Source organism: Heloderma suspectum, chromosome 5, assembly GCF_057233095.1.
Source record: "Heloderma suspectum isolate Gila_16-S chromosome 5, 16-S_ref, whole genome shotgun sequence".
NCBI lineage: Eukaryota > Metazoa > Chordata > Lepidosauria > Squamata > Helodermatidae > Heloderma > Heloderma suspectum.
Genome location: NC_139462.1, coordinates 198,629,469 through 198,761,373, shown reverse-complemented (window position 1 = coordinate 198,761,373; position 131,905 = coordinate 198,629,469). Strand labels below are relative to the sequence as shown.

The window sequence follows — 131,905 nt, the reverse complement described above, 5'->3', positions numbered from 1 at the left end:
ACTTCAAAATTTTGATAAAGTTCCAAAAAAGTACAGTTGCCTGTATTTTTTCTGATTAATATGCATAAACACACAAAATGACCTACACTTACACATGCTCCTTTTATATGTTGTACAACTTGTACTTTTACTTTCATTAGATATTGAGCTCCTACTTAGATCGTTTTAATGTAGATTTTCATAAGCATATCTGTTATAGGTTAAGATTTATAATTACTGGATTCCTTTGTTTCTTTAGGGATTTTGATTCATTATTACGTATGTTCTTCTTTTTGTTGTCTTTATTGTGTTAACCTTATTTCAAAATAAAGTAAAATTTCGTGAGAAAGAAAAGAACGTAAGAGCAGCCATCTGGATCAAATCAAAGACCTATCATCCTGTTTCTCACAGTGGCCAGCCAGATGCCTTTGGGAAGACTACAAGCAGGACATGAGGGCAATAGCCCTCTCCCACCTTTGTTCCCCAGCAAAAGTACAGAGGTGTCATATAGTCATCGTAACCAGTAGCCATTGGCAACCTTATCCCCCTGAATTTGTCCAATCACCTTCCGAAGCCATCCAAGTAGGCGGCCATCACTATCTCTTATGGTAGAAATTCCATAGTTTAGCTACATGCTGTGTGAAGAAGGACTAGTGCTCTTCTTCATCTAGAGAGACAGAGAGAGCAGCAAGTTTTAGGACTGGGCTGTTAATTATTGTTTTTACTTCATCATTCCACAAACCATGTTTGTCAAAAGCAAACTGAATAACTTGATCTTCAGGTTCCTGATTTAAAGCAATGTTTTGTGGGAAAAGGGTTTTAAAAGATACCACATTTGGCATTTCTCAGACTATTCTGATATACTCTCACATTCTCATGATTCAAGAAAAGTTGGGGAGAATTCCATGAGAATGCTTTGACACCCACCTGCTTGCTGCTATTGCACAGGAAGAAGGTAGCAATGTTCTCTGTTCTACAACACATGAATCTATGCCAAGTTCTGCATGTGGATGATGAGTAACCTTGAAAAACAGGAGCATTGTGCAATGTGATGGAACATTTATCTGAGTAAGGAAACAGATTTCACTTTCCAGCTCCCAGGAGATTAACGTCTGAACAATCAGTATTTTTTAATGAAATGAAATACATTGAGGTTCTTCAGATGAGAGTTTTGATTTCAATGCAAGCCTTATTAAAAAGGATTAATGCAAAAGCAAGTTTATTCCAGCAAAGGAGCAGGCTTTAAGTCAATTTGAAAGAAAAGAACTGCAATATTGGTGTGAGCGGATGAAATATAGTACGGAATATGATCACTTACCATGGATGATGGCAGAAGAACATGCATATTCAAATGTGCTTACTTAAGGTCAAACTGGACGAGACACCATTCACGCAATTAGCAATTGTGTGAACTGCTTTTTTTTTTTTTCTAATTCAGGCATGATCTTCGAAGCTTCAAAGTTGTGAAGCTTCACAACTTCAAAGCTTTGAAGATCATGCCTCTGTTAGAAAAGAAAAAACAAAACATCATGGAGAAGCCCCGATTCTGTGAGGATAACGCCTTAATTAAAAAAAAACATCCGGAGCGGGGGATAGGAGGGGGTAAAACTTAGTCTCATTTGAAGGGATAGAACAACCCCCTGCTCATTGCAGGAAGCCTGGTTCCCAGGTGGTCGCCCATTCAACTACTGACCGGGGTCGACCCTGCTTAGCATCCGAGATCAGACAAGCGCGCGCAGGAAAATAGCACAGCGCTCGAGTGTGAACCGAGCTCGCGCATTCGATGAAGCACTGCAACGGGGAAAATGGGTGAGTGTGAATAATCACGTCTTAATGCGAGAGTGTTTAACCCGACGGCACACCGAATTCATTGTGATGGCGGGCGCAAGGTAGATCGGCCCCAGGTGGCCTGTGTGCCTGCTCAGTCTACTCTCCCAGGTTTAATCCTTGGCATCTCCAGTCAACTAAAAGGATTATGTGGCAGGTGGCGGGAAGGGCCTCTGACTAAGAGGATTTCTACACCAGGCTTTCTGCTTCCTTCAGAAACGTTACCAGTTTCTTTGCAGGATTATGATGGGCTCCTTTAGACAGCGAACATGGGATGTGGAATTGAAAACTTCCTTTCTCGGAAATGCTGTATATGTTTAATGAAACAGCTGAATTATAGCGCTACACTGGCATTACACACTGCCAATATGTCATATTAATTTTTATTTCCGATCTTTTTGAAAGCAGGATAACAAGGGGAAAGTGCAGGAGATGTCATGTAGGTTGATGGTGTCGTGTAAAGGACCCGCAAACTTCTGTGAGTGGCCAATCACAACTGTGCAATAAATTGCTTGTGTAGAGAAGCCGTAACATCTGCTGCCAATCAAAAGAGACAGTAAACAGCTAGATGGAACTACCAACCTAGTAACAAACAGGTTCCTATGAGCCTACAACAAGATCGGAATATTTGGGCCAGTTTGCACGTCATGATAAGCCACGCTATAAATAAACAATGGTGAGTTGGTTAATCTCTCACTCAGCCACACTGCTGCCGAAAGATGATCAGGCGCTCTCCGGCTTGCCATGGTTTGTTTCCCCCTTTGTCCTTCTGCTTGCTCCCAGCACATATCCCAGGGGCCTTTGCAACACAACTCCTCTATACTCCTGCTGTGATGAAATTCTATCCCCCCCTTTCTTGCCTTGCGAATTTTGTATGTGGTTAACAAACCATGCTGAGGAAACTGTGCTGCATTTGGACATCACAACAGGCCACCCTGAAACAAGGGTGACAACCCACCATGAGTTGTTATATCATAAGAAACAGGTCTTTGACAAATATACCGGGGTCTATCAGTGGACAGACCCAACTGAGTACATAGATTTGTGTTGTTCTTAGTTTGTTTCCACTGTTTTTTATAAAAGGACATCATGAAAGTACAATGCATGAAACTTTACTTAGAAATCTAATAACTTCTGGGAATGGGTTAGCACTTTTGGAATCTAGCCATCCACAAGTATTCTCAGAAAGACTTTTAAGCAGGAGTCCTATTTGATTCATAGAAGTCAGAAGTATGGAAAAGTTAACATTTTTGCAAGGTTCCAGTCAAAAACTCACAGCAGCTAAAATGAAAAATGGTCAGTCGTATGACATTTCTGTACTATGGTAGGAAGCCTAAAAGCCCCAAATGTCAAATAAGCATACAATACAACTGACATTTCCAAGAACAAAATTGTCCTTTTCAAAAACAATGTAGTCTAGTCAGTGTTGCACAATTGTTGACATTATTGCTATTGTAATTTTCATTCAGAACATGATACATACGCATCACTGCTTATATAGTCCACCTCTTATAGTATGCCCCTCCATCCCCGAAACAGCAATTCAAATGCCATTTAGCATAATATTGAGAATGGATTATATAAAATGAGATGCTTCAAGATGAAATGCTCTATAGCAGAACGGGTGATCATGGTGAAGTTCAAGTGGGAGGAGCTTGAAATACAAGGCCCCAAAATTCAAAATGCCATTATGAGGTGAGCCCAGGTCCTTCGAGATTCAGGCATGGGCTTGAGTTCCTTCACGTTAGGCTTCACATCCTGCTATTGCCAGCCAGGGTTTCTTCCCTGCCACCCCTTTTTCTGCTCCCAAACTTACCCAGCATGGGTAGCTACATCAGGAACTCTTTTTTTCTCCCTCCTGGGAATCCAGAATGGTACAACATGAGCCCCAGGTGCAAGTAGTGCTGGGAAATGTAGATCGTCAGGTTCCTGAGTCCAATAGGCTGTTGGACTCAAGACCCCTAAAGAACTAGGTTTCCTAGTGCTAGTTGCATCTAACATACTGCAGCCCTGGAGGGACGGGATGCTGCCAATACTTTGATGATGCCAATCCTGCTCCCTGGTCCCCCAGGGGAGTTTAGAAAAAGGAAGGGGCTGTGTGTGTGTGTGTGTGTGAGAGAGAGAGAGAGAGAGAGCAAGAGAGAGAGAGAGGCACATCTTATTCAATCTTTGCAAACACTTGCATCTTTGCAAACACTCGGAAAGACTTTAAGGTTTTTTTTCAAGCACCCACAGGGGAAATATCACAAAAAGCTAGTGGAAACTGAGACAAGATGAAATGGATTCACACATCATTATGCAGGGTATGATTAGTGTGCTACTAATGGGACCTGTGGAATTGCAGCTTGTTGGCATTTGAACTCTTATATGAGAAGTGAAGGCTTGAATTTATGCACCACTGTAGTTGCTCTAGCTCAAAAAGAATATTACAGATCTGAAGGACTCAAACTACCAGAGAGTGGAAGATTTTCCATATCAAGAAAGTTTTTAAGGTATTTGGTATTTGGGGATGGATGGTGGAAAGCTAAGATGAGATGTATGAACTTAGGAGGGTGTGGAGAAGTGACAGAAATTATGATCTTTCCTGAAATGCCAGCACGACATTTGAGAGCCTGTGTGGTGTAGTGGTGAGAGTGCTAGACTGGGAGCCGGGAGATCCGAGTTCTAGTCCCCACTCGGCTATGGAAGCTCACTGGGTGACTTTGGGCCAGTCACAGACTCTCACCCTCAACCTACCTCACAGGGTTGTTGTTGTGAGGATAAAATAGAGAGGAGGAGGAGAATGTAAGCCGCCTTGGGTTCCTTGCAAGAGGAAAAGAGGCAGGATATAAATGCAATGAATGAATGAATGATGTTAGAACTTATAAGGGCACATTCCTATGCAGATAGGTGGCTGCCTCCAAACTCCCAGGCAACCACCTATCCAATGCAGGGCAGGAGAAGCACGGAGGGGATCGTTCCCTCCACGTTCCTCCTCCCTGCATTTTTGGCTAGACAGCTGATTGTGGCTGTCTAGCTGTGGGATGGCGGAGTGGGGGAAGAGGCTGCCGTATGAAACACTGGATGTGTCGTACCGGCATTCCGCCCTCCCCTCCCCCCCCGGAATGCCCCCCCGAACGCCCCGTTTCAGCCGCTCCATGCTCCTCTTCTCAGCGCTACCTGTAGGGCAGTGTAGAATGGGGGGAAGGTTGGTTCTCTGGGAACTGGCCTCGGAGCACGGGCTTTGAGATCGGTTCCCAGAAAACAAGATATCCTATGGCCATCTGGCCGCTGACTAGCAGCCATAGGATTGCTCCCTAAAGGTTATACAAAAAAGTGGATCAGTTACGAACAGACAAGGAGGAATATGTAATGCACCAAATGATTAACTTAGGGCGCAATCCTATGCATGTTTAGACAGAAAAAAGTCCGACAACTTCCAGCATTCCCCACTCAGCATGGCAGGCTGGGGAATGCTGGGAGTTGTAGGGCTTTTTTCTGTTTAAAGATGCATAGGATTGTGCCCTTATTGAATTAATTGCCTCTAGCTGCTGTGATGCTCACTAGTAGGTGCAAGGCAGCCCGGGGGCTGGGGCTTGCTACCTTTGGGATCATGGACCTAGTTTCTCATTCAGAGGCAGTATCCCTCTCTGCTTGGAAAGGCACTAGATGCTTGAGAAAAAAGATGATGCCTCTTGCCTCTATTATGCCCCATTTGTAGATTTTCCAGGAGCTAGCCACTTGGAGATTGAATGGCATTTTTGATAGCCCTTTCATCTAATCTAGCAAACCAATTTGGATATTCTTAAACAAACAGAAAGTTACCATCAGCATAAATCAGAAGGAATACACAAGTGCACTTTTTTGTTTTTGTTTTTTATAAAAAGAGACAATGTCCTGTTTTTATTTCGATACGGTGTAGTCCATGCTTGGAAGCTGACAAAACTATTGTGACTAATCCATGATTATTAATTCATGGGTGAAATTCCTTAGTCTTTCCTGTGCCAAAATATTTAATCAGAACCCAAGCAAAACACTTATAGAACATTGCTGTATAATTTGGAGTAAGAACAAATGAATCAGAATAATTACTGTAATAGTGGTTGATAGCTTTTCGCAAGAATTTTATCTGCCTGTGTGATGCTGATACAAATATGCCACCCTCCTTATGCATGGGTTTGTACACCCAGTCACTGATATTTTTTTCCTTCCAATTAAAAGTAAATGGGATAGAATCAGGCAAAAGGTGGGTTCAGGAAAGTTGTCAACACCAGTGTAACTGCAATATCTGCCTCAGAAATTAAACCTGCCAGATGACCGCTGCATTCACTCCAATAATTTTCCTGTCATGCAATACATTCACCAAAGCCATTTGAAATTTTATGATCTTCATTGTTTTGTAGTAGATTACCATGGTGCTTTGGACTATAAGGAAGGCTGAGCACCGAAGAATTGATGCTTTCGAACTGTAGTGCTGGAGAAGACTCTTATGAGTCCCCTGGACTGCAAGGAGGTCAGATCAATCAGTCCTAAAGGAAATCAACCCTGAGTGCTCATTGGAAGGACAGATCCTGAAGCTGAAGCTCCAATATTTTGGCCACCTAATGCGAAAACTCCCTGGAAAAGACCCTGAAGCTGGGAAAGACTGAAGGCAAAAGGAGAAGGGGATGGCAGAGGATGAGATGGCTAGATAGCATCACCGATGCAATGAATATGAACCTGAGCACACTCCGGGAGAGAGCGGAGGACAGGAAGGCCTGGCGTGCTATGGTCCATGGGGTCACGAAGAGTCGGACACGACTGAACGACTGAACAACAGCAACCATGGTGCTTAAAATTTGAATTGTCTCCATTACTGTCCCAGTCTGCTGCTGCTTTGGTATTTCAAAAATGTTCTTCATTGCATGATTGCAACCAATTAGGGAACGCTTTATAAACATGGTGTCATAGCACTACATAACCCAATTTGGCTATGTGAAAATGTCACTAAGTGACCATGAAACACTCCCACTGCCATCATTCTGAATGGGGAAAAGGAGAAACACATCTCTGTTGTCCAGGTAACTTGAGCAAGCCCAGGCTCTCCACTTACCTGTGAGCCCCTCTTTGTGTGGCATGCATGTGGGGGTTTGCTGGGAGGAGCAGTGAAGGCAGCCAGCTAGCCTAGCATGGCTGGATGCTGCCACATTACAGCGGTGCAGTCAATATACCCAGGCCCTGCCTTGGAAACCAATCAGATAACCAATCAGAGGGAGAACCTGCTTCCAGGCCATAAAGATGGCCAAGCCCCCTGATATAATCTGGCTGTCAGGAGTGCCCTAGCTGCCTCTTGCAGTCCCCTCCAAGAGCCAACTCAGGACACAGACAACGAGGATTCTTTCCAAGGCTTTATTCCTTTACAACTTAATGACTCTTTCAGATACTTATCACTAGCAACTAAGCAAGGAACAGCACTGGGGAAAGATAGCAGAGTAGCCTAAGCTCCAGGTAAGGCAGTTGGTCCCCGTTTGAAGGAGAACCGCAGGAAGACTCTGAACTCATGTTTACAGAAAACCAGCAGATGAGAATTCATTTCTGCAGCACAAAAGTATTCATCCTCTACATCTAAAGAGGAATCTTCTGTATTCTCAAATGTTGAGACTATGATGAAATTGTAGCAATATGCCAGATGTTTTTCAAACAGGATAACATGGTGATGCAACAGCTGCAAGAAAAGTATCACCTTCAAAAGATTTTAAAGCAGGCATTATATAAAGTAAAACGTGTGGAGAGGACAGCCCTTTTAAAGTCAGAAGTGGGCAATCTGATAAAATAATAGAGTCATTAACATTTGTTGTACATATTAGTCAGGATAAGACTTTCTTTAACAAGTTTTGGTACCTCTTGGAAGACATTCCTAAATGTAAAAATGGCCCCATATTTGCTTACAAGCACCAGCTAAATTTGAAATGTTTAGTGTATATGTATAATAAGCAGAGAGAAATCACATTTTGTTAATACCTTGGATGGGAAGAAAATATTAGAGGTCAGTTCTCAGGTGGGGAACCACGGTATACGTTCTAAGTGTAGTAAGATCAAGAACTTTATCAACCCTTTTGGATAACATACAGCACTACATGAAAAACTTTTTCCCCACTTACAATAAAAAAGCAATGATATATATTGTGCAACGTCTGTGCCATGTGTTACACTGGCATGACTAAAACAGCAGGTAGGGCATGCATCTGTGAATATAAAGCTGTATTTATTATAAGTGAAAAAACTCAAGATCTTATAATTAAGCATTTTCAAGATCTCGGTCATGATGAAAAAGGACTGAGGTCCTGGTGACTAGAGAAAGTACAAGCCCAAGGTAAAGAACTTTACAACAAACTGAAAAAAGGGAGGTGTATTGGAGACAAATTAAGATCATTGATTCCCAGTGGTTTAAATGAAGATATAGACTGGATTGCAGTGAGAATAGAGTTGGCAAATGATTTTAAGTTTGTCTTGGCTCCAAGCATTGCGAGTCTGCAATTTATATACATGTATGTATGTATATACACACACACACTCATCGTTTATGTAGAAATGTGTTTGAATATTAAAATTTTATATATCATTAATAAGAAATAAATGTAGCACCAGAGGGAGTAACATCATTGCTATATTGTATTTTAAGTTGTATGATGAGCTATTGTGCTGTGAGAACCAACTTTTAGATTAGTAATTTTGACAGGGTTTTTGTATTCATTGTATTTTATAGGGGTGTATATCTATCTATGTATCTATCATTATTTTGAAGCTGCTTTTAAGACTGGAAACCTCTCATTATAATCTGTATCTGCTAACTAAACAGAGTGATTAGTTCTGTATATGCTCTGTGGTGGCTTTAAGTACAGAATGTGTTCTTAGATCAGGAAGCAAGGGAGCTTGTCACAGACGCAGTTAGTTCTTAGAAGTAAAACACTCCTTACCTCAGAAAGGGATGGACCTACAATTGGGTGCTTCTGAAATAGGTAGTAAGCCTGCCTGTTAGGGACAGGCTGTCCCAGGTGTAAGGGCAGGACCCATATTTAGGTCTGAAGCTCCTGTTTGTCATAGATGTTTAAGAGAAAGGACTTGAGCTTATGTTAGGTAGATTATAGATTTTGACCCGATTAAGCAGAGATCATGGGAGAATGAACAGCCTACCAAACATGGTTACCCAAACCATGTATGCCAGTTGGATAAATGTAAGATCCTAATGATAACTATTTTGTTGGTTAAGAGGAAAGCAAACCTAACAACTTTATTATTAAGAATATGCTAGCTACTAGTTGTATTGTGCTTTGTCATCCTAATTGTATTGTAGGTGGCATGTCTTGCTTGTTTCATCATTGCAAAATTTTTGTTATTCTGCAAGATGGTTTGAGCAATGAAGTATATATTTTATGGTACAACTTTGCGTTATCTAACTTGAGGGATGCTTCAAGGACCACAACCCATAAATAGTAATAATTATTGAAGCCCAGAACACTCAGCTGGGATTTAGAAATCTGTTGCTGAGTTGGGTCTATCCATATAGCCACAGTTTTCTTCCTTGGTCAGATGAGGCAGACACACACCTTTTCAGGTAAGAGAAGAGAAACAAGCTCGTTGGATGGAGCAGGAATGATTCACCATCTCATCTTTTTTCCTGTATGTGTTTGAGAGTGGATTTTGAAAGATTTAAGAACAGGAATTTTATTTCCTTTGCATATGGACACTTCGAGGCATATAATGTCTAGGTTGAATCAGAACAACGTAAGAGCCATGCTGAATCAGAATGGTGGCATTGCCTTAGCAGAAGTACTTACACTTGTAATTGAGAAAGCGATGGTATGAATCCCATTATTTGATGCCTAAGTATTCTGAGGAAGTTGTTGAAGCATTGATCATTACTTGTGCTGATGCCAGTACCAATATGGTTGATTTTAGAAGACACCGAGTGCAATCATGTCCATGTTTACTCAAAATTTAAGTCCCCTTGAGTTCAGTGGAGCTTACTCCCAAGTGAAGTTAGGATTACAACCTTAGAAAAGCTGAAGTTAAAGCAACTGGAGAAGAAGGATCCAGACTCACAATAGTAGCCAATGCCGCAGACTGGTGTAACCTGTACCATCTTGAGTGAGGTCATTTGAAATAGGGATACCTATTACAATAAGTACAATAAGTAAGGATCTCTTGATGTGATGTCTGGGTCCTTACAAGGTGAGAAAGAAACTGATACAGCATGGCCATACCTACCCTAGTCAGGAACATAGAGATCTTGCTCTTCCTAGGCCAGGTGCCAATGCTAGTACAAATGTGATACATAGAATGACCCGTATGGAGAATATAACGGATGAGTCTTCAAGTATTCTGCACTACAATTGTGTCTATTGTTTGGGTGATTACAGTCCCCAGAAGCTCAGAAGGGTGGCTCTGAGAAGTAAGCAGTGTCAAGCAACATAAGGACATGGGCACTTCTGATCTAGAGGAGGAGGTAGCATTCTCACCATCCCCCTCTAAGAACAAGATGAGCACATGGATATTCAAAGCTACACTATGGCCCAGGGGAGGAATCCAAGGGTGTGTAGCAGTTGCTGCTTAGAAACTTAACCCCTAGAAGCAGCTCTCATTCTGGACGGTCATAAGCAGAAGGAGGGAAGCAGCAACGGGCTGGCAGAAACAGGAGTTGGAATTGGGACAGTACCCAATGCAGCTGATACTGAAGAGGAAATCTCATCTGTACTCCCATACTAAGGCTGCATGGTTTTGTCAGATATCATAACCATTAGGGCTTTTTTCCTGCAAGGATGACCTAAGGCTTGAGGAACTATTAAACTGTGCCTGTTAAGTAAATTTTAGGCAATGTTGTCCCAGGCAGATTAAACCAGTGATTGTGCCCATCTGCGGTAAGATGTTTTCCCTTGCAAATCAGGTGCTGCTTTTTAAATGCTAGGCACACTATACTACAGACCTTCAGGGAAAGCCAAAGAAAAATACATGAAAGAAATAAAAACAAAGACAAATTCACAAGTAAAGGGAAAAAAAGGAATACACTTGTGTTCAAATGATAAAGCTTGCTGAGGAAGATGTCCACAGAGAATGTCCCCTGAGCGGCTGCCAAAAACTGGTGCTTGCCCCAACTCCTCAAGGCATAAGCAGCTGAGCAGAAGTCTCCCCCTGGAGAAGGCTTGTGTGCTATTTCCCTACTTGGAGCTGCTCTGCATAGGTGTAGAAACCACACGCGGGGCTACACAAAATTCATGACGGATAAAAGGCTGCAGATTTTAACAAAACACACACAATCAAGTGATCTGACAATTATGGCAGTCCTTAATAAGACTTTAATAAATGTAGTGTTTTTTGTTCCAGTTTAAAAATGCCATTCACTCACAGCCAAAGTGTCCCCTCTCTGTCTTTGGTGTGATCTCCACCAATATACACAGAATATACTTCAGCATTCAGGTGACATAAAACCAGCATGGAAATGTAAGTTACATCATTTAAACAATAACAATAAAACAGTTCAGATGTGTTTCATGGTCCCATATGTTTAGCAGCTTGCAAGTTATTATTTTGAAACCATTATTCATAGAAGCAGAATGTTTTCTGAATGCAGAGTGTCTGAAGTTCTAGGCCCCTTACTTTGGTAGATAATGTCATCTAGTAGCACCCAAAGGCTACAGGAAGGCAGGACACACTTGCGTTCAATGTACAATTAATGAAAAACTACCCAGTTCAGTTTCAAGAGCATATCCATAGCCTGTAAGTATTTGTGATATGTGGGTTAGAGCCATCTACACTTTGAACAGACATTCTTATAAAATACATGAACATGGTCCATCTGCTCATGATTAATAAAACAATAATGTAAATTATTTTAACACTGTTGTATATTCACATGATCACCATAGTAATTCAAAACAGCCACTAACACAAACACACTATATGTACATAACATATATGCCACAAGAGTTTGCCAAGTTGACTCTTCACAAACTAACCAGTTTCAGCAGACATAAATAACCTTGTACCAATGTTTAGGCATTTTTAAAGGAATTAAATGTCCTAAGTATTTTAACTCCTTTGCAAACTTAAAAAAAATCCTAAAAAGTCAGTGCAAATAGAATCATCATACTTGTTCACCAAGAAAGATTCCTATTAAGCCGAGGATAACCCACGTTTAAGATATTAAAGGAATAAACTCATAACATGGTAAACTGCCTTCAGCAGAGGTTAGAGCAGATTAGGAATCAGAAGTCCTATATCCTATAGCAGTGCCTTCTGAGAATAAGTATTTTGTTGTGATGATGGAGGCTGTTGCTGTGGTGGTGGTTGGCTGCCTGGTGGTTGGGGCAGGGTTGAGGTGACTAAGTTATAGTTTGGCACCTGGGACATAGTTCCAGAATTCTGATAAGCAGCAACATCAGCAGTAGCAGCTGGGGGTGGGCTGTAGACTGAGGCTTGGCTAGGATATGTGCTTCCTGGAACAGAACCCACCATTGCGCTAGAAGCAAAATAGGGAGGAAAACAGGTTAAGTACATGGACAAAAAGGTACAAAACAAGGTAGACAAAATTAAACATATGCTTCACTGAGCATACACAACTCACTCAAACAAACTTATGCTTGTTTTCAAAAAATATGGAAAGCAAAAGTTCAAAAACTAGTATAGACTCAAAGCTTTTTGCATCAAGGGACTTCACATCACAGGCAATTCAATCAGTTTCTTCTGAGGATACTTAAACAGTTCCTCTGATTTAGTTGCCACTGAGGAAGTCTTTGTGACTGCAACTAGTCGGGCCTCAAAGTAACTAGTTCCTATTCATCTCTGAGGTTTTTTCTTGTCTTCATTTCCTGTAACGGTGCCTTGCTCCCCGAACATTTTATTGTTGTTATGCTTGAAATACAATCGGTTTAAGAGAGAAACTGATTGGGCTTCTTAGGGAGCAATCCTATGGCTGCTAGTCAGCAGCTAGATGGCCACAGGATACGTCAGTTTCTGGGAACCAACCTTCCCTCCCCCCACACACTGCCTCGCAGGCAGCTCAGAACGGCCCTGGGCTCCACACTCAGAAGAGGAACGTAGAGCAGCGAAAACGGAGCGTTCCGGGGTGGGGAAGGCAGAAATGCTGGTACAACACATCCAACGTGTTGCCTGACAGCCGCTTCTCCCGCTCCACCCTCCCGTGGCTAGACAGCTGAAATCGGCTATCTAGCCACAAATGCAGGGTGACTGAAGTGTGGTGGGGACAATCCCCTCCGTACTTCTCCTCCCTGCATTGGATAGGTGGTTGCCTCCAAGTTCGGAAGCGGCTGCCTACCTCCGTAGGATTGCGCTCTAAGAAGGCCAGTATATTTACGCAACATCATTCATTAACTTTTAATATGATTACTGTATATCCTTGTTGGCAGTACAAAGATTATCATTCATATTCTGCACTATGGTCACATTCAATTATTTTTGTGACTGTAGGTCACCTCAAGGTGATTTTCTCTGAACACTGGGTTTGATAGAGTGTCTCAGGATGTGGTAACTTTATTTATTTAATTTCTATACTGCCCAATAGCCGAAGCTCTCTGGGCAGTTCACAAAAATTAAAACCAAAGAGCACACAATAAAATATAAAATATATAAAACATTAACTTGTGATCTAACCACATGAAACACTTCCAAAGACTTCTTTATCACATCAGATGCTGGACCCTGTATATCTAGGAAACTGGATATTGTTCTGAGAAGTCTGTAATCTTCTGACTATTATAAATAGGAGTGCTATGAAATGTTCTTGTACAAAAGCTATTTTACCAACAATCCTAAACACTTATTAGGGAGTAAGTGCCATAGACGTAGGACTTATTTCTCAATAAATAACCTAAGGACTGCACTGTAAATCATTCAGTTACCAAAACTAGAGTTTGCATTTCTATTTTAGCTATGCTCTATAAGTGAAACTGTAGAGTAGCATTCAAGGTAAAGTTTTCAACAATTACTTCCTTTAAGTATTTCTAGTTCTGATTAAACTCAACATTTTGGATATTTTAATTCTCACAATTACTTTGTGTAAGATGACTGAACTGGCTGGCTGGCTAATCCAGAGCTTGCTGCTGGAGGAACTGTGCCTTGACTGAGAGGTGGAAGTTGCTCTGATGGAAGACTGTAGCCTTGAACATGGCCCATCTGTGCGCTTCCTGCCACCAAATATGCATTACTTTGAGGTTGACCTGGATAAACCTAAAACATACACAATGAGCAGAGATAAACACAGGAATAAGCCATTTCCTTTTCAACTAATGTTCATCACTTTTCTCCACCTGAAACCATAAAAACAAGATCCAAAAGCATCTTCACAATATTTACTTACTAATGAAAAGCAAGAATACAGGTTCAGCAATGCCCCTCCCCCACTAGTGTATGTCAACCATACTAACGTCTAACTCATGCCTTTGAGCACTACAACCTCTTGTATGCTCCTGAACCCTAGATCATTTCTTCACAGTGTATGTGTAATTTCTTATGGGTCCCAATTCAATTCAATGAATTGGGAGGCATAGTACATTATGTTTGATGAAACCTGGCAGGTAATAAAATTATATTTGTATTTTACTTCACAGTAGTTCCTTGCTGCTCCCAAATAATCTTTATATGTTACTCAACAAAATAGAGGGAAGCTATGTATACAACATAGATGTCACAGATTAGTGCTGAAAGGGACTGGTATTCCATGACTGCATAATTTCAGAGAGTGTTATGCATTAGTATGATTTCTAAGGACTTCAATCAACACTTTATACTGTAATATCTGCCATAGATCTTTAAACATTCAAATACATACCTGAGAGCCAGAAACACCAGATTGAGCCATATAGTACTGTTGGTTTTGTAGTTTTGAATACATCGAATACATTGGATCCTCATTCATCAACTTGGTATATAATGAGAGTGCTTCCATCACTTTAACATTGAGCTCTGAGAGCTCTGAATGTTTCCTGAATGAAATATTTTAACATGAATGAATATCCTTTTCTACAAAATGAATACAAATGTGCTTTATGATTTAGTTAATTGTTTAATCACTGGCTTTCTGAATCAGATGAAAGAATTATTTTATTGCAACTGCAAGGACGGTAAAATTGAAGTAATAGCCTTTTAAAGAAAAGGAAAGAAAAGAAAAAAAAAAAGAGCTCTCCTGCTTCCTGACAGCAGCAGACAAGACGCCTTCCATCCTCTTCCCCCAACCACCTAATAAACTAGTGCTGCACAACGGCATCAGCTGTTTTATGCTAGGAGGATAGGCCTGGCGCTTCCATGGGATGGAGGTATCAAGAGAGAATGGAATGCCTGCCTAAAAGTAGCATACAGATGCCCAAGATTACAAATAGCTGTCAGGAAGGAGGCAATGCATGCTTCCTCAAGTAAGAAAACGTAATGACTGCAATGAAAAAATAATAATGGGACCTTACCATGAAGAATTATCACTGGATATTAAAAAATTGCTGGGTAGCAACAAGAGTCAACTAACTATCTGATCAGTAATTTCTTTTTAAAATTCCATTAGCTATTATTACTATTGCTGCAAGTTGCATCCCATCTTTTCCTTTTAAAATAAACAGCACATCTCTGAAACAAACTCTTCCCCCTTCTGTTTTAAATTGTTTCATATTTGTTACCAAAATGAAGCAACTATTTCTTTTCAACATCAGGCTTTTCCCTATTGATATGTACTCTTACCTGTCAATATCTTCTAGCTTTTCATCAATGAGAGGTCCCATTTGATGGCACATTGCTAGAAATAAAGTTCAGATATAAGAAAATATTATTTGCTTTATTATGTTTTATTATGGTTGTGTGATATTAATCTTTTGTTGAATTATGTTTAAATACATTCTATTATTTATACTGTACACCAACCTGGACTCTGATTTGATGAAAGGCAGTATAGAAATTATTTGAATAAATAGTGTAAAATAAAAGTATTTCTAAAATGAAAGTCAATAGAACTAGCTAAGACAAACATATTTAAGATAAGCCTTTCAATAAAACAAATAAAATGGCTTAAGACTGTCAAGCAACGTTAATTTGTTATGAGATTTTACAGAAATTGGAAGGGTTAGTTACATAGTTTTTGGAGCAAACTGCCCACCTGGCCTTAGGTGGAAGCTTGTAGGTGGTTGCTTGGGGAGAATTGGGGAAGAAAGCTTACTCTCAAGGTGGATGAGCTCTGGGAGGTCTGGCTGATCATCGGTTGGATCTGCACTTTGCAACATCTGCAACAGTTGGTCCATTTTATCCTAGAATATGAGACACACATTATAAATTTGGAACCAGGTCATTATATATTTGGAATCGTGTTTCAAAGAGCTGCTTTAGGCATGCCCAATGATCTAAACATGCCTAATAGAATTTTTGTCTTTTATGCCAGCGTACCCTGGATGACACAATAAGGAACTTGGCATATGGCAGAGAGCCACACTGGTTACCTCTCCATAGTCGGAAACCTATTCCCAGAGGCAGGGCAGGGAGACGAGGGAAACTGCCTTACGCAGCTTCCTATGCTCACTCCAGCCTCCTTCTGTCCTGCTCTGAAGCACTGCAGCTAGATGGGTGAAATCGCCCATCCAGCAAAAATGCAGGGTGGCCAGAGCACAGAGTTGAGGATTGCATCCGTGCTCCCGTCACCCTGCATTAGGATACTTGGCAGCCTTTGACATCAGAGGCTGCCAACTATCAACATAGGATTGTGCCCTTACATGATTAAAATTAGGGATCTTGCCCTATTATAAAATACTGGTGGATTAGTTGAGGACTGATCAGTTAATTGATCAAATTTGCAAAACAATTTAAGAATAAATATAGTTCTGAAGAAAAAAGCATTCTTTTGGTTTTTATACGATGCACACATGTTGCAACAAGCAACATCTTCGAAGAGGAATTCCCTCCTGTGCAAGATGGGTTTATCGTTGAAGTCCTTATACTTGAACATAAATTATAAATTTATAAAGAATAATAAATTATTGATTTATAGATAATTTCTTTAATAAATCTGTGGGTCTATTAAGGGGGACAATTCTAAACCAAAAGATTTGTAATTGATCAGTTGATTAAAGATGGCAGCCCCAACTAAAATACAACCGTAACTGAAACAAAGTTGACTGGGAACAATAAATCTGTTGCAGACCTATTAACTGACATGATGTATTAGGAATATTTCATATACAGGTCAATAATAGAAACACCAAAAACATTTGTGTAAAACTTCCGTTACTAGATCCTTCAAACTAGATCCAAGCTATTTTCTAACTGTTGCTCTATAAGGATCTCTGGATTGGAATACTAGTCATTAATAGTTATTCTAGTACCATCACCACCTAGTGGTAAAATGGAAAGTAATTACAAGACTGACAAAGGAATACTGAAAATACACAAATATAACTCAAAAAGGCCTTTGGCATAAAAACCTATCTAGAACAGATCCATTCATTGCCTATAAGCAGCTTGCCTTTTTTGCAGATGGCTGACTCTTCAAAAAAGGCAAGGATTAGAAATGAATACATTCTGAGAGGAAGCTAGGCCTTAAGTCATTTTATAAAAATGTTACCCAAATACTGGGTCCGGGTGTGCAGCATGCAATATTTACTGGTTTCTGCTAAGAAGTGTTTGATACGTTTGTCAATCTAAGCTGTATTATAGGACTTTTTAAAAATAAAAAAGCCACATGCAGACAAGTAGGCATTCCACTTGTATGAGTTATACTGTTCCCTATTTCACAGTACACTCCTACGTTGTTGTTGTTGTTGTTCAGTCGTGTCCGACTCTTCGTGACCCATGGACCATAGCACGCCAGGCCTTCCTGTCCTGCGCTCTCTCCCGGAGCATGCTCAAGTTCATATTCATTGCATCGGTGATGCTATCTAGCCATCTCATCCTCTGCCGTCCCCTTCTCCTTTGGCCTTCAGTCTTTCCCAGCATCAGGGTCTTTTCCAGGGAGTTTTCTCTTCGCATTAGGTGGCCAAAATATTGGAGCTTCAGCTTCATTATCTGTCCTTCCAATGAGCACTCAGGGTTGATTTCCTTTAGGATGGACTGATTTGACCTCCTTGTAGTCCAGGGGACTCGTAAGAGTCTTCTCCAGCACCACAGTTCGAAAGCATCGATTCTTCGGCGCTCAGCCTTCCTTATAGTCCAGCTCTCACATCCATACATTACTACTGGGAAAACCATAGCTTTGATTAGACGGACCTTTGTCGGCAAGGTGATGTCTCTGCTTCTTACTATGCTGTCTAGGTTGGCCATAGCTTTCCTCCTAAGGAGCAAGCGTCTTTTAATTTCATGGCTACAGTCACCGTCTGCGGTGATCTTGGAGCCCAAGAAAGTAAAATCTGTCACTGCTGCCATTTCTTCCCCTTCTATATGCCAGGAAGTGATGGGGCCAGATGCCATGATCTTAGTTTTTTTAATGTTGAGTTTCAAACCAGCTTTTGCACTCTCCACTTTCACCCTCAACAAGAGGCTCTTTAGATCCTCTTCGCTTTCTGCCATTAGGGTGGTATCGTCTGCATATCGGAGGTTGTTGATAATTCTCCCAGCAATCTTAATTCCGACCTCTGATTCATCCAACCCGGCATTTCTCATGATGTACTCTGCATATAAGTTAAATAAGCAGGGTGACAATATGCAGCCTTGTCGTACTCCTTTCCCAATTTGGAACCAATCGGTTGTTCCATGTCTGGTTCTTACTGTTGCTCCTTGACCCTCGTACAGGTTTCTCAGGAGACAGGTAAGGTGGTCTGGTACTCCCATCACTTTAAGAATTTGCCACAGTTTGTTGTGATCCACACAATCAAAGGCTTTAGCGTAGTCAATGAAGCAGAAATAGACGTTTTTCTGGAATTCTCTTGCTTTCTCCATGATCCAGCGAATATTGGTGATTTGATCTCTAGTTCCTCTGCCTCTTCTAAACCCAGCTTGTACTTCCGGTAGTTCTCGGTTCGCGTAAAACCCACTGTGTTCAATGGAGCTTTCTCCCTCATGAGTGTGTTTATTATAGCAGCCTAATAATATGAAGACTAGATGCTGAAAACAGGAAAAGTCACAATTAGGCAGTCTAACCAAGTCTCAGAGACCAAGAGGGACCATCTCTCAAGCCAGATATATAGGAGTTGGGGCAAAGAGAGATAAACATTACCAAGAAAAAACTTTAAGTGAAGCGTATTAAGAAAGAAAGAAATTATGTTTCAAAAACAAAAATGTTTGAAATGTATTCTCAAACCCGAAAGCTATTATTAAAATATAAGCACATTTAAAAACTGAGGAAAGCAGTTTGGGCAACCCTTCCTTAGTATTTGCATCAGTTAAAAAGATGCTTCCAATTCTCAAATGGAAAGATTTTAGTCATTATATCTTATACTCCTTATTGATATCTGGGTTTTTTGTACATACTTCATCAATATAAACTGGTTCAGGTTCCGGTTCAATTGTTTCAACTTGAACTTCATCACTAAATTGCACTGTTTTCTTCTCGGTTTTCACTGTAAAAATGTAAGTTGACAGAATATTGAACAGAAAGGCAAAGTTTTATAATGAACAACAGATTGTCACTTAGGCATTCTATTTATAATATATGGGGTTGGAGCCAGATTAAGGCACATAAAATGTATGAAATAAAGAAATATAATAAAATAAACAAAACTACCCCCCCCCCGCCCCCATGTGGCAGCTCATCTAGTCCCTTGAAATGCTACACTGAGTATTAACTGGTGGGTGCTTATTTCTTATTAATCTGTTTTTAATGCATTTTAACTGATGTGTTTTAATTGATGCGGTTATGCTTTAATTATGTTTGCAAATTTAATTACACCGCAGTGCATTCTGGGTGCGTGCCACTTCTGATTTCAATGTGCAACCCCCAATCACGGGTTGCTCCTTAATGTGTGAACCCAGACACTTTGGCTTGTTCATGCATTAAACAACCCAAAGTTAACTTATGATTAATTCTTACGTTAACTTTGGGTTGTTTAACCCATGAACAACCCCAAGCATGCAGGTTTGCACGTCATGGAGCAACCTACAATCCGGCTGATCAGAGGTTGCAAATTGAAGTTGGAAGTAGCTCATGCCCAGAGCATGCCATGGCAAATAACAGGTTAACTCATGCTTTGATGTGAACTGGATCTATAACTCCTTCAGACTACCTCACCCAGGAGGTGAGAGACAGGTTTTCTCATATTACTCAATGAATAACCATTAAGGCTGTTTGTTAACTGACCTCGTCTTATCTATGAAAAGATGGGTATAAACTAGTAACACCAGGATTAAGGCCTTGCATTCAATATATTCTGCTTTACTGTGTGGCAAGCATATTGTTTTCTATGTGAATATTTCATTACTCACTCATTTCTGGTTCAGCAGTAAGATCAGCAGTCACAAAATTAGAAGGAAATAATCCTGTCCCTTGATGAGTTTCACCTTTCCACCAGTTTGGATCACTATAGATTAAAAATAAAATAATTGCTTAGCTCGGCTTAAAATGTGAAAATAAGAGTGCAATGGTCAAAAGTACTATATGAATTCCATCTCTGTCCACCATGAAGGCCAGATTTTGACAGTATTCTTGATTATTCTAGAGCTACTTCAGTTAAATATTCCCTCCAATTTTTTGCATAGGTTCATTAAGATATACAGAGTAAGGCAGCAGAGGCAACACTCATGTGGGAACAACAACATGGGGGGCACAATCCAGAGAACTACAAAACTTAATTCCATGAGCCCAACATAGCTTAGTCTTTTTCCAAGACCAGCTCCTATCCCTCATTACACAGAAGGCCCCTGTTGAAACTCATGGAAGTTTCAAAATGCGGTCTACAGGCGTCTTGTTCATAAGTAACAGAAGTGAAACAAACCCTTGGTTGCCTAATATTGTTCCTTGGATTGCTGCCCCAAAGGGAAAAAATATGTAAAGCAGCCCCTTCAAATTTCCTGTGCAAGTCACAACAGAGAAAGTACTTAATTAAAAGTATGTAAGTTAAAGAAATGACTGTGCTCCTCTTATTTTAAGGAAACTGGAAAGAAAAAGGATATGAGCCACTAAAAGCAGGGATAAGGAACATGGGGACCTGCAGATGTTGTTGGACTGCAATTGCCATCAGCCCTAGCCAGCATACCCAATTGCGAAGGATTATGGGAGTTGCAGTCAACAACATCCGGGTCCAAGTTCAGACCATTTTAAACATCCTTAAATCTCAGTGACAAATGATATTCCTTAAGATCATCATCAGCGGCCCTTCTCCGTAAGCCCCTGCCAAAGGAAGTGAGGCGGGTGGCTACTAGGAGGAGGGCTTTTTCTGCTGTGGCACCCCGGCTCTGGAATGAGCTCCCTAGTGAGGTTTGTCTGGCACCTACATTGTATTCCTTTCGGCGCCGGGTGAAGACCTTTTTATTTTCCCAGGCATTTTAGCTTTCTAAATTTTTATCTTTGCTGTTTTAAATCTGTATTTTAAACTCCTGCACTGCTGCTAGGTTTTATTGTGGTTGTATTGTTATATTGTGGTTTTAATGTTCTATATATTTTAAATTGTTTTATTGTGTGTTGTTCGGTTTTAATTTTTGTGAACCGCCCAGAGAGCTTCGGCTATTGGGCGGTATAGAAATGAAATAAATAAATAAATAAATATTCAAGAAAGCAAATGCTGAAGTGCCACTCATTTAAAAGGGACTTAATTATGCCTAACTTTATCTAGATCGTACTCAGAGCAAGTTTTAAAAGTGTAAAAATTTTACTATGTGTATTGTTTCTGAAGGACATCATTCCTGCAAATTCAACTGCTCTGCATTCTACTACTGGCTTGTAGATAATTATATCTACAATTAATTATATGCTGCTCTGTTTTACTGCTTCTTGTACTGTTTTGCATTATTATTGTAGTTTGAAATAGTTTTTAATAGTGTTTTAAATGCATTTGTATAGTTATTGTAATTGAAATAGTTTTTAATAATGATTTTAATATTTCTATGTGAACCGCTTAAAAGATTTCTAAAATATTAAGCAGTATATAATTATAATAATAATACTTTAATTTGGAAACAAATGTAAAATTTTAACCACTTGCAACACTAGAAAACAAGAGTTTATATGAAGAGTCCACCAAATCTAGTTTTTAAATTGTTTTTGCAGCTCCTGTTATCCCTTGGTCATTTAATGTCACCCCACTGAACAGTCCCAGTGGAAAAAAATAGTATCTCCACATTTAATATTGTTAATACGTTTTTTTAATGTAATGAAGATGGAAGCATAGTTGGGCTCCAGAATTAATGAGTGGATAGCAAGATTCACTGGATTAAGTACCAACACAGGTGTCGATCCTTACCAGACAAGACAGTCTGTACAATAACATACTTTGCTACTATTTTAACATCTATGCTAACTCCTGTAATACAAACTGAATTACTAATGGAATCTAAATTTAACCACCAATCATCATTAGCCTCAAGAATTATTGTTCCTAAATAATTAATAATTGTCTGCTTATACTAGTATGGCCATCCAGGGAATTATAATGCAAAGGGCAACCCCCCCCCCCCCAATTTTAGATGTTTCACAAGTTCATTCATATTACTACTAAAGATTCAGTATGCTGAATTAAAAACCAGATTTTAAAAATTAACATTGAATTCAATTATTTCTGCATTAAAATAAAAATTGTATCAGTCACCCAGAGAGTTTTTAAATGAAGGGGAAGGGTGTTTGTTTTTTCTTTTCATTTCATTATTTACAAAAGCGTGGCACAGAAACATTCCACAGAAATAAATACATATTTAGCAGGCAGCTCATATTTAAACAGCATACAGACTTACCATTTCACCTGAAGGTGCTGTATACTCCAATACCTTCCAATGGTATAATCAAAAGCCCAGACAGGGCATATAAAGTCTGTTACATGTGACCACATAGTTTTCTGGGAAAACATGATAGTAACAATATATAGGCTTGGATCCAAAGGTGCCCTTCCTCAACCAGAAAGCCTCTTCTGCTCATGGAAGGGCTGTTTCTGATTTAAGAGAATAGCACTGTAGGAGAAAAGTGAACTGAAATCGAGAGATTCTCTTCCATTGCGCAAATCTTTGTCATCTGCTTGCACAAGATTGCTCACTGGATTCTGCGGATTGTTTCCAATGCTGTCATTCCACTAGTGTAAAGCTTCCACTGCTCGTGGAAGCCTTGTTTTCACCCTTGCACAACTATCAAATGCAATACTTTGATTCCACAGAAGGTGTTGCATGACTTATTAGGACTTCATTAGGCTAGATGTTGCTTGAGTTAGTTGTGCTAGTTTTTCTGCTAGTGGTTGTGGAACAATGCCAACTCTTGTAATTTTTCTGCTAGCATAACATTTGCTATAACCCTGTATCTTTAACTGTTTATAGTCTGCACATTGCACATTGGCTAAGCAAGGTCTAATAGCTGAGACATTAGCATGCTTCTCCAGCCATAAGGGCTTACTTTGCAATGGGGGAACTGTTTGAGCTCCAGCAGTTAGGAACTGAAGTTTGCAGAAAACTATCAAGTGAACTTGTTCTGCTCATGCTTCTTTGGATCCAACCCATTTCCTTTCATTGTTCTTTTATCTCCTGGATCTCCCTTTGTGAAATAAGTATGTAGGTTCCAAAAGCAGAGTGCAAGTGTAATAGTACATCACTAAGGTGAAACCTAACATGTTACTGTAGTCTGAAGCTATTTGTTAGTATAATCCAAAACATAATAAAAGTGCAAATTACAAAGACTTTAAATACATATGCTGCAATCCCATCTGGTTGACAGCACGGAAGCACCACTATAGTAAATGGAACTTACAAGCATGTAAACTGTGTACGGAAGTGCAGCGTCATGATTTTATCTGCTCCTACAAATATCTACTTCACAAACATTATTTTGTGGGCCTCAGCAGAGTTACCTGTCATCAAGTACAGTGATAAGTTCTCCAGCTTTAAATGTTAGTTCATTATCTTCAGCAGCTTCAAAATCGTAAATAGCCCGAACCTTCCGGCCCTCATGTTTGTGATTTGTTAAGAGACTTGAGGTGCTTGGATAAAGACTGGAAAGTGGCGTTTGCTGTTGTCTTTGTTCTTTCAGTGACAGTTCAATGGCTGCAAAAAGTAATACATAAAACTCAGGTGCAAACAAAACAAAACATGTTTCTTTCTGAATATAAGCCAGTTCAACCCTGTGGGCAGAATCTAATGCTGCCCATCCGCTAGTGGAGCTGGCCGCCAATTCTGGTCTGCGTATGGCCAGCCCCTACCACTTCCGGAATGACAATTTAGTGCTTCCAAGGGCAAGCCCTGAAATGAGCCGAAACATTTGTTTCTGGAAGGGGGCAGTTCGGCAGAGCTCTCTTATGTGAGCTCCGTTGACTTGCCCTCTTCCAGAAACTAGCATTTCTGCTTGTTTCGGGTTCCCCCCAAAGCCCTAAATTGTCATTCCAGAAGCGGTAGGGCCTGTGTGCAGGCCAGAATCGGCAGCCAGCTCTGCTAGTGGATGAGCAGCATTGGATTCTGCCCTGTAGCTTTTAAATAATTTCCTTTTCCTTAACATGTAAGGTTTTTTAACACGTAAAAAAAGTGAAATTATTCACATGACCTGGCCCAACACTAGTTATACTGAAGACATTATATTAGAAACTCTAAAAAAATTTAAGTGCTTCATTCAGGGCTTTTCAACACTTTTTTCAAAAGCTGCCAAGGGCTGACTGAAGGTGAAGAACTGTGCATAGGGCACAGCTCAGGAAAGCTCCCATGCCTTAAGAGCAAGAGAGCTGTGCAATCTTTAAGCTTGTTTGACCAAGATCAGTAAAACTCTCACTAAGCAAAAGCTTGAGCAAAAATCCTTTATGTACTTCCCCTGCCCGTGGGTGGTAACACTGCCACCCTAGCTTTGTCTACAGTCATGTAGCCTTATGGAGGAGGGTTTACAGAGTATATAAGAGAGACTGTCTAGCATTGTTTTCTAAAGAACCCAAGGTTCTGATCTGAAATATCCTAAGCTTGCTACAAGAACTGTTACAGACCTATGTTGAAAACATACAGCACATAATTAAAATTAGATTGTCACAGCTGAAATAAAACACTACACAGAAGAACTTCTGTACTGGAAAATCTTTTACGAAAGTCACTGATTCACTGCCAAAATGACTATTACTTCTTTTCCTCCTTATGTCCTTTGCAAAAGAAATGAAAAGAAGAAACATCAATTTTTAAATAGGAAGATTTTCCAGAGCAGCATACATTTTATATTAATCTCTACACAGATTTCAAGCTTGCTGTTGGGGGCAAAATCAAAATAAGAATGAAACCAACTAGATACACTTTTTTCTTTTTCTATACCAGTCTCCTGTGCCATCAAAGTGTTTTTTTAGTATCTTCATTCAAAAATGCTTGCCACATGGGCTATATATAGGTAAGTTGCTGTTGGTGGGAAAAGCCAGAGCTCTGTTGGGCATGCATAACTAGGAATACAGGTCTTTGCTAGTAATCCTATCCTCTTTTCTCTGTTCTCTTTTTCCATTTCATCACAAATAGTATTGAACGCGTTTACTTTCAAAATAGTGCCAAATTCTAAAAACAACAACAACCCTGAATGAAAAGCAAGCTAATATAGATGTCAAATTTACTCAATTATTTTTATTACAATGTTTGAAGAGCTTCATTTATGAGCTTTGATTGTTTTAAGGATTCTCATCAAATAACCAACCTTTAGCTAGATCCTCCTCCTCTTTTTTGTTTGCTACTATTCCAGGATCTTTGGCTACAAGAGCTGGGCTTGCTTTTGCTTGTTCTGCAGCCTGATTAAAGAAAAGAGAATGAAAGTTACTAGAACATTCAGTGCAATATTAAACCTGTATATGTAGGGATGTACGAAAGTCACTTAACTTTTCGACAGGGTGATTCGCGGTGGGGGGGAGGCGGGCCGCACCCCCCCCCCCGAAATCCTAACCCGGTCGGCTCCGCTCCGTGGAGGTTCCGCGGAGCCGCTGGCTGGGGCTGCCTGCAGCCGGACATCCGGCCGCTGGGCAGCCTGCAGGCAAAACACCCCCAACAGTGGACGCAAATAGCGGCGGCTACGGCGGCCGCCATTTGCGTTCCCCTTTTTTCGCTGTTTTAGCCTACGTAAATATTTACGTAAGCTATTACAGTGAAAAAAAGGGGGAACGCAAATAGCGTAGTGGGCACCATTTGCGTTCCCTTTTTTTCTGCCGTTTTAGCCTATGTAAATATTTACGTAAGCTATTATGGTGGGAAAAAAAGGGAACGCAAAAAAAAGGGAACGCAAATGGTGGCCGCTGTAGCCGCCACCATTTGCGTACGCTGTTGTTGTTTTTTTAGCTTGCCGTGATAGGCTACGTAAATACTTATGTAGCCTATCACAGCATCCGCAGGGACACAAATGGTGTCCCTGCATTAGCCATGATAGGCTACGTAATTATTTACGTAGCCTATCACAGCTACAATAAAGAAGTGAATGGCGGCCGCAGTGCGGCTGCCATTCGCAAGTCAACGCGGATGGCAGCAGGTAAGTGCTCTGTTTCGCACGCCTTTCGGGGGGGGGGCTTCGTACCGCCATGGATTTCAGGGGGCCGAATGCACTGGCATTCGGCCTCACCGAGATCCGTGGCAGAATTCTCTGACATCCCTAACTATATGTGGTCATTTTGCAAACATAGTAGTCAGAAATCAATATATTTTGAAGCATTTTTATCCAATTATTAATCATGTAATACCACAGGAAGGGGGCACACACGCACATGAAAATTTCCTCAGAATGACGTACATAACTTTTCCCCAAAGAAGAACTCTGCTCATGCTGTATCTAAACTTGATTTTGGCTAGAAATCTAATTTGTGGGACAAGATTTGCCTGACAGTTCTTAGAACATACTGTAGATGCTCAGTTAGTAAGTATTAATTGGTGGGAATTTTGCTCTTCATTAGCATGATGCTATCTGCTGGCATATGCAATAACACAATCCTATACATGACTACCCAGAAGTCTCCCAATAGAGGGAAGTAAATAGTGGGGTCCCACAGGGATCTGTATTAGGACCAATGCTTTTCAACCTGTTTATAAATGATCTGGAATTAAGAGTGAGCAGTGAGGTGGCCAAGTTGGCCGATCAGACCAAATTATTTAGGGTGGTTAAAACAAAACGGGATTGTGAAGAGCTCCAAAAGGATCTCTCCAAACTGGGAGAATGGACATCTAAATGGCAAATGCGGTTCAATGTAAGCAAGGGTAAGTGATGCATGCTGGGGCAAAAAATCCCAACTTTAAGTATAGCCTGATGGGATCTCAGCTAGTGGTGACCGACTAGGAAAGAGATCTTGGGGTTGTGGTGAACAGCTCAATGAAGATGTCAACCCAGTGTGCAGCCACTGTAAAAAAGGCCAACTCCACGTTAGGCATAATTAGAAAAAGAATTGAGACTAAAACTACCAATATCATACTGCCTCTATACAAATCTATGGTGCGACCACACTTGGAATACTGTGTATAGTTCTGGTCACCACACCTAAACAAAAGATATTGTGGAGCTGGAAAAAGTGCAGAAAAGGGCAAGTAAAATGATCAAGGGGCTGGGGCATCTCCCCTATGACAGAAGGTCACAACAGCTGGATTTGTTTAGCTTGGAAAAAAGGAGGTTAAGGGGAGACACAATACAGGACTACAAAATTAGGCACGGTGTGGAGAATGTGGATAGGGAGACATTTTTCTCCCTCTCTCAAAGTACTAGAACCTGGGGTCATTCTACGAAGCTGATTGGTGAGAGATTCAGGACAGATAAAAGGAAGTACTTCTTCACACAGTGCATAGTTATACTATGGAATTTGCTATCACAGGATGCAGTGATGGCCACCAATTTGGATGACTTTAAAAGGGGGTTGGACAAATTCCTGGAGGAAGCCTATCAATGGCTACTAGTCGTGAAGGCTATGTGTGCTACCTACAGTACCAGAGGCAGTGAGCCTATGTACACCAGTTGCTGGGGAACATGGGTGGGAGGGTGCTGTTGCGCTCATGCCCTGCTTGTGAGTTCCTGGTTGACAGCTGGTTGGCCACTGTGTGAACAGAATGATGGACTAGATGGACCCTTGGTCTGATCCAGCAGGGCTCTTATGTTCTTATGTAAGTCGATATAGGATTGCAGCCTATGTTATGTTTGAGTGTATGGGTATATGCCTCTGATCCAATGGTTTCTTGTGCATGTGTGAACATTAATGTGAACGCACAGTGACTCCCTTGTTAACTTTAATTAAGAAGGTAATCCCTTTACGCACACAGATGCTCTAGCTACTGAAGGCTTTGTTTGCACTGATCATCTTCAGATATCTGGCTTGGAGCAGTTTTCACATTGTGACTTGGATCATTAAAAAGGGAATATGAGCTTGGAAGCCACTAAGAGACTGAAGGTATTTTATACCTTTAGGTCTTTGTACCTTTAGATATTCTCTGTAATGATGAATAAGGCTGACATATTAAACATTAATAAAATGGGACCATAAGCGCTTTGGGAATCATGTTGCTACCTATACATTAAAATTCGTTAATGATCTGCAACTTACTTCACCAAAAGCCTTGAAATATCCAAGTTGCTGTGGTAGTTCACATAACTTAAGTCTGTAATCTAGCAACACCCCTTCGGCACACATAAGGGCTTGGAACCTTTCCCCAAGCTTTTGGAGTGCCAATAGATTTGGCATTATAAGGGGCCATTTCAAAAGATAAAAGTTATTTTTTTAAATAGAAGAGTGGTAAGCGTCACAGAGTTAATTCATTTCTCTGAACTGTGACATGAAAAGTAACAAACCACAACTATATTCAAGCAGCTGAGCAGGGTATAAATGATAATTTGTTATTCTTAGTATTATATCTCATCCACTTCAGCCAGCAGTTTTCTTGTGGGGTTTGTGGTTAATTTTTGCATATTAGCACTTTACCTGTGAACCAATAACTGGAAACATTACACCTTGCTCCTTAAGATTTTTTATCATAGCAGATATCAGACTAAGTTGGGGATCATTCTTGAATTCATCTGTCCATTCCACCATGAGTGCTTTTAATTTTTCACAGACCTTTGGATGACCCTGTGAAAATGATAAAAATGTATAGTTTATGGAGATCATTATGGGTTGGAACCTGTTTCAATTAATGGGACAGGCCCCACTGAAATCAATAGGACTTAGCTGTGACTAACTTTTCACATTGATTTCAATGGGATTTTTAAAGCGTGGCTGACTTAGTCTAGATCCAATCCTATGTCTTTTCAACCTAAAACCGTCCAGAAGCAACACAAATTGCTTGCTTATGTTAGTTCATATCCACTCCAAATCAGTTTAGAAACCCACCTACACCTTAAAATCATTCAGGGCTGCTTTAATGAAGACAGCTTTGGAAAATCCATCCATATTCAAACCAGCAGTTAGACATGTTCAAAAACTTATGATTTATTTTAGGACACAATTCAAGTTAGTTCTAAAACTGCTCAAATTTCACCGATCGTAGATTATGTCTCCGTCCCTATATGTTCCTGTGAGTCCTCTTAAGTCTCATTCCTCACAGAATGCCATCTAAGCATTGTAGTGAAATGGCCAGAGTAAATTCACCCAACCTAACATAGCTCTAGTTTGGGCAGTTGAGAGCAAGGGGTTAAGACAGAGGAAGGCTGTTCTTACTATATAATTTCCTCTGTCCCAAGGTAGATTAGAAACTTCTTTCTCAAGCAACTTTTTGCAACAACAAGGGGTCTTGTAGTACCTTACAGACCAATGCATTTATTATGGCATAATTATTTGTGGTCATCATAATAACGTCACCAACACACTGTTTTTGCAGCAACAGACATCATGGCTACCCTCTGGAAATCTTTATCACCATTTCATCCATATGTATATGATCTGCCTTTGAATGCCTTCTACCTTTTACTCTACTTCAAGATTCATTTAAACAGTCAACTTTGTAACTAGCTTTAAGAGGCTTAAAACATATTACCTTATTTAGGACATTGCTTACTTCACTAGCAAAATCTCTTGAACATACTTCTAAATGAAATATTTTACCACAATTTGAGACACATGCTCCAAGAAGCTAAAGGGAAGAAAAGAATCAGAATTAAGTATTTTATACTAGGAGTTGAAGTTGTTAAACGAAGTTATTTTTTAAAAGAACATACTGTCAACATACTGTCAATGCTTGCATAGCAACATGAGGATCCTTGTGGTTAACTCTCTTCATAATAGACCGAAGACAGTCCTTAGGCCTAATGAATAAGACAGACACGTTTTTAAAATATACTGACATAAACCATAACGTTAATTAGAAAGGTAGAAAATTTATTCACATGAAGGAAATTAAGAACTCGATGGCCTTGTAGGCCCCTTCCAACCCTACTATTTTATGATTCTAAGAACAGCCCTTTGTATCAGCTACCTGGGGGGTAGCAAATCCTCTTACGGTGTAGCAGTTTAAAAATATTTTTGTTTCAATGAGTACTGTGCTCTAAGATAAGTCATTCCTCAGTAACAGGTTCTGTAACAGCCCTGTAACTCTAGTTGCCTGTTCTCTAGAGGCAAAAGGCCCTGCTGCATACCACCAGCTCAAAGATCCCCTAAGGTGGTGCTGATGCTTCCTGCAAAAACCAGTGTGAAGGAAGAAAAAACACTGCCCTTTTGCTTCAATGAGAACTCAAGGGAAGAAAGGAAGGGTGGTTTTCCTCCATTTCTAATGCACCAGTGCTCGCATCTCCTGCAAAAGTCTACTGAGAACCAGAGTAAAAAAACCCCAGATAAGTATTGTCGGTGATCTCAAATAATAACCTACTGGTGAGCCATTCTTCGAATTTAGGTTTTTTTGGAAAACCCACATCAAGGCCTATGCATACGAAGCTATTTTTCTTTTTTGTAATGGGAGTGGGTGCGTGTTTTAAGAACAAAAACCTGTGAACATAAAGTCTATGTTTTTGCACTTTAACAAGTATTTGAACTGATTTTCCCATTTTGGGAAGTAGCTATTTCCCACTTTGTTAAAATTATAATGTGTAAATCTGCTGTGAGCACTTCTGGTTCAAGCTCCCCATAGACTCATATTGGTCATTACACATATACACATGCAAGCTGCATCTTATGTAACCACAGCCAGCTTTAGTAGCTACAAAGTCAACTGATAGCATTACCGTAGCTCAAATTGTGACTCATTAACACATAGACGTTTGTATATGAAGTAAACAGATATTGCATTCCTTGAAGTAATGCAATTATACATAACTGCTATGTTTATATATGTGAAGCGATAGTAAATGTGGCACACTTTCACCAAGTAATAGAAACTTCCCTTTTAAAGACTCCACGGAGGAATTTTGCCATTTTCATGTGATGGTGACTAATGTGACAACAGAGTTAATATTAACATTTATATTTAAGATGCTACATTTTTATTTTAATGTATTCAGGATTTCATTTTTACATCAAGCACCAATATCCATCTACTTAAAGGAAGCTCTAGTTTATGTTACACTGCAGCAGTGAGTAATCTATATTTGATGGTGGTCTGTGTTTTACAAACCTCTGCATCATACTTAGCACTAATTATAGAAAATTCTGCCACATAGCAGGATTATTTCACAATGTACAAAAGAGTGAACTTGTCTTATCCTGAGGAGAGAAGCTGCTATGAGGTTTTCTATAAAAGTAATTAGAAAAAACACAATTTGGAAGAATAGTTTTCATGTTATTTTACAAGAGTTAATAAATGCAATGGAATAGAAGTAACCTCAATAAAACAAATATTTAAGTTTTATTTATTGTATTTATAATTGTATTTATCATTATTTATTGTATTTATCATTATCAAGACAGCACTGGAAGAACTAGCATTTATGGCAGCAATACATTAGTAAAATACATTTGAATTATTTTGTAACACAAATTTCAGTCCACGTCTTCTGGCTGGTAGTGGTCAAGTGAAACTGGTGTCTTTAGTTATAAAAATAATACAATCACAGTTAACCATGTAAAGGTCTTATTCAAAAGGTTATTAGACTATCAGCAAGAGTCTTATATATACTGTTCCATGCTTAAAGTCCAAAATTAGTTCATGGAATCACAGGCCTGGAAGGAACCTGAAGGTCACCTGTTCAATCCCCAAGCTAAAAACATACAAATTATAGTCTGCAGGAAGCACCAAGCAGAAGTAAATAATACAGAAGATACCCACAGATAAGTTTTGAATTATTGGCTAAAGAAACATAATCTAAACTAGAAGTAATATTGTGTTCTTCACTAAAACACCACACATGGTGACTATAGCTTAGCATTTTGTTAGTGGAATAATGCAGATGAATCTTAATTTTCATAGTGCTGGTTTATTTGAATAGAGTAAGCACTACACTTAGAATATTGGGCTTACAGAAATAATTTATCTCCAGAGTAGTTAAAAAGTGTTGATTATCATGCTGAACTATTACAATAGTTCAGGTACTAATAGTTCAGGTAACTGATTATAAACATGGATTTAAGGGCTAATCCACACATACTCTTCTCCTACCTTTTTAATACATTTAAAATCAAACCATATTAATAAGATCACAATAGACTAGTTTCATGTCATTAATATTTCAAATTAATGCCATCTGTATCTACTTATTGGGACAGATATTTAAATTTGAGTGATCTATACTTTTATGCGAATTTATGGATGTAGAAAGCTAGTCCAAATTAAAATAAAACAAATGCACAACTGGATGCATAAACCCCACTACTATCCAAAAAAACAACTGCAATCAGCAAGTAGAATCCAACAAGTTATTTTAGGTGACCCAAAGGTCTGGCCATGTTCAATGGATTTTTTGAACATTTAACCCTTAAACAATAGGCCCCGGTTACAAACTGCTTCTGAAAGTCCCCTTAGTTTCAAAAGTAGCTTTCCAAGCTATGTAAAGGGCTGATCTTCAGCAAGCACAAACCCACAAAATTGTGCAAGTTCTACAATTCTTTCAAACCTGGACACAAACTATAACTTAGGTATTCATTTAGGCTAATTCAATAATATGAAAAAGATGGGTTTAAGTTTGGTCCCAAACATTTTATTTTATTTATTTACAACATTTATAGACTACTCTACATCTAAAAAGAAACCCTTCTGAGCAGTGAACATTAATTAAAACAATTTTTAAAATGCCAAAATACAAAAAATAAAAATAATTCAAAGCAAACTGTACAATAAAACCTTGGCTGGTCTTTTACTCAGTAAAGGCTTGTTTAAATAAGAAGACATCGAAAACAGAGCAATGGTGGCAGCTGCCTGACATCAACTGACAAGGGAGTTCCACAGAGGCAGCCAGTACACAAAAAGCTCTACTCAAAGTGGACTCTAAATGAACTTTAGGTCCATTGTGAACATTTTGTTCATAAACCCCTAGCAACAAAAGGATATGACAGAAATGGTCTTATAGGCCCCTTCCAACCCTACTATTCTATGATTCTATGAAATATGGAACTGGAATTTTATCAGTGCTTCCTAACTGTAATAAATGTAAAAACGAGTTGTATAGGACAGTGAAAGGGCAGAACAAAATGATTTCACTCTTACACACTGGTACAGAGGAGGGGAAAATGAGTTGCTAAATTACATTAATAAGTCAAACAGTCCCCCTAAAACCTTATTTCTAGAGTGATTTTAAATGGTCTGGAGAATTTTATAAAAGAGAAACACAGCTGATTGAGGCACTTTATACAGCAGGTGATAATATTTTAGTAACCAAGAGAAAAATAAAATGTCAGACTGCTTGATCATTTCAGTGCTTTGGGAAAGAAGATTTAGGAAGGGGTGATTCTACTTCTGAAAAAGTATGTGTTAACTTGGCTTATTTACAAGATTAAACAGGAACAGAATGGAACAGTACAGTACACACATATTGTAGTAATAGAACAACACAATATGAGACATCTAGTGCACCATTTAACAAAATAATATTCTGCATTAGCCACATGACCAGTTCTGCTGAATGCATTCTCCAAGCTTCTTTTACCTTTCAAAAAATGCCAAGTCTATCGATGCTTTGCACAAAACTGGGTAACATATGTGGTTTTCTAATTCAATAAGCACGTGCTTTACACAGTTTGGTATTAAAAACCATTTTTCCTCCCTCCAAATAAAATAGAGTTTAACTAAAGAGGAACACTTACCCAGTTCGTGACTGTCCAACTTTATCACAAATATCCAAGATGAGCCCCCAGTCTTCAGCAGTATTCATTTCACTGGTTGCTTTCTCTTAAACACACAAAAATACTTGGAGTGAACTTTAGTATACAAGTGAAAATCCAGTACCAAGACTGCACACACCAGGATTTAAATTGATACGGTCATCCTATTTTTAATTAGTTATGTAAAGTATTCTTAGATGCAGGCCCAACGCACCACTGTATCAAAACTGGGTGAAACAAAGTGATACATGAACTCTTAAGAAAACATAACACACTTGTAGTTCTAAGGGTGTGAACATATTCAATAGCAGGGTTTCATTACTGAAGACATTAACACATCAAGTCAACACATTTCTGCTGCAGCCAGTCCTGTAGATCCTGCAAGTCAATAATAATAATAATCTATTCTATCATGTACTTCTTGATCTTTGCACTCAAACATAGCTCAGAGTTTCATCTCACTGACTGGCAAGACCAGAAGCACACCCGAGGGTGTGGAAGAAAAGTCACACTATCTTTCAGTTCTCAACAATTGTGGAGAATATGTAGCAATACACAGAGTAGTAAACTGATTTTTCAATGCTACCTTCTTTTTTAAAAAATTCCTGTTGTAAGCATGTTTAATTATATTACAGTTGGGCCAGACAATGTAAGGACTAAAGGCTGTGTTGACCTACAGGCATCTCCAAATGGCCAGAGGATGGTCATTCTAGGGGGAGAAAGGGCTTTTCTAGGGAGGGAGGGAGACTTGGGGGGCTGGATAGGTCCATGGATCTTACTTTGCTTGCCCTAATATCAGAGAACTCAGCTACCAAGACAACAATTTCAAGCATGATTTCTTTAAAAGTGTAATGTCTGGCAGGGGAGAAAAGATGGGAAGCAGTGATGTGGGTCAGACATTTTTCCAGTGCTTAATTTTTCTGCGCTCTTTGGAAGGACAGATACTGAAGCTGAAATATTTTGGCCACCTAATGCGAAAACTCCCTGGAAAAGACCCTGATGCTGGGAAAGACTGAAGGCAAAAGGAGAAGGGGACGGCAGAGGATGAGATGGCTAGATAGCATCACCGATGCAATGAATATGGACTTGAGCATACTCCAGGAGAGAGTGCAGGACAGGAAGGCCTGGCGTGCTATGATCCATGGGGTCACGAAGAGTCGGACACGACTGAACGACAACAAATTTTTCCACGGAAATTTTTTACTTTCTGTAAGTTAATTTGTAAAAATGAATGTATGCCAATCACAACTGCAATATTAAGTAAGCTTGGCAGTTTCAAAGTTGCAATTAATGTTTTTCAGTTGATTATCCTTAGCAAGTATGTAAGAGAATACATATTTTTTCATAGAGTGAAATGGATCTAATAAAGACAGCAAAATGAAGGTGCCACAACAACAGAGTGGAGGAGTTGAACTCTGCTGAAATAGACAAGTGGTTGTCAGCATATCATGCACATTTCTTTGGGTTGCTAAAAAATTAATTAGCATGTCAACAGGTTTCTGCACATTTAAAAAAACATGTTTAAACAACGTAGGGGACATAAATGTTATTGCTTTCAAATTTTTACAAGTATTCCAGTAAAAATGTCTACATATAACATTGAAATCACATTAAATGTGCAGTCCTATGGGTTGTGCCCCAGGTAAACATAAGCCTCCAAACTCATTTAAGCTAGATGAGCGATTTCTCCAGTCTAGAAGATGCTTTGGGAGGGGGGAGGGAAGGAGGCTGAGGCGGAGATAGGAAAAGACGTAAGCCAGCTGCCCCAGTCTCCTCCCCTCCCTGCCCCCAGGAACGCCCCCATTCCCCTGTCTCCGCACTCTATTTACTGAGTGCAGAGAGGAAGCTGGCATGGTTCTCTCTGCACTGGCTGGGAGGGGGTGGGAAGCACGGTTTCCTGGCTCCAAGCCCTGTCTTCAAGCTCAGATCCAAGAAACCAAGCAATCCTATGTCCCCCAGACACCATCTAGGGGACAAAGGATTGCTCCCTCCGTATGCTTTAATTTCTCCCCTCAATGTTTCAGGTCAAATACTTGTGTATTGTGCCAAAAAGTTAACACAGGGAGCTTTTTTTTTTTTTTAGCTTTGTTTACTAAATGCAAGTAAAATAAACATGCTAAATTAGATCTCTCTAAGGCAGGGGTGGGCAACTTGTGGCCTCCAGATGTTTTGGCTTACAGCTCTTCTTTTATTATTATTATTATTATTATTATTATTGCATTTATATCCCGCCTTTATTCCTCTTGCAAGGAACCCAAGGCAGCTTACATTATCCTCCTCCTCTCCATTTTATCCTCACAACAACAACCCTGTGAGGTAGGTTGGGCTGAGAGTGTGTGACTGGCCCAAAGTCACCCAGTGAGCTTCCATGGCCGAGTGGGGACTAGAACCCGGATCTCCCAGCTCCCAGTCCAACACTCTTGCCACTATACCACACTGGCTCTTCTCAGCTCTAGCCATAAGTTGCCCACCCTTCTGGGCATCCAAAAATTCTGATGCAAACTGAAAATGTTCCTATGCAAATGACCCTATGCAAATTAACCTAACCTAATTTGCATTGGAAAATTTTCTGGAAAACCCAAATCACTAATGGGAAGAGAGAGAAACTAGAAAAACCTATGTAATAGGAATAAGGGAGACACAGAAACAACAGTAGCAATGGCATACTCCGGGAGACATAATATGATGAAGTAAAAAAAAGAAATTGCTGAGATGGGTTGGCTAGATTTAGCCCCAAGAGTTAGCTAATACTAACTCTTAGGGGAGCAATATGAACACTGTCAGAAATAGTATTTTATCCCTAGATAAGGAGACATAAGATGAGAAAAAGATGTAAATGACAGCTAGTGAGGAGGGAGTTCAGTACAGTAAAACCTGAAGAACACCATGTTGTTTCATTGATTACATATTATCCCAAATTTTCTACTGCCCTAGAACTTGGTGATTAATAGAAAAGTAGGTTTTCATTTGACTTCTTGATTGAATGTACTTTATTATTGCTGGTTTCATTTATGTCTTCTGAAAAACTGTTGTTTTATTTATATTTAAAAGAGTAAGGTAAAACAATGAAAATTACTGCTAGTAATGATCAATGACCCCTTCATGGATCACTGCCTTGTTGTGGCGAAGGGGCTTGCGTAACTCAGTGAAGCCATAAGCTATGCCATGCAGGGCCACCCAAGATGGACAGGTCATGGCAGAGAGTTCTGACAAAATGTGGTCCACTGGAGAAGGAAATGGCAACCCACTCCAGTATTCTTGCCAAGAAAACCCCATGGAACGTATCACAAGGCTAAAAGATATGACGCCGGAAGATGAGCCCCTCAGGTTGGAAGGTGTCCAATATGCTACTGGGGAAGAGCAGAGGGTATTTCCAAGTAGCGCCAGAAAGAGTGAAGCGGCTGGGCCAAACCCGAAAGAACACTCAGCTGTGGATGTGTCTGGCAGTGAAAAGAAAATCCGATGCTGTAAAGAACAATATTGTTTAGGAACCTGGAATGTAAAGTCAATGAATCAAGGTAAGCTGGAGGTGGTCAAACATAAAATGGCAAGATTGAACATCGACATCTTGGGAATCAGCGAACTAAAATGGACAGGCATGGGCGAATTTAATTCAGGTGACCATCATATCTACTATTGTGGGCAAGAATCCCTTAGAAGAAATGGAGTAGCACTCATAGTCAACAAAAGGGTGGGAAAAGCAGTACTGGGGTACAATCTTAAAAATGATAGAATGATCTCAGTACGAATCCAAGGCAAACCATTCAACATCACAGTAATTCAAGTCTATGCCCCAACCACTGAGGCCGAAGAAGCTGAGGTTGATCGGTTCTATGAAGACCTACAACACCTTCTAGAACTAACACCAAAAAAAGATGTCCTCTTCATCATAGGGGATTGGAATGCTAAAGTAGGAAGTCAAGAAATCACCGGGATAACAGGCAGGCATGGCCTTGGTGTACAAAATGAAGCAGGACAAAAGCTAATAGTTTTGCCAAGAGAACATGCTGATCATAGCAAACACTCTTTTCCAACAGCACAAGAGGCGACTCTACACATGGACGTCACCAGATGGTCAATATCGAAATCAGATTGATTATGTCCTTTGCAGCCAAAGATGGAGAAGCTCCATACAGTCAGTAAAAACAAGACCTGGAGCTGACTGTGGCTCAGATCATGAGCTGCTTCTTGCAAAATTTCGGCTGAAATTGAAGAACGTCGGGAAAACCACTAAACCGTTCAGGTATGACCTCAATCATATCCCTGATGAATATACAGTGGAGGTGAGGAATAGATTTCAGGGATTAGACCTGATAGAGTGCCTGAAGAACTATGGACGGAGGTCCGTCACATTGTTCAGGAAGCAGCAACAAAATCCGTCCCAAAGAAAAAGAAATGCAAGAAAGCCAAGTGGCTGTCTGATGAGGCTTTACAAGTAGCTCACGAAAGAAGGGAAGCGAAAAGCAAGGGAGAAAGGGGAAGATATACCCAACTGAATGCAGAGTTCCAGAGAATAGCAAGGAGAGACAAGAAGGCCTTCTTAAATGAACAATGCAAAGAAATCGAGGAAAACAACAGAATGGGAAAGACTAGAGATCTCTTCAAGAAAATTGGAGATCTCAAGGGAACGTTTTGTGCAAAGACGGGCATGATAAAGGACAAAGAAGGCAGGGACCTAACAGAAGCAGATGAGATTAAGAAGAGGTGGCAAGAATACACAGAAGAACTATACAGGAAAGATCTGAATGTCCCTGATAGCCATGATAGTGCAGTCACTGAACTTGAGCCGGACATCCTAGAGAGTGAAGTCAAGTGGGCCTTAGGAAGCATTAGTAACAACAAAGCTAGCGGAGATGACAGTATTCCAGCTGAGCTATTTAAAATCCTAAAAGATGATGCTGTTAAAGTGCTGCATTCAATATGCCAACAAATCTGGAACACTCAACAGTGGCCACAAGACTGGAAAAGGTCAGTTTACATTCCAATTCCAAAGAAGGGCAACGCCAAAAAGTGTTCAAACTACCGCACAATTGTGCTCATTTCACATGCCAGCAAGGTGATGCTCAAAATCCTACAAGCTAGGCTTCATCAGTATGCGAACCGAGAACTACTGCAAGTACAAGCTGGGTTTCGAAGAGGCAGAGGAACTAGAGATCAAATCGCCAACATTCGCTGGATCATGGAGAAAGCAAGAGAATTCCAGAAAAACGTCTATCTCTGCTTCATTGACTACGCTAAAGCCTTTGATTGTGTGGATCACAACAAACTGTGGCAAATTCTGAAAGAGATGGGAGTACCAGACCACCTTACCTGTCTCCTGAGAAACCTGTACGAGGGTCAAGAAGTAACAGTAAGAACCAGAGATGGAACAACCGATTGGTTCAAAATTGGGAAAGGAGTACGACAAGGCTGCATATTGTCACCCTGCTTATTTAACTTATATGCAGAGTACATCATGAGAAATGCCGGGTTGGATGAATCAGAGGTCGGAATTAAGATTGCCGGGAGAATTATCAACAACCTCCGATATGCAGACGATACCACCCTAATGGCAGAAAGCGAAGAGGATCTCAAGAGCCTCTTGTTGAGGGTGAAAGTGGAGAGTGCAAAAGCTGGTTTGAAACTCCACATTAAAAAAACGAAGATCATGGCATCTGGCCCTATCACTTCCTGGCATATAGAAGGGGAAGAAATGGAAGCAGTGACAGATTTTACTTTCTTGGGCTCCAAGATCACCGCAGATGGTGACTGTAGCCATGAAATTAAAAGACGCTTGCTCCTTGGGAGGAAAGCTATGGCCAACCTAGACAGCATAGTAAGAAGCAGAGACATCACCTTGCCGACAAAGGTCCGTCTAATCAAAGCTATGGTTTTCCCAGTAGTAATGTATGGCTGTGAGAGCTGGACTATAAGGAAGGCTGAGCGCCGAAGAATTGATGCTTTCGAACTGTGGTGCTGGAGAAGACTCTTACGAGTCCCCTGGACTGCAAGGAGGTCAAATCAGTCCATCCTAAAGGAAATCAACCCTGAGTGCTCATTGGAAGGACAGATAATGAAGCTGAAGCTCCAATATTTTGGCCACCTAATGCGAAGAGAAAAGTCCCTGGAAAAGACCCTGATGCTGGGAAAGACTGAAGGCAAAAGGAGAAGGGGACGGCAGAGGATGAGATGGCTAGATAGCATCACGGATGCAATGAATATGAACTTGAGCACGCTCCGGGAGAGAGCGCAGGACAGGAAGGCCTGGCGTGTTATGGTCCATGGGGTCACGAAGAGTTGGACACGACTGAACGACTGAACAACAACAACAATGATCAATGATGTAGGGTGGGAAATATTTCATGTCAAATACTTGTGGTGTATTGGGACAAAAAATTAACATGTGGTACTTTTTAAAGCATTCTGCTTACCAAATACAAGTAAAACATGTTAAATTAGATCACTTTATAGGGAATCAGAACATTTTCTGATGCAAACTGAAACACTACAAATTTTCTGAAAAATCCACATCACTAGAAATGATGGTTAAGCTCCCCCAAGCTTCATTCAGAATGGGCCTGACTTGAACAAATTAATTTGGACTCAACTGAAGCTGGGCCCCAACTAACTAATTTAAGCTTAGGCCCAATTCAAAATTAACTTCATCTCCTCACCCACTATCCAATATCTCTGCTGTTGCCAGCCCTTCCTTCCCACCACTCCCTTTCCAAAACTTACCCTTATGAGAAAGGACAGCAGCGGGGAAGGCTCAGGAATTGGAAGTCCACCATACTGCCATCATCCTCTCTTGCAAGGTAAGTCTGGGAAAGTGGGCAGGGGGAGTGATGCTGCTGAATCAAACAACTTCCAAATCAGGCCTGAACATAAATGGGGAAGACTGACCCTATTTGGGATAGGCTGGTTGGGGAGAAGCCTTCAGCTGACCTTTTCAACCTCTTTTCTGAGATGTTGTAATTTTGAGCAGATATCACAAAATGAAAATCCATTGAAACTTGGCAGAAAAGCCTAAAAAATGTGTACCTTTAACTGGCAGCTCAATTAAATTTTCCCTCACTAAGTAAAATACAACCCTATTAACAAGTAAAACACAACCTCATCAACTACACAAATGCTTTAGTTGATTAATATACTGATTCAATGTATGACGTTATAGAATACAAGGAAATTAGTAATTCTGATAAGTGGATTTTTTTCAGGCTTCACAAATCTTGTGTATGGATGCAGATATTATGTCCTTAAGAATACCTATTGCAGACATCTGAGTTATGTCATCCTTCTGCAACTTGGTGCCCTCCAGATGGCCATGCTGGCTGGGAATTATGGGAGTTGTAGTCCAACACATCTGGAGGAAACTAGGTTGGGAAAGGCTGGGCTATGTTATGTCACCCAGCATAGCTATGAGTAGTGGAATGATACCACTAAAATTTTTCAATTGCTGTACATCCTGGAGCAGCATAATTTGTCAAGTCTGAATCAGCTGCCCTTTGTACCACATGGCCAACATACAATCCTAACTGCACATTAAAAACAGTGGGACTTCCAAATAAGGGCTAAGCTGAAAATAGCTAATTTAAGGATTTGGTTCTTCATCTCTATCTACAGAGAAATCAAGTATCTATCAGGGTAATTTTAGTGCTGCTTCTGCAATCGGCAGAACTATTTTTGATTATGAATTCATTGACAGATTTTTCAAAAAAAATACCAGCTGGTCAGAATACTTTCCAAACAATCTTGCACACAGTCTTGCGTAGCTTTGGTTTTTCAAGAAACATCTGGATGACAGTTATGCACACACTTCATATTCCTTTCCAACCTTATTCCTTCTTATTAGCAGAGTCAACTGAGACTACATCTCAAACGAAAAATTCAGGAGAGAAAAAAAGAAGAGTCTGAAAAAGAGACAAGCCAAAAAGCTGTCTCATTATTTGTTAGAGCTTCAAGATGGTTAATTTGCAGAATGTATTTCAGTTTGGACCCCATCCTCTTACTAAGATGCAGAGCAGATTACAGTGTAATAGGCATAAGAGACATGCAGGGCATTGCAATCAAAGTAAGTTTGATCTGCCATATTGCTAACAAATTTCTACACATTTGACTTTTATACAAATAGTGGCATGTGGACTGCCTCATACTATTCCAGCATTGTTTACCCTAAATGGCAGCAGATATTTAGGTCTTTTCTATCACCTACTACTCAACAATTTTAACTGAAGATGGCAGGGAACGAATCTGGAACGTTCTGCATATATTTTACCACTGAGGTTTAGCCCTTTCACTGAATAAACGTATAAGTGATAATTTGTTGTTTTAGGACCAAATTATGAAAAATCCTCCTAAAACTGGTTATACTACATAAAGGTTTATTATGAGGTCACCCATTATTTAAACAATCTTGTAGCTGTAATGCAAACTTGAAATCGCATTTAACAGTATTCAGGTATTTATATAGACATAAGAGCTGACACACTGATTGTTGTTGTTGCTGTTCAGTCGTTAAGTCGTGTCCGACTCTTCGTGACCCCAAGGACCATAGCACGCCAGGCCTTCCTGTCCTGCGCTCTCTCCCGGAGTGTGCTCAAGTTCATATTCATTGCATCGGTGATGCTATCTAGCCATCTCATCCTCTGCCGTCCCCTTCTCCTTTTGCCTTCAATCTTTCCCAGCATCACGGTTTTTTCCAGGGACTTTTCTCTTCGCATTAGGTGGCCAAAATATCTGAGCTTCAGCTTCAGTATCTGTCCTTCCAATGAGCTCTCAGGGTTGATTTCCTTTAGGATGGACTGATTTGACCTCCTTGCAGTCCAGGGGACTCGTAAGAGTCTTCTCCAGCACCACAGTTCGAAAGCATCAATTCTTCGGCGCTCAGCCTTCCTTGTAGTCCAGCTCTCACAGCCATACGTTACTACTGGGAAAACCATAGTTTTGATTATGCGGACCTTTGTCGGCAAGGTGATGTCTCTGCTTCTTACTATGCTGTCTAGGTTGGCCATAGCTTTCCTCCCAAGGAGCAAGCGTCTTTTAATTTCATGGCTACAGTCACCGTCTGCAGTGATCTTGGAGCCCAAGAAAATAAAATCTGTCACTGCTTCCATTTCTTCCCCTTCTATATGCCAGGAAGTGATGGGGCCAGATGCCATGATCTCCGTTTTGTTAATGTTGAGTTTCAGACCAGCTTTTGCACTCTCTAGTATCACCCTCAACAAGAGGCTCTTTAGATCCTCTTCGCTTCCTGCCATTAGGGTGGTATCATCTGCGTATCTGAGGTTGTTGATCATTCTCCCGGCAATCTTAATTCCAGCCTGTGATTCATCCAACCCGGCGTTTCTCATGATGTACTCTGCATATAAATTAAATAAGCAGGGCGACAACATAAGCCTTGTCGTACTCCTTTCCCAATTTTGAACCAATCGGTTGTTCCATGTCCGGTTCTTACTGTTGCTTCTTGACCCTCGTACAGGTTTCTCAGGAAACAGGTAAGGTGGTCTGGTACTCCCATCTCTTTCAGAATTTGCCACAGTTTGTTGTGATCCACACAATCAAAGGCTTTAGTGTAGTCAATGAAGCAGAAATACACTTTTCCTGGAATTCTCTTGCTTTCTCCATGATCCAGCGAACGTTGGCGATTTGATCTCTAGTTCCTCTGCCTCTTCGAAACCCAGCTTGTACTTCCGGTAGTTCTCGGTTCATGTGCTGCTGAAGCCTAGCTTGTAGGATTTTGAGCATAACCTTGCTGGCATGTGAAATGAGCGCAATTGTACGGTAGCTTGAACACTCTTTGGCATTGCCCTTCTTTGGAATTGGAATGTAAACTGACCTTTTCCAGTCTTGTGACACACTGATATTGCATATTAAGTCTCTAAACATGATATCTTACTTGAAAACTAATTTGGCTTAAGTTTTATATCAGTATTATCACCATTTGTGCTATCCAAAAAATGGTTTCCATCCTCAGTAGCTGTATTACTTTGTGGAATCTAAACAGAAGAAAGTTACAAGACAACATACTACAATTCTTATTCACTGGGTTGAAAAACTGGCCTTAAGTGTAAAGTGGCAGGAGGATGGGGAAGCAGCAGCCCAGGGGCAGGTGATAGCAGCAGCAAACTGGGTTTCTATTTCCTCTCATTAATATTTCTACTCTTGAAAGCTTGCTGAGGCAGCTCAGCCCGTTCTACGCATCCTGCTCTGCCAAGGAATCAGCAATTCAACATTACGTCAGCTGTGCACATGTTCTCATTCTCACGTAAACAATCATATCACTCCTCTAGTTAATCTTTCAATATGACAATTCACACACAATATACATTTGCTGTAATATTTCAACAATGAACAGCCTCAAGCAATTCTGTAATGGTGGGTTAAAGTATTTTAAATAATTATTGGAGCATGAATAAATCTTTATATATTCTGGACCAGGATCATCTATAACTTTAATATTCATCATCAGCTTAATATTCCCCATCCTCCTGCCACTTTACACTTAAGGCCAGTTTTTCAACCCAGTGAATAAGAATTGCAGTATGTTGTCTTGTAACTTTCTTCTGTTTAGATTCCACAAAGTAATACAGCTACTGAGGATGGAAACCGTTTTTTGGATAGCACAAATGGTGATAATACTGATATAAAACTTAAGCCAAATTAGTTTTCAAGTAAGATATCATGTTTACAGACTTAATATGCAATATCAGTGTGTCACAAGACTGGAAAAGGTCAGTTTACATTCCAATTCCAAAGAAGGGCAATGCCAAAGAGTGTTCAAGCTACCGTACAATTGCGCTCATTTCACATGCCAGCAAGGTTATGCTCAACATTCAAGCTCCTGGCTTGTCCATATCCTCATTTAAACTCAACACACACTCAATCACACCTCTAACCCCTCTCAATCAGAACTCCTAAAATTCAGCACTTCTCTCTCCACACTTTGAAAGCTTCCAGACTACAGTAACCTGTTACAGTAATTTTGCTATGAATTCTGACTGGCTCACCGTTCAAGTATGAAAGTAAGTTAAAATATGGTTTTGCTTAACAGTACAGGCAATAATTTATATAGTCTGCAGAAATTAGACCAAGCAATGGCTATTCACAACATTGAAATCTATAACAAAATAATTTCTTGCAATAAAAATTCAACGTAAGTATTATACTGCTATTTCACTTATGATTTTAATTTTATTTTTAAAAATGAAAGTTCGCAAAGATCCAGGAATGAGGCATGTGACCCTTATGAGTTAATGCCATCTGGCTGCTGTGGCTTGAAACGCTTGATGAACACCAAAAGAGTCTGGAAGCACAGTAGTGGTAAAAGAAAGAAAGAAAGAAAGAAAGAAAGGTCTTCCATACGGCCGTATAAGAACTACTGCTACCTGTCATAAAAAAATGAAATGATGTGTGTTAAGATTATGCTAACAAGTCACATGATTAACAAAATAAATCAAGCACTCACTACAATGATTATATGTAAAAAGAACCGCCTGCAAGCTTGTGATTTAAACAACAAAGGGCGCAATCCTATTCAGATAGGCGGCCGCCTCCAAACTCAGAGGTGACTGCCTATCCAATGCAGGGCAGAAGAAGCACGGAGGGGAGCATTCCTTCCATGCTCCTCCTGCCCTGCATTTTCTGCTAGATAGCTGATCTAGGCTGTCTAGCTGTGGGGGGGCCAAGTGGGGGAGGATGCTGCTGTGTGACACATTGGATGTGTCGTACAGGTATTTCCACCCTCCCTGCCCTGGAACACCCTCAGACACGCCCCTTTTCAGCCACTCCACGTTCCTCTTGCGAGTGCGGAGGGTGGGGATGTTCTGCGCTGCCTCGGCGGCAGTGTGGAAGTGAGAGGGGGTTGGTTCTCCAGGAACCGGCCTCGGAGCACAGGGAAATCAGTTCCTGGAAAACAAGATATCCGCTGTCTAGTGGCCATAGGATTGCTCCCTAAGGGAACAATCCTATGATCCCTGGAAGAGCATCTTAGGATCTATGGTTTCCCCTCTGCTACAATGTCCCCCACCCCTGGCTTCCTCATCCAAAGTTGGAATTCTGACCTTGGGTGAGGGTGCAAATGAGGTGGGGAGGCACAGACAATCCGCAACATCCTGAACCCTCCCAGCTCCCATCTACGCTATTCTACCAGACACACTCAAAAGTGCATCTGTGAAAAAAGGAACAGAAAGGAGGGTCGAGAGGCCAAGATTGCCTCCATTGCTCCTTCTTTTCTGCTTGGTGTCAGCTGGCAAAGCACTTGATTTTCGGAGCAGACCGCTCTTTCAAAAAGCATAGGGTTGTTCTCTAAATATTTTTTCCATTGATCAGATTTTTTGCTTTTGGTCAAAGAATTTGCAGGAAATAGCAACTGTCCCTCAGAAGCAAACAAGGGACAAACTGCCCCTGCCTCCACAAATGCTGTTTCAGTTAAAGAAATAACAGAACAGCCATATTGAAGCTACACAAGACTTTCCTGGTATTCCACAGAACTGACTCTGGATAAGCGTATTTAGGAACACTGCCTGCAGCCTCACTTCTCATAATAGGATGTAATCCTTAAAACAAAACAAACTTAACACAAGGTGCAGCCTAATCCTATGAATGTTTATTTGGAAGTCCCACCATATTTGATGGAATTACTAGAAAAGCAGAATAATTTCATTAGTAGTCTACACCAGATGTACTAGTCAGGTCCAGTTTATTTTGTGGTAACGTGCAGACAATTCTATACCATGCATTTTACTTCCATTATGAAGTTCGCCATTATTCTCCATCATAACCTATTCCTAAACTTCCCAGGATCACTGGCCCTAGAGGGCCTATTAGGATACTCCACCCCTGTTCTGAGATTGGCAGGCCTCGGACTTGCACAAATATAGTCACTCAATTTTTCTGCCTCTCTTTACTGTGGAAGAAGCAAACACTCAAACCTGGAAATTCCAGTTATTTGGAGCTCCCCTGACCCTGTGGGAGGAAAATGCAGGAGTGGCAGGGAAGTGAATTTATGAGTTTGCACACACCCAAGGCCTGCTCCTAATCTCTCCTCAGGAATTCCCAATGGGAATTGTTTGTTTAAAATTGTTTCAGATGTGTGTGTCTCTGCTATCTGTTGTTAGTTTGTATGTAAATGGTTTTTACACTTTGCATAATGTATTTTTAATGTTTTTAATCTTCGTAAACCACCCAGAGGTTTGGCTATTGGGTGGTATATTTATTTTTTATTATTATTTTATTATTACATTTATATCCCGCCTTTCTTCCTCTTGTAAGGAACCCAAGGGGGCTTACAAAGTCCTCCTCCTCTGCATTTAATCCTCACAACAACCTTGTGAGGTAGGTTAGGCTGACAGTCAGTGACTGGCCCAAAGTCACCCAGTGAACCGAAATGATGATGACACGTGGATATCAGTGTCTGCTTTGCTACCCAATGCCCCTTCTTTTGGTTTGATAGAACAAGGCAGTTCTTATTTTTCTGAATATTTTACACTCACTCTGAAAACAGCTGTTCTCCCTGGATTTCCCCATCTAGAGATTTAATACAAAGGCTGCATTTTGCAGTCATACTTTGCTTCAGTTCTTCTCAGACTATCCCTTATTAACAGGTGCAGCTCTGTGACTAACATCCACGTTTCCATGACGCACTGATGACTCTATGTAAGTACTGAAGTCAGCCAGTCACAAGCAGAATTTCAATCCATGTCTGACAATAAACTTCTTGCTAAAGTTCTGTTATCAGGAAAAGTATGGCTAAAATATCTGCCTTCCCACATATTATATAGCTCATTTCAACATCTCAACATCATTAATGTTGTGTGTGGCATTAACTCTTCCTACCCTTAGCCTCTGGACCCTCAATTTTTATTGCTCTCTTATCCAAGATATTTTTTACCAGAGGTAAGCAAGCCAACTTTGAAGGGGTAATAATTCAGACTCATGTTATACAATTACTACAATGAAGGCGCTGTCATGTAGGAATTATCATAAACACACCATGCTGATCATAACATGTGATTATTGTGTGTGTGTGTGGGGGGGGGGGTCTGTAGTTCATACACGTCCACATTTGTAAGGCACTTCCAAGCACCTGCATGAACAGAGACTATGCATTATCATCTCCATGAAGAAGTAACTAATTTACATCTATGAGACTTTCCACAAGTCAGCTTACAATGAAAAAACGGGCAAATCATTAGAACTGGAAACTACAAATTAAAATAACATGTCTCCCATCCAGGAATTCTGAAGCAGCCCCAATACAAAAGTTGAGGGATAGGCACTCGGGGGAATTGCTGATAGAGGATAAAAGATACAGGAGAAACAGGGAAAAGATGAGAGCTACCAAAAATTGATGGGCCACATGCTTACTTATATTTGGTCATGTTTTTGAACAAAAATACAATACAGATTGAAAGTGTAGATCAGCCTTCCCCAACCTGGTGCCCTCCAAAAGTTTTGGACTTCAGCTCCCATCTGCATGGCCAATGGTCAAGAATTCTGGGAGTTGCAATCCCAAAAAATCTGGAGGGCTCCAAGTTGGGCAAGGCTGGTGTATACCAAATCAGATCCTTCAATGTATTTATTTATATTTCGATTACGGTTCACCTTCTTAAAAATACAGTTAACTTGTTCATATAGCTTGGACCCATCAATCTCAACCCAATTTACCACACAGTGTTGTTGTGTTAATAAAAGGGTGGGGTAAGAGTAGAAAGCCGCGCACAGCACCCTGAGCTCTTGGGAGGGCAAGACTTTTTTTAAAAAAAAGCGTTTTAGCGATTATAAAAACAGCCGATAAAGGAGGGGCGCCCACAGGCCTCTGAAGAGATTACGGCCCGAACACCAGAAAGACAAGCGACGCAAAATACACGATGTGGGACTAGCTGTGCCCCACCTCCCCTAACATATGGGAAAGAGAAGGAACCACGAAGACAAGGCAGGACAGGACTCGGGGTGGGAGGAGAGAAATGGGTCAACCCCTGCGAGGGGAGGGGTGCAAAGGCGACTCACCACGAAGGAGGGCTAGTGAGGGAATGACGCGGGGTGGGGATGAAGAGGGACGCTCGGGGTCGGGCCCAGGCGGCGGCGGCGGCCGTGCGGGCCTCCCTCGTACTCACCCACATCCTGGTCGAAGGGGTTGCTGGTGAAGAGCGGCATCTTCCCGCCGCGGCCCCGAGGGGCGAGCGCCGTCCTCCCGCCCCTCGGGCGGGGGGAGGGGGGCAAGAAACGGCAACCAACGGCTCAGCGGAGCGACAGAAGGCGCCGGGCCCCGAGACGGCTCGAGCTCCGCCCCCGACTCGAACGCACGCGCGCGCGCTCTCCCCCTCTTTCTCCCCTCGGCTCTGCACAGCCGCCGCCGCCTCCGAAGCCGGCCTCGCAGGGCACGCCGGGAAAAAAGAAGGCGTCTTGCGCGCTGCCTGACGACTAGACGCGTCCCACATCTCGGCGGCCGGGACTGGGGAAGGAGGGATTGTCTCTCCTTACCCGCTCTCTGTGGTTCTTTCATATTTCCGGGCGGGTGTACGTGTGTGTGGGTGGGTGTGTATTTGTATACAAGAATGTGGACCCCTCAGGCGCGCTTTGGGCTTGTCCCCTCCGCTGAGGTCCCGTTGTCATAAGCTGAATGACGGACTACTGAGTTTAGCGTGGCCTTTTTTTCTCTTTCTTTCCGCGCTGCTCTGCCGTTAAACCTGTGGAGATTTAGCCTTGCAACGCCAATAATTCCCTTGCAACGCCAGTAGTTCCGAGGAGGAAGAGAAAACGACTGCTGAGCTTGCGCTGTAACATCCTGGTTTAACTAAACCACAGTTAGCTGTTATATTTGAAACAGAGAACTGAGGTTGGATGCCGGTTTGCTACTCAGGATCTTAAACCACAGTTTGAAGTTGGTTTACGATCGCGGTTAGTAAGCTGATATTAAACCATATTTCCTTGGTTCAGACATTCTGGCCAGTTGTAATCCAACATTCTCTGACCTGGTGCCCTCCAGATGTGTTGGACTACAACTCCCAGCATCCTTAGCCAGCTGTAGTGGGTGGTACAGTTAGGTAATTTTATACTCTGGACTTAATGATCTTATCTTTAGATGGCAACATGCATTATTTCACTTATTTTAAAATGTGGTAAACCAGCCCTCCTGTGTTTGGGGTCCCTCCTCATTTTGCTGAGTGGGGCCTTGGACTTCTCCTGTAAAATCCTGCTGTTGTAGTACCACTGATTTAACTAAACACCAAGGGAGGGATGAGGTGAGGATCAAGAAGGGAGCGTGTGGTCTTGTTGTGCGCTCCCAGAATCCAGGGTCCAAACCAATATGCGACTGAAGACTGAGCATAGCAACAAAAATATTGTTATGTGTTTGGGGTTAGTCCAAATGATCTCTCAAGGATCCGACCAACCCTGTCAGTCTGGTTGTGAAAAGACATTAAGGTTGGAATCTTATGCATGTTTACACAGAAAAAAATCCTACAATTCCCAGCATGCCCCAGCCCACATGGTTGGCTGGGTGAATGCTGGGAGGTGTAGGATTTTTTTCTGTCTAAACATGCATAGGATTGTGCCCTAATAGAATGAGTCAACCAGTTATGAAGATTAGCTGAGTGGTAACTGTCCTCAGAGATGGAAGGGTGTTGTTGCACTCATGTCCTGCTTGTGGGTTTCCCGTAGGCAACTGGTTGGCCACTGTGAACAGAATGCTGGACTAGATGGACCTTGGCCTGATCTAGTCTGAGTTTTGGCACGGAAACAGCCTTGATTGCCCTGTATGATGACCTATGTTGGAAGAGAGCATATAAGACCGATTCTGGCCTGCTTGCACAGGCTGCCTGTATGCTTCTGAGCCCAATTCAGAATGCTGGTTTTGACCTATAAAGCCCTATATGGCTTGGGACCACAGTACCTGACAGAACGCCCCTCCTGGCATGAACCAACCTGTACACTACGCTCTGCATCCAAGGCCCTCTGGAAGCCTCCTCCGAGGGAAGCTCGGAGGGCAGGAACAAGCGAGCAGGCCTTTTCAGTGGTGGCTCCCCATTTATGGAATAATCTCTCTGATGAGGCCTGCCTGGCGCCAACATTGTCATCTTTTCGGTGCCAGCTTAAAACTGCCCTCTTCTCTCAGGCATTTGGCAGTGTGTGATGAGTCTCTGATGGTCTCTGGCTGATTTTAAATTGTTTTTGATATATGTTGTGCGTGTTATTTGTTTTATGTCATTATGTGAATGGTTTTTATATTTTCTATAATGTATTTTAATGGTTTTTAATTGTGAACTGCCTAGAGAGCTTCGGCTATGGGGCAGTATAGAAATAGAATGAATTAATGAATGAATCTAGCATGGCTCTTATGTTCTATCTATCTATTTATTTATTTATGGCCCCACATTTATTTATTTATTTTTATGGCCATAGGTAGATTGTTCTGAAAGGGAGCTTATCTTTCTCTCCCCACTCCCCAAGGAATGTGCTAATTCTGAGGTCTGTGAGAACAATAGAAGCATGTTAAATCTGTAGCATCAGCCAGTTTATGCTAGAACTGGATCTGAAAAGGAGACAGAAAAATGACTTTGCTCTCTGCAGGAAATCCTATGGCAGTATGAACAACAAAGAGTCTTGTAGGACCTTAAAGACTAACAGATTTATTCTTGCATAAGCTTTCATGGACTACATCCCACTTCATCAGATGCATGAACTGTTAACCTCAAATTGGCTGGGTGCAGGGGGGTGGGGAGGAGAATGTAAACTATGTTGCCAGAGGGAACTGAAATGCAAGAAGTACAGCTGATGATTACCTTAACAGTTGCCATTCACTGATTAACATATGTAGTGTGTTTTTTTAAACCACATTTGTTCTTATTTAAACCACAGGAAATAGAATCTCTTGATTAATTGTACTTCAGCAATTTCAAGTTAATTATGCCTTTGCAATTCCTTTGTCGAGAATGGCCACCTTCAATTTCAAGTTAATTATGCCTTTGCAATTCCTTTGTCGAGAATGGCCACCTTCGCTCATTGATGGAGTGTCCTGGGCAGCTGAATGTTCCCCAGGCTGTTTTTTGAACATGGAAAGGAAAGGAAAGGTTCCTCCAGTGCAAGCACCGGGTCATTACTGACCCCTAGAGGGACGCCTGCTTTCGCTGGCGTTTTCATGGCAGACTATAGCGGGGTGGCTTGCCAGTGCCTTCCTCAGTCGTGACTACCTTTCCCCCAGCAAGCTGGGTACTCATTTTACCGACCTCCGAAGGATGGAAGGCTGAGTCGACCTGAGCCAGCTAATGTCAGATTTGTGTCCATTTATTATTTTGCATGGAGACTGGCCTGTTTGTCCTATATAGAATGCAGTATGCCATTGATAGCAAATGACGGCATATATCACATTGAAAGATGAGCAGGGGTATAAACCCCAGATGTTATGAATGGCATTAATAGCTCTGCAATAGTGTTACCAGAGCTGATATGGGGCAGAGTTGGTATCTATGTCTGCCACAATGTCTGTTTCCTTTTTCTGTATTTCTGTTGTAAAGTCTGCTACTGGTTAGTATCTTTTTTTTAGATTGGGTGGTTTTAAGCAAATACAGACCTTCCACCTCAGCTGTCCAACCTATAAAGGATATTCACCAGCAACAGCAGACCTCACAACTGAGATACAGACAAAGGAACCAGACCTACAGCACGGTGCCAAAGACCCTTTGTTGTTCATACTGCCATAGGATTTCCTGAAGAGAGCAAAGTCATCTGTCTGCCTCCTTTTCAGATCCAGTTCCAAACACAAACTGACTTGAGAAGTCACTCGGACTAACCCCAAACACATAACATTTTTTTTTTTGTATTCTGCTCACTAGTCTCAGTTGGTCTCAAACATATTGGTTTGAACCCTGAATTCTCAGCTTGCTAAACGATAGTCTGAAGTGATCAAGAGACCGTATGCTCTTTCCTTGCTGTCCAACTCACCTTATCTCTTCCTTGATGCTTGCATCCTGGTTTAATTAAATCACAGTTAGTGGTGCTGTTAAGGCAGGATTTGGGGTAGAAGTCCAGGAGTCCGTGCAGCAGAATAAGCAGAAGGGCCCCCAAACACAGCAGGGCTGGATTTCCACATTTTAAAGTATGTCACCATCTAAAGAGGGGGACTTCTATAAGTCAAGTCCAGAGTCTAAAATTACCTAACTGCACCACTGACTGCAGTTAGCCAGTATGTCTGAAACAGGGAAATATGGTTTATTACCAGTTGACTATTCAGGATCTTAAACCAACTTCAAACTGTGGTTTAACATCTTGAGTAGTAAGCTGACATGAAACCTTAGTTCCCCATTTCAGATATAACAGCTAACTGTGATTTAGTTAAATGAGGATGTAAGTGCAGAGAAAGGGAGGAGGTAAGGGGAAGGCCTGAGAAGGTGTGCAGTGCCATTGCTCATCCCCAGCTGCTAAACTGTAGCTTAGCAAGCCAGGAATTGAGCTTTGGAACCAGCCAAGCAATTTTGTCTTGTATACGTCCCTGTTTTAAGCCCACTTCAGTCCTAGTTATACATATTACTACAAATGGAACTTCAGGATTGGGATGGTAGCTAGTAAGTTAATGTTATTTTTCTATTTTAAATCTCAGGTTATTTGGAGGAAATCTGGCCCAGGCCACAAGCAATAGTAAATGACGATTTTGGATATGCTGCATCTCTAATGTGTTTGTGCTCACATATTCAACAGGTGTCTATATCTAAAAAAGTAGATATACAACTCACAACTTTTCTCCTTTGGACAGTGTATCTAAGGGCACAATCCTACATATGTTTAGATAGAAAAAGCCTTACAATTCCCATCATTCCTAAGTCAGCATGGCTTGTTGGAGGGATGCTGGGAGTGTAGAACTTATTAGGAACATAGGAAACTGCCTTATACTGAATCAGACCCTTGGTCCATCTAGCCCAGTACTGTTCACACTGACTGGCAGCAACTCTCCGGGGTTTCAGGCAGGAGTTTTTCCAGCTTACCTGGAGATGCCGGGGATTGAACCTGGGACCTTCTGCAGGCAAAACTGGTACTCTTCCACTGAGCTATGGCCCCTCCCAATAAATACATACATATTTATTTCTATCTAAATATACATAGGATTGTGCCCTAACTAATATAGAGATGGGTCTTTGCTAGCAGAGGAATACAGAGATTTTTCTGCAGTACCCTGAATTGTATATAATATTTATATACCGCCTTTCCACAAGTGTCATTAAGATGGTATACAACAACAATAACAATAATAGATAAAAGCAATGAAACCATACAGTTTTTAAAACATCAACAAGACTACTACCCTACTGAAATCAATGGACGTTTCTCCCTTTCTCTCTTTTTAATACACCAGCTTCATGAATTAAACATATCCCCAATGAATCTCCAATGCCAACTCAATTTGTACATTTATGCAAGATGTCTAGTTCTGCCCTCAAGCATGTAGGTTTGGCCAGAAAGTACTGAATTATCCCCTATCCGTGTTCCATAATATTTGTGAATGGTTGCCTGAAAGATCAGAAATTGGGATAGAAGGTGCTGTTTTCATTTTTCAGTTAGGTTGCCCAGAGGTCTAAGCAAAAAAGAGTCTTGTGTCATCTTAGTGACCAACAAATTTATTCTGGCATAAGCCTTTGTGGACTATAGTCTGCTTTAACCGACACAAAATGTTATTGAGAGTTTCAGGTATATTCAGTAGATATGGTCTGTACATGTGTGGGGGAACTGTAAATGGTGAGGTCAGAAAGAAATTAAATGCAGAAAGTACTGACAATGACGATCACATTAAAAGTGGCCATTCACAAAATAGTTGCTGCTGATAGTGCAAACATCCTGACTAGGTAAGCCAATTATGTGAAAGGAACTCTCCTTTTTTAGATCTTTATTTAAACCAAGGATGGAAAATATGTGGCCCTGTTGTTGGACTGCAACTCCCATCTGCCCTCAGCACTGGTTACAATCCAACAACATTAGGAGGGCCACATGTTTCCCATCCCTGATCTAGGCTGACACTCAGAAATGAGAAAGTCAGGAATCTGCATTGGATTGGGGCCACTTTGCACTTTACCTGTGAGCATAACCACAGACATGCAATTCTTTAAATATATTAGAAGCAGGAAACCAGCTAGGGAGGCAGTTGGACCGTTGGATGACAACAGAGTTAAAGGAGTACTAAAGGAGGACAAGGAGATTGCAGAGAAGCTAAATTAATTCTCATCTGTCTTCACTGCAGAGGATATAGGACAGATACCTGTGCCTGAACTGATGTTTTCAGGAAGGGAGTCTTGAGGAACTGAGGCAAATAGTGGTGACAAAAGATGTCATTCTCAACCTTATTGACAAGCTGAAAGTAAATAAATCACCACACCCAGATGGTATCCATCCTAGAGTTCTTAAGGCTGCAATCCTATTCAGATAGGCAGTTGCCCCCGAACTCGGAAGTTGTTCCCTCCGCGCTCCTCCTGCCTTGCATTTTCAGCTAGACAGCCGATTTTGGCTATCTAGCCGCAGGGGGGCCAAATGGGGGAGGAGGCTGCTGTACGACACATTGGATATGTCATACAGGTATTTCCACCATCCCCGCCCCAAAATGCCCACAGACATTCCCCTTTTCGGCCACCCCTCACTCCTCTTGCGAGCACGGAGGACGGGGCTATTCCACACTGCCTCTGAGGCAGCACGGAAGTGGGGGGAGGTCAGTTCTCCAGGAACTGACCTTGGAGTGCGGGCTCTGAGGTCGGTTCCTGGAAAACAAGATATCCTATGGCAGTCTAGCAGCCATAGGATTGCTCCCTAAAGAACTCAAATTTGAAATTGCTGATCTTCCAACCAAAATATGCAACATATCCCTAAGATTAGTCTCTGTACCAGAGGAGTGGAGAATGGCCAATGTAACACCAATTTTTAAAATGGGAGCCGGCGAGATCTAGGAAATTACAGGTTGGTTTGTTTAACATCTGTTCCGGGTAAATTGGTTGAAAGCATTATTAAAGATAAGCTGGAGCTAGTGCAGAATGAAGCTGGAGCTAGTGCAGAATGCAGCAGCTTGGCTGTTGTTGGGAGCTGCCCCTTTTCAGCGTGTAACTCCTTTGCTGAGGGAACTGCACTGGCTGCCTATTCGCTACCGGGCCAGGTTTAAGGTATTAGTACTAGTGTACAAAGCCCTAAACAACTTGGGACCAGGATATCTGAGAGAGCGCCTCCTTCCCTACCAACCTGCCCGATCACGGAGGTCATTAGAGGGCATGTTCCTGGTGGTTCCACATGGACCTATGGCCCAGTTGGAGTCCACCAGGAGAAGAGCCTTCAGTGTGGTGGCCCCCTTCCTGTGGAATTCCCTGCCTTTAGAGGTCAGGCAGGCACCAACATTGTGTTCCTTCCAGCGCCTTCTGAAGACGTTCTTTCAAGAGGCCTTCCTTGCATGACCAGCCGTGGTTTGTTGAACTCCAATTTGTCGGGATTTGTCTTTTTTTTTTTTTAATGTTTTAACTCTTTTAACCATTGTTTTATTCTTTATCATGTTGTTCACCGCTCCGAAATCTTCTGATGAGGAGTGGTATATAAATATTGTAAATAAATAAAGATAAAATTAGTAAGCATATAGAAACACAGGCCCTGCTGAAAAAGAATCAACATGGCTTCTGCAAAGGTAAGTCAATAAACATGTAGACAGCAGTGATTCAGCAAACATTGATTACTTGGATTTCCAAAAGGTGTTTGACAAAGAGCAAACCTAGCAGTCAAGGAGTAAGAGGACAAGGCCTCTTATGGATCAGTAACTGGTTAAAGAACAGAAAGAGAGCAGGAATAAATAGTGCATTCTCCCAATGGAGGGATGTAAATCACAGAATCATAGAATAGTAGGGTTGGAAGGGGCCTACAAGGCCATCGAGCCCAACCCCCTGCTCAATGCAGGAATCCAAGTCAGGGCATCCCTGACAGATGGCTGTCCAGCCTCGTCTTGAATGCCTACAGTGTGGGAGAGCCCAACAACTCCGTAGGTAATAGTGGAGTCCCACAGTGATCTGTATTGGGACCAATGCTTTTCAACTTGTTCATAAATGATCTGGAACTAGGAGCGAGCAGTGAAGTGGTCAAGTTTGTCAATGACACCAAATTATTTAGGATGAGAAAAAAGGAATGTGAAGAGCTCCAAAAGGATCTCCCCAAACTTGGAGAATGGGCACCCAAATGGCAAATGTGGTTCAATGTAAGCAAGTGTAAAGTGATGCATGTTGGGGCAAAACATCCCAACTTCGAGTGACCAACCAAGAAAGAGATCTTGGGGTTGTGGTGGACAGCTTGATGATACTGTAACCCCAGCATGTGGCTGTTGTAAAAAAAGGCAAACTCCATGTTAGGCGCAATTAGGAAAAGAACTGAGAAAAAAACTGCCAAACTACCCTTATACAAATCTATGGAGTGTCCATACCTGGAATACTGTGTACAGTTCTGGTCACCACACCTAAACAAAAGATATTGTAGAACTGGAAAAAGTGCAGAAAAGGGCAACTATAATGATCAAGGGGCTGGAGCAACTCCCCTCTGAGGGAAGGTTACAACAGCTGGGATTGTTTAGTTTGGAAAGATGGTGAATAAGGGGAGCCATGTCAGAGGTGTACAAAATTGTGCATGGTGTGGAGAATGTGGATAGGGAGGCATTTTTCTCCCTCTCTCACAATACTAGAACCCAGGGTCATCCCATGAAGCTGATTGGTGGGAGATTCAGGACAGATAAAAGGAAGTACTTCTTCCCACAGCGCATAGTCAAACTATGGAATTCACCTCCATAAGATGTAGTGATAGTTACCAGTTTGGATGGCTTTAAAAGGGGGGTTAGACAAATTCCCGGAGGAGAAACCTATCAATGGCTACTAGTCCTGATGGCTATACAGACAGGAAGGCCTGGCGTGCTATGGTCCGTGGGGTCACGAAGAGTCGGCCACGACTTAACGACTGAACAACAACAACCTCCAGTATCAGAAGCAGTGAGCCTATGTACACCAGTTGCTGGGGAACATGGGTGGGAGGGTGCTGTTGCACTCGTGTCCTGCTTGTGGGTTTCCCGGCGACAGCTGGTTGGCCACTGTGTGAACAGAATGCTGGACTAGGTGGACCTTTGGTCTGATCTGGCACGGCTCCTCTTACGTTCGCTCTCGCTCATTCGCACACACGGGCTGTCGGGTCACTGGTATCCGAAGGGTGTGTGTGTGGGGGGGGAGGTGGGCACAGCATTTGAGCAGCTGCCCTCGAGCTCTGCGAAGACCGATCGGGCGACCGCCAGAGTCTGCCCCAGCTGTCAGCGGTGCCTGAGCTCCTCCCGCCGCCGCCGCGTGTCTCCGCCTGTCTCCGCCTAGCCACCGGGGAGGGAAACCATGGCGTCCAGCGAGGAGGACAGTGGAGCGGGCAACGGCTCGCCGGACGAGAAGGAGAACGGCAAGAGGCCTCGCGGCGCCGTCACCACCGCCTGGCTCATCCTCTACAACATCACCATGACCGCGGGGTGAGCGGAGCGCGAGGACGCGCCGGCGGAGCCTGCGGACGGGGCTGCTGCCCCCGCGTGCTTGCCCCCGCTCGCCGGCCCGGGGGCAGGGAGGGGCACGTCTCCCGCCCGCGCTTCTCCACGAAACAATGGATGCACCCGGCCTTGCGGCTGGGAGGGGTTGGTGCAGGAGAAGGAGCGCGGCGACTGGTCGGGCCGCGGGGGGGCTCAGCCTCGGCTCGCCTGCATTGCCTAATACGGTGCAGCCTCGCGGCCGGGCGAGCGCGTCATCCCTCGAGCCCGCCGGAGAGGTTAAGTATAGCCCGAGTCCGGAATGCTGGGCGGGGGTGCACGCGGGGGAGGGGGGCAGCTGGGCGCAATGGGGGCAGACTGCTTCCCGCGGCATAACTCGCCGCGGCTGCCGCCCAGGGCGCTCGCGCGCGCGCTCGCTCCCTCCCTCTGACGCGCGGGCCGCCGGGGTCGCCTCCCACCTACTGTACGAGGCTTCCTTCAGGAGCCGGGCAGCTCGGCCGTGGGAGCACCTGCCCTCCAGACGGGAGGCTGGCCGGGGTAACCCGAGCTGACCGGCGGCTGGAGGAGAATTAGACCCCAAACCAGGGCTGACTTTAGACTGCATGTGCCTCTGGGCGACACATTATTAACGGGCAGGGGGCTTTGGTAACGCCTTTCACCTCAGAAGGGCTTACTGATGAGGGTAGAAGCTGCAAAACTCCCTCCCCCCCCCCCCCCGGTCGCCCAGGAACTAATAGCACAATCCTGTGCACTGTACAGAGAGCTTCGGCTATTGGGCGGTATAGAAATGAAATAAATAAAAAAGTCCTACTGAGTCCTACGGGCCTCATTCCCAGGTAAGTGAGTATAGAAGTGCAGCCCAAGGCTGTAATCTATCGACTCTCTTACTTGGGAGTAAGCCTCTTTGAACGCAATGGTATTTACTTCTGAGTAGACATCTAGTGCATTAGACTGTAAGGCTGTAATTGGACTTCCTGGGAGTGAGCCCCGTTCAACACAGTGGGAATTACTTCTGAATAGATATGGAAGGAACTACATGGACAGGGCCAGTTTATAGGGCACTAAGACACTATTGACAAACCTTTTCCTGGATTGACTGCTTAAATGCCCTCCTCCCACACAGAAAACTAGCTTGCCAGGGAGAAGAGTTCAGCTGAATCTTTACCTGACCTGCTACGTTTCTAAGGGCGCAGTCCTATGACCACTAGACAGTGACTAGATGGCCATAGGATATTTTGCTTTTTGGGAACCGACCTTGGAGCTAGCACTCCAAGGTTGGTTCCCAGAAAACCACTTCCCCTCCCCCACCGCCTCGCAGGTGGTGCGGTTCATCCCTGGCTCCATGCTCAGAAGAGCAGCGGAGAGCAGGGGAAAGGGGGTGTTCCTGGGAGCGGGGAGGGGATGGTGGAAGCACCCATAGGACTGTTCCTATGCACCGTCTGGCCTCCCTCTCCCCCCCCCCCACTCTGAGCCACCCTGGCTAGACGGCCAAAATTGGCCATCTAGCCACAAATGCAGGGCGGTCAGAGCACAGAGGATAAGATCCCCTCCGCGCTCCGCCCTCTCTGCATTGCTGGTTCTTCACTTCTGAGTTCGGAGGCTGATGACTATCTCCATAGGATTGTGCCTTAAGTGTAGGAAGCGTGTGTGTGTGTTGTATGGGGGTCTGGAGAAGTGAGAGGGATAGTCTACTTTGCCCACACCCCAATAGCATTTTGTTACTACTAGCAGATGAAAAACTCCAAATCAAATCTTATAATATTGATGCACTTTGAAAAGTGTGTCTACTCCTTCCCTTCTCCAGTCTTAACCATAGATGCCTGGCGGAGATTTCCCATTTTATAAGTGAATTCTTTTGCTAATTATTATGTCTACAGGTGGATTTCTATGTTGTGCACACTTACCAGAGAGTAACCCCAGTGAACACAATGGAACTTACTTTTGAGTGATTGTACTATAAATGAGCAGAGCCATTAATTGGCCAATTTTCCAGGGATTCAGGGTGAGGTGCAAAGTAGCAAAAAAAGAAATACACCTTGGTAAAGAACATTTTTGCTTTTATTTAGGTATTAGTAACAAAGCAAGAGCTCTTAAATTCTTCCTTTTACCGATAAGAAACCCCACCATCTAGGAGTCTTGAGGCGGTATCAGGGCCAGCTGCTTTTATACTCTCAGGCAGGCCCGCAGCCTGCCGCTACAAGGGGGAATGTCTTGGCAATGAACAACAAGCAAGCAACAAGCTGTAACTAGCGAGGTGCAGGCGGGCAGGCATGTCACCCTCCAACCTCTGAGCTGATCCCTCTTCAAGTGCCATTGGTCAGATGCAGTTATGAAGTTCGTCCCTTGCTCGTGTGCACTGCTGTCTCCACACTCTTGCCCATCCCAGGAAATTCCAGGAAGACACGAGACCACTGCGATATGTGCGCACAACAAAGAAAGGTGGTGGCAGTGCAGCAGGGAGGTTCTGTTCCCCATGGCCAATGACTAAAGGACAGAATGGCCTTTAGGGACAGTGCAAGTTGACCTTGGCAATGAACCCCCCCAAAGCCCCAGTGAATTCCCTATAATGCCACTCTGCAATGCCAGGTCTGCCAAAAAATCAAGCAAACAACAAATAAAGAATGAAATGGCAAGGACCTTATAGCTGTTGATAGCTTCTTAAGGGCCAAACTAGATGTGACATTAAGGGCACAATCTTATGCAGATAGGCGGCCACCTCCGAACTCGGAGGCAGCCGCCTATCCAAAGCAGGGCAGAAGAAGCACGGCGGGAATCATTCCCTCCGCCCTCCTCCTGCCCTGCATTTTCAGCTAGACAGCTGCTTTCGGCTGTCTAGCCATGAGAGGGCAGAGTAGGGGAGGAGGCTGTTGTACGACACATGGGATGTATTATACCAGCATTTCTGCCCTCTTCTCCCCAGCATGCCCTATTTCAGCCTCTCCGCACTCCTCTTGCGAGTGCGGAGCACGGGGCTTCTCCGCACTGCCTGAGAGGCAGCGTGGAAGGGGGGAAGGTCGGTTCTCCAGGAACTGATCTCGGAACTTGGGCTCTGAGGTTGATTCCTGGAAAATGAGATATCCTATGGCCATCTAGCTGCTGACTAGCGGCCATAGGATTGCTCCCGAAATGTATCTTTGCTTTTAAGGCATAGGTTTTTCAAAAAGGCAAATAGTATCTCTGTGCTGAGGGAATGATAATTATTGGGATCACAGTTGGTCTGAAGGGGCGATTTATCCTTTTCCTCCCCTGCTGTGGTCTTGAGGAAAATCTCTATTGTGAAGCTGGTAAATAGTGTTAAATATTGTGAAGCTTTGCTTTGGGGGAAATCCCCCACTGATGCCAATGGGGGATTTCATCCCAGTGCAACTACCAACTCTAGATGAGAGATTCTGCTGGAGACTGTAGGAGGGAAGGAAAAGGTTAGGTTCCCACTCTCTGCACCTGCTGCCAATCCCAATAATAATTAGAACCCCCACCCCTCCTGAAGAGGCAATTTGCATTTTAGAAAACATTTATTTTACATAATATATAAAGGAAAGGTTCCTCTTGTGCAAGCACCCGAGTCATTACTGACCCCTAGAGGGATGCCGTTTTTCCTCAGTGTTTTCCTGGCAGACTGTATAGTGGGGTGGGTTGCCATTGCCTTCCCCAGTCCTAACTACCTTTCCCCCAGCGAGCTGGGTACTCATTTTACCGATCTCGGAAGGATGGAGGGCTGAGTCTACCTGAGCAGGCTACCTGAAAACCAGCTTCCGCTGGGATTGAACTCAGGTCATGGGGAGAGTTTCGGTTGCATTACTGCTGCCTACCACTCTGCGCCACACGAGGCTCATACATAACATATAGTTTGGGCCTTTTCCCTCAATCATGTACATGGTAAAATAAATGTATGTACAGTAGTTGCCCAAGGCTATCAACACATGGGTTCAAGACATGCAGGTTTTTTTCTGCACAGATGGTTTCTGTACATATTTCAAATATTGCATATGTGAAGTGGCCCTGGCTGCTCATCCAAAAGGTGCTTGCAAATTAGTGCTGTATTGTACAACGAGGAGGAATGAGGAAAGGGTCTAAGAGAGAGGGTGGTACCTTCCCTTCTGGGACATCTCCTTCACCGTGGCTTCAATGCCTGTATGGATGGTTTGTCTTTGCTGTGTCAACTGACAAGCAACAGTACAGCTGGAAGTGGCTCCTCAGCAAGAATGATAAGGTAATGGCTGAATCTACACATAGCGGTTAGACCGTTATCATACTGTTGTCATAACTATTGGTACACATGACAGCAATGGGCACCAATAGTTTTGAAAACGGTATGATAACGATATAACTGTTATGTGTAGATTCAGCCTATGTATGTTTGTAAAGTATCTGTCTAGGGAGGAAGCACAGGGCCAGGGGCTATAGAATCCAGTGGTGGTCAGTGGTAGTACAGAATTGCCATTTTGATTTTTTATCCTGTGCATGATCTACATTGCATTCATCAACATTCATTTTTTTGCATTCATCAATGTTTGCTGTGGAAAAGGCTTTTTTAGCATTTGCATCTTGTCTTGATGAGGGACCGCATGAATGTACATTACGGACCTGATTTAAACAGCACTGCCATGGCATAATACATCTTGGAGTGCTATTGCACACTTCTTATTGAATTAGATAGTGGCTGTTTGTGTTGATTGTTTGGCTATGGGAATTTTGACAAGCCCTGGCCGGAAACATCCACATCTCTTCATCCAATATAAGAGCTAAAAAATAGCCAGAAGTGATAAGTTGGTGTCTAGACTTCTGAACAGTCTAGTTCAACTATTGGGTGGGTTTGAGAGAGTTTCTAAATGTTTTTTCAAGGTGACCCACCTACGGAATCTTCTTCATTTGGAAATGAAAGCTTTTAATAGTGGATTTGCATGGCCATGATTTTGTTAGGTGATTAGCATTAACTAATTAACACACAATATCATTCAGTGGAAAAGAAATATTGGGCAGTATCCTATTCAGCAGCCCTAGAGCTAGTGTATATTATGTTGTGGTAGCATACAGAGAAACCTGTTGTGCCAGCAAATGCTATTGGCACTATCAGCCGATTTCCTGGTTAATATTTAAAGCTTCACAAAAAGGGTAGTTATTACTGCTACCTCCTATAATGGACATTAATAAATAATACTCAGTGCTTTTCCTTTCACTTCTCTCTGGGCTTCTCATAAAAGACCAAGATGTCCATTAACACATATCCATTCATAGCATAAATGTTACCAACATTTAAGTGCTTCTAGAAACAGAGTATTTCAATTCAGAGACAGGTTAGTTTAATAAGTAAAATGTAAACAAAAAATGGATTTTATGTTTTAGGAAATTGGATCACTTGGAAATCAAAACATTAAAAGAAAGAATATAGTTCTACATGTGGTTCCATTCTTTGATGGGCTGCTTCCAAATAGAGGGCTCCTAGTGCTAACAATCAAAAGGCGTTGTGCAGCTCTTCTGTCTTTTCTTCCTTAATGGATATTTTTCTGGGAAGAAAAAAGATAGAAAAAGTGGGGCGAAAACATGGGCGGTGTAGAGATTGAAGACAATATAGTCTGGGGTAAAGATGTAAAATTTCTGGAAATTGTGAAGCCATGGAAAAACCTTTTTTGTTTTGTTTTTTCTGAAGGAAATGGAAATTTTGGGTAAAATGGAAAAATAAGCAATACTTTCTTCTTTTTTTAGCACTCTTTACAGATCTAAAGTCATGTTGTTGCTTTCAGACAGCCTTCCCCAATGGACTTCAGCTCCTATCAGCCTCAGGCTGGGTGGCCACTGGTCAGGAATGGTGGCCATTGTAGTGCTAAACATCTGGAGGGCACCAGGTTGAGGAAGGTCACTTTAGGAACATAAAGCAGCCTTTATGTTCCTAGAGTTATATATTATGTATAACTTAGTATGCTGATAAAATATCATTATATTTGAAAACTTTAAAAAGTGAACTCAGTAAATTTGTAATTATTGTCGGAATAAAATATACTTTAAAAATTTTCTATACCAAACATTATTTTTATGAGCAAACCAAGTTATACATAACATATTTTAGGTTCCTAGTTTATGTCTGACCAGAGGGAACTTCAGCAAGTAGTCCCTGAAACTTCTGAATCATCCTAGAAGCCAGAAGAAGCAGGAAGAAGTGGAGGCAGAGGAAGACAAGTCCAGAAACACAGGACTCTGTAGAACAAAATTCACTGTCAAGAATGTACATTTTCTTCCATATTATGGTATGGTGACTCTCGTCACATGTTGGGAAAGTGATCATGACTTGGAGCATCCCAAAATGTTTATCAGTAAAAGATATACTGGATTAATAATTTTAATAAGAAATGAAAGAAATAACTATGCTGAGAATCTTTCAGAGAGGATTAAAAAACATTTTTCTCCATGGCTTCATTATTTCCAGACATTTTACATCTCTAGTCTTTCTATAAAAGTCTTACTACATCATTTTTAGAAATCATTTGCGGAGGAGTAAAGCATTGGTAACAATATATAAATCTCTTGTCTTAAATTCTAAAAGAAAATATTTTATAATCCAAAGCTGTTTAATTTTCCAATTTTTCAGAAACAAACAAACAAACAAAATGGTCGTTGGAAAAAAAATGGCAAAAACTGTTCCCTCCCTCCCCCAAATTTCCTGGGTTTTTTTCCGGGCCTTCACATCTCTAATCTGGAGCCCCTATAAAATTCCATGAAAGAGGTAGGATGATAGCACAATAAAAACCTCATCTGGAAGCATCCATGGTAAAAAGCAGCCTTCCCCAACCTGGTGCCCTCCAGATCTGTTGGACTATAACTCCTGTCATCCCAAGCCAGCATGGCCATTGATTCTTAAACCCTCAGGATTCTACAAAGGGTGTTCAAGTCACCATGTTGGTATGAACCAGTCAATGGGCTGGCTTGCATGATCACAGCAAGAGAAGCTGTAGTAGGTGATTTTCCCTGCCATGCGTGCCAGCTGGATTCCCCTAATTACCCTTATTGGTGCAGCTTGCCATGTCATCTGAACCTGGGCAACATGGCTTGTTTAAGAGTTGCTGCCCCCTCCAACAAGGCGTGCAACTGGCATGGGTGGTGGGGTTAACAAGCCCCCATAGCTTTTTAATCACGCAGTGGTTGTCTGAACTGGGTTAGTGGCCAGGCTTGCACCATCATGGCGGGGGAAATAAGCCACCATGACTTATTTCCTAAGGCCGCCACCATGCATGCCAGTCATGTGCTGGTAGAATTTGCTTAATCACCCTTGCCAGTGCAGGTTGCCGCGTCATGCAAACCTTAGCGGCATGGCTTGTTGGAGTGGGCAGCAACCCTAAAATAAGCCACAGGCTGTTATTGGGTTGCTGCCCACTCCCAAGAAGCCATGCTGCTTGGATTCTCACCACTCAAAAAGCCTTAGTAAGCTGGGTGTCTGTGGGCACTATGTGAACATGGCAGCTGTGGGCACCTGGCACAATGCGACAGCCCCCATGGCTAAATTAAGCTACGAGCTGGAAGCAGGGCTTGTGGAAAACCAGTCAGAGGAGCTGATTTAATATGAAGTTTCCATTCCAATTCTAATGAAAGCCTTCACCTAGCAATAAGGTTGATTAGTATGTCAGTTTATCCTTCTGGGAAAGGAAAAGCAGTGTGGTCAGTTCCATCCAAAGCATCTACATGCAGGTATGATCTGACACTGGTAGGAGGAGGGCAGATCTAGGTTCTTGTTGACAAGAAATACAAAGGAGCCTTAGGCTGACTGTTCTTCTGAATACTAGGGTAGAGTTTTGCTCTTTTAAAACGGAAGCTAGAAATGTCCAGTAGGCCAAGTCAGGTTTATTACAACGTCTTCCCTAATAAACGTGAATAACATCTATTCACCCATATTAGAAGACTGATCATATGGATTTCCTTATCAGATAAGCCTTCGTGTAAGCAAAATATCTCGAGTGCTGCAACCGTATAAAATAAGGGACAACGGTAGGACTGAAAAGACGGGCTGAAGGCCACACAGAGGGCTGCATGTTCTGATAGCACACAATATCTTTGATCCATTGCTTCAGTTTAAGAGCATAAGAAGAGCCATGCTGGATCAGATGAAGGGTCCACCTAGTCCAGCATTCTGTTCACACAGTGGCCATCCAGCTGTGGAAGGGAAACGCACAAGCAGGACACGAGTACAACAGCACCTCCCAACCATGTTCCCCAGCAACTGGTGTACATAGGCTTACTGCTTCTGATACTGGAGGTAGCGTATAGCCATCAGGACTATTAGCCATTGATAGCTTTCTCCAGGAATTTGTCTAGCGCCCTTTTCAAGCCATCCAAACTGGTAACTATCACTTCATCTTATGGTAGTGTATTCCATAGTTTAATTATGTGCTGTGTAAAGAAGTACTTCCTTTTATCTGTCCTGAATATCCCACCTATCCACTTCATGGAATGACCTTGGATTCTAGTATTACGTGAGAGTGAGAACAATGTCTCACTATCCACATTCTCCACACCATGCATAATTTTGTCTCCCATTACCCTCCTTTTTTTCTAAGCAGAGGTTGCTGTGAACCTCAGTGGCTGCCTATTTCAGGGAATGGTGAGGAAAAGGGAGGGATAGTTCCAAAACAGATATGTATAACCATGCTAAATATCACCAAAAGCTTGCCAGTCAGAAAGTACTATTGCACATATAATTCGCATTATCATTAAATGGTGTGTCTGCTCTAGCCATTTCTCTGGGATGCATCCAAGGAAAAAGCTACTTCAGCTCACATTTTGCATGAAATAATTGTTTAGGGATCCACTTCCAGCATTGGTTACAGGAAGATGAGATACCTGGGGGAGATTTGCTTTCCCAATGAGCAGACATTATGCCAGCCTAAGACATTTTGCTGCCTGAAATGGAACCCAACTGCTCGTTCCCCACAGTCTACGGCAAATACCTTAAAAAGTCTTGTGGCACCAATTCTTGCCTTTGTCTATTCTCAATTCTGCCCACCCCCCCTGTGATGCTGCCTGAAGGAGGCTGTTTCACCCTCCTGCATGGCAGCTCCTGCCCTGCATGGGAAGATTGGATCTGCTAAGGCTCTGGTCCTTAACTTGAAATGGAGCCCTAATCTGATGCAGCTTGGCTGATCTGCCTGGGAAGGGCTCAAATTCAAGTGGAGCATGAACAGCAGGTGAGATTAGAGAGTGGATTCATTTGACAAGTTGCTATGATTAACTTAGGAAATGGCTTTGCTTAATTCCCACCCACCCCCACATGTCCCTTTGAGCACATTGGGACCAGCCGCCACCATTTCAGCATGCTGTAGCAGAGGGAAATGAGAAGGGAAGCAGGGCAATTTCACCAGCTCTGCGATAAGACTGCTTGGTTTCTTCCTCTTCCCTCCCTATCATGGTTTTCTTCTGTGTCTTTTTTTTTAAGATTGTATGCCTGCAGGGAGGGATTGTCTTGTTTTTATTGATTGTATGGTGGTCAGTTGCTCTGTGTGGCTTTTTGGCCGAGGGGTGGGATAAAAATGGTTTAAATAAATAAATAGGGAGACCAGTTCTACCACAAACTCTCCATGCCATGAGCCCAAGTATATGTGTAAAAAACCTTGTAACTGTAGAAATTCTGCTAAGGTTGGTAAATATCAGTTTTTGAGATAATGTTAGACTGGGTATACAGTTCACATGAAATGTGTTTGAAAACAGTAAGCTGAATAAGGGTGCAATCCTATGGCCACTAGACAGTGGCTAGACAGCTATAGGAGTGGTCAGTTCCCAGGAACCGACTTAGGAGCCTGCACTCAGAGGCTGGTTCCTGGAGAACTGCCTCCCCACCCCTCCTCTGCCTCATAGGCAGCGTGGATTGTCCCCACACTCTGCCTTTGGAAGAGCAGCATGAAGCGGGGCAAAAGGGGTGGATGGGTTCCCAGGGGCAGGGCAGGGAGTTTGTAAGTACAGGTATGACACTTCTTATGTGTCATCCGGCCTCCCCACCCCGCACTCTGACGTCCCGTGGCTAGACAGCTGAAATCGGCTGTCTAGCTGCGAATGCAGGCGGCTGGAGTGCAGAGGACATGATCCACGCTCCTCCCGCTCTTCATTGGATAGGTGGTCGCCTCCGAGTTCAGAGGCAGCCATCTATCCATATAGGATTGCTCCCTAAATGAATTAACTGTGTGTTCTTCATTAAGGATACTGTTTTTCCTCTGTTTAGGTGGCTGGTATTGGCTATCGCCATGGTACGGTTTTACATGGACAAAGGAACACACAAAGGCTTATACAAAAGCATTCAAAAGACACTTAAATTTTTCCAGACTTTTGCTTTGCTTGAGGTAAGGTTTGATTAGTGTATCTTTTGGGGTGGGGGGCAAATAATTTAAACTAAGGATTAAGACACATGACGTTTAGTCCATTTGAAGATAAAATAAATTCTCAGGTTTTCTTCCAAGGATGTTTCAATCAAAGGGAATGGCTCACACAGTTTGGTAGCCTAAATTAGGAATGGACAACTTGTGTTCCTCCAGATGTTGTTGGATTGCAACTTTGGACTGCAGCTCCCATCATTCCTCACCATTGGCTTTGTTGGCCAGGACTGCTGGGAGTTGCAGTCCAACAAATACCTGGAGGACTACCCACCTCAGGTCTAAACTAATTGCCTCTGGAGCAGGTGTGCACAGAAGGTAGATCTCCAGGTGTTTTGGATTTCAACAACCAGAAGCCCCTGCCAGCATGACCGATTGAACGATACTTTCTGCCCACCGCTGCTCTGGAGTGCATGAGCCCACTGCTGAGTTTGAGGACGGAAGGTACTTCCATGGAATCAGAACCAGCTCTATGTTTGAGGGTGTCCTTGGCAAAGTACCCTGTGCTGGATCCTGTTTACCTGTCAGCAGTGACAGCACCAGGTGGCTGGGTTCAGATGCCACCATTTAAATTCCCCATAATGCATCTCAGATGTAGCATCTCTCTGGGGCATTGTGGGAAATTAAAATGGCAACTTCCAGACCAAGGCTCTTTTTAAAAATGGGAGCCTTGGCATTTGCTGCGTGCTGGTTCTGGGCCTACACGGAAGGGCTATTTGTATGAAATGGTGCCTCCATATGGAGGCTGTAAATGCAGCCACCATGATATGTGTGATTGTAATTATCTGAGCGGTCATGGTCCAGCAAATTGTAGTTGCAGCGTCTTCATGTCCCATGTGGAAGTGGTAGATTTATACAAAACAGCACCTCAGCATATGTGCTTTAGTGCTGCAAAGTTGGCAGTAGTCCTATACACTGTTATGGCACTTTTATGGGCAGCTGCCAGATAGTGTGAATCAGGGTTCCCTATCCCTGCACTAGATGGTGGTACCCTCTTTGTTGCCAGGTGGACACATTTCCTGAAACGCATTCCTCCATTATTGCTTGCCCCTTGTGTAGCTTGAATTTTCCACTTTAAATTATATCCTTGACAAGAAGTCTCACATAAAAATGAAACAAATTGTTTTCATTTTTGTGTGTTTGCTTACTTGCCACTGAACATAAGGCCAGGTATTTGAAGGTTTGTGTTTTTGTTAGCTATGAAAGACATCTGAGGAAAGAAACTGAAGAGCTGATTAGGCTGAGAATTGAATAAGAGCAATGCCTTTCTTTTCCCTGCCATAAACCAGTTTTAAGTATTCAGTTTTTAATTCTTTCTCTCCCTCTCTCTCTCTCTCTCAATTTACAGATAATCCACTGTGCAGTTGGTGAGTCTTTGTTTCACTTTCACAGTTAACTAAGCACAATCCTGACCTATGGGACAAAAATGACATGTTTCTCTTTTTAAGGAGTAGTGCACACTTCCATGCTCGTGACTGGGGTCCAAGTGAGTTCCCGGATCTTCATGGTGTGGTTTATTACACATAGCATAAAGCAGGTAAGTCTTAGAAAAAACACTTCTTCCTTTTATTTACATGGGAAGGCCTATCTCACAGCAGTAGTAAAGCAAGCTTTGGTGGCAAGTCACGATCTTTTAAAAGTCAGCATAGACCCATCTTCAGCAGGTCTGAAGAAACTCTCATGGGTCTGAGGATGACTAACTGCACACAGCTGTACAGGCAGAACTTAAAAGTTCCTCATTTGCATCTTCCTTACACATGGGAGATGAGGACTGAAAGGCTATTGGAGATGGATATCTGAGCTATGTTGGCTTGCTGCCTGGTTTGCTCTCTCTATGAAACAAGATCAAAGGCTGACACATCTCTTCGTCGGCCTATTCACCAGTCTGTTGGCTGTTGCTGTTTTGGAGAGAACTTAAAATTAGCACCTGTTGAATGGACTAAGTGGAAAATAACCCTTGAGTTGAATGCATGTGAATTATCTTTCACACAGGTGTTTTCTTAGTTTGTATTAATTCTATTCTTTTTAAGTAAGTGTAGTAAAGTTTCTGCCATTCTAACAGTTATAATAAAGTCTCCCATCATATTTTGACTCTTGGGGAAAGTAGCAAAAGGCTATTGGGATGTATATTACAAAGTGGAAGTGGATAAGACATTTGGATCTTTTGGGCAATTTAAATGTAAAACTGTAATATGACATCAAAGCCTGCTGGTAGGGGTATCGGAGAAATCTGTGACGGAGCCAAATGAGTTTGGATTTTCATGAATCTGACCCACAGATCCTGCGCGGACCAGCTTTTCCCTGTCAGGCAGATTCCAGCGACTTGCAGACCATTTTTCTAACTTTTCCGAATTTTGTGCAAATTTCATTGTAGAAAAACACGCAAAATAAAAAAACTTGGCAAAAAATGCACATTTCTCCCATAGGCTAAAGCATAAAAATGTGCATTTGTGGGGAATTTGCATATTTTTGCATGTGTGAAATTGCACAAATGCACATTTGTGCAAATTTAGAAACAAAACAAATCCAGTTCCATCGATGGGTGGACGACAGAAGGAAAGGCACCTGACAATCTCTGAAATACAGATTTTACACAATCCGTACATCCCTACCTGCTGGTGATATTTCATCTAGGGACCCCATAGACAATAATAAGAATTCAAATTATTTTTATGGGTTAATCTTACCTGTAGAATCAAGAAACAATCCGCCTCCTGTTAGGTAATCTAAGAAAACTGCTATTGGTCATGTTAAAGATATTTGATCATTTGGAATCTCATTTATTTCAGTAGGTCTAAGTATAGAGCTACCTCTGGATCCATCCCAATAATTCTGAGCCCCATTGATTTTAATGGAAAAAGTAAGGATGTGCTTAATTTTCTTCCACCGGAAATTAGAGCAGCAGTTCTGAACTCACTTAACTAGGGACTAATTCTCATTTAGCAAAGTAAGAAGTAAGTCTGAGTTAAACATGCTCAGGATTGCCTGTAGAGTGCTTAGCTTTGGCTGGATGGTGGCCAATCTTTCCTATAGCACTTCCAGTGTACAAAATGCTTTACAATATCTCATTACATAGTGGAACAGTTGTTGTCATCTGAGATTAGTATTATTTTGCAGTTCTTGTTGTTTATGAGCTTTAAACCCCTGCTCACATATGTTTGGTGTGTGTCTGTATGTGTATACTACCAGTGTGCAATTCTTTAAAAAGGACAGAGCCATTAAACTGTCACACCAGCAGGTGGCACTTGCCTATCTGCTTATGTGAGATAATATTCAGGAACTGCCTCAATACTTGTTATGCTTTAAAAAAAAATGCTTGAAGATTCAAACTCTTGGCCTTCTTTTCTGTATCCCACAGTCATCTTTGTCCTCTCTTTTTAGCACATCTGAATGCCATGCTATCTGCTTAGAATAACAGTTTACTCTCTCAACCCCAGCTAAATAACTGATCATGGCTTACATTCAAACTCTTTTTCAGCATTGGTACATCAGTTGCCATTTTTCTAAAATGCTGCTGCTACCACTACCAATGTTACGTTTAGGTTCCCCATCCAAATGGCAAAACAAACTGTAGTAGGGGAGAAGGAGAAACTGGATTCATGTGATCATAGGCCTCCAGTAATGAGGACCAGACAAACTAGGAGTAAAAAACAAGATATATGATGGCAAACAGTGAAAGTAGCAGTAGTGTAATATCTTTATTTGCACCAATGAAAAACAGAAAATGTGCAGGCCTTTGAGTCTATCCAACCTCTGAGAGTACTTGATTTTAAAGCAAAAACAAAACAAAACAGGCTAAGAGGGAAAAATAATATTGCTGGGTATGATGAAACCCCCTTCCACCCAACTTGCAGATGATAATTAAAATGGAAGAGGAGAGGCGTTACCCAATTTAATTGAGTTAGACCATGTGAGGTGCAAAACAGATTTCAGGCTGTGCCAAAAGCTACTGCTATTCCTTTGAAAACATAAAAGCCAGCAATTATTCTGTTTTGCCTCTAGCACTAATCAGAACACACAGATGCCTTTTAAGGCAGAGAACAGAAGCTGCTGTTTCTCACAGGGACCTTATCTTTTCCTTCACAGGTGGAAAAGCAGCGGAGAGGGGCATTTTTAATTTGAAAATCAGTCTATAGGGAAAGAGTTAGCCAAGGCTGGTGTCAAGGATAGCACCCAGGGCCTAATGACAAAAAAATCTCCTGCTCCTTCTCTTCACCATTGCAACCTGCTGTTTACCTGCCTATCACTCTGTCCCAGACAATGGTAATGATGAGAAGGAGGAGCACTAGATACCACTGCCTACTTGCTCTCTGCCTGTCAAGCAAACAAGTGGTAGCAACGATGAGAAAGTGGATGAGGAGCAATAGCAGCTGGTAACAGTGACAGTGAGAAGGTAGACTCACTGAGGGAGGGGCCCATTGAGGGTGTCTTGCCCAAGGGCCCTCAGACATCCAGAACCACCACTGAGTTTAGCACAGTCTTCTCTACACCCTTCCTCAGTGCTGCTCCAGTAACATCCTCAACCCCCTGCACTGACATTTCAGTTGAGTGGGGACACTGCTTGTGGGTCTCCTCCATCTTGTGTAGTTTGGCTTTCATTTTTCTTTTTAGGATTATCTTGCCAACCACAAGGTTCTCATTCTAATAAAAGCTGAGCTTCTCATTAATCCACTGGAGATTCTAGATGCTATATTGTCTACCTTTGCTGTATGGTAAAATGGTGCATCTGCATAATACTGTATGTTTTTATTATTAACCACCGGAAGTTGCTAGGAGCCGTATGAAAGAATGAGTACATCATAGTCATAGTTTACTTGTGTGCCACATTTTCCACAAAACGTTGTGCTCAAAGCGTTCACAAAAACCAAGAAATACAATAACCATAATTATAATATATTGCAATGCAATATTAATTCACTTAAGGTAAAGGTAAAGGTGTCCCCAACCAGTCGTGTCCGACTCTAGGGTGCGGTGCTCATCCCCGTTTCTAAGCCGAAGAGCCAGCGCTGTCCGAAGACGCTTCCGTGGTCATGTGGCCGGCATGACTGAACACCGAGGTGCACGGAACGCTGTTACCTTTCCCGCCGAGGCGGTACCTATTTATCTACTTGCAATTTCTTGCTTTCGAACTGCTAGGTTGGCAGAAGCTGGGACTGAAGACGGGAGCTCACTCCGTCACGCGGCACTCGGGTCTCGAACTGCTGTCCTGCCGACCTTCCAGTCTGCAGTTCAGCGTCTTAACCACTAAGCCACCGCGGCCCATTAATTCACTTACAGTTCATTTAAAACATATGAAAAACTTAAATAAGCACAATACCAATCAATAGGTCAGTTAACAGTATCCAATAATACCTATAATATCAACTATCCTCACATACTCATGCTGCCATACATAGGATTTGGTTTTCACCGTTTTTCCGGTGCTTCCCACTGTATGCTGAAAGAGGAATTCTGTGCATGCTGGCAGGTGGAGGGGAGGGGAAAGGCACCTTCAGCGTCCCCCCCTCTCAGCGAGTCTACCTTCTCAGTGCCATTGTCTCCAGCTGCTATTGCGCTTCTTCCTCTTTCTCAGCGTTGGTACCAGTTGTTTGCTTGACAGGCGGAGGGCCAGTGTGCAAGCAGGCAGTGGCATCTACTGCTCCTCCTCTTGGCCACGTCCGTTGTCTGGGCCAGTACAAGAAGCAGGAGATCAAGCAGGTTGTAATGGTGGAGGAGAGGAGCAAGTCCAGGGGTCTCCTGTCAGTGGGTCCCTGCTGGGGTGTGGGCCCTCAATAGGCGCCCAACCATGCCCACTCTCGACACTGGCTCTGAGTACATACTTCTAAAACTAGGCTAGGCCCTAAGTAAAGGATGACTATATGACTGACCTCTTCATGGTAATGTTTATGAACACCGGGTTATGGTGGAGGTGGATTTTTTGGAATATTTCTTTCTTCTTATTGAGAATCCTAGTTTTCATTTAAAGTGGGTGGGGGTGGGCAACGTAGTGCTCATGCTGGCAGAGATAAATTCATGCTCCAAATCTGGTTCTCAGGTTGAACAAATTCCTCACCTTGGCACTTTTCTAGACAAGGTTTTTATTGTGCACTTGCCATTCTTCATTCCTGGTAGTTTGCGGCTGCTTTAGATCATGTTGTCATCATCCTCTTGCGTGCTTCCCAAGTATTTTCTCAGGCTTTTTTTGACTGGGGAAAATCCAGCGTTTGGGGGTATGGCAGAATGAAATGCTAGTGTAGTTGTGCAGTTCTGCTATGCCACAGCACCACCTAGAGGTTATGTAGTGGAAGATGTGTAGATACCCCGCCTTAATCCCACCAAGAATCTGGAAGCAGAAGCAGCAGTAAAATGGTGGGTTAAAAGTCTTGTCTAGAACAGCCCCTAGAATGGCTTCCAGTGTTACACAAAAGGAGGAGGAGAGGAAGTATCGAGTAAATTATGCTTCCTGTAAAGAGAGAACTTTGAGATACCTCAGCTGATGTGATATGCAAACTCTGGTTCATATATTATGCAATAAGTGTGGAAAGAGAATGTTTGAGTCACCCATGCTTCCTATCACCCTGGTTCTGAGTAATGTCTGAAACGACTCTGAAACAGTGATGATGGCATTAGTGAAATAATCATTATAAGTAACTAGTTTGCCTGTTTCGTAGTACACAGCAGGAGTCAAGATGACAACAGAAAGCTTTATTCCCTTCTCTTGTTTTGTTTCACTGGTTGTATATCTTGCTGTCATTGTACTCCATGCATGGCACTGGTGTTAACTTATGTTGCTTAAAAGTCTTATGGGTAATGTACAAGAAGGCACTTAAGACATCACATGAAAATCATGGAAAATATAAAATCTTTAATCAGTAGCCACTTTACATGGAGGGGAAATTTAGTAATAATTATAAATTTGTGTAAAGGTAATATTTTCCAGGAGCTGTCTCTCTCTAGTAGGTGTTAACTGCCTGGGTTCTTTTTCTTCCTCAGCTTCAATTGCCTAGCAAGTATTAATTATACTGTAAAGGCATAGAAGGGGCTATTGGCTTTTCTGCATGAGGCATTTATCGTGCACTTGTCATTTCCTACTCAATAGTTGTTTATGGGTTCTTTAGGTGATGTCGCGATCCTCCAATTTCACTTCTGTGTCTAACTAGCACTTTCAGCGAGTTTGTTTTTATAGAACAGGGGAAATGTAGTATTTAATTGTGAAAGCGAGAGCGCAATTTCCTCTTGCATATTTGCTCTATACTTCAGTGCCACCTAGAGGTTATGTAGTGGAAAACTGGGAAAGGAAATGCTCCTCGTCATTACTAGATGTCATTACTTACATCTAATACAATACTTCTCGGATCTCAATTCTGTGACGAAACTGAAAGAAGATAAGCGATTAACAGCCTCGTATAGAAAAGCTCTGAGACAGGTGTTCATAAACACATATAAATCATTAAAACATAGACATGATAATGAAAAAATGTGGTTAAGGCATATCACTACTTCTAATAATTAACTAAGGTGGTGCGTGTCAACAGGATTGGGGCCAAAAGAGAGGTATCAGTATGGTTGGGGGAATCTCCATGTTTTGCAGACTTCCAAAAATCTTTTAATGGGTGGGGGAGAAGAAACAGCCCAATGAGGACTGAGCTTGCTCAGTAACTACAGAATGTTGACTATCAATTGGAGAATAAAAAGGGAAAATGCAGGCAGGGAAATGGAATGCCCTGCTAGGATATGAGGATACATTGCAATATTTTGTTGCCAGTCTGTCTTCTCCAGTATTAATCCCTAATCAATTGAACAGACTCTTTCCTTTTTATTCCCTCTCCTCAGCCACCTCAGAATACCCCCTTACTCCTCCAACTCCTTTAGAATCTTCACCCTTTTCCTTGGGAAAATGGGCTCTCTTCAAACTACAGTTCAATTTTGAGCTCCTGCATTGGGTTCCATGGAGTCTCATTACTTACATCTATACAATACTTCTGAACATTAAGCCAACACTAATCGTTAAAGAGTTAAAACCCCTTCCACAACCTGGTGCCCTACAGATGTTTTGGGCTTATTTAGTTACCCAATTGATATACCGCTCTACATCAATAAAATATTGGAGTGGTGAATAATAAAAGGGAAGTAATAATGAACAATACAGAATTAAAACCTTTAAAAACCAATTCTGCCAATAAAACTATAGCTCATTAGACTTGTTTAAATAACAATGTCTTCAGCAGGCACTGGAAATGAAACAATGCTGGTGCCTGCCTGATATTAACGGGCAGGGGATTCTCTAGGGAAGGAGCCAATACACTATAGGCTCTACTCCAAGTGGATGGCACGAGAGAATGGAACCACCATGAAAGACTCATTTGGTGACCTCAGTGACCAGGAAGGCTGATAAGGGAGAAGGCGCTCTCTCAGATATCCTAGTTCCAAGTTGTTTAGGGCTTCAAATGCCAATAAAAAAACCTCTTAAACCTGGCCCAGTAGCAAATAGGCAGCCAGTGTAGTTCTACTGAATGCAGAAGGCCAGCCAGTATGGGTAGGTTCCTCCTCCGGGACTGAGAAGGCAGTCTCCAAATTAACATCCGGAGGAGGTGGGGCCTCCCCCATGTTTGCCAGTTGTACTTCCTGCCTCGTGGAAGGAGGCAGCTTCTCCTAGCTCTCGCACACGAGAGCAACCCCCCTCCCCAAAAGAACAAAGAAGAAAGAAGACGAAAGAGGAAGAGCGACTTGCGGTCGCGATGTAGGGGAGGTGACTGCTCCTCTGGCACACAGAGGGCTGGCTCGCTGTGGGGAGAAGGATTCAGGACACCCCCTGGCTTCATTCCCACCACTGCACAGGTGCCAGGGAAGCCCCAATGCTCTGGCCCCGCAAAGCGGGGAGAATCTTCAGCTGCGGGTCAAGGCAGGCACCACTATCGGCCCCCTCCCCGCCAACATCCAGCGTGGAGTGGCAGAGAAAAGCCTTAGCAGGCACTGGGGCCTGCGAGGGTTGGCGGTGGCTTCCTTTGCCCCCCCTCCCTCCAAGGAGGACAAGCGGTCCGGAGAGGGTGAGTCAGACCAAGGGACTGAAAGGGCAGGAAATCCAGGGCAAACCCCTCAGGCCCATGCCTCCACTTGGAGCCTCAGGAAGGGCAGGAAATGGGGGACTCCAGTTCCCCACCTTCCCCAGCTATAGGCCCAGCCCCGAGGGCCAGCCCCTGCCCCCAGTCCAGGAAATGGAAAGTTCTATGCTGGATTTACTGGAGGAGGCTGCTTGCCAAATCAGACACAAGGCCTCCCCCCAAGAGAGGACGAGACACCATGAGAGCTTCCACAGGAGCTCATCCAGGGAAAGGGCCCATCACAAGCGACATACCCGCTCACGATCATCTAGCCACAGCTCCATGGGCATTCAGCGCAGCAGTTCATGCTCCAAATGGAGATGCAGTCGCACCCCCACTTCCCGCACCCACTCTAGGGAAAGCAGGCAAAGGGGAGGGAGGCCTCGGGCCGGTCCCGCTCCAACTCAAGTAGGGGCCCCTCTGGAAAGAAATGCACCAAATCCTCATCCCTACCTATCCAGAGAAGGAAGGTGAGGAAACGTGGAGAGGGGAGCCGGAGGGCCAGATCCCCTTCCTCATCCCTGACCTACCCCTCCAACTCTCAAAGTTCCAGATCCCCTTCCCCCAGATCAAGCTCAACAGAGTCTGAGGGGGGAGATGCCTCGGAGGGAGACAAGCCCCAGGAAAACCCCCAACAGGGCCGCCTTTTCCCAGTAGAGGCATTTCCCAGATTAATTTCCAAATGCCTTAACATCCTGGAGCTTACAGACCAGGAAGAAGACACAAAACCCATCCAAGGTAGGGCAAAGAGGGCAGGGGCAGCAGTGACCTTTCCATCGCCCCCCTCCCAATGTGCCACTCCCACTAGGTCTGGAAGAGATTCTACGCAAGGAGTGGTCTAAGCCAGCTAGATCTAAGGCACTCCACCACCACTGTGAGAAGTTCTATCGCCTACAAGAGGATGCCATGCAGGATCTGGTCACCCCGAGAGTAGACGAACCAGTCGCAGCTCTCAGCTCCAAGGCACTCCTGACCTCAGAGCAGGATGAGCTTCCCTCAGACCAACACAAAGGACTGAGGCAACCCTCCACAGAGGCTTTGACGCCTCGGCTACTTCCATGTGGGCAGCGACCACGTCGACCATCATCGTCAGGGGCATCTTCATGATGGCAACTGGTCTGCTCCAGGGCAGAGACCTAGGGAAGGACACCTGTGAAACCATAAAGGACATGGCAATGGCAGCAGCGTTCCTAGCCGACGCGTCGCTAGACTCCTTCCAGCTGGGGGCAAAGGCCACAGCAGCCAACATTGTGGCAAGAAGAAACATCTGGCTATGCAGCTGGGGGGTGGACACCAAAACCAAATCCAACCTGGCAGGTGTCCCCTTGTCAGGTAAGCTGCTGTTCAGGGAAGCCTTGGACAAACTGCTGGTAGAGACAAAGGACAAGAAGAAATCCTTGCCGAACCTAGCAAAGAAAGAGACAAAACGCTTTCAAGTGAAGCCCAAGCTATTTCACCCCTTCAGGCCATCCTTCCTCTCCACATACATCCCTAGGGAGAGAAAAGCCAAATGACAACATGACACCAGGGCCAAGCTGGGCAACGTCAGAGCGCCCCCCCCGGCAGGCCAAGACCACCAGTTCAGCATGACTTACTGTCCCCCTCAGTGGGGGGACGGCTGCAGGACTTCTCAAGTGCCTGGAGGCAGCTCTGCTCAGATAGCTGGGTCCTGGAAACAGTGATGGATGGCTATTCTATAGAGCTCCAGAGGCCACCCAGGAGCGCTTCTTCAGCTCCCCCCATCAGAAGGACCCAGCTGGGCATTTGAGGACTCTCGCAGCTATACAACATCTCCATCAGATCCAAGCCATCGAGAAGGTGCCTCGGAAAGAGAGCGGATGGAGCATCTTCTCCCTCTTCTTCACAGTCCCGAAGAGGAACGGGGGAACCAGACCTATCTTGGACCTGAAGAGGCTCAATCACTGCTTAAAGAAGCAGAAGTTCCGAATGGAGACACTCAAGTCCATAAAGGAGAGCCTCCAAAGAGGGGACTTCTTAACCTCAGTGGATCTGGCAGAGGCCTACTTGCACATTCCCATCCGGCCATCTCACTGCAAGTTCCTGCGCTTCAGCTATGGAACAAAACAATTCCAATTCAGGGCTCTTCCCTTTGGCCTAGCCACAGCTCCAAGAGTGTTCACAAAGATCCTCCTGGCCCCAGTGGCCTACCTGAGGTCAAAGGGCACCCAACTACACCCCTATCTGGACGACATTCTAATCCACTCATCGTCATGGGAACAGTGCATGCAAGACACCAGTGCCACTCTTTCAACCCTACGGTCTCTGGGGTTCATCATCAACGAGAAAAAGAGCTCCCTGTCACCCTCACAGTCCATATTCCACCTGGGGGTGACCCTGAACACAGCCATGGACATTATGACTCTATCCCCGGACAGACAGACTACAGTAAGCAGGCTCGCGGCCCGGATCCAGACCAAAAAGAAATCCCACCTCAGAGAGCTGGCAGAACTGCTGGGCATGATGGTCTCTTGCTAGGAGACCATCCAGTGGGCAAGGTTCCACGCAAGGCCCCTACAGTCGTTCCTCTTGGCCTTCCAGATGGAAATAACAGCCAACATCAATCCGGCGGTGCAAGTTCCAGCAGAAGTTTCTCACTCCCTGTCTTGGTGGTCACACCCACCCAACCTCATGGGAGTGGGTCCCCATCCAGACTCTATCATTCACCATCCTGACCACAGATGCTTGCCTCACAGGGTGGGAGGCTCTCTGCAAGGGCCACTACACCCAAGGCCTATGGACCACGGAGGAATCTCACCTCAGCATTAACCTACTGGAACTGAGGGCCATCCACTTGGCATTGAGACACCTAGCTCCACAGTTAGAGTCCCAGGATGTTCTGGTCAGAACAGACAGTGTAGTAGTGAAGGCATACTTGAACAAACAAGGAGGAACTCGGTCCAAATCCCTTCAAAAGGAGGCCATGATGCTTTTCAGGTGGGTTCAAAAACATCTCCGCTCCATCAGGGCAGAGCACCTAAGGGGCATACTGAACACCCAGGCCGATTGGCTCAGCAGGACACCTCCAGACCCAGAGGAGTGGTCTCTCCACCCAGATACGTTCCTTTGGCTGACAAACTGGTTAGGCTGGCCCTGCATAGACTTCTTTGCATACCAGCAGAATGCCAAGCTCCCCAGATTTGCCACTTGCCACGCCACAAGAGGCGCCAAGTTCACAGATGCCCTGGCCAACAGGTGGCCCAGAGGGCTTCTGTTTTCCTTCCCTCCTCTACCCCTCTGTCAGGAGCTCCCTAGCTGCCTCTTGCAGTCCCCTCCAATAGCCAACTCAGGACACAGACGACGAGAATTCTTTCCGAGGCTTTATTCCTTTATTCCTTTATGACTCTTTCAGATACTAATCACTAGCGACTAAGCAAGGAACAGCACTGGGGAAAGATAGCAGAGTAGCCTAAGCTCCAGGTAAGGCACTTGGTCCCCGTTTGAAGGGGAACCACGGGAAGACTCTGAACTTATGGGCTATGGAGAGATCCTCCCTCTTTCCCTTGGGTCCTCGGGACACGACTGTTGTTTGAGCACCAAACAAGCGGTATGCCTCTTTTCAGCGCCCTCCATCTGTCGTTGCTCCCTGTGTCTGCGCTGAGCATCCAGCAAGCCCCCCTCCAGTGCTCTCTCACTGCCACGGTCACTATCCCAGGAATGCTGGCAGGAGGAATCTCTGCCAGCTGCTGTGCTTGTGAGAGATGAGTGAGCTCCTCTCCCACGGATTGCTGTTCCTCCTCAGAATCAGAACTGCTCTGGGGCTCTATTGGCTCAGTTTCCACCCTGACACACTCATCCCGAAGGTGATCCGGAAGCTGAGGGACCAGCGGGCAGATTTGATCCTGATAGCACTCAACTGGCTGAGGAGGCCATGGTACGCCGACCTGGTACCACGGCCAAGCCTCTGACATGGCTACTCCTCAAGGATGGTTTCCACTCTCCTAGCCTCCAGGAAGTCCTCCACTAATAGATCATATGAGCTCACCTGGAAGGCTTTCATCATATGGGCCCACGCGGCAGACAGGGACCCACTAGTTGCCAGCATAGGAGATATCCTGCAGTTCCTCCAGGAGGGCCTGTCAGCAGACCTTAAAACTAATACCCTAAGGAGACAGGTTTCTGCCTTGGGATCCATTCTAGGAGAACTAGGAGGGGGGGCCTAGGTTCTTACCCCCACATCAAGAGGTTCCTGAGGGCAGCTTCACTGATCAGCCCTCCCCCGGTGAGGAAGTTCCCCACATGGAGCCTCAACACTGTGCTCAAGGCACTGTCCAAAGCTCCATTCAAACCCCTGGGGGCTGCCACCCTTAAGGTGTTGTCCCTCAAGACAATATTCCTTCTGGTTATCGCATCCGCCAGGAGGGTCTCCAAACTGGGGGCTCTCTCGGCTGAAAATGAGCTTTGTATTTTTCACAGGGACAAGGTAGTCCTCCGCCCAGACCCATCCTTCCTCCCCAAGGTCAGTTCGGACTTCCACAGAGCCCAGGAACTGGTCATCCCATCCTTTTGCCCTAACCCTTTCAACCCCAAGGAAAGGGAGTGGCATACCCTGGATGCCAGGCAGTCCCTCAAGTTCTGTCTAGATAGAACCAAGCCCCACAGACAATGCAGCGCCCTATTTGTGTCCTTCAGACTATCCTCCTTAGGCAAGAAGGTGTCAGCCTCTCTCACACGCTGGCTTCGCGAGTGCATTGTGCTGGCCTACACCTCCAGTGGCCTAACAGCCCCGGAGAGAATATTGGCCCACTCAGTTAGTGGGATGGCCACATCAGCAGCCTTCTGGGTTAGGGCTCCCCTTGAGGAGATCTGCAGGGCGGCCACATGATCGTCCACATACATTTACATATCACGACAAAATCAATCTGTTTGCCTCTGCAGAGGGTGCCTTTGGCAGGAGGGCCCTCCAGAGGGTTCTGCAGCCCTAGCAGGGGACTGGCCTAAGGGTTTGTTGACCCACCCAGGGATGAACTGCTTTGGCACACCCCATACTGGCTGGTGTCCTGCACTCGGTAGGAGAAATGGAAATTCTTTACTCACCAGTGAATTTCTGTTCTCGCCAAGTGAAGGAGGCCAGCCAGGCCTGCCCGGGTTGGCCTCCTTCTGGGCGATACTTAGGCTAGGCAGGCTGCACCACAGTTGCTTCCTCAGCCTGATTGTCAATTGAGGTTGGAAATTGAAGACCGTCAGGACGGAGGGCTTCCAAGGAGTTTCTACAACTTGGAAGACTCAATTGGCAAACATGGGGGAGGCCCTGCCTCCTCCGGAAGTTAATTTGGAGACTGCCTTCTCCGTCCCGGAGGCGGAACCTCCCCATACTGGCTGGCCTTCTTCATTTGGCGAGAACAGAAATTCACCGGTGAGTAAAGAATTTCCGTTTCCCTCCAGAGAGGTGTTTTATATGCTGAAAAGGGGCCAATACCCTACAACGGCTGAGCTGCTGCATTCTACACTAGCGGCAGCTTAAGGGCAGCCCCACATAGATCAAGTTGCAGTGATCTAATCTTGAGTTTACTAGCATCTGTACCACTGCTATCTCTGTCCAGGAGAGGCCATGGCTGGAATACCAGTCGAAGCTGGTAGAAGGCACTCTAAGCTGCTGTGGCCCCTTGGGCCTACAGCAACAAAGATGGATCTAGGAGTGTCCCCAGACTATGAACATGATCCTTCAAAGGGAGTGCAACCCCATCCAGAACAGGCAAGGAGCCTATCTCCCAGACTTGAGAGTCATTCCCGCACAGGACCTCCATCATGCCAGGATTCAACCTCAGTTTATTGGCCCTCATCCAGCTCATCATTGAGTCTAGGCACTGATCCAGCACTTTCACAGCCTCACCTGATACAGATGTCACAGGGAGATACAGCTGTGTGTCATCAGCATACAGATGGCGCTTTGCTCCAAATCCCCTAATGACCTCTCCTAGTGGCTTCATATAGATGTTGAACAACACTGGGGACAAGATGGTACCCTGTGGAACCCCATAGCTCAATTGCCAAGTGGCCAAGGAACAGTCCCCCAGTCTCTGAAATTGACCCTGCAGGTAGGACCAGAACCACCGTAACACAGTGCCTCCAATACCTAACCTATGGAGCTGATCTAGGAGGATACCAGAGTCAATGGTTTTAAAAGCCAATGCGAGATCAAGTAGAATTAACAGGGTTGCACTCCCCCATCCCTCTCTTGGTAAACATCATCCATCAGAGCAACCACGGTTGATTGAGTCCCGTAACTAGGGTGAAACCCAGACTGAAATGGGTCTTGAATTCCCATCAGTCCTAGACAACATAACTAATGGTAAGGAATTCTGGGTGTTGTAGTCCAAAACATCTGGGGGACACCAAGCTGGGGAAGGTTGTTTTAAAGCAGTAGATGTGCAAAGCCTGGTCCACAACCCATTTTTACAGAAGTACTTGGATTTTAGCCAGTTTATCCAAATGATGTTGATGTCAGTGTCTGCATTGCTGCTCCTTTGCCCTGTATTGTGCTGGAGTAATGGTCTGTATTACTCCAATGGTCTGTATTCATGGATCACTGCCTTGTTGTGGCGAAGGGGCTTGCGTAACTCAGTGAAGCCATAAGCTATGCCGTGCAGGGCCACCCAAGACGGACAGGTCATGGCAGAGAGTTCTGACAAAATGTGGTCCACTGGAGAAGGAAATGGCAACCCACTCCAGTATTCTTGCCAAGAAAACCCCATGGAACGTATCACAAGGCTAAAAGATATGACACCGGAAGATGAGCCCCTCAGGTCGGAAGGTGTCCAATATGCTACTGAGGAAGAGCAGAGGGTATTTCCAAGTAGCGCCAGAAAGAGTGAAGCGGCTGGGCCAAACCCGAAAGGACACTCAGCTGTGGATGTGTCTGGCGGTGAAAAGAAAATCCGATGCTGTAAAGAACAATATTGTTTAGGAACCTGGAATGTCAGATCAATGAATCAAGGTAAGCTGGAGGTGGTCAAACATGAGATGGCAAGATTGAACATCGACATCTTGGGAATCAGCGAACTAAAATGGACAGGCATGGGCGAATTTAATTCAGGTGACCATCATATCTACTATTGTGGGCAAGAATCCCTTAGAAGAAATGGAGTAGCACTCATAGTCAACAAAAGGGTGGGAAAAGCAGTACTGGGGTACAATCTTAAAAATGATAGAATGATCTCAGTACGAATCCAAGGCAAACCATTCAACATCACAGTAATTCAAGTCTATGCCCCAACCACTGAGGCCGAAGAAGCTGAGGTTGATCGGTTCTATGAAGACCTACAACACCTTCTAGAACTAACACCAAAAAAAGATGTCCTCTTCATCATAGGGGATTGGAATGCTAAAGTAGGAAGTCAAGAAATCACCGGGATAACAGGCAGGCATGGCCTTGGTGTACAAAATGAAGCAGGACAAAAGCTAATAGAGTTTTGCCAAGAGAACATGCTGATCATAGCAAACACTCTTTTCCAACAGCACAAGAGGCGACTCTACACATGGACGTCACCAGATGGTCAATATCGAAATCAGATTGATTATGTCCTTTGCAGCCAAAGATGGAGAAGCTCCATACAGTCAGTAAAAACAAGACCTGGAGCTGACTGTGACTCAGATCATGAGCTGCTTCTTGCAAAATTTCGGCTCAAATTGAAGAACGTAGGGAAAACCACTAAACCGTTCAGGTATGACCTAAATCATATCCCTGATGAATATACAGTGGAGGTGAGGAATAGATTTCAGGGATTAGACCTGATAGACAGAGTGCCTGAGGAACTATGGACGGAGGTCCGTCACATTGTTCAGGAGGCAGCAACGAAATCCATCCCAAAGAAAAAGAAATGCAAGAAAGCCAAGTGGCTGTCTGATGAGGCTTTACAAGTAGCTCACGAAAGAAGGGAAGCGAAAAGCAAAGGAGAAAGGGGAAGATATACCCAACTGAATGCAGAGTTCCAGAGAATAGCAAGGAGAGACAAGAAGGCCTTCTTAAATGAACAATGCAAAGAAATCGAGGAAAACAACAGAATGGGAAAGACTAGAGATCTCTTCAAGAAAATTGGAGATCTCAAGGGAACGTTTTGTGCAAAGACGGGCATGATAAAGGACAAAGAAGGCAGGGACCTAACAGAAGCAGATGAGATTAAGAAGAGGTGGCAAGAATACACAGAAGAACTATACAGGAAAGATCTGAATGTCCCTGATAGCCATGATAGTGCGGTCACTGAACTTGAGCCGGACATCCTAGAGAGTGAAGTCAAGTGGGCCTTAGGAAGCATTAGTAACAACAAAGCTAGCGGAGATGACAGTATTCCAGCCGAGCTATTTAAAATCCTAAAAGGTGATGCTGTTAAAGTGTTGCATTCAATATGCCAACAAATCTGGAACACTCAACAGTGGCCACAAGACTGGAAAAGGTCAGTTTACATTCCAATTCCAAAGAAGGGCAACGCCAAAGAGTGTTCAAACTACCGCACAATTGCGCTCATTTCACATGCCAGCAAGGTGATGCTCAAAATCCTACAAGCTAGGCTTCAGCAGTATGTGAACCGAGAACTACCGGAAGTACAAGCTGGGTTTCGAAGAGGCAGAGGAACTAGAGATCAAATCGCCAACATTCGCTGCATCATGGAGAAAGCAAGAGAATTCCAGAAAAACGTCTATTTCTGCTTCATTGACTACGCTAAAGCCTTTGATTGTGTGGATCACAACAAACTGTGGCAAATTCTTAAAGTGATGGGAGTACCAGACCACCTTACCTGTCTCCTGAGAAACCTGTACGAGGGTCAAGAAGCAACAGTAAGAACCAGAGATGGAACAACCGATTGGTTCCAAATTGGGAAAGGAGTACGACAAGGCTGCATATTGTCACCCTGCTTATTTAACTTATATGCAGAGTACATCATGAGAAATGCCGGGTTGGATGAATCAGAGGTCGGAATTAAGATTGCCGGGAGAATTATCAACAACCTCCGATATGCAGACGATACCACCCTAATGGCAGAAAGCGAAGAGGATCTCAAGAGCCTCTTGTTGAGGGTGAAAGAGGAGAGTGCAAAAGCTGGTTTGAAACTCAACATTAAAAAAACTAAGATCATGGCATCTGGCCCTATCACTTCCTGGCATATAGAAGGGGAAGAAATGGAAGCAGTGACAGATTTTACTTTCTTGGGCTCCAAGATCACCGCAGACGGTGACTGTAGCCATGAAATTAAAAGACGCTTGCTCCTTGGGAGGAAAGCTATGGCCAACCTAGACAGCATAGTAAGAAGCAGAGACATCACCTTGCTGACAAAGGTCCGTCTAATCAAAGCTATGGTTTTCCCAGTAGTAATGTATGGCTGTGAGAGCTGGACTATAAGGAAGGCTGAGCGCCGAAGAATTGATGCTTCCGAACTGTGGTGCTGGAGAAGACTCTTACGAGTCCCCTGGACTGCAAGGAGGTCAAATCAGTCCATCCTAAAGGAAATCAACCCTGACTGCTCATTGGAAGGACAGATAATGAAGCTGAAGCTCCAATATTTTGGCCACCTAATGTGAAGAGAAAACTCCCTGGAAAAGACCCTGATGCTGGGAAAGACTGAAGGCAAAAGGAGAAGGGGACGGCAGAGGATGAGATGGCTAGATAGCATCACGGATGCAATGAATATGAACTTGAGCATGCTCCGGGAGAGAGCGCAGGACAGGAAGGCCTGGCGTGCTATGGTCCATGGGGTCACGAAGAGTCGGACACGACTGAACGACTGAACAACAACAACAATGGTCTGTATACGAACATATTTATTTTCTAGCAGAGATAGGTGTGGGATGTGGCTACATATGAGCTTAATTCCAAGTACTTAATTTTAACTGGATTGCGAATGGAATTATTATCAAGCACATCATCAGTAGAACCTGTCAGCTCTCTCTCTCTTGCAACACAGTGGTTAAAATCAATAATAATAATAATAATCCCAAAGACCTTATTGTCTGCTATGGGTAAGATATTACCGAGATGTGCTCATCCAACTGCCATAGCTGAGAATGAAAACACTGTACAAGCATGAAGCTCAATCAGCCATGGTTTTAAAGTACCTTTGTTTATACTGAAAGAGCTTTGGCTATTGGCAGTAAATACATAAATTAGCCTGCACTTTCTTGAGGATTTTAAGTTAAAAATCCTCCAGAAAGTGGTGTATAAACACATGTTAAAAACAAATTGCTCTCCTGTGTAGGAAGTAGGCCCGATTGAACACAGGGGGATTTGCTTCTGAGTAAAGCATGCATAGGATTGCACTGCATAATACAAAACATTTGGACAGAAGTGGTAAACACCTGACACTAGTCCTTGAATACTCCTAACTCAAACATCAGTGCACTACTTCATATGATACTTGAGATACTCAGCATGTCTGAAAACACAGCCTTTGGTTTTTTGTCACTGGTACATGTTGTTAAAATTATAGTCTCCTTTTTTGTACTTGTAACAACATCTGTGTTGCTTTATTTTATTTCACAGACATCCCTGGAGCTTTTATTAGTTTTCAGGCATGAACAAATTCTTGCCATTTTAACGAAAAGAAAATTACTTGTCTATAATTCCTCTTCTCAGAAGGTAAAAAATAGCCCCCACCCACCTTCTTTGCAGAGTCAGAAATTAATTTGCTGTTGCTTGTTTCACCTGCTATTGTTTAGAAGTAATAGGTAGATCTACGTGACGTACCGAGGCAGTTTAATGACTTGGCCATTTATCATGCAACGGCTGATCATACCTATCTGCAGCTCCTAGTTCTTGCACCACATTACGCACTTCATCAAGATGTCTGACCCTACTTCTAGCTAAGTAATCCTCTTGCAACACACAGAAGTGACTCCAACCAGATCTCTGGTATCAGGTGTCCTTTTGCAGCCTCCTTTTGATTAGACAGGACACCATGAAATACTCCTAATTTACAAGAAAACAAAATGTATATGGGGAAGGAGAAGCCAGCAAAATCCTGTTAAAAGGGACAGGACCAGCTCCAGAAGATGACACGATTGAGCATTTACCAGGGCCCCAAAACCATCAGAGGGGCCACCACTGTAACAGTACTATCGTTTCCACTTTGCACAGCATCCAATACAGCCTAAAATAATTTCAGTTTGCATGTCCCACCTTTTCCAGATCAGGAGGGTCCACTGAGGGTGCCCTGCCTGGGAGGGCCCCTGCCACTTTGATTTAGAAGTGCTGGATAAAGGCATGAAGGCCAAAAAAGAAAAGGAAAAGAGAACAAAATAGATCTGTTTTATCAATTATTTAAATGTTGCCAATATTATCAGCTGCTAAGGCTGCAATCCTATACCCACTTACCTAGAACTAAGCCTGCTAAACCCTATGGGACTTATTTCTTAGTAGGCATGTATATCATTGCACTGTAAAAGAGGGATGATCCCAAAGCAGTTAGACAATTAAGAACTATTTGGGAAGCTAACTGAAAAGGCTGCTAGGAACAGAAGAGAACTGTAAATAGTTCTGTATTGTGTTTTCTACATTTTGCTATGTTTTCTGTTCAGTGAGCAATCTTTCAGTTTGGGCAATGTTTCATGTAAAAAAGAAAAATCCATGACTGCAGATGCATTCTTCCTAAAAACATAGGTTTTGGTGTCTGAGAGTTTATTTCCAACTTCTTTTGCAATTTTAAGGATCCAGAAAATGTTGATTCTTTATCCCTCTACAGATCCAGAATGAAGAGAGCGTTATTCTTTTTCTGGTCGTATGGACTGTGACAGAGATTACTCGATATTCCTTCTACACATTCAATATGCTGAACCACTTACCATACTTCATAAAATGGGCCAGGTGGAGAATGCCTTGCAGTTTAGTTTCTCATTGTTCTGTGCATGCTTATTGCATGCATGCTTAATCAGCAAGGAAGTCAACAACTGTGAGAGTTTTGTGTGTTTGCAGGATGGTGTGGTTTACTTTTAAAATGCAGCACTTTAAGTTCATAACATTGGGTATGTTTTAAATGCAGGTGTGCTCAGTAATTTAATTAACCTAACCTGTCCCTATGCCACTAATATTTCTAGAGAGTGCTTGTGTGTCTTTTGAAACTTGCGTATTGAATACAATAGAAAAGTTGTTCATTTACAAGTTGTTGGTTTTTTACTTTGATGATGTTCCATTTTAGGATAACCTGTACCAGACATCCCCAACCTGGTAACCCCTAGTTGTTTTGGACTATAGTTCCCATCAGCCCCAGCCAGCAGAGCCAATGGTCAGGGATGATGGAGCTGCATTCCAAAATATCCAGGGGCTGCAAGGTTGGGGAAGGCTGCCCTATACAGAAACAAAATAGTTTGGAAAATGTAAAACCCATGAGAAGGTTACCATGATGTCACTTTGAGGCCACCGTTGTGGTGTATTTTGATGTAATAGACCATATAAGAGAAACATATGGGATATTGTTGCTGCAAAGGTAACTCCTATCTTAACTAGAAATCCCTCCAGTTTTTTGCCAAGTTGTTGCTGTTGGCTAGTATGACCTTGTCACAAGTGTTTGGAAAGTTTTAATACTTCCCAAACATTTTGACTGGGTTTGCATGTTCACAGAGGGAAAATAAGTCACAGTGGCTTATTTTCCTCCCTGCACATGCTGGTTGCCAGCCACAGAATTAGCATAATTACTCTTGCTGGGCACAGCTTGTTGTGACGTCTGAACCCAGTGACAGTAGGTGGTAGCTAGGGTGGTTTACAAACCACCCTGAAACCCATGGCTTGTGCTAGGTTTTCAGGGTGGTTTGTAAACCACCCCTGCCACCCAACCTCTCCAGGTTCGGACATCACGACAACCTGCACCTGGTGAGGGTAATTAAGGGGCTTGTGACTGGCATGTGTGGGGAGAGAAAATAAGCCGCTTGGCTTATTTTCCCTCTGTGATTGTGCAGACCCACCATTTCATGTCCAATGCAATTGGTGCAATCCTATACATGTTTACCCAGATGTAAAGTTCACTGTGTTCTGTGGGACTCACTCCCAGGTAAGCGTGCATACGATTGCTGCCTCAGTGGCTAGTTGGTGCAAACGTTCCCCCAACCCCCCAGTATGTGGACTCAAACAGACGCTTCAAACTCCGCTGTGATGATGGGCATGTAGAATATTGTTTTTTTTATATCTGCCCAGTGGAACTGCTCAACTCTTTGGAGTTCCACTCATATTTGTTGTTCAGTCGTTAAGTCGTGTCCGACTCTTTGTGACCCCATGGACCATTGCACGCCAGGCCTTCCTGTCCTTCGCTCTCTCCCAAAGTGTGCTCAAGTTCATATTCATTGCATTGGTGATGCTATCTAGCCATCTCATCCTCTGCCGTCCCCTTCTCCTTTTGCCTTCAGTCTTTCCCAGTATCAGGGTCTTTTCCTGCATTGAGCAGGGGGTTGGACTCGATGGCCTTGTAGGCCCCTTCCAACCCTACTATTCTATGATTCCAGTGACTTTTCTCTTCACATTAGGTGGCCAAAATATTTGAGCTTCAGCTTCAGTATCTGTCCTTCCAATGAGCAGTCAGGGTTGATTTCCTTTAGGATTGACTGATTTGTCAAGAACAAGTCCTGCCAGAATCTGATCTCATTTTTTGATCAAGTCACCTCCCTTGTGGACCGTGGGAATGCTGTGGACATAATATACCTCGACTTCAGCAAAGCTTTCGACAAAGTGCCCCATGATATCCTGATGAGCAAACTAGCCCAAAGTGCGCTAGATGAAACAACGATCTGGTGGATCCACAGTTGGCTACAGAATCGGACTCAGTGCTTATCAATGGGACTTTCTCAAACTGGGGAGAGGTAACGAGTGGGGTACCGCAGGGCTCAGGCCCAGTGCTCTTCAACGTTTTTATTAATGACTTGGAGGAGGAGGTGCGGGGAATGCTGATCACATTTGCAGATGACACAAAATTGGGCGGGATAGCTAATACTTTGGAAGACAGAAACAAAATTCAAAGTGATCTGGATAGACTAGAGCGCTGGGCAGAAAACAACAGAATGACATTTAATAGGGATAAATGCCTAGTTCTGCACCTAGGAAAAAGAAACCAAAGGCACAGTTACAAGATGGGGGCTACGTGGCTCAACAACACTACAAGCGAGAAGGATCTTGGAATTGTTGTCGATCACAAGCTGAATATGAGCCAACAATGTGATGTGGCTGCAAAAAAGGCAAATGCTCTTTTGGGCTGCATTAATAGAAGCATAGCTTCCAAATCCCGGGAAGTACTAGTTCCCCTCTACTCAGCACTGGTTAGGCCTCATCTGGAGTACTGTGTCCAGTTCTGGGCACCACACTTGAAGAAGGATGCAGACAAACTGGAGAGGGTTCAGAGGAGGGCAACAAAGATGATCAGGGGACTGGAAACAAAGCCCTATGAAGAGAGACTGAAAGAACTGGGCATGTTTAGCCTTGAGAAGAGAAGACTGAGGGGAGATATGATAGCACTCTTCAAGTACTTGAAAGGTTGTCTCAGACAGGAAGGCCAGGATCTCTTCTCGATCATCCCAGAGTGCAGGACATGGAATCATGGGCTCAAGTTACAGGAAGCCAGATTCCAGCTGAACATCAGGAAAAACTTCCCAACTGTTAGAGCAATACGACAATTGAACCAATTACCTAGGGAGGTGGTGGGCTCTCCCACACTGGAGGCGTTCAAGACGAGGCTGGAGAGCCATTTGTCAGGGATGGTCTGAATTGGATTCCTGCGTTGAGCAGGGGGTTGGACTCGATGGCCTTGTAAGCCCCTTCCAACCCTATTAGATGATTCTATGATTCTATGACCTCCTTGCAGTCCAGGGGACTCGTAAGAGTCTTCTCCAGCACCACAGATTGAAAGCATCAATTCTTCGGCGCTCAGCCTTCCTTATAGTCCAGCTCTCACAGCCATACATTGTTGTTGTTCAGTCGTTCAGTCGTGTTCAACTCTTCGTGACCCCATGGACCATAGCACGCCAGGCCTTCCTGTCCTGCGCTCTCTCCCGGAGCATGCTCAAGTTCATATTCATTGCATCCATGATGCTATCTAGCCATCTCATCCTCTGCCGTCCCCTTCTCCTTTTGCCTTCAGTCTTTCCCAGCATCAGGGTCTTTTCCAGGGACTTTTCTCTTCGCATTAGGTGGCCAAAATATTGGAGCTTCAGCTTCATTATCTGTCCTTCCAATGAGCAGTCAGGGTTGATTTCCTTTAGGATGGACTGATTTGACCTCCTTGCAGTCCAGGGGACTCGTAAGAGTCTTCTCCAGCACCACAGTTCGAAAGCATCAATTCTTCGGCGCTCAGCCTTCCTTATAGTCCAGCTCTCACAGCCATACATTACTACTGGGAAAACCATAGCTTTGATTAGACGGACCTTTGTCGGCAAGGTGATGTCTCTGCTTCTTACTATGCTGTCTAGGTTGGCCATAGCTTTCCTCCCAAGGAGCAAGCGTCTTTTAATTTCATGGCTACAGTCACCGTCTGCGGTGATCTTGGAGCCTAAGAAAGTAAAATCTGTCACTGCTTCCATTTCTTCCCCTTCTATATGCCAGGAAGTGATGGGGCCAGATGCCATGATCTTCGTTTTTTTAATGTTGAGTTTCAAACCAGCTTTTGCACTCTCCTCTTTCACCCTCAACAAGAGGCTCTTTAGATCCTCTTCGCTTTCTGCCATTAGGGTGGTATCGTCTGCATATCTGAGGTTGTTGATAATTCTCCCGGCAATCTTAATTCCGACCTGTGAATCATCCAACCCGGCGTTTCTCATGATGTACTCTGCATATAAGTTAAATAAGCAGGGCGACAATATACAGCCTTGTCGTACTCCTTTCCCAATTTTGAACCAATCGGTTGTTCCATGTCTGGTTCTTACTGTTGCTTCTTGACCCTCGTACAGGTTTCTCAGGAGACAGGTAAGGTGGTCTGGTACTCCCATCACTTTAAGAATTTGCCACAGTTTGTTGGGATCCACACAATCAAAGGCTTTAGCGTGGTCAATGAAGCAGAAATAGAGGTTTTTCTGGAATTCTGTTGCTTTCTCCATGATCCAGCAAATGTTGGCGATTTGATCTCTAGTTCCTCTGCCTCTTCGAAACCCAGCTTGTACTTCCGGTAGTTCTCGGTTCGCATACTGCAGAAGCCTAGCTTGTAGGATTTTGAGCATCACCTTGCTGGCATGTGAAATGAGCGCAATTGTGCGGTAGTTCGAACACTCTTTGGCATTGCCCTTCTTTGGAATTGGAATGTAAACTGACCTTTTCCAGTCTTGCGGCCATTGTTGAGTGTTCCAAATTTGTTGGCATATTGAGTGCAGCACTTTAGCAGCAGCATCTTTTAGGATTTTAAATAGCTCAGCTGGAATACTGTCATCTTCGCTAGCTTTGTTGTTAGTAATGCTTCCTAAGGCCCACTTGACTTCACCCTCTAGGATGTCCGGCTCAAGTTCAGTGACCGCACTATCATGGCTATCAGGGACATTAAGATCTTTCCTGTATAGTTCTTCTGTGTATTCTTGCCACCTCTTCTTAATCTCATCTGCTTCTGTTAGGTCCCTGCCTTCTTTGTCCTTTATCATGCCCGTCTTTGCACAAAACGTTCCCTTGAGATCTCCGATTTTCATTAAAAGATCTCTAGTCTTTCCCATTCTATTGTTTTCCTTGATTTCTTTGCATTGTTCATTTAAGAAGGCCTTCTTGTCTCTCCTTGCTATTCTCTGGAACTCTGCATTCAGTTGGATATATCTTCCCCTTTCTCCCTTGCTTTTCACTTCCCTTCTTTCCTCAGCTACTTGTAAAGCCTCCTCAGACAGCCACTTTGTTTTCTTGCATTTCTTTTTTTGGGGGATGGATTTAATTGCTGCCTCCTGAACAATGTTACGGACCTCCGTCCATAGTTCCTCAGGCACTCTGTCTATCAGGTCTAATCCCTTAAATCTATTCCTCACCTCCACTGTATATTCATAAGGGATATGATTGAGGTCATACCTGAATGGTTCAGTGGTTTTTCCTACGTTCTTCAATTTAAGCCGAAATTTTACAATAAGAAGCTCATGATCTGAGCCATAGTCAGCTCCAGGTCTTGTTTTTACTGACTGTATAGAGTTCTTCATCTTTGGCTGCAAAGTACATAATCAATCTGATTTCGACCATCTGGTGATGTCCTTGTGTAGATTTGCCTCTTGTGCTTCCACTCATATTAGCATACCTTATAAAGGGCTGTGTATGTTTAACATTTTTCTGTCAACCTCTTTTTCTCTCCGGATAGATCCTTTCCCTTTCTTGAATTTTACAGTTATAATAGTTGGATTTCACAGAACCAAGAGCAGCAATACAGTCGTCTTTTACATGAAATAAAATAGATGGCTATTTTATTAATAAAACAGTCTGACTGGGGTGAGCCATGCTCTGGTAATCTCATGACTGGATTATGGTAACGTATTGTACAGGCAGCTGCCCATGAAAACAACTTGGAAGCTTAAAGTAGTGTAGAATGGAACTGTCACTGGTTCAGCCAAATGGGATCATATTACACCAAACCTTAAAGAGTTGAATTGGCTGCCTTTTCGCTTCTGAGCCCAATTTCAGATGCTGGTGTTTACTTTTGAAGTGCTAAATGGCTAGGAACCCACATACCTGAAAGAACTTCTCTCCCTATACCAACCTGCCCATACCTTAAAATCTTCAGAGAAGGTTCTTCTCTGGGTTCCTTTGGCATTGGAGGCTTGTTATGTAAACTAAGTTTGGCAAGGGAAGTGGCGACGTTTTTTGAGTATGGCAGCATGGATCGTGTGTGTGTTTGTTTTTTACTAAAGTGTCTATGTCTTGGATAAACAAAACATGGTTTACTGGTACTCTGTTAGACTACTGGCTTAGTTTAGTGTGTGCAATTAATTTATATTTGATGACATATATCCTCTATAGCTATGGCTAATCAATTAAGTACATATGAGGTAACATTATGCTATGACATGTGAAACTTTATAACAGGAGTAGGTTAATTATAATTTTGATCTAATTTAATAATTTTGTAGATAAGCTTGATTCTTCCGGTGCTCTTATAGCTAATATTTAAATCCCCTCTTCAAATATGCGGTTCTGATCATACAATATGCAGTAGGTTTGGGTATTTTTATTCATTCAATTCATTTATTACATTTATATTCTACCCTTCCTCAAAGGAACTTAGGGCAGCATACATGGTTCCCAGCTCCCCATTTTATCTGCGCAGCCTCTCTCCGAGGTAGGTTAGGCTTGGAGAAAGTAGGAGAAATTTGTTCAATTCACATTTGAATGCAAACTTACCTGATTTTGCACTTTCAACCCACGATGCCAACTGAAACTTGGTTATGCATTGAAATTCACACCTATCCAAATTTTGCAATGGAGTTCTCTAATTTTAAAATACATCCCTACAGGAATGCATATATTAGGGAAATCACATTAAAGTGCATTACATTAGTAAAATTGCTTGAAAAATGTGTATATTAGGCAAAAAGTGCTAACAAAAATTCAAGCATTAGAAGAAGAACTATGCACAAAAATGATCTAAAATGTTCTTGCAAACTTAAAAAAAATAACTTCTCACTGTTCGAGATGAATCAAACTTGAGACTAGAGAAATTCTTAAGGTTCAAGATAAAATAAAAAACTGAGAGCAACCAAAATTGACATATGTGTCCATTCCTAGAGAAAGTGACTGGCTCAAGATAATCCAGTGGAGAGCTTGAATCTGGGTCTCCTTGGTTATAGTCTGATAGTCCTAATCCAGGGGTGGGCAACTTCAGGAGGTTCGGGGGCCATTTTTGCCCCCCATGGGCCACAACACCCAGGTGCCAAAAAGGGGGGGGGGATTAAAAAATTAAAACAAAATGCCATCCTTAGCTGGATTACCCGAAGTGTCAAAATTAGCTTGTTTGCATGTGTAATTGACTCTTTTGGGACTCCATAGCATCTACGGACACAGTTCTGTTTGCAATTTGGGAGGGGGACCCCTGAAATTTGGGGGGTGGCAGGGGCTGTATTAGGGAGGTACGGAGGCCACATTCAACCTGTGAGCTGCATGTTGCCCACCCCTGTCTTAAACCCTATACCATACTGGCTTCCAAACTGAAAATGTTGAGGGTCTGCTGTCATTAAAATGCTATATAAATGTGAAATAAATATTGAGAAATGAGAAATTTTCAGTCATTTGGATGGAACTAAAAGAAAAGAACTGCTAGTGGATCAAGAGAGCTGGTGTGATGCAGTGGCCAGAGAAGACTTCCCCAACCTGGTGCCCTCCAGACTACAATTCGCATTGTTCTCAGCCAGCATAGCCATTGACCATGCTAGCCGGGAATTATAGAACTTGCAGTCCAACACACCTGGAGGACACCAGGTTGGGGAAAGCTGGGCTACAGTGTTGAGCTTGGACAGAAGACACCTAGCTTCAAATCCCTGCTCAGCTGTGAAGTTGATCAAATGGCTTGGGGCATGTAATTTCTAAACCATATCTGTTTTACAAGGCTGCACACCTGTAAAGGCTAAACATACCCATCTTGAGTTCCTTGAGAGAAAAGGGGAAGGTGATACAAATATATCAAGAATATTTTTATTTAAAAAACAATAGCTCCCAAACTCTTACCCAGCTGGGTTGAAATAAGAATGTGCCTGAGTAAACAACCATGTTTTGAACATTTTTCTCCCTTGTATTTCTCATAAATGAGATTCAGAATTCAAAGAAATTAATTTAGCACCTTTCCTTTCAATGCATTTAATATTTTTTGTGGTAACAAATGTTAAACAGCTGTTCTTTGTAATAGTTCTCTAAAAGATCTCTAATCTTCTGTGTTTGCTGCCAGAAAAGCTTTGCCTGCCTTTGCTTAATAGAATATGAACTACTTAGCTTCACTCTGTAGTGTTCCCCTTTCACTGATTTGTTTCTATTCTGCCTAGACTGTATTAATTAGGTATTCCTTCTTTCATGCCACTAAACTATTCGGTTCCTTCTTGAATCTTATATCATCCATTCTCATTGACCTATGTGCTCTCTGAATCCATCAGTTCTTATAAGGGTTTTATGTTTCATGGCTGGCATTTTAAATCTCACCTGTTTTGGTCATGGAATGCATATTGTGCATTTATTTCTAATCCTGGGAGGGAACTTTCATTGCAATTCCCAGCCTGACCTCAAGATACTAGTTCCTTATGAATGATTGCATTTGCATGCTTTATCTTGTGTGGAAACTCTTCAAAGTATTGCTGCTAACCTCTTAATAAGTTTTCCAGTGTGTACAGTGACAATTAAGGCAATGTTTTTCAAAGTGGTTAACTTCTTTCATTGTTAGAAATTGACCACAGGCCCTCTCAATTCACTCATTTCATAAGGGTATTTCCCCACTTTATTTAGGTGCATCCATGGATGCCTTTACATTATGCTGATTTGAAATGAGATACTACTTTTAGCTTCTTAATTATTGCTGTGAATTGACTGCAAAGGTAACGCGATGCAGAAAGTTTGAAAGCAAAGCAGATGAGTACACTCTTTTCTATCAGTTCAGTGGTTCACTTTTGTCCATATAACATCAGCAGTCTCATATAAGAAACATCAATCTGAATTGATTGGCTACTATTTCTATAGTATTTTTTTATTCTATATAGTTTCCTGGTTCGCACAATAGGCAGGCAGTTAACAAGCCATGGTATTATTCATGGGGACTTAAAACACCACCCCAAAAGGGAGTTCTGTTAGCTGTGGTGACCACTGCTGCCCAGTGTAATTGGGGCAGTGGTGGGGAGGCAAATGGCTACCCACAATTGACTAAACAAATCAGAGGTGTATTCATTTCATTCACCTGAATGTTCATGTCTCAATGCAACATAAAGGGAGCAATCCTATGGCCACCAGACAGCAGCTAGATGGCCATAGGATACCTTGTTTTCCAGGAACCGACCTCCCTCAATTCCACGCTGCCACAGAGGCAGAGCAGAACAGCCCTGTCCTCCACACTTGCAAGGGGAGTGCAGAGCGGCCAAAAAAGGGCATGTCTGGGGGCGTTCCGGGGCGGGGAGGGCGGAAATGCCTGTATGACAATGCAATGTGTCAAACAGCAGCCTCCTCCCCTGCTCAGCCTTCCCGTGGCTAGACAGCCACAATTGTCTGTCTAGCTGAAAATGCAGGGCAAGAGAAGCGCAGAGGGAATGCTCCTCTCTGTGCTTCTCCTGCCCTGCATTGGATAGGCGGTCGCCTCTGAGTTCGGAGGCGGCCTCCTATCTGGATGGGATTGCTCCCTAAGAACCCTTGTTCAACTCACTGACACACATGCATAGCAATCCTATGTATTTTACTTGGAAGTAATTCTCACTGTGTTTCATGGAGCTTACTCCCAGGTAAGTGTGCATAGGATTGTAGCATTAAGTTCCTGTCACTTATTGCTGTACCCATTGTTAATCCAAAGCAGAAAATACTAGATATTCAGAAAGGAATTCCTGGAGCTACTTATTTGTTTGTGTTTCTTCCAGGTACAATTTTTTCATCATCTTATACCCAGTAGGAGTTGTTGGTGAGCTCCTAACTATTTATGCTGCTTTGCCCTATGTGAAGAGATCAGGCATGTTTTCAGTGAGACTTCCCAACAAGTATAATGTCTCTTTTGACTATTACTATTTCCTTCTCATCATCATGGCCTCCTACATACCATGTAGGTATCAATCGATGCATGTAGATCTTAATATCATACAGTAAAGATTTGTATATTGAACTTGGCTGTCCTTGGTTCTTGGCCTTTGGCTAGGATCAAGTGTAATGTAATTAATCACTTTGGAATGGCACATGGGTCAGTGATAACCACCTGTTAATACCCACAATCTCCAGTTTAAAGGGATTTTGGGTAGCAGGGCTGAGAAAGACCTTAATCTGATTGAGATCTTGAAGAGCAGCTGTCTGTCAATTGACAGTAATAGATAATACTGAGCTATATGGACCAATGGTCTGACACATTATAAGGTAACTTCATATGTATTCTGTCCTCCTCCCAAGAAGCTCTGAGTGATAGGCAAAGGGTTATGCCATTCTATTTATTGAATTATTGAATTATCTCACTTGGCATCTTTCAATGAGGAGGATGTCATTGAAGAGTAATGTGCAAAACTAAAAGAATTCCCAGTTTTTCACATGGGATCACTCTAGCCATCTTGCATCTTCTATCAATTCAGTATGGTACAGTTGCACACCTATGTTTTGTATACTTGACACAGTCTGTGTTTCTTTTCTTCTTTAATAGTGTTTCCACAACTGTACTTTCACATGCTTCGTCAAAGGAGAAAAGTCCTTCATGGTGAAGTGATTGTAGAAAAAGATGATTAAAACAACCCCTGCCATGGTGCTTCTTTAGAGTAACAATCCAAATCCATCATTCGTTGCACGAGTCCAACTTTGAAATCATGGAACAAGAAAACCAGTGCACATAACCAACGTAGATAATTGTTATTTTGTAACACTAATATTTTCAGACTTCATTTTTATCTTAGAATTCATCTTTTATGTTCCCCCCTCCCTATTTGCTTTTAGCTAATTGATTTGGTTCCCAATGATTTATATATTTAAAAAAATTGAAACAAAAGTTCTGATTGCATGGACTGTTTAAGATAGGTTTGGTCACAAATCCTGGGGGGAGTTGAGCTATATTGGTAAGTTGCCATTTTGAACATTGTCACTCATGAACTTCATCAACTTAAGTTCCTTGACCTTGACATACCTAGCTAAACTGTAGCTGGGAGACAGAGAGGTTCATCTGTGTGCACAAAGCATTTCTGCATGTATCTGGCTTGCTTGCTTGCTTGCTTGCTTTCCTTCCTTCCTTCCTTCCTTCCTTCCTTCCTTCCTTCCTTCTGCAGCAGCCTCTTAAGACTTCAGGAGATGCTGCTCCTCCAGAAGCCCCCCCCCCCAACCACTGAGAGTGCTTTTCATGGGCATGTAGGAATGCAGATAGGGTTGGGGCTGAAAAGCACCTTTGTGCGTGTGGAAAACCATGCACAGCAATTTGGATCCTGACCTGTACCTTTCTTTAGATGTTGGGCTACGGGCTATAGTATCTTTTTCTGCGTTAATACCTTATAATGAGAATTTATAAATTGTATCTTCATCTTTGTAAATTTTTATAAATTCTAAGCTTATGTTAACTAGGATCAATTCACTGATTGCATAGAATCTGAATGGTTTTCGAAAGCATCTCCGTGAAACTAAAACACATGATGTTTTCAATAAAGGAGACAGTCTTAAATGCTCGAATGACTTAAGAAACTCCCATGGCAGCAGGTGACCATTAAAGAAATTCAATATCTTCCACACAAAAATGTATTTTTAGATTATAGAATAATGTTTTAAAAGTAAATTTTGCAGTTGTCCAGATAATTTTAGGATAGAGGGGGTTTGTTCATTTAAAAATCAAACAAAAAGTAGATGTATTTTTGCATATAAATTAATCAAAAGTAGCAAAGTGTATGGAAAGTTGGTCACCTTTTGTGTATGTAATGATAATCCATGAGACATTTGGGTTAACTTTCTCATGGAAGGACAGTTTAGTGGTTAGTTCTTATTTATGTCAATCCTTCCTGTTCCCCCCCGCCCTTAGAATGGGATCCAGAGAACCACACAATTTCTTCTGTATGTTCAAGGGGTCTTTGGACTTGTGTTTCTTAAAAAGAAGCTCCCTGTGTAACATCGACAACCAGTTTTGAAATGGAGGATCTTACTGCTCAAAAGTGGTGGTAGGGACTCAAAGATTTTACTTGGTACATTCAAGCTATTCAGTGTGCATTATGCAGCTCTTTGGATCCTAGCCATTGTGCCTTAAAATAAAACAATATAAAGCTATGATCAGTGGAGCACGTGTAAATGGAATGCAGGGAAGATAAAGAATTGGAATTGGATATGCAGGCAGTGGGAAGTTGTTATTTCACTTCCCCCATCGGCAATCTTCCACAAATCCTGCAGTCTCTCTCCAGAGGGTCTGGGGAGTCTGTAGAGATTTGGAGCATTTCTACATGAGGCTTTTATTGCCCGCTTGTGATTGGTCACTTGCGGAGGTTTACAGGTCCTTTACACGATGTTGTCAACCTCCAGGGCGTCTCCAATGCTTTCTGACCTTTATTCTGCTTTTTAAAAGATTGGAGATAACCCGATAAGGAACATTAATCTGATATATCAGCTGTGTGTAATTGTGCAGTTCTGCTATAACCACAGTGCCATCTAGTGGCTGTAAAATGAAACATATAGAACTTGCCGAGAAAGAAATTCCCCGATTCTAAGCATGTGTCTGCCCATGTAAAGGAGCCAGTCTTAATCCCGCAAAGAATCCGGAAGCAGAAGAGCCAGTAAGGATGCGGGCTTTTAGCCTCATGTGGTGAAGCTCTTGGACTGGGGTGGGGTGGGGTTGCCAATGGGGTGTATGTGTCAAGAATGGATCGTCCTTTCCCTTCACAATCAATGCCACAATAGACACAGCTTCAGGCTAATACAACTTTATTTTTTAGTCTCTAGCAAAATAAAGTCGTATCAGCCTGAAGCTGTGTCTATTGTGGTATTGATTGCGAAGGGAAAGGACAATCTATTCTTAACAGTATGTGTGCAGTTGGTGACCTCTGCTTGAACAGAAGTGCTTCTGTTCATGCAGCAGGGTCATTGAATCCATACCATGGTATGAGGATTAGCTTGTGAAATCTTCCCTCAAATGTATTTGATTTTATGTATCAAATCCTTCCAAACTGTCTATTTACAAGGTTTTAGATGAAAAATGCATCAAACATTCACTACTTACTGTAATTGTTTTTCTGACAATATAACACACACATCCCCAACAGTTTAGTTGGGGATGTGTGTGTTCTACAATAAAAAGATCAAGGGTGCTCTAACTGTTTATTTCATGTTGCACAAAGCATTAAAATTTAGCTTTTATACCATGCAAAGTCACTCAGCCATGTTTAGATTAAAGCGTCTCAGGTTGCATCAATGATATATTTGCAATAGTTGTTTAATCCTGATCTTTCTGTTAAAGACTTCAATTGTTCCTTGCAAAATATTCAGGCAGCTCTTTGGTACATGTTTCTGAATTACTTACTGCAGAGAAGAACTAATATGGGAAAACCCACTATATGTTCATGATTAATATAGTTACCATCTTTTGGCATTTTAACTTATTAATGCATAAGTAAACATTATGTGCATCATCCTGTTACATTATGTGCATCATCCTGTTACTCTTGTTGATCTAATTTGGAGTTGCTGCAGCTGTTCTTTGAATACAAATATTTGATTCTCGTGTATGCTGTCGATAAACTTGAGGATGTTGTCGTACAGTAAACCAAGAAATATTGTAGGTATTTTTTTTTACCATTTTGTACATCCAATATTAAACAATACAATTTCTTTCAATCATGATTTTCTGATTTTCCGCAGAACAGCCGTATGATATTCCTGGGTGTATTTTAAGAAGGGAAACATTTTAAGGTGATTTTACCATGCTAGTACTCTGCAAATTTGCACTTTAAATAAATGATTAAATCCACACCCAAATGTTTTTATGGTTCTGCAGTTTCCAGATTTATAGAGCTAAAGGTTTTTCAGTGCAGGAGCAATACTGTCACTTATATTTTCTCATTTTCTACAAGAGATATATAAAGTTTCCACCATCATAGATTTCACTGGTACTGTCATAATCATGTGAACATGATAACCCTTCCAGAATATGGGCTCCACATTTAGAGGATCATTAGGAAGGAAATTGTGGGAGTTTGGGTCAGATAACAACTTCTCGTAACGAGATATATATGGAAATCATTCCATTTAAAAATCAGAATATTTGTGTGGATGCAACCAGACTTCATTTAAAGGATCTTCTTTTGGGATATGTTTATTTCATATTACTATATTTAAACTACACATTCTATATAATTGTAGTTAATGATGGCTTGAGTTACCATAGCATCTCATATCTGGATATGATGGCCCAGTGCAGACATAACACTAAAGCACAACTTAGTGCTATGAAAATGAGTCTTCAGCTTTCACACACACCCCTCTTTTCCTTTGGCATGGCTATGAAGAGGAGATCAGAAGCATCCACTTTTGTATCTAAACTGGTTACTTCTATGGTTTATTGAAACAAGACAAGATGAAACTATGCATTTAGACTCTGACTTGTTCCAATAAGCCATAGTTTAAACTAACCATAGTTTGTCATTACGTCCAGAAATTGGTTAGTTTAAAGCAGTTAGTAGATGTTTTTAATTCCCATCTCTGGCATACACAAAAGGAGATTGGAGGTGGGAGCGCTTGAACATGAGGCTCACCCAGACTCATTCATGTTGCAGGGGTAGGCAACATGGAGCCTGCCAGATGTTTTGGACTACAACTTCCATAATCCCTGGCCATTGGCTATGCTGCATGGGCCATTACCATTAAAGAGTGGGGAAGCAAGGCAGACTTCCCTCAGGAAGGAGTTCCAGGTTAGGCACAGCTACAAAGGCAGCAGTCCTAAACATACCTACCTGGGAATAACTCCTACTTAGTGGGACTTGAGCAGACATGCATAGGATTGCAATACAGCTCCTAGCTGTTCAAGATTTTAATACAGGTCAAGCATATTCAATGTTAATTTAGTCCTATATGTGCCAAGTTTATGCTCTCCCTAGTTTTGCACCCTTTTTAACCATGCTTTCCATCTCTCCATGAAAAACTGGAAGGGAGGGATGAACTCTGTCGATCCACGCGCTACCCTAGACTTAATAATTTGATAACTTTGCTGCTTAACCACCATTTCTATATGAAAAAGTTCTAGTTAAGAACCTCAAGCCTGTTTACATCTTACAATTTAGGATATTATCCTGTGCAGTGAAAAGTTTCAAAGATGATATAAACAACTTTTTTTCTTAGCTTGTGTTTGTAAATGCATGCTTTCATTATTTTTCTATGCAGCCATTTCATCAATTTAAGGCAGAATAACAGAAGCACATATATTTTCCATATATACTTTCATAATAGCAGTGACAAGCAATGTATTCTATACTGTCCATGCAAGCATGTCTTAAACCTGGAACCTGATCCAGCCAGGACCCAACTAAACAGATTTGAAGGGACCAATATGACTCATGTCTACTTGTATGAAAGAATGATAGTTTATTGATGGAAAATAGATGCAGATGATAAAAGACAAAAGCTTACATACATCTGTTAGTGCAAAGCTGTAGCTGCCTGGTTTCCTTAGAGCAGCAGGCGTTGTCCCACTCAGGTGAGAACAGGAAGCAGGCCCATCTGCCCAGGATTTTATAGGGCTTGTCTCGCTCAGTTAAAGGCTGTCACAAGACAACACACATACCTCCCTCCCTTCACCAAGGGGGAGGGGGAGGGCTTAAGTTCTTGGCAGGAAAGAAAGTTTCTCACAGCAGAGAAAAGAACACTCTTATCAGAAGAAAGGCACAAACCGTACAAGACAGCTACTGTGCATTATCTGACTTTTGTTAGTAGCAACAAGCACTGACCTTGACTATACAGCTATGAGAGCCAACTCTAATTTCATAATAGTTGCCAACTGCTCTACCAAATAATTATACATATGCTATTAGATACTGCATATGACTCTGTGCAAGTTCACACCTGACTTCTCACCCTTTTTCCAAAACCAAATCCAATCCAAAGCATAACTTTTGGGAATTATACGGGCATGGTCTGAGTTGCTTCATGGTATGTGAAGCAACTGAGCCACTTTGCTCAATCTGAGCAGGACTAGGCCTGGCCAGGGACCTGATGTATGCTGCCCTGAGTCACATGATGGATAAAGGTGGGATATAAATGTACAATATCATGGCTATTAGCCATGCTGGCTGAGAATCATGGAACTTGCAGTTCAACACATGTGGAGGGCACCAAGTTGGGGAAGGTTGTACAATACAAATAAACATTCTACTTTTGCCAATACCAAGTTTTATCAAATTGAAATTAATGTTCATCTAATTTGGTCATTAAAAAAACTAAGATCATGGCATCTGGCCCCATCACTTCCTGGCATATAGAAGGGGAAGAAATGGAAGCAGTGACAGATTTTACTTTCTTGGGCTCCAAGATCACCGCAGACGGTGACTGTAGCCATGAAATTAAAAGACGCTTGCTCCTTGGGAGGAAAGCTATGGCCAACCTAGACAGCATAGTAAGAAGCAGAGACATCACCTTGCCGACAAAGGTCCGTCTAATCAAAGCTATGGTTTTCCCAGTAGTAATGTATGGCTGTGAGAGCTGGACTATAAGGAAGGCTGAGCGCCGAAGAATTGATGCTTTTGAACTGTGGTGCTGGAGAAGACTCTTACGAGTCCCCTGGACTGCAAGGAGGTCAAATCAGTCCATCCTAAAGGAAATCAACCCTGAGTGCTCATTGGAAGGACAGATAATGAAGCTGAAGCTCCAATATTTTGGCCACCTAATGCGAAGAGAAAACTCCCTGGAAAAGACCCTGATGCTGGGAAAGACTGAAGGCAAAAGAAGAAGGGGACGGCAGAGGATGAGATGGCTAGATAGCATCACGGATGCAATGAATATGAACTTGAGCACGCTCCGGGAGAGAGCGCAGGACAGGAAGGCCTGGCGTTCTATGGTCCATGGGGTCACGAAGAGTCGGACACGACTGAACGACTGAACAACAACAATTTGGTCATGCACTGGTTGCAAGATATGCTAAGTACAGATAGGGATCTTCTGTGACTATAGAGGGCACACAGTTTTCTCCCATTTGTCAAGATGAACAGCCCCAATCCAGAGAAAGTTATGTGTAAGGCCCACTGAAATCAATTGAACGTGTTAGTCTGGGCAAATATGCACTCTGAATTTCAATAGCAGTTAAGCGTGGATAACTGCATTAGAACCACTGTTTTTACTTACGTAGCATATCAGTGTAGTAATGAGTCACATGTTAGATTTTAATGAACAGCCAAGCCAAGTTAGCAGTGCACCCCCCCCCAGTCATATGTACGTATAAACTGTTAGGGGGGAAAGGGGAATGTATGTAAGAGTGTGTGTGTGCGTGCACGCGTGCACGCATGCTCTCTCTCTCTCTCTCTCACACACACACACACCCCTCTCTCAACATACATATGCACACATGCCAGGCTGATGGTTATATAGAGCCAGCTAGGCTCCTATTGGTTCCTCAAGTCACATGGTCCTGGTTGGACTAAAGAGCTGAAGTTCCAGCTCTGGCTACCACATGAGCAGTGCTGCAGTATAGCAGACTGGGCCAGTTATGCCCTCAGACTAATCGTTGCCCCAGTGGTGCAGGGGGTTACCTGGTTCTGCCTGGATTCCCTGATCATCTTCATCTTGAAGTTACTTTAATGTACGTTGAGGAATTTCTGGAGCTGAGGACCTGGTCATGCATTTTTCTAAGGCAGTAACACTACCTTAGTCCCAAATACTGGAACTATCTGGAATACAGATTCAGTGTGTCTTGTGGCTTCTTAGAACCCAGCCCTGTGAGGTGCTGTGTTTAAATTGGTGCTCAGAACTGGCCATGCTGGTCCTGAGCACCAAATGAAATCCACAGAGTCACTTGCAACTGTGATTGCTCACTGTCAGGAACAGGCCTCCAAGCTAAATGGCTTGTGGGACTTGCAAAAAGTTTGAGTGTATATACATACGTCCATGCATACTGATATATGCATACCTTATTTTGTACTTTAAAAATTTTTCATTCAGTAGCCTTCTTTGTTGTTGTTGTTGTTGTTCAGTCGTGTCCGACTCTTCGTGACCCCATGGACCATAGCATGCCAGGCCTTCCTGTCCTGCGCTCTCTCCCGGAGCGTGCTCAAGTTCATATTCATTGCATCCGTGATGCTATCTAGCCATCTCATCCTCTGCCGTCCCCTTCTCCTTTTGCCTTCAGTCTTTCCCAGCATCAGGGTCTTTTCCAGAGAGTTTTCTCTTCGCATTAGGTGGCCAAAATATTTCAGCTTCAGCTTCAGTATCTGTCCTTCCAAGGAGCACTCAGGGTTGATTTCCTTTAGGATGGACTGATTTGACCTCCTTGCAGTCCAGGGGACTCGTAAGAGTCTTCTCCAGCACCACAGTTCAAAAGAATCGATTCTTCGGCGCTCAGCCTTCCTTATAGTCCAGCTCTCACAGCCATACGTTACTACTGGGAAAACCATAGCTTTGATTAGACGGACCTTTGTCGGCAAGGTGATGTCTCTGCTTCTTACTATGCTGTCTAGGTTGGCCATAGCTTTCCTCCCAAGGAGCAAGCGTCTTTTAATTTCATGGCTACAGTCACCGTCTGCGGTGATCTTGGAGCCCAAGAAAGTAAAATCTGTCACTGCTTCCATTTCTTCCCCTTCTATATGCCAGGAAGTGATGGGGCCAGATGCCATGATCTTAGTTTTGTTAATGTTGAGTTTCAAACCAGCTTTTGCACTCTCCTCTTTCACCCTCAACAAGAGGCTCTTGAGATCCTCTTCGCTTTCTGCCATTAGGGTGGTATCGTCTGCATATCGGAGGTTGTTGATAATTCTCCCAGCAATCTTAATTCCGACCTCTGATTCATCCAACCCGGCATTTCTCATGATGTACTCTGCATATAAGTTAAATAAGCAGGGTGACAATATGCAGCCTTGTCGTACTCCTTTCCCAATTTTGAACCAATCGGTTGTTCCATGTCTGGTTCTTACTGTTGCTTCTTGACAGTAGCCTTCTACTTGTTTGCTTATATGTAATTGTTCAGTCGTTGAGTCGTGTCCGACTCTTCGTGACCCCATGGACCATAGCATGCCAGGCCTTCCTGTCCTCCGCTCTCTCCCGGAGCGTGCTCAAGTTCATTTTCATTGCATCAGTGATGCTATCTAGCCATCTCATCCTCTGCCGTCCCCTTCTCCTTTTGCTTTCAGTCTTTCCCAGCATCAGGGTCTTTTCCAGGGACTTTTCTCTTCGCATTAGGTGGCCAAAATATTTGAGCTTCAGCTTCAGTATCTGTCCTTCCAATGAGCACTCAGGGTTGATTTCCTTTAGGACTGACTGATTTGACCTCCTTGCAGTCCAGGGGACTCGTAAGAGTCTTCTCCAGCACCACAGTTCGAAAGCATCAATTCTTCGGCGCTCAGCCTTCCTTATAGTCCAGCTCTCACAGCCATACATTACTACTGGGAAAACCATAGCTTTGATTATATATGTAATGCAACCTGCCTTTTCGAAGCCTTTCATTTTAAAGGTCTTCTATCCTGTAAACATAATTCCATTCATATATTTGAATTTTAAGAAGATTCATTTTCTCAAATATTGCACAATATCAATACTAATCATAATGTAGATGGATTTTTGAAAAAAAGAAAAACTGACTTTTTAAATAAGGTGGCTTCAGAATATTTATATGCCACTATTTTGAAATACAGCTGCAAATTTATTGCCCATTGTTTCCAATGCTGAAGCTAATTAACTTGACAATTCAGTTAAAATGTGCTTGATGGTTCTTTGGATTAGCATTGGCCAATGAGCACAGGTCAGTTTATGCAACTGAAGTTTTTCAGAAGGTTACACCAGGTCATTGCATAGATACAAATATTATGTTTCCATAACCAGGAGCACTGTGCACAAGTTCACCTTGAAATCCTAGCTATAATAAATTACAGCACACATTTTGGCATAAGCCCATCTTTTTTCCTTCCCCTGCCTTGATAATTTTTATACAGATATTATATTATCTACTAAATGGGTCCTATATTTGTGTATTTCCTAAAAAATTCTTTGAAATATTGGTTTGCTATTGAGTATGGCTGCTAGACCTTTATTTGTTTACCAACTACCTATGGGTTTGCACTAGGGTATAATTCTGCAATGTGCTGTCACTTCTGTTAAGTATCAAGTACATTCCACTTCTGCAGATCTCTGTAGCTCTCAAGAATGATGCCTTCCTCCAATAGTAACCTTTAAATATTTGATATAACCTTCATGTAATGGGCCATGAATATTTATCTTCCTCTTCTCAAATAAAATTCTCTCATGTATTTTGATCCTTAAATTAAGTCTTCAACTACTCTCTCTGTGTGTATAATCTTGTCTCTCCCCACTGCTTGCCCTGTAATTGTTTCTAGGTTGGATTCTTGTTCTTCTGTCTTTCAGTTTCCCTTCAATTATATCTTAAACTAGTCCCTCATTTCTTAGGATGTGCCCAATTACACATGATTGTCTCTTCTTCACACTATGCATCTGTCCTTGTTCCTTTCCAGTCCTATTCAATATTTTTCTTCATTCATTTCACTTTCTGTCTAACTCACTTTACACATTCTTCTCTCAAATAGCTCCCATTTCCTTTATCCCATTGTACCTATCGCCCATGCTTTATACTCATATAGTTGTATCTCATAAGTATGTTTTTATACGTTTCTTTTTCAGAAATAAATATTCCTCTTGGCAACTGGTGTTTTTTTCTTATAAAATGCCTTTTTCACCATACCTTTCCTTTTTGACTCTAGAGCAAAGATGCACAACCCTTTAAATCCCTAGGGCCCATCCAGTGTCAGCTGGGGGAGCAAGGACTGCATATGCACACACCGATGCATGAACAGACACACCCTGTCTTCCATCTCACACAAACATCTCACTGAGGAAGGGGCGGATTGGAGATAAAGGCTTCTTCTTTCCCCCAACAGCAACACTGCTACTAGCAGCAAGAAAACAGTGATCGTGGAAGCCAGGGAAAATACGTGCATATGGGTCCTATGTGCATCAGGGGCCACACAGAGAATGGCCAAGGGCCGCAGGTTATGCACCCCTGCTCTAGATCATGCATCCTCTGCTGCCATGCTTCCTATTTCAGTTCATGTACTCAATTTATAGTGGATATATGCTCATTGGAATTCGGGTTTGGGTTCTTGCTTGTTAAGACATATACTTTTGTTCTGACATATTTTTAGGCTGTAATTCTGAAAACAACAACAACAACAACAACAGCCCATTGTATTTAATGTATTAAATAGAACTGAAAATGAATCTATAGCCATTTAACCTGGAGACCTAATGGGGGTTCAGACAATCCCCTTCATGAGTTAAAAGCATGCATGTGGAATTGTGAGGCTGCCCTGGCTAACCGGTCCTCCATTGCTGATGCATCTGCTGGCCATGCCCCCTCCAATTGGGAGTCCCCCTGGATAGGGCTGCTTCACATACTCGCTGAATGTGCGGCTGGTGGGAGGCATTAGGGAGCAGGCCCCTCAACCTCCTTGTGCATGCTTCAAAGCATGCTCCCTGTAAAGAAGCAATGAAATGTTTACTGTAGTTCCCTAAACTGCTATAGTTTACTGCTTTTACTGCAACAAGTTAAATTGGCATTCTGTGAATGTGGTACAGAATGTAGTTTCTACCTGACCTTTTCATATCGTGAAGGTTTCTTTTTCTTTTTCAAAGCTAGATCACTCCGTTTTATAATTTATGTGCTCAGAAGTAGATCCCATTGAGTTTAGTGTGACCTAGCTCTTAGTAAACCCCTTCATGGATCACTGCCTTGTTGTAGTGAAGGGGCTTGCGTAACTCAGTGAAGCCATAAGCTATGCCATGCAGGGCCACCCAAGACAGACAGGTCATGGTGGAGAGTTCTGACAAAATGTGGTCCACTGGAGAAGGAAATGGCAACCCACTCCAGTATTCTTGCCAAGAAAACCCCATGGAACGTATCACAAGGCTAAAAGATATGATGCCAGAAGATGAGCCCCTCAGGTCAGAAGGTGTCCAATCTACTACAGGGGAAGAGCAGAGGGAATTTCCAAGTAGCGCCAGAAAGAGTGAAGCAGCTGGGCCAAAGCCGAAAGGACACTCAGCTGTGGATGTGTCTGGTGGTGAAAAGAAAGTCCGATGCGGTAAAGAACAATATTGTCTAGGAACCTGGAATGTAAGATCAATGAATCAAGGTAAGCTGGAGGTGGTCAAACGTGAGATGGCAAGATTGAACATCAACATCTTGGGAATCAGCGAACTAAAACGGACAAGCATGGGTGAATTTAATTCAGGTGACCATTATATCTGCTACTGTAGGCAAGAATCCCTTAGAAGAAATGGAGTAGCACTCATAGTCAACAAAAGGGTGGGAAAAGCAGAAAAGTAAGAACTGGACATGGGTGGGAAAAGCAGAAAAGTAAGAACCGGACATGGAAAAACCGATTGGTTCAAAATTGGGAAAGGAGTACGACAAGGCTGCATATTGTCACCCTGCTTATTTAACTTATATGCAGAGTACATCATGAGAAACGCCAGGTTGGATGAATCACAGATCAGAATTAAGATTGCCAGGAGAATTATCAACAACCTCAGATACGCAGATGATACCACCCTAATGGCAGAAAGCGAAGAGGATCTAAAGAGCCTCTTGTTGAGGATGAAAGTGGAGAGTGCAAAAGCTGGTTTGAAACTCAACATTAAAAAAACTCAGATCATGACATCTGGCCCCATCATTTCCTGGCATATAGAAGGGGAAGAAATGGAAGCAGTGACAGATTTTATTTTCTTGGGCTCCAAGTTCACCGCAGCTGGTGACTGTAGCCATGAAATTAAAAGACGCTTGCTCCTTGGGAGGAAAGCTATGGCAAACCTAGACAGCATAGTAAGAAGCAGAGACATCACCTTGCCGACAAATGTTCGTATAATCAAAGCTATGGTTTTCCCAGTAGTAACGTATGGCTGTGAGAGCTGGACTACAAGGAAGGCTGAGCGCCGAAGAATTGATGCCTTCAAACTGTGGTGCTGGAGAAGACTCTTACGAGTCCCCTGGACTGCAAGGAGGTCAGATCAGTCAATCCTAAAGGAAATCAACCCTGAGTGCTCATTGGAAGGACAGATACTGAAGCTGAAGCTCAAATATTTTGGCCACCTAATGCGAAGAGAAAAGTCCCTGGAAAAGACCCTGATGCTGGGAAAGACTGAAGGCAAAAGGAGAAGGGGAAGGCAGAGGATGAGATGGCTAGATAGCATCACTGATACAATGAATATGAACTTAAACACACTCCAGGAGAGAGCGGAGGACAGGAAGTGCTATGGTCCATGGGTTCATGAAGAGTCGGACACGACTAAACGACTGAACAACAACAACAACAGCAAGCTCTTAGTAAAAGTGCCACACCACTTACCTAGGAGCAAGAGCCATTGAGATCAGAGAGCGTCGGCCCGCAAAGGATTGTGCTGTTGGATATGCCTACTGTAATGAATTTGCCCAGAAAATTAGTTAAATATCATGCCCTTTCCCCAAAAGCCCAGGACAGTTTACAAGATGTAAAGATTAAAATGCAGAAGCACTAGCAAGCGATGCATTGTACTAGCTCTAACCAGACTCTTGCCCAAGTGAAAGCATTTCTTTAGGGCCACTGGCTGGGGCAGCAGCACTCCTGGGAGCACCAATGAAGTGGTTACGATCTGAGAAGTCAGCTGCAAAATCCCGTACAATGTCACAATAGATGCTTAAGCCCGACTCACCCCAAGATGTAGCATCGCGGCAGAATGGCTGTCTGGCCTGGCCCACAACATTGCAAAAAAGTTTATTCTTGGGAAGAGGCATATGCCAAGATCCTGCTTATTAGTCCACCATGGGTTGGAAGTTTTAAAATAGAGGTAAGATGGGCAGCCACCACAAACACCAGTCTTTGTACACACACTCATGCGTGCACCCCCCTGCCTCATCTATGGTGCGAATCATGTACTGTGCGGTTGAGCTTGTCTTTTTTTCACTATAGTGTAAGCATGTGTGGCCTTGATATGGCTTGGGGCCTCCATGCTCCCAGAGGGGAGTATTAAACCTCAACACACACACTGTTTCCCACCTCCCCAAATTCCCACTTCCTGTGGAGTGAGGATTTAAAAAGGGAGAGAAAAACTTCAATTGACACCGACAGTAGGAGGAGGAGGGAGTTATTTCTCCCATCCTAAAGTATGGTGGTCCTGATCCAGTTCAGGGCCATTCATGCCTACACTAAAGTTAAAAAAGGACAAGTCTCAGCTACATGCTACATAGTTAACATCACATGTAGTTTGGCTTTTAAAGCTTTTCTACACAAGGCTGATAATCAGCTGATAATCTGCTGTATCTGCTTTCGGTTTCATCACAGAATTGAGATCCAGGCACTACACAAGGAGCATTTCCTTTCCTGATTTTCTGCTACCTAACTTCTAGGTGGCACTGTGGTATAGCGGCATAGTGCAAATATACAAGAGGAAATTGTGCTTCCTTTCACTTTCACAATTAAATGCCGCATTTTCCCTGCTCTAAAATACTCACCAAAAGTGCTGATCAAACACAGAAGCGAAACTGGAGGATCTTGTCAAGTCTAAAGAACCCGTAAACCACTGTGACTAGGGTATGATGAGTGCACAATAAATGCCTCATGTAGAAAAGCCCTTAATGTGGCAGTTAGGAAGCCAGGCAAGAAGCCCATGGAGATCACAGTGCGTTTTAGGGAAGGGAACCAGGTACACATCTGATATTGTAGGACAGCAGCAAGATGCTTAGAGCTAACAGAATATTAGGAAGTCCAGAACCCACATTCCACTGAAACTGAAAGCCAAGCTTGGAAGGGGAGTTGAGATCAAGATGACCCTAGATGTATTCTTTTGCCACATACGTTCCAATTCACGTGTCCAATTCATGGCAGGAGAATGTTGCTTAAATTGCAAAATTGCTGTGGTCAAGGTAAGGGTTACTTCAGATAAATGGTCTGCCAAGGAACACTGAACCAACATGATTGTGACAGGCAACCACACTGTGGACAATTCATATGGACCGGATCTTACAGGGTCAGCGAAATGTAACTTTGCCTTTAAACGCATCCACTAACACTAATTAATTCAATGAAGTAACACACACACGTGGCCCGCATTCTACAGAAATGATCTCAAGAAGTAATCTTCTACCATGAGTCCAAGTTTAATGACACATCCTATTAAAAATAGGTGATGCAGATCAAGTCTCAGCTGCTGTGATGTTCCCAGCTCAGAAGGCCGTAGTCAGTTCACATCCTTAATTTTCTCTTGCTGCACTCTGTTCATGCCATTCTAACACAATGGTATGTTGCCTGTTCTGAAGGCAGTACTGACAATTACAATATAGCAGATGGCAAGTTGCCAAGAAGAATGTAGAAGCTTTTAAAAGAATGTGTATAGAAGCTTAAAATACACAGAGAGAAAGAAGGGAGATCTTCAAAAGCTGCTGAGCAGAATTCTCTAGACATCAGCTTCATAATTCACCATGCCCAGTCACTATATTCCAAGTCCGAAGGACTGCCACCAGCTTCCAAATGCAAATGATATTTTAGGATTTGCCTGGGGAATTGTTGTCATGGGTTTCTGGAAACAAATGTCTTTTTCTGCAGTGCTTCCAATCCAGGGCTGGAGATTGTGTGGCCCTCCAGTTGTTGAACCACAACTCCCTTCACTAAGGTGTACATTTGGAAAATGGCCGATTCAGCTTGGACCAATTTGTAGGCCATCCACTTTGACTTGGTTCCAATTCCGAGTTGAAATTCGGAAATCTGAGGCTTCGTGCTTCATGTTGACTATCATGGGAAATCAAAACACACCTATAACTTTTTTTCTCTTTGGCAGAACTGATGATATTTGTAGGTATAGTTGCCCCTTCGGAGCGGATTATGCCTGCCAAATGTCAGAAAAATAGGTCCAGAGCCTTTTGTGCTACATGCCTTATTGCTGATAAGTTTTTTTAATTTATTGGCAGAAGCAATCACAATTTTCAGAGATAGTTGCTCCTTCTGAAGGGATTGCGCCTGCCAGGTTTCAGAAGGATTGGCACAGAGGTTTTCCAGTAAGAGCAGACTTGACATTTTGAAGGTCTCCGAAGAAGAACATGCTTCTCCCCCTATGGCCCTTGTGGACTATTGTTCTGGAAATGACAGACAGCCTAGAGTAGGAAACCTGCAATGTTTTAGAAGGATAGGTACAGCAGTTCATATATAAGGGAAGTTCTCAAATTTGTGGTGCAAAGGGGGATAGGGGACTGCCCTGCTAAAGTCTTATCTGTTGGTATCTGAAGCTAGGCCCCTAAATAAGCATCGAGACAGGGCTTATGTTCAAGCCCTATTCAGGGATTCAAGAAAGAGTTAAAATGAATGTGTGAGGAGAAAGAGCACTCCAGCCACGCCTCTCTCCTTTGTTGCATTGGTCACCGTCTACTTGTGGAGGCTCCCATGCAATTGAGAACACTGGATAATCAGAGTTCTCAATCTCATGAAGAGCCTCCATGAGTAGAGGAGGCTGTTGTCTTCAGACAATCACCTTCTATGAGTAGAGGGTGTCAAATAGGGATGGCGCAGGCACCTAATTCCATCTGGGAATCCGGCAGAACCACCCCTGCCCTCACCCTTGAACCCCGCTTGCCAAGCCCCTGCCCCTACTCTCCCCCTGCCCACACTTGGTGAATGGCCTGCACTCACCCTGGTGGCCTTGTCGAGCTTCATGATCACCATTTTTTGAGAAATACAAAGGCGATCACAAAAATGTGAATATGTGCATATGCGCGAAAATGCGCATTTTTGCAAATGCATAGTTTGTGCGTGCAAAAATGTGCATTTTTGCAAAATAGGGCTACAATCTCAAGAGCTTCTGTGCTTACATAGCAGTTTCTGTTGCCGTTGCCATCTTACCAAGATGGCCCCCAGTCTCATAGGGCAAGATGGTGTCAGGAAATACGATGCATGTCTCCGGGTTACAATGGGGCACGGATGGTCCACCTCCACCCACCTCTCTCCATCCCTTCATTGTGAGTTCAACCACTAGGTGTTTCTTCCTTCTTCCCTCCCCACATTCACTCAGAACAGAATCTTCCATTATGTGCTACAGGCCAGGTTGTTCAGGCAAAATATGGGCTTCCAACTGAGTGGGGGAGGGGAGGAGAGCAGTGCCCTCCTTTGTTTCCCTCATGGTTGGCTTAGGGCAGCTGGGGGATGCTGGGAGTTATAGTCCAGTACATCTGGAGGGCATCCGGTTGGGGAAGGCTGGTTTAGGGCGAGGCAAGTCAGAAAGAAATGGTATAGCATCTCTCAAAATGGCCTTGAATAATAATTCAGAAGCTTCTTTTGGCTTGTGTTTGGCAATTATCTTCCCTAATAGCATTCAATTCATTTATTGTGCACATTAAGGGCAAGCACAAAAATAAAATAGATTGGCAGAGCAGGCTGGAGACATAATGGAGAGACCGGTGCTTCCTATTACAGGCGCTCTTAAGGTATTTGAACGATTTCAATCATGTCTTGTCACTGCTAGCTCTTAATGTATTATTGAATCATGCATATTTTAATGCATTTTGTCTGCATAAATAGAGGCTGCAAAACACAAGCTCTTTCTAATGGAAGCAAATAGTTACAAGCTAAAATGGGGAATGACGTGTTCCAATTTGTTTTCATTTTGCCCACAAAAATGTACAGAAAGGGAGTTCTAGGAAGTATTTTGCGGACGAGTTTGAGTATCTAGAACTGGCCACATGGTTAGATAAATATCTATGCTGTAGAGTGCACAGGAATTTTGGACTAAGCACTAAGGCAGGGGAAGTATCTCTTCAATGTCGGATGCCATTGTGCAGTTAGAATCCAGGCTAAGAAGAATCATAATATTTCTGGAGTGTTTGCTATTTTTCTAAGCTTGTATTGAGATTAATAATATCGGTTGCTTCTACTGTAGCTCTCTGTAATGTCTATTCGTTCATTCTGTCTATTCATTCATTCCATTTTTATAGATAATCCAGATGATTTCACAGATAAAGCAAAATCCACTGTTTTCCCCACTGCCCTCCTCCCATTTCTCTTTAGAACTGATTTGGGTGGGTGGGCATTGTAAAACAGAATTGCAGCTCAAGTCTGCCACATGGATGGAAAAATACAGTTAAGACTTTTCAGGACTACTGTATCTTTAATTAGTAGTTTCCTCCTTGCCCTTCTCTTTTAAGGTGGCTTCTGCCCCTGCAGGCACCCCTAAATTGTTCCTTAATTAGTGTGGAGGGGAGGAAACCCCTTAAAATTGTGTCAAGGGACAAGAGAAGCAGTGTGCTGTTGGCTAGAGAAGGGGAGCATTGGTCAGGGAGGCTGGGTCTGGGAAGCTACGCTAAGGGGCTACAACAGCCAAAGGGCAGGGAACCACAAAGAAGATTTGTAAAGAAAGAGGGCAGAATAGGCATAACCTGTGTGCAGTGTTGGGATCTGGAAGAGAAATCCATAAATGGAGATAAATAAGACAGCTTTTCCAACTGTATGGGCAATATTGCTTCAGCCTATTTGATTTTGGAAGCCACGGGAAATGTTCAATTGGTACAATATGATATGTTTTCTCCAAGTATTGAACAGGCTGTGTTTAATCATAATTCAAAAAAAGGGCTTCTTTACAAGAGAAATTTCGTAACTGTAGCAGACTAAAGCTCCTCTTCTGTGGAAATTCATCTGAAATAAATATGAATACAAACTGCTCACAAGTACAACATAATTATTTTGTAATAAAACCCTCTTGCCTGGACACGGAATATTATCTTATATCAATTGGGATTTTCTCTTGTTTTGAGGCAATTTTCTTCAGCTTGTTTAAACTAGAATCTGAAAAAGAGAGGAAAAAACAACATTTATTTGGACTGATTTATCCTGTCAACCATATTTCACAATCCCAGCATGTCCTGAGCTAGAAATGAATTCTTCATCAGTGGAAAAAGGATTCTGAAAAACGTCTGCCTGCACCATTTCATTTTCCTCTTTTTCACATTCATTGGTTACTATTATTAATAATAAATAGTAAATAAATAAATTTGTATTATTAATAGGAATAAGCAATTCATATAATAGACTGATTACAGTATTAATATAATGATTAATACTATTGTTAATCATTACTTAGATTTTTACCCCACTTTTCAGGGCATATATCCTGACAAGGCAGCTTACATATACAATATCGAAATACAACAACAACAAAAATTTGAAATTATTAAAATAATGCTAAAATAGCATAAAACATTAGCATTAACATAATAGCAGGATATTGATATTTGCTAAAACAGAACTCCATAAGATTAGCGAACTACAGGCCGGAATAAGGATCTCCTAAAAAGCAACAAAGAAGGGGGCATACATATCTCCCTGCAGGGAGTATTCCAGAGGTGTTGGGCCACCACAGAAGAGGCCATGTCTCTGGTGAAGCCCTCCATAGTTCTGGTTAACTAGAATAGTTTCAATGAAAGGTTTGTATCAGTTAAGAAACCTTGTCCCATGCATAGTCTTTAAACAAAATAGTAACACAGCTCTATTGCTCATTTTCACTGGACTCCAGTGAAGGACAGAAAGTGATGAACCAATGCCTAGGGTCAATAATGAACTGGAGGAAGGATATTAAATGGAAGCTCAATCCAGACAAGATGGAGGTGCTGTTAGTTTGTATGGTCCAGCTGACTAAGGAAGTGAGGTTCAACTGTTCTGAATGGGTCTGCATTTCTCCTTAAGGCTCAGGTTTGCAGTTCAGGAGTGCTATTAGATCCAGTTTTTCTTTGGATGTCTGTGGGGTGTTGGTGGCATGAACTTCTTTCCAAAGGCTTACACTGGTGCACAAACCGAGGCCACTTCCTGAGGCCTTGAACTTTGCCCCTATCCTGGCAATGTTTATCCATGCCCTAGTAACATCCAAGATTGACTACTGCAATATGTTGTGTGTGCAACCAGGATATTTCAAGGACTGCATAGTCCTGTATTAACTTGCCCACTTTTTGAGGTAATGTGGGGAGGCCTTCCTACAGGTACCCCCACCAGCTGAGGTGAGGTAGGTGGTGAACAGGAATCAGACCTTTTCAGTGGTGGCACCCCATCTCCGGAATGCTTTCTCTGCATCTCTATATCTGATGCCCCCCCGCCCCCTCATAAGTTCCAGGCACCAGGTAATGATAGCTTATTGGCCTAGATCCTTAAATCTGGTTTTACTGTCTGCCGCTGTTTGGCGTTCTGTTTTCTGCTCTTAAAAGGGGTTTTGCTTTCTGTATTTTAATGTTGTTTGATTTAAAGTTCTGCTGCTAGCAATATTTATCTCATTTTAAAATTATATTTTATTGTTAAGGCTTATATTTTAATTGTTTTGTTCATGTTTTATAAGCCACCACTAAAAGTCCTTTTATGAAGCAGGATATGAACAAATACAATTCTCTTTTGAATCAAGGAAGAGGTTTATAGATTCACTGTCTGAGGGAGAGATAAAATAAAATTGGATTAAGTTCTTCATCCTTCACACTGGACTGTGCTGATGTCCTTATTTTTTCCTCCATTCGATATTTGTAAATTCCTTCTTCGAGGACACTCAGAATGTTACATGGTGTACTAAAGAAACCTAACACCTTCTGCTGAAGAGAAGCACTGAAAGGAGGTATATCTAATAAGCAGAGTGAGAAGACACTATACCAATGTTTCTCAAACACTGTGTACACAGGGCACAAGGATTAAAATTGGAGGGAAAAGGTTTTCTTAGACCGAAGGTGTACAGGGCTGGCCCTGCTGTACAGCAGAGGGAAGAGACCCTAAAAAGCTTATTGTAGAGTTGGAAAAAGTGCAGAATCAGGCAACAAAAATTATCAAGGGGCTGGAGCAACTTCCTATGAAGAAAGGTTACAACATCTGGGATTATTTAGTTTAGCAAAGAGGCGAGTAAGGGGTAACATGATAGAGGTGCACAAAATTACGCATGGTGTGGAGAAAGTGGATAGGGGGACATTTTTCTCCCTCTCTCATAATACTAGAACCCTATGAGGTCATCCCATGAAAGTGATTGGTGGGAGATTCAGGACAGATAAAAGGAAGTAGTTCTTCACACAGTGCATAGTTAAACGATGGAATTCACTTCCACAAGAGCTAATGATGGCCACCAATTTGGATGGCTTGAAAAGGGGATTGGACAAATTCATGGAGGATAAGGCTATCAAAGACTACTAGTCCTGATGGCTCTATGCTGCCTCCAGTATCAGAGGCAGTATGCCTATGTACACCAGTTGCTGGGGAACATGGGTGGGAGGGTGCTGTTGCACTCATGTCCTGCTTGTGGTTTTCCCACAGGCAGCTGGTTGGCCACTGTGTGAACAGAATGATGGATTAGATGGACTTTTGGTCTGATCTATCCTGGCTCTTATGTTCTTATGACCCACTTCAGGCAGCACCATGACAGTGGGAGTGGGAAGAATAGATTAAGGAAGGAATTGGTATCAAAATGTTGGCCCCACATGGGATAGCATGTACCATTTGGGCTCCACTTCAGGAAGCAAAATGTCTTTGGCAGACTCGCACAACATTCTCTGAACAGTGGTGCAGCTAGAGTTGGACCTTGGGGCTGAAGTCTGGGGCCCCACAATCCACCCCCCCCCCAATGACCACCCAGAGAGCAGCAGGTGATGCAGGGAGTGGCAAACAGGTTTACCATCAACATCTGGGCAGCTGGGGCTGGCACTGGTCACTGCAGCATCCTTCCTTTCTTCTTATTTTAAAGACCACTTTTTAGATAGGGGACAGGCAGGCAGGCATGTGTTTACATGTGCTTGTTTTATTATTTTTACTTTAAAAATTCATTATGATTTTCTACACCAAAATGGTGCTTATTCCCAATGTATTACATCAGGGCAGCAGAAGCAAATTCCATTTTATTTCTGTATTCACGATGATGCTATGATTTATATGAGTTTAAAATGCTAAACTGCATATGCTCAAGTATTTCTTTTAATCAGGGTTAGCAAACTTTTTTTAAAAAATTGCTCTAACCTATCAAGAAGCCGTTGTAAATTATGGAATGGCACTTGGAGGGTGGAGAAGAGAAAGTTTAGTTGTGTGCTTCACAACTGAGGTAATACACATGGATGTCGAAAGGTGGGCCCCAGAACCAGTGCTGGCTCCAGGTTTTTGAGGGCCCTTGGGCTAGCTGCCCTCAGTGGGCCCCCTCCCTCAGCAAGTCTACTTTCTCACTGCCATTGTCACCAGCTGCTATTATTCCTCATCCTTTTTCTCATCATTGCTGCACTTTCTTGACACAGAGCCAGAGAGTGACTGGGCAGTGGCATTTACAGCTACTCTTCTCACCTCCACTGTTGTCTGAGGCAGGTTGCAATGGTGAAGAAGAGGAGCTAGTCCAGGGGATTCTTGTCAGTGGGCCCCTGCTGGGCTGTGGGGCCTTGGCAGGTGCCCGACCATGCCTACCTTTGACACTGGCCCTTCCCCATAAGACCATTAAATACCTGGCTGTACCACTGTCTTTGAGCAGTAAGGCTGTTCTGAAAGCACCTTCACTGAGCTGAGTCCAAACGTAACCTGTTCATCGTGTGTGTGTGTGTGTGTGTGTGTGTGTGTGTGATTGACACCTATTTTGCATGTTTCAAGCAGAGGTCTGCTGACCTGACTGCAGAAGCACTGACTGGCTTCCTCTGTGATGTTGTGGTGAGTTTGTTTTCGTAAGACTGGTGAAGAGTCAGGTATTGAACTGACACAGTGTCCTATATGCTGTTTGTAAATGTGTAGAGACCTGCATAGCCTAACATAGTGGGCAGATTTTAGTAACCAAGCAGGCCTCTGTAACAGGCAGCTTTTTAGTTACCCAAGTAAGCCCCTTACATGAGATAATTGGCACCAAGCAAGTACCGCTACAGCTGCATGGCTTCATTCTCTGACATAAGGACTCTCCCATGAGAAGTGAAAGAGAAGGGAGTGATTTTCTCATGACAGGCTGTGAAACTTAGGTGACACACCTATAAAATCCAGCAGGCTGGCTTTGCTTTCTGGTCTTGCTCCAAGGGGGAAAATGTGCACTACCAGCCTGAAGAAATTGATTGGTCCGTGGGGTGGCGTCTCATGTACTGTGGGGACCCCAGTACACAGCCAGCAGTGACAAAGGCCTGCTTTGATCAGCTGAAGGGGACATGTGAGTTATCTTTGCATTTCTTTCTGCATCTATTTATCACCTGTGTGTAATCAATGAACTGTTCATCTAACAATCTGTGGGTTCGTTTCACTTCGGCAATCCTCGCATCTGGTTTGAGGGTTTACCTAAGTAAATCAGGATCCCAAAATCTTTATAGATGTCGCCAAGAAGTGCCCTCCGTTTTGTACTTTTAATTTTAATTTTAAAGAATACTTTTAAAAATTAAGAAGAGACAAATGAACGGCTATGTGCAAGAATGTTCATGCTTTTTGAAAACAAGGAGTTGGCCAGATCATTGGAAGAACGGCGAATGGGGCAGGCACTGCTGCCAGTTGAGCCAGCAATTGATTCGCTGGCATCTGTCTGTCATATCTGATGTGAAGCCAGACTCTCACCACAGCTGAAGATTTCACGGTGAGGAATGTTTTGACATTACGCCTGTCTTCACCCTGACATTCAGAAGGATAAGGGTCAAACGAGATGCAATGTGGGCGCTCCGTGCTTGGCCCTTCTGGCATTTTTTCTTTCTGAAAAAGCAGCTGCAGGGCATCCCTGTGTGTGGAGGGAGGGGGGTTGACTCTTTGCACCCACACTGTGGCCCCAGCCCTAATCTTCTCCCCCACAACTTGCTACAAACCACAGACAAAAAAACGCTTATGGATTAAAACAGCTTAAAACAGCGATGTTTACCCCTCTGCAGCTTACAGCAGCTTTAGCAGGGTGATTTGGACTGGGTCTATGATGTAGGTCCTACATTGTAGGACAAAGGGTTAGCCTCCCTCCCTCCCAATTCAAATCCAACCCCCCCACTATGTTTTCACAAGCAGGACACCTGGGCACCCTGCATCCTGCTGCTGTCTCCCAGCCCTCTCCTTTTGCCCTGTGAGTCAGGGCACAGGGAAGGGCTGTGATTTCTGGACAGTGGTGATGTCTCTGGGATTTCCCTGTGTTTGCGATCTGTAGTGCAGGGATGGGGAGCCTCTTTCAGCTAGGGATGAATGAACCCCCCACTGTCCGGTCTGGGGTGGGTCCTCGGTGGGGCAATTCGGGCCGCTTGGGGTCCTGCAGAGTCCCCTGGAGGCCTTGGTATCTGCCAGAGTTGGTGGAGCAGCTCTCTAGCTTTCTAAAAAAATGTGATATGGTAATGGCTGCTGCCATAAGACTATTGTGGGAAAACTACAGCTGTAAATGCTGTATTTTATGCCATTTCCGGCTGTAAAGCACTTACTTTTACCTAAATTGCAGCTGTTTATGGATGCATTTAGGTAAAAGTAAGTGCTTTAGGGCTGCAAATGGCATACAATATGCCACTTTCCTGCGATAAGCTAATGGCAGGTGCCATTAGCGTCTTGTGTTTTTTAGGAAGCTGGAGAGCCTCCCCCCCCCCCGCCGGGAACTTCTCCAGAGCTGGAGGTAAGTGCGGCCAGTCCGCTGCGGACTCCGGAGGTCAGATTCTTTGGAGTCTGGCCTCATTTGAGTCCATGGTGGATTTCTCCAGCATCCCTACTTTCAGCCCGAGGGTCAAATTCAATTTCAGAGAAGTTCTTGAGGCCACATTCTGGTGGTGGATGGGCCAAAGGCAAAGGAGGCAGACCAAAAATACCAGCACACTGTAGCTTAAACTAAGCCTTAGGAGAGGCATTTTACCCTGTTAGAAGGGTACCAAAAACTGCACAAAAACTGCACAAATGATTGGTGATTGGGGGAAAGGGGAAGGGGGGCGGTGCCATCTGGGGACTCCAGAAAGCCTGACTAGGACCCCAGGAGGGCCAGATTTGGCCTCTGGGCCTGATGCTCCTCACCCCTGCTGTAGTGAAACCTGCATTCCCAAATCCTGACGCTTCAAGACTCTTCCCTCAGAATGATGTTGCTGGCCATATATTAGAAGAAGAAGAGGGGATCAATTCTGCTTGGAATCTCCCTGCTCCATGAGGGATAGTACACTGGGTGCATCCAAGACAGTGGCTCATCTTTTCAAGGCACACTTCACAGACAATGCTTCTCATGGTACGCAGTATGGCATTCACTGCACTATATAATGCATGTGATTAAAATCATAGAGTTGGAAGGGACCTTGTAAGGCATCCAGTCCAACTTCCTGCTCGATGTGGGAAATTTGTTGTTGTTGTTGTTATTTTAAATAATTTGTTATTATTTGAAATATTTCTTGGCCAGTGCTAGGACTTCCAAAGATACAGAGCTAGAACTTCCGCAACAGAGGGCTGTCCTTTCTCTGCATAAAAACTCCGGTGACGGATAGTCCATTACCCCTCTCTGTAATCAGTGCCATTGTCAAACTGCTCTTACCATCAAGAGGTTTTTCCTAATGTACAACCGAATCTACCCTCCTGTAACTGAAGCCCATTAGATCTTGTCGTGCCCTCTGGGACAGAGGAGAACAGGTCTTCTCCCTCTTCCATGTGACTGCCCTTCAGGTATTTGAAGGTTAAGTTTATTATTATTATTTTTGGTAAAAAGTAAGAACTGTTCAGTAATAGGTAATTTAGGTTGAAGACATAATCTACAGTTGAAATGTGATTAATGAATGGAAGAGAAGTTTAATGGCAATTTGCAAAGAATGAGCATGTAGCAAAAATGTAAAATAAAATGTTTAAGTCTGATCGCATAAGCAAGAGTGGAGGCAATGAATATTTATTTAACAATTTAGCATCCTTTAAACATGACCTACTAGGGAGCTGTGCCAGGGATGTTAATGGGTTCAAAGTCCTTTAGAAATCATCTTAGACAGATATGGTAATGAAATTTCTCATTTAACAAACTATCGAGAGATTTAGTGAAGTAAAATGCATGCCTATAGCTAGAAATACTGGGAACGCATCATAAATTAATGCAAATAAACAAAAACCTAAATCCAAGTCATCTAATAAAAGTAGTCAAGTGCTTATCAGTTATCAAAGTGGATTTATCCTCATGACATTGAGCTGGTGCAGACATAATGCCAACCATCATTTGGTGCTGTGGGGACCCTCGGGCTTACATGCTCCCTGCCCCTCCCTTACTGCTGTGGCCTTCTGCCCTCCCTGGCCTCCTCTTTCATGGCAAAACAAAATTGTCATTACATCCAAATTGCCAAAGGCAAATCCATGGTTTGCCTGCAAACCAGAAATCAAAACCACCGTTTGTTCATGATTGTCGATTCTGGCTTGCAGGCAAACTGTAGCTTGTGTGAACCATTGTTCACTCAGTCCAGATGTATGGCAAACTATGGATTGTTGCAAGAAGGGAATTCCGGTAGGCCATGAGGTGACTGGGAAGGGAGAAGCGGGAGCATAGGAGCCCTCAGTACTGGGCTTATTCATGGAACATGAAACCGTAGTTCGATATTTGAACCAGCTCATTGGTTGGAAGACAGGAGTGGGTTTACTCCAGCCTTCCCCAGCTTGGTGCTCTCCAGCTGTGTTGAACTGCAACTCCCAGAATTCTCAGCCGTGCTGGCTGGGAATTATGGGAGTTGCAGTCCAACTCATCTGGAGGGCACTAAGTCAGTGAACGCCTCCAAGTTTTTGAGGGCCCTCAGTGGGCCCCCTCCCTCAATGAGTCTACTTTCTTACCACCATTGTCACTAGCTGCTATTCCTCCTTCTCCTCTTTCTCATAATTGCTAAACATTTGCTTGTTTAACAGGCAGAGAGCCAGTAAGCAAGCAAGCAATGGCATCTACTGCTCCTCGTTCTCACCACCACCATTGTCTGGGCCAGAGTGAGAGGCAGTTGAACAATCAGGCAGCAGCGATGAAGAGGAACAACTCCAGGGAGCTCTTCTCAGTGGGACCCTGTTGGGGTGTAGGCCCCTGACAGGTGCCTCACCATGCCTACTCTTGACACCACCCCTGGCTGGATTACCTTCTTAGTGAGCAATTAGATGGAATACGACTTGCTTCCCCCAGACCCTTATTTCTCAATACATAAAGAGCTTGATTTTTTTAAAGTTAAATCTGAAAGTTCAGGGAAGGGGCCAAGAATAGCACTGAGGGGGTGCAGGCCCCACTGTGCCTCCCACATGGCTTCATCCTGACAGACTGTATGGGGAATAGCTGTGACTTTATGATCAGCTCATGTCTCCTGCCAAGTCCTGCCAGAGGAAAATTATTTGCTGGCCTAGGATTCAACTTGACTTCATTCCCTTCATAGCTACTGTACTCCTCTCTGTAGGGGATCGCCTTACATATTCTTAATTGCAGAGACAGCTTGTAAAGCTGCCAGCGGCTTGGACTGAGAAATGGATTTTAATGGTGTGCACTTCATTTACTCCCTCGGAATTGAAGACTTGAATCACAGCACCCAGTCAAGACGAAGCTGACAGCCGTCGTCACAGGCGCAGAAAAAAATGGTTTAATGGGGGCACTAAAATTTTATTGTAAGTCTTCTGCTCTGAAAATGGATGGCCCAACGTGGAGGATCAGTTTCAAGCTTTATTTTCACACTGCAAGGCCGCTGACACACCAGTCTAAAGGACTAATTCTCACACAGCTGCATGCCCTCTCCCACAGTGAGGAAGTGTTGCTGTTTGCTATTTATGGGAATAAAATATCACCATCTCCACAGCCAATGTAACGAATAGAAATGTGTATCAGCTCCAGAGCTGACCTTAGGATCTGTCCATGTATTAAATGTCTTGGGCTCCATCTGAATTTATATAATTATTTCCCCACTCCTGCTACTATAGTGGCCCAGAGCATAATTAATTTAGGAAATGTATTACCACAGGAGGCGGTAGTGTCCACACTAGGTTAGGTGGCTTTTTTAAAGGGTTAGAAACATTTACGAAGGATAGGTTTATCAATAGCAATTAGACTTGAGAGCTAAATGGATCTCCTCTCCTGCCATGTATACCGCTGAGTCAGGGCTGGCCCTCCTGTTACAAAGAGTGAAGCAGTTGGCTCAGTCAGCAGATACTGGGAGGCAGCAGTAGGGTATTGGAGGTAACAGGGTGTTGGAGGGGAGAGCTGTGGGCCATATGCCCTGCCCTGCATCCTCTAAGCTAGTCTGCTGCCTTCAGGTGTGGTGGAGGATGCTGTCCCATTGCCAGGCAGCTTTTGTACATGGTATGGGGAGGTACCATCTTGACCTCCTGTTCAGGCAGCAAAATATCTTGGGCTGGCCCTGCTCGGAGTACCAGATGCCACAGAGATGCAGAAGTGGTTACCTGTTGCTTCATGCCCAGTGTAGGAACATCTGACCTGAACAGCACTGTGGACTAAACGGACCAGTTGTCTGATCCAACAGGGTAGATCTTCTGTTCAGTTTGAGAAATAGTCAAAAGATACATCATGCTTGGGTCTGGAGGAACAGTACAATATTTCTGATCACACTGACCTTCTAGCAAATGGACACTAAATGGACACAAGGTACAGAACTTGAATTTGACAAGATTAAGGTTAAATTAAAGAAGGCATTTCCTTTGGAAATCGGAAGTGAGCTCCCCAACTTTTTAGGATCCCTTGGCACAATTGGAATTTTAACTGAGAGTGTCGTGAGCTTCGTGGCTGAGTGGGCATTTGAACCAGGGTCTCCCAGTCCTTGTCCAACCTTCCCCAACCTGGTGCCTTCCAGATATTCTGCACTTCAACCCCCATCAGCCCCAGCCAACATGACTGATGGACAATGCTGCGAGTTGTAGTCCAAAACATCTGGAGGGCAACAGATTGGGGAAGGCTGCATGAACCACTACACCACACTGGCTTTTACTGCAAATGCTGATTATTGAGCTTTTTTAGTAGTGTGTCAAAAGCTGAATCTGATGAGCAGTGAGGCTTTAATACTACAATAAATAGCTCACTGAACCAACTACCTGTGAGGCACACTCCTCTGCATAGTTATTCCAAAGTAAGTGTCCTTAGGATGGCCACCCTAAAACAAATTTGCATTTTATATCCCTCTTTTGTGACTATGGAAATCAAATCATTTCAATAAATGTTTATCACAGCTTTAGGGTCAATGTCTTCAATTCAAAAATTGAAGTTCTTCCAGTCAGTCCCTAATAAAAGAGAACGGATTATATCATGACATTCTGTTTCACAGGTATATAAAACATTTAATTTTCTCATGTGTGTTTTGGCAATATTTTATTTCAATATAAATGTTATTGAAGAGTTCTAGGAGCATCTCAACACAAGGCATTTATTATACACTCATCATTCCCTGCTTACAGTTGTTTATGGGTTCTTTAGATTACATTATGACCCTCTAGTTTCACATCTGTTTTTTAAGAACACTTTCCCAGGTTTTTTTTAGAGGGGGGAAAACAGATGATTATTTCTGAAAGTGAAAAAAAACATATTTTCCTACTTGCTCAATTGCATTCTTCTGCTATACCACAGTGCCACCTAAAGGTTAAGTAGTGGAAAAGCAGGAAAGGAAAAGCTCTTGGTGTAGAGCCTGGATCTTAATTCTGCAAAACAACAACAACAACAAAGCCCCCCAAAACCCGAATGTAGATATAGCGGATTAACAGCTTTGTGTACAAAAGCTCCTAATTAGGATACATTGCTAATTAACTCACACTGCTGCACTAGTGAACAGTTGTAATTCTGAAAAAGACATCTGACTACAAAAGTGAGATTTTTATTTTTCAAGGTAAAACAGACTGGGTTTGTTGAGCGGTAGTATAATTAGACCACTCAAGATCAGTCTGGCTGTATTGGCTTCTATCTTCTGAATCACGACAGGAAATGAATTGTTCAGGCACACTCCAGCTTTAAAAGTAATATATTTAATTCTCTGGGTTAAGATGTTAGTACTCAGGATACTCTATTTAATTAATTTTGCGACATCCTAACCTGCATCCAGTTGATGTGACTACTAAGCAAATAAGGGCATTCCTAGAGAGGTGAATGATCTACTTACATTTTCAGGGTAACAGAAGTAGCAGTCATGAGCAGTCATAAGGATAAAAAAAAATTATATACTTAGGATGCATGTTTAGACAGAAAAAAATCCTACAACTCCCAGCATGCCCCAGCCAACATAGTTGGCAGGTTGAAGTGCTACACTCCATTTTTACCACCTCATTCCTTCCTTTTTCTGCTGCAAGTGAAGACCAAACTAAACCATATTTCTTAATGAACAAGCATTTATGGGAGCCTTTCCCAACCTCCAGATAATTTGGACTGTAACTCCCATCAGCTCCAGCCATCATAGACAATAATCAGGGATGATGGGGGTTGTAATCCAAAACATCTTGAAGGTATCAGGTTGGGAAAGGTTGATCTATGGCCTTTAACTAAATAGAACTTGCTTCTGAGTAACGCACATATCATTGCGTTGCCAGTTTACCTGCATATAAATCAGCAAGGCATTGTGAATTTGCTGTTCATGAGAAATATGTGAAGGTAATAAAAGTGGACCCACAAAAGATTGCTGTTTCACTTAAAAAAAAAAAATCTATTTCTTAATAATTGCAAAAGTCAACTCTCAGATTTTAATGCAAATTGGGAACAGCAATGCCCAGCAGTTCAAAGGAAACCAGTAATTCAATTAGGGAAATCTAAGAACCCTTGAAGAACCCATTCCATTGCAAGTCATTAATTAAGACCTCACTGCCTCTTTCAATGATACTCATATTACAAAACCTGAATGTTGAATTCATCTTCTGGCAAGCAAGCAGCAAGCTGAAAAGTAAAGGGGGGAGCTGCTATATTTATAAGACAACAAAGGGAAGATTTGGGCCGTTTAATGATAACAGCAAAGCTAGCAGCAATCTGCGTCTGTCAAAAAGGACCCTGGATATATTCAATATTAATGCCAATAGCAAATGGTATCATCTTCCTAGATTAAGGCATGATGTAATTCTGTTTGAAACAGAAAAGTCATCTGAACCTTTTTAAGCCTCCTCCAGGTAGAATTTCAAAGTATAGCTGCTTCAGCAGCACTTCTGTGATTTGGGGTGAATGGAAATTAAAATAGTAGCTGTTTTGTCTTAGTCCTTTCGGTATTTCTCCTAAAAGTAATCTTGTTTGTTTATTTCATTATTGGTTGCTGGAGTGAAAGCTTGCATTTGAATGGCAACACTGATTACAGTAATTAAGGCTTGTTTTAATTTGTGTAAGACAAGCCTTTGAGGCTGCAATCCTGTATACACTGATGTGGGAGTAAATCCTATTGAATAGAACAGGCCTTACTTCTGAGGAGACATGCCTAGGGTTGCAGTATAAGGCTACAATCGCCTGCACAGTGGACCTCCCTTTCTAGGAAGCATGCATAGGATCGCAGTGTTAAATCTGAGTGCTAGTGCGCACAGACATGGCGCTCTTAATTCAGATGCTTGTTGCAGGGATGAGTCCAAGACAGTGGGGGTCATTCCCTTCCAAAATATTCCCACTACCCCACTCACTGCCCCAGCTTTCAGTTACCATATATTAAGGTCCTATATAGCTTGGATCAGTGGAGGCTGGTGGCTCCAATTTTGGTGGGGATGTGAATCCATTCTGGGTTTATGCCAGAACCAGCCAAAACTTTAGAGGAGCTATCCAAGGTGCTGAATCCTATCCCCAAAATAGGTTCAGAGCCTTAGCTCCTTTAGAGTTCTGGCTGGTTCTAACTAAAACCCAGAATGGATTTACAGCCCCACCAAAATTGGAGCCACCAGCCTCCACTAGCTTGGGTCAAACCTTTGCACCTCTGCTTTCCCCTTTGTTTCCCCTTACTAGTTTACCGAGTCTCTCCTATTGTGTTGTGTGTGTTTTGTTAATGGACATGTATACACAGCTGTATTCACAGCAGCCAGTACACTTGATAGGAAGGTGCAGGAAGTCCATGCTGGCTGGGGAATGCTGGGAGTTGTAGGACTTTTCTCTGTCTAAACATGCATAGGATTGTGCCCTAAAAGAGGTAGGCAGCTGAGGGGAGTTAAACTGTCATTCCTTCTGTGCCTTGCCTTGCAGGCTAAAACAAAAGTGCCTGGGACCAGGGCTGTCCCTAGGACAAATAGCACCCTGGGTGAGGACGAGGAGTGCCTTTGGTGCCCCCCCCTCTCCAGCCATGTAGTCAGTTTTGCAGAACCACCCAGAGGATTTACAGGCTGGTACAGGTGTGATGTCCAGCAAGAACGACATTGCTCAAACCTTGCTCTCTCAGA

At 43.0% G+C, this 131,905-nt stretch overlaps 2 protein-coding genes across 3 annotated transcripts; one reads left to right on the top strand and one right to left on the bottom strand.

The window, feature by feature from the left end:
* Positions 1–11,085: 11,085 nt before the first annotated feature.
* On the bottom strand, positions 11,086–49,294 carry STAM (signal transducing adaptor molecule). Of its 2 annotated transcripts, none has more exons than XM_084858999.1 (14): positions 49,109–49,294; positions 33,999–34,083; positions 30,001–30,076; positions 29,809–29,904; positions 28,758–28,904; positions 25,517–25,607; positions 23,721–23,913; positions 20,164–20,258; positions 19,213–19,301; positions 15,917–16,064; positions 15,505–15,559; positions 14,609–14,762; positions 13,832–14,007; positions 11,086–12,280 (listed from the first exon to the last, which is right to left on the bottom strand). In XM_084858999.1, the coding sequence occupies exons 1-14, from the start codon at positions 49,146–49,148 to the stop codon at positions 12,043–12,045; spliced, it is 1,683 nt and encodes a 560-aa protein (XP_084715125.1). In that variant the 5' UTR covers positions 49,149–49,294; the 3' UTR covers positions 11,086–12,042. The 2 variants fall into 2 exon arrangements, with proteins under 2 accessions (XP_084715125.1, XP_084715126.1); XM_084859000.1 differs by having other exon boundaries at positions 15,977–16,064.
* A 9,056-nt stretch (positions 49,295–58,350) lies between these two features.
* Positions 58,351–102,831, top strand: HACD1 (3-hydroxyacyl-CoA dehydratase 1). Its single transcript, XM_084858998.1, is given in 8 exon segments — positions 58,351–58,488; positions 68,699–68,816; positions 70,195–70,213; positions 70,295–70,383; positions 89,617–89,781; positions 89,783–89,850; positions 99,398–99,576; positions 100,159–102,831. Coding segments are annotated over 8 exon segments (849 nt in total). The 5' UTR covers positions 58,351–58,360; the 3' UTR covers positions 100,242–102,831.
* Positions 102,832–131,905: the final 29,074 nt, after the last annotated feature.

Excerpts from the sequence above, each read along its gene's own strand:
- STAM (XM_084858999.1), bottom strand. The coding sequence starts at position 49,148 with ATGCCGCTCTTCACCAGCAACCCCTTCGACCAGGATGTGG. Across the intron at positions 34,084-49,108 it reads CCCCTTCGACCAGGATGTGG|AGAAAGCAACCAGTGAAATG; the intron begins GTGAGTACGAGG and ends TGTGTGTTTAAG. Across the intron at positions 14,763-15,504 it reads AAGCTAGAAGATATTGACAG|GAAACATTCAGAGCTCTCAG; the intron begins GTAAGAGTACAT and ends TATTTCATTCAG.